Source organism: Ipomoea nil, unplaced genomic scaffold (assembly GCF_001879475.1).
Source record: "Ipomoea nil cultivar Tokyo-kokei standard unplaced genomic scaffold, Asagao_1.1 scaffold0019, whole genome shotgun sequence".
NCBI lineage: Eukaryota > Viridiplantae > Streptophyta > Magnoliopsida > Solanales > Convolvulaceae > Ipomoea > Ipomoea nil.
In genome coordinates this window covers 859,594-1,003,772 of record NW_017616447.1, presented here as the reverse complement: position 1 = coordinate 1,003,772, position 144,179 = coordinate 859,594, and the positions used below count along the sequence as shown (strand labels likewise).

Here is a 144,179-nt window from a genome sequence, read left to right as displayed (position 1 = left end):
AGACCCATTTTCTCTCTGTTTCTCTCTATTCACGAAGACAACAACAACAACAACAATGGCAGCCACAATACCACCCATCTTCAACCTTCTTCTTCCTTGCCAACAACAAACAAGTTTAATCCACCAACAACCCCCATCTCCTCCACTCTTCCCGTCTCTCTCTCTCTCGTCTCTTGTCTCTCCCTCTTCTCAATGGCAAATCGACAGTAGCACAGCTCACCAACAACTGCAACACCCCACTGGCGGTGTCCTCTCGTTTTCCGGCGAAGCGGCGACAGGGTGCGTTAGTGGCGACGAGAGAAGTCCCTCTAGCAGCGACGAACGAAACAACTAAAATGCCGTATATTGCTCTTATAAGTCCAACTGTCCCAAGCCATTTGGCTAAGCCAGCTAGATTAATTTTCCCAACAGCATGAAGGAATTGGACATTGTTGTTTTCAATGCTCGATTCTTTCAAATGTATTTCTAATTGATCAAACCTTCTTAAAATACTTTAAACTAAAAGGCCATGCAATAATATTGGAAAAAGAATGCTCGTAATTAGCTAACAGCTACCAACTTATAACTAAATCAACTATCAGCCCAAATTTGTCAAACACCCTATCAACTAATTGCCAAACATCTCAATTATTTATTTATTTATTGTTGTTTTTTTTTTTTTTTTGAAAACAAGAATTTTTTTTTGAAAACTATTTATTGTTGTTATTAATGTAAAACTAGTAGTTGCACCCGTGCGATGCACGACTATATATATAGTATATGGAATACACAATCTAAAATATACACATTGAAAATGTAATAAATTTGAAATGTTAAACTTTGTAATTTTATTACACATTGTTGAATACTTCTTTATACACAACATTTTTCGTCGTACTTAGACATGTTACATTTTCGCCACAAATCAAAATTTTTAAACCCCTTGGGTTACTAACTCTTAAAACAGCTACGTATATTTGGCCATGGTTAAAGACAGACCTTTTAAAAAACAATCGCACTTTTGAGAGTGTTTGTCCTTGATTTTTGTTTATTGTCACGGCATAAGATAACATCAAAGGAAATTGCTTTCGTTGGAATTTGGAAGGCAATCTTAGATCTGACGGTGTTAGTGACATTATGAGAATTAAGACCTTTATTCCGGCATTTGTACCACACATTATCTGGGCTTCCAACACGTGATCAACCAACCTTGTAACAATCAACCTCGTACCATTACACAGTCCTAGAGTGTGATCAATATTTCTCAACAGAATAATGGGTGAACCAACTTTCAAAGTCAAAGCATGATTCGGTACTCCAGAGCATCGCAGACCATTCAAGAATTATGTTGTGTGCAAATCCACTAACATATCTACATTTGAATCAGATTTACAAACAAAATCACAACTCAAATAAGTCATACCTTCAGCATGATTATGATCATTCATGTATTGATTAATGCTATCAACCACATCCAATGTTAGAGCCAAAATATCACTATTCTTAAGATAGGATAGATCACCTATACTGCGTCGAAACAAAGGGAAGGTGTTATCAACAATTGCAGCAATATGATCATCGTCACACTTGAGCAATAAGTGATCTGGAATTGTAATATCTACTTCACCATCAGTTGAATTACCAACTACCATCACATATATTAGCTATCCATTTTGCAAACTCTCCAATCTCTTTAGCCTCAAGCTCTGATTGTACACTTCTTAGGCATATATTCTTAGTTAGCCTAAATACTTTACATGATCTCCAAAGATAGGAGAAGTTTATGCTTGCCCCCGCAATATCTTGTTGTGTGCCCTTTGGAAATTTGCCTGAAATCGCCACAAAAAACAATTGTTTTGCCAACAAAGGTCATATCATAACTATTTGGATTTTTGGAGCGTAACAAATCCCTCATTGTCCGGTCTAGAGCTTCAAAGCAAAATTTGTGCATCATTGGAGTTTCATCCCATATTATGAACTTGTTTTGTACAATAAGCTCGGCCAATGGACTACTTTAACTTATATCGCAAGTGGAATCTTCATTAACAGAGATATGTACCGCAAATCGAGAATGAGTAGTCCTTCCACCTGGTAATAAAAGAAAAGCTATGCCGCTAGACGCAACATTTAAAACAATTTCACCCTTAGACCTTAAAGCGAAAGATAGTGCTCTCTACAAAAGGTCTTACCAGTACCTCCATACCCATAAACAAAGAATAACCCTCCCAATTTGCTTTCAATATCTCCTAACACCTCATCGTATATGACCTTTTGCTCTTCTGTTAATTGACTAACCAATACTTCATTCTCGCTTGTTTCTAAGCATCACAATCATATGCCAATTCCTCTTAGAAGCTGAAATTAAAGTATTTGCCTAGATAATGAATAATAAAGGAAAATAGGTACCATGTGTCAAAGTAATTGTTGTTGCCATATCCGAGTTTACACGTTGAGCCTCCAAAGGTTGACCCGAATCTCGAGTGACCATAGTTGATTGTCTTTGAGTTGGGCAAAGCTTTTTGCAATTACTTTGAGAGCATTCATTTATACTTAACATATTTAGTATTACAAAAAAACGCTTGCCTATATTAAAATTCCAATTTTCCATACATGAGCCAAATAATGTAACTATATAGGTAATTTAATTGCTAACTGTAGAAAACATTAAAATAAATAAAATGTAAGCTTTTGTAGGGAACTAATTACCGATTGTACAATAATTTGTGGTTTGGATCATTGAGGGTATAAACTTTTCTTCAAAAGGTGAGAGCAAGTCTCTTGACACAACATTTTCTTTTGTAGTAACTGTGTAATTCATTTTGCACATGTTTTTGTGGAACCCATTTTTAACATTAGATATTGTCACGCCCACTTCTAGGACATGACCCGGTCGTATCGTTACGTGAAGACTTATAACAATACGCAGCCTAACCATACATACCTCTCGGAACCTTCATATTTTGAATTGTTTGAGCCTATTGTTTTTGTTTTGTTAAGCCCACTCAAGTGTATATTCCAAGTACCTTTATTACACATACATAATAAATTACATTAAATATATAATAATACAGTGAGATAATAACAAATAAATTTAGAATAATTTACAATAATTCATAATATATCGAATTATCGATACATCTACAAAAAATACATCCATATCGCAATTAGTGAAACATTTACCGTTACTAATGTTACTCATTGGTGTAATATTTTGAGTAGAACACCCTCCAATTGTAAATCTTCTTGAATTACTTGAACTACAATAGTTTGTGCCTTGAGTATCGTAATTAGCTAAGAGCTACCAACTTATAACTAAATCAACTATCCGCCAATATTTGTCAAACACCCTATCAACTAATTGCCGGACATCTCAATTATTTATTTATTTATTGTTGTTGTTGTTTTTTTTTTTTTTTTTTTTGAAAACAAGAAATTTTTTTGAAAACTATTTATTGTTGTTATTATTAACTAGTATTTGTCCCGTGCGATGCACGGAAAATATGTTATAAAAATATACCCTATATGAGGTTTATTCATATATAAAATTTTTGTTATTTAATAATTATTATGTGTGAATTCCTATGATAAAATTATGAACATAAATATATTTACAATTAAAATAATATTTAAGGTGGGTGATTACTACAAATCTTAAACTATATTAAAAATTTAGTACATAGTATTTAATATTACAAATTTTTAAGAACTTAGTAAACTACAATAGTAATTGAATTACAATTTTAGAGTCACCACGGATCAAAATTTTTAGACTTTTGAGATTTCTAACTCTAGATGTAGCAACATACAATTGACCTTTAAAGACCAAAATCACAATCTTAGTTCGAACATTGATTTTTTTCTTCCAAATACTATCGAATTAAGTGTGTAATCAATAAAAGATGAGAACTAATAATTTGAGAATATAATCTTAATGTTACTAAACCACTTCACGTCAATTAAGTTGGAGAGTGTTGTTGGATAGTATCCGATGAATCCACGAATAACGCATCTTTGTCTCCGTAGTTCTCAATATGCACATCAACAATCTTAAATATTAGACCGCCTAGCTATGCCATATATTAATTTCAAACTTATGAACTTTGGGGTTGCATGCAATAAAAAGTATATTTTAAATATACTAAGGGTACATTATATATGTATGTAAGGTACTTTCAATATAAAAATAATGTATTTTTAATATATTAAAAATGTATTTAATATTCATGATCCATACAATTATGTGGACCATTGTTCCTCACAATAATTTGCCAGTAGAAATTGAAATATAAATAAATATAATAAATATAATAAATAAATATATATATATATATATATATATATATATATATATATATATATATATATATATATTAGATAGAAACTGTTCGTGTAAATTATTATCATTATAATTATTATTGCAATTATTATTATTATTATTATTATTGTTATTATAATTAACAATATTATTATGGTTTTGTGAAAATTAAATGTTGATAAATGTTGATTATCAACATTTAATTTTCACAATAACAATATTATTAGGGTCTTGTGAAAATTAAATGTTAATTATCACCATTTAATTTTTACAAGATCATATGGCTTTATTATATATAGGATAGGATGTATAATGATAAAAAGGGATAAAAGGTTGAAGACGCTTATAAACCGACTGAACCAGCTCCAAATTTGTATGGAACCGAACAAAAAGCCGGTGCTTTGCCCCGTTTAAAACGAACGTGAATGACAGACCGCTAGTCCATTAGTGATTTGCATAGCAATTAAAACCCTAGCTAGCATTATTAGGTACCATACTCGAGAATGGAAGATAGCTTCAGAGTTCGGGTGGATAAAGCATTCGGGTCTCTACTGGCGTCGCCACCGTCGTCTTCCGATAGTAGAGGGAAGGAGACTTCGTCGCTGCCGCTAAGCTCCCTATGGTGTCTGACGGACGAGGAGATCCAGAGAAAGGAATGGAACAGGGACCCTGGCGACCACGACTTCTATGATTCCATGCCCTACCCGCCCAATCTCGACGGCTTCGTCTTCGCTAATAATAATAATCATACCGATGATGTTGCGAATACGGCACAAACAGTTGTTCCGTCGTCTTCTCAGCCTGGGCCCTCATCCCCGGATCTCAATCAGCAGTTTGAAACTGACATCGTAGACATTGACTACCTTTCTGAAGATTATGGTGACGATGAAGATGAAGAACCAAATAGTAAAAGCAAGAGGCAGCGTGGAAGCCCCAATGACGATGACGATGATGAATCGAATATTCGATCTTCTATTGGCCAGGATTGTACCCTTGACTACGAGGTACGAGCTACTTCTCTGATTCGTGCACCTTTTTTGTGTAAACATAAAATTAGTTACTCCGTAGTCCGTAGTACAGTGATAGATTTGAGGCAAATGTTACAGAATAGCATTATGCGAGTGATTAGAAATAACTTGCCATACAGAAAAAGGCCCATTGTTTTTATAATTGCAGAATACTCAATCAGTCTCATTATGTAAAATTACCTTGTTTCTTTTGCACTTAAATGGATGCCTCATTTCTGGCATCAAATACCACCTTTTTGTAACTTCTTGATGTCTTATTTTTTTATTTTCTACAACTGAAATAAAGTTGATTTGAAATTTCGACAGCAATGGGTTGGAGGTAGTAATGGTTAATTCTATATCTAATTCTATTTACAATTTTGCATGAGACAGTGAAAATTTGAATTTTAACAAAGAAATGCTACTACTATTTCCAACAGATTTATTTTTAAGGTTGCTGTCTTATATTGTGTCAATGTATCAAGACAAATTCACTTACCCAGCATTGCATTAAACATTGTCTCTTTGCTGGTTTTATTTTTGGACAGGAAGAGGAAAATGAATATGATAAGGTAGCTGTGGGCAGGGAAAAGGTGAGTGATCATTGTTTATACATGAGGGATGCTACTGAATATGGAATTGGTGTCAATACCTACAATGAACTTCCTGATACACTTCAAGATTTTGTAAGGGATCCTCGTGCTGATCATGCCGCTGCCAAACTTAGGCTCAAGGAAGATGCAGAGGCGGCTGGGAATTTTGATTTGCTTAGGCTTTCTGATGCTCCTGAGGTTTCGAGTTTCGTATTGGAAGATGGAAGCAGCAGAAAGTCTATAATCAAGAAGAGAGATGGTCAGAAAGATGTAAAATCACAAAAACGGGTGCGGTTCAACAATAACAGTACAGATGGAAACTTGATAGCCACTAAGGAAAATTGTCCTATCAAAGAGGAAAAGGCTTCTGGTTCTGGAGAGGGTTTAAACATGATCCAGGATACATTTGTTCCAGATTATATAAGGAACCCTTCAAATTATACTCATTACACTTTTGACACAGCCGCTGATATGGATGATAATTCAAACCGAAAGGCTTATTTGGACTTCCTTAGTCTTGTAAGAAAGCCAGGCATCACCACCACAACAGTGCAGCATCAAGGCAATTTGGTGAATAATCCTCCAAAATCGGTTATCTTCAATCTAAAGAAGGCGAGTCTTGATGTCCATACAGACAAAGTAGGAAACAAATACCCTAATGTGCATGTGGAGAAATATTCACGAGTTGGAATAGCCCTCAGTGATGATGCCCCAGAAGACGAAGTCGTCTCTGCCATGGAAGAAGATGACCACGGAATAGCAGTTGATACAATGAACACAACATTGAAATCCAGCCGACAGTATCGAGTACGGACAAAAAGGGATTTTGACGATCAAGAGTAAAGACGCCTGTATGAAATTCAACAAAAGAATTGGAAATAAATGCTGTTCAAGATTTGACAATAGAAAGAGTGGCTTCGGGAATGTTGGTGCTTTGAACTGAAATTGTCAGAATTGATTCTTAAGAGAATAGCACATACAGGTTTGTACAACACAATAATGTCACTCACACTAGAAATGTAGAATTGACAGTTCAACTTTCATTTTGTAATCTCCATTTTTGTTATAGCAGAAGAAGTTGCTCCCAAGTCCCAACTCAAACTCTTTTTACCTGTGCCATTGAACTAGTGCTTTCATATTGCACTTTCATATTTGGTACATTTTGTACCATTGTTGGCAGTACTTTATAGTATTGGTAAGGGACGTTTGGTTATGTAATCCTAGATTACCTAGGTATTGAGTTTGTCAGTATGATAATGATAATGTTATATTATCCCAATTGTTGGCAGTTGTCTTTTCCTATCGAGTTTATAATAGCTTCTAGTGCTCTGAAGGGAGTGGTTGAGCGGACGTAATATAATTATCCTATCTAAAAGTTATAAGTTGAATTCTTGTTAACATTTTATGAGGAGAATAGAACGCAAGGCGGTGACCCTGCTCACAATTTTTGCCAACGAATCAATGACGGTATTAAGTCCTTGTGGAACATGGGAGATTTTAATTTCCCAGTCCCTGCTCATCCAGTTCATTTTATTGCTTCTTTTCATATTTAACTGAGGTAAAAGTATAGGAGTACAATTGTCTTTTTGGTGGCTTTATTGCGTATTCTTATCGAAAGCCAACCATCTTTAATTTCCGCTTCTTTTTCATTCAACCAAAATAGTTTCGTGTTGGCATCCCATTATATTCTTGGTCTCTGAACACCGCGTTGTTTCTCCATCTCCACAACCACCAAACTCTGATGGTGAAGAAAGCTATCCAGTCCTTTTTGGCTGGTCTCCTTGAACTCTCCCTTGATATTGCGTGTAAGCTAGCTGTCAAAATCAGCCCGTCCCCACCAATCGCTTGATATTGCAGAGGCGGGGACAAACGCTTTCCACAGCTTCGAAATATGTGATCACATTCTTCTACTGTACCGATACAGTGACAGCAGGAATCATCATTCATCAATGGTGAAACCTCTCCATTTGCGCTCAATATTGCAGAGGATAAGCTTATGTTTAATGAGGCATGCATAGGAGAGAGCACATTTTGTTAGGAGCTTTAATCCTCCATATCGCTTCCCACTCTGTACTTGTAGTCAAGTTACTTTCTGTACATGGAGGAAGGATCATCCATCCATGCGTGCCATTCTCCTCCGTCGCTGCTCTTCTTCTTCTTCGCACCCATCCTGAAAGTCAACCGGCATAGCAAAGAAAAATATGCATGTGTTAATATAGGTGAAAAGACAGTATTACCCTTACATTTAACGCCCATTTGACACCAAACTTAACTGAGGACCACATATGGTTATTTTTTAAAACATGGAGGATGGAGGACGTCTCGTGGTCGTTTAAAATTCGGAGGACCACAGTTGGTAAATCCCTAATACTCGGCATTGGAGGTATTAACTCCTTTAAAGTATTTCAACCTTTCCCTCGTTAACTAAACATTATATAATGATAATAGTAATAATAAGAGTTAATACTTGATTTTGTCTCTCGACTATTAGGATTTCATCATTTTAGTCCTCGATTTCCAATCTTGTTCAATTTCATCCTCAACTATGCATTTTTTTCTAATATCTAAAATAGTCTTGGGGCCAAATGAGACGTCAAAAATGAGGATAGAAACGTAATTTTCCATTCTTGACCTTCTCGAGTTGTCTATTTTCATCTCTTTACTTGCCTATTTTCCAGAGTAAACAAATGAAGGGAACTAAGATTGATACTACAACGATGAAGAAATGGGGGCAAGAAGAAACATTGGTACTTGCAACTATAATACAAGTACAAATTTTGTTTTTGTCTGTTATTTATGCGTTTATGCGCGCGCGCACACACACAAATATATATATATATATGTGTGTGTGAAGAAAGTTGTATGTGGGTTATTCGAATGTTGCTTTGTATGTGGGAAGCTGTATTATTGTTTGTATGTGGGTTGTGGTAGTACGAGTTGCTGTGTTCAATGGGGATCAAAATGCATTCTATATGGGTTATTGTTCATATGTGGGGTGGTGGACTGGTGGTGCTTCGAATATATTCAATGCTGACCTAGGTACTGTGTTTTTTAATTAGCTTTTGTCTATTGGCCCAAGGTGGCGGGTTTGACCCGCTTCGGGGTTGACCCGTCACCCTTGACTTTGACCCGTAGATCGGGTCCCGAACCGCTCAATCTCGACCTGACTATACACGGACTCGGGGTATATAACCTATCATGAAGTCCCTCAGTCCATGTCCTGACGACGAGTTAGCAAGGAAGGGTTCGGGCTGGAAAAACGGGTTACACGGTCCGTGACATGTGCCGATTGCCTCGTTAAAAACCTCAGGCTAACAAAAAACCCAGTGGGAAAAACTTTAGCCAAAGGAAAAGACTACAACGCTAAACACAGTCTAGGTGGACCAAAAAGGAGTGCCCGACCCAATGGTCGGACTTGCAACACAACTTGCGAAAGGTTAAACTCAATCGTTCCAACGAGTGGACTGCTGAACGTGACCAGGTGGTCGATTCGATTACGATCTGGAGATCTATTTAACCAACTACGGGGTTGGATTTGCTTATGACTGAGAGATTGGATTTACTCGGGTGAAACGTTACTCGGGCGAAATGAACGCGATTCGACCGTTTTGACCGACGAACGTGCTACTCGGGCAAACTAAAACGCAGACGAGCTACTCGGCCGGTGCAGGCCCCAGTCCCATGGATGCGAGAATTGTCAACATAAGGGAATGGATACGACGGGTTGCCGATCGGGAAACGACATCGTGGTCGGGAAATGACTCGACCGGGTCCGCAATGCGAGTCCACCCGGCTACAACTACTACCTCGACGATCGGGAACGACATCGCTAACGAGCGGTACATACACATCGCTGAAAAATTGGTAAAACATCGCACAAAGACAATAAACACATCGCTAAAAGCGGCATCGCCCAAAGGCGGTAAACACATCGCTAAGAAGCGGTATATACATCGCTGAAAAGCGGCATCGCTAAGAAGCGGGATAAATACATCGCTGGAGAGCAGCATCGCTAAGAAGCGGTAAATACATCGCTAAGAAGCGGCATGACTAAGAACTGGAATATACATCGCTAAGGAGCGGCATCGCCTATAGGCGGTAAACACATCGCTGAAAAGCGGCATCGCCAAGAGGCGGTATACACATCGCTGAAAAGCGGTAAACCCATCACTAAACGCGACATCGCTAAGAAGCGGTAACAACCGGTATAACCGGACTCACAGCTCCGGTGGTGGCAATACCGACCTAACCGGTCGCGGAGTGCCAATGGTGGCGAGGCCAACCTAACTGGTCTTTAGAAACGCCGAAGGTGGCAGTGCCAACCTACTCGGTCTAAAAAAGCGCGTAACTTACTTTCACTTCTCGCCGGAGGTGGCAGCTCCGACCTGCTCGGACTGGAAAAGTGTGTAGTAGGCCGACCGGGCACATGGCCTCAGGCGACCCACGTACCAGAATGTTACTTGAGCAGACGAGTTTGAATCGGCCGCTCCAGGCCGACCGGGCGCATGGTCTCAGTCGACCCACATACCAATAAGCCGACCAGGCGCATGGCCTCAGGCAACCCACATATCAGTATGTTACCCGAGCAAACGATTTGAACCGGCCGCTCCTCAACCGACAGCCGCCCTACCCTGTCCATCCCCCCACTGTCGGACGCACTTAAGTATAAGGGCGTGTGGCAGTGGAATTAGCGGCCGGGCGAACTTAGGGCGTGGTCTCGCTATCGGGCTGTTGCCCTCACCGGCTTTAACCGGAAAAAAGTTTAACGACATTGCGGTCGTCGGGCTATTGCCCTCATCGGTTGGTGCCGGAAAAAAATTTAACGACATTGCGGTCGTAAGCCGGAGCCTTTTCCGATTGGTCCGGAGACCCAAAATTGCCTACGTTGTAGGGCTTGACGCCGGGACTTTTCCCGGGCTTAACAATGCCGGTGGTGGCGAGACTGACCTGACCGGGCTCTAAGTGCCGGTGGTGGAATACCAACCTAACCGGGCTTGGGGTGCCGGTGGTGGAAATACCAACCTAACCGGACTTATTATAATTAAATTCTAACTATTACGTTTTAGATACTAGTCTATAGCCTATACAATTTATAATTTGGGCCTATACAATTTATAATTTGGGCCTATACAGATTACAACTTTAAAATGCTACGGCCCACTCTATTTTATGGCTAAGACTAATCTAACTAACTAATACAATTTATAAACGCTCAAAATATTTAATTTTGGATTTTTCATCGAACGCGCGTAGACTGCCAGCCACTCGTGCTTTTGTATACCGGGAAACCGATCTTTCACTCAAAGGAGGTCGGGAAACCGATCCGGAATCTGGTTGCGAAATTGATCGGTCACAATAACTTTGGGGTGCCCGGTCAACTTGACCGATGAAAGTGAGGTCGGGAACGACCATGAGGTGTAGCGGGGCGACAAGATGAACAACAGAAGTGACGACCGGGTTGAGTTTTGATTGGAGCTGACCACATGCGAGCAATTAGCGAGCGACGTTGATCGAGTTCGGAGGAACTCCCGGTAAGATGGAGCTTCCCAACCGAGATCGGAAAGCTAGTCGGTAACTGCGGTCGGCCTTGATTCTCGATTATTTGATAAACAATACGATAGATTCTGATTCCACGAGCGGAGGGTCGGGAGACTGATCAAGCAAATTCTCGCTCGGGAGGCCGGGAAACTGATCGTGTAACTTGGCCGGTTCAACAGAGAACAAGCTGTTCGGGAATACACGCCTCGTGAAATCTACGATGATTGCTCAGAGAAGACCACTCGGGGATGAAGCGGTCGCTCGGGATCATTAAAAACATACGTTTTCCCTTCTCTTTTGACTTTTCTTTTATTTCTCTCTTTCTTTCCACCTTCTTGGACTTCACGCTCCACCGCCACAACCGCCAATAAGAGTGCATGCATGCACTTTTCCATTTTATTTTCCACTTTGCTTTTTGAATAACTCCACCGCCATCATCAACAAATAGTCTTGCGATAAAAAGTCTGACTTTGCTTCTCTTTGCCTTTGTCCTTTATCCCCCCTCTACCCCCTTTTTAAAATGTGTTTCTTCATCAACAGAGGAAGAACTCACAGGAAACGCTGCAGAGGATTGACGATCGAAAATGCATGGTGGTGTAACTTTTCCGGCGGCGGTAAATGGTGAGCCACGTCCTCCTTCTAGCGCCCGGTGGTGGCGAGGATGCTCTATCTCAGATTGCCCGTAACTCTGTGAGCCGCCACTATTGAGAACAGGTGACTGGAGAGTTTAGAGGAGGAAGCTAGGCAGTGGAGAATGGGTGCGATTTGGTCCGACTCCTATCTGTGAAGCCGAAATCCTCGGCGAGCTCCCTCAACAGCGAACGACGACGGCAACAAGGAAAGCCAGCGACCTTTGGATAGAGTGATGGACGGCATTTTCTCCGGCATCTTTCCTTTCTGCGACTCGTAAGTCGCGATGTGTTCTTTGAATGATTTTCTCCGGCATCCCCATGCAGCGAGGATATGGAAACAGAAATGCGAAATATGAGATCTACTGAATCTGTCAAATGACAAAAAACAAAGAAGGTAGATAATAAAGCAGAGCGGTGGAGTGGTCGGGGCGAAAGTCTGGTAATCTGAGCATAGGTTCAAATCCCTCCTCATTTCTAGAATTCTTAGAACTTCTTCCATAGCATTTTTCTAGAATTTTCCGTAGTAGCTTCAACTCTTTCTCTTTGATGGTAGGACCGTAGCTTCTTGTTGCGGTCTCCACAGACGGCACCAAAATGATAGTACTAATTCCACGGTATACAGGACGTATGTACTAGATGTATATATTTGTATATGAATGTATAAATAATAAGGAAGAACACAAGAAATAGATGAAAGTGGTCTTTTATTCATATCAATATGGTGGGTTTCTGTGTATGCCTTTGAGAGGAAAAGGAGAGAATAACTCTTCTCTCGAGTTAATTCCAGCAATGGTCCTCCGACTATTGCGATTTTCCAAAATTAGTCCTTGTTTTTTAATTTGGACAAAATAGACCCTTGATTATCAGATTTGTTCCAGCATTGGTCCTTCCGATAGAGATCAGTTTGTTAGGCGTTAGTTTAGGGGTTAAAATTGCCTTTTCCTTTTCTTCTTCCTCCCTTGTCTGCCTTCCGTGAGCGACGAGATTTTTTGGTCAAAAGCTCTGAGAAATGGAAGGCGTTAAGATTTGAGAACCTCGGTAACAGCTTATATACGTACATCTGGCTTAACAAAACAAATCGGATGACGACTGGTGTGCAACGGCGAAGAGGCACCTCCCCTGTCTCCAACGAATAGAACAGCAGTCCGGCGAGGCGGGATCTTGACCGATGACGGGCAGCGGCAGCATCAGCTTCGACGAGCACATCTTCCGGCTGCATAGACGTGACAGTGGTTTAGCTTGGAAATTGTAAGGTGAGGTGTTCATGTTTGATGGTGTTTGCCGTTTGGTTTAGGCTTTTAACCGATCCACATAAACTCTATTTTACAATACGACATTGAAGTTGACTATAATAAGGGAAATTTCTTATTTCATCATATCATATTTTTGCAATCTGGGTACACAAAGATCAGAAACTAGTAATCATAAGAAAGCAAGCATACAACAAGCGGACAGGCAGGGTTCAGATTCTGTAGTTGCGAAGTTACAACAAAATCTGGTTTTCATGACAATTGTCCGACACACAAAATGTGGGGAAGACAAAGAGGATCATCATCAAACAGGTACAGCCGGCCTGATAGTGAGAAACGCCTTCCAGATTCTTTCGACTGTGGCCTGCAATGTCGAAAGAGATGTTGCATACGAGATTCTGCAATCTATGAGAATCAGTAAATTTAGAAGTCGAACAATATAAACTTCAGTCAGATAGTTGCATAGCATCTTGTTAATGAGTAAACTTTTACCTAATTTTAACAGTTTCGTAAATGTTTATTGGTATTAGCTTGTAGGCACTCTTGCGTTTTACTTTTCTTAGTTCAATATGCATAATAATAACCAACACGCCAATTATACTTGAGCTTTATCCAGCAAATACCGACATAGGGACTCTGAATCAGTAACGACACTAAATTCAGCTACCTCTACTCCATAGTGAGAGTTGAAGTCAATAAACAGATAGAAAACTTCCTGCAAAAATTGAATGGAGTTAGTACAAAGATCATGGAAGATAAATAGAGATATGTTCACAGATTGGTTTCTCAAGAAGGGAGTGGGGTGGGGGGAGCATTTTAATACTTTGGAGTAAGAACATACAAAGATCAAGATCAAGTTGATGCTGCCGCTGCCCATCGTCGGCCAAGATCCCGCCTCGCCGGACTACTGTTCTATTCGTCGGAGACAGCGGAGGCCGCCGTCGCTGCCTTTTCGCCGCTGCACACCAGTCGTCCACCCTCCAATTTGTTTTGTTAAGGCAGATGTATATAAGCCGTTACTTTTGGTTCTGAAATCTTGACGCCTTCCATTCCCCCAAAGCTTTTACCAGAAAATCTCGTTGCTCACAGAAGGCAGACAAAGGGAGGAAGAAGAAAAGGAAAAGACAATTTTAACCCCTAAACTAACGCCTAACAAACTGATCTCTAACGGAAGGACTAATGCTGGAACAAATCGAATAGTCAAGGGTCTATTTTATCCAAATTAAAAGACAAGAACTAATTTTGGAAAATTGCAATAGTCGAAGGACCATTGCTGGAATTAACTCTCTTCCCTCGAGAGAGAAGTGAATGGAAGCCCGCAAAATGGCCTAATCACCCCCCCCCCCCCCCTAAACTAGTGGGCCAAATGCCCTTTTATAGGCCCAAGGTGGCGGGTTTGACCTGCTTCGGGGTTGACCCGTCACCCTTGACTTTGACCCGTAGATCGGGTCCCGACCCGACTATACACGGACCCGGGGTATATAATCTATCAGACATTTTGGACTTTATACTACTTATTCCCTTTCAATTTCCACGTATACCAAACATTGGAATTGAAATTCCCAGTAGTTCTATTCCTGTAAACCAAACACTGGAATTTAAATTCTCACTTTATTCCCAGTAATTCATCTCCCATGGAATTTCAATTCCTTTCCCACGTAATTCCCCCCTTCCAACCAAACGCCCTGTAAGGTATAGAATTTTAACACATTTATTTACTTAATTTACTATCCCCAGCGAACCGGATAAATGCTCGATTGAGGGGCTGTCCGGGAATAACTGGGGGTGGAAGAACCGGATCTTTTCAGTGAAATACGATCCGTGGATCCTCCCTGTCGAGAGAGTCTGGAGCCAGCATTTTCGAAGACAAGTCGTCCCAGTCGAGACTCAGGCCCTTATAGATGTTGTGACCAAGATCTCGAGCGAGATTTACGAGTACCGCATCTTCAAATCGCCCGAGTGCTACGAGGTGGCCCAGCTCCCCGATCCGGTCTACGACCTGACCGAAAAATATAAACCCGAGCCGGCGGGGGTAACAATTGCAAGGATGCCCGCTCGGGGCAAAAGGAAGGGTAAAGGTTCGAGGCTAACTACTTTCCCCGACCCTTTATCTCCCGACTGCTCTTTATCTTCTCGACCTAACTGTTTCTTTTTTTTTTTTTTTTTTATTTTGCAAAAATGGCCGAATTTGGAGATGACGACACTTCCCTTCCCCCACCCGTCAAGATTTCCCTTGGCGGTAAGAAGAAGGCGAAGGGGAAGCCAACCGGGCAGAAGGAGATTCCTGTGGCCCGACCCCTGGGGACCTCGACCATCACGACGGCCGAGGGTTTCGTGGTTGAGCCTAGCGACGTGCTGGTCACCCGGGGCAAAGAAAAGGCGCCGGAGCGGGGCGTAACCGAGGTGGGCGGTATGAAACGCCGCCGGGAGCAGCATAGCCCGAGCCCGTCGACCGGGCGAAACAAGGACGAGTCGTCCATACTGGCCCGGATCGGGAACGCCGGGCCAGTCAAAGAAGATTTGGGGAAGATGACCCCAACTCAAGTGGCCGAACGGATTGGCCACGACCTGGCCGAGGTAAGCACCTTTCTCTCTAAAACATTTTTCAAGTGCTTCTGGTCGAGCTGACTAACATTTTTCCATTGTAGATCTCCCGAGCGGCTCAACTTCTTCAAGGTCGGGTAATGCTAGCTGAAGAAGTCGACCGTCACAAGAAGATGGCTGCTCGACGTCTTCAGGAGGTTAAGGACGTCCAGGCCGAGCTGGAGAAAGTCCAGAAGGCCTTGAAGAAGAGTGAAGAGGACCGGGTCCTGGCGGAGAAGGTCGCCCAACGGGCGATCGGGGAGAACAAGGAGCTGAAAACCCGCCTGGAGAATCCGGACGAGCTGGCCCAATCAGCTTTCAAGGATGACAAGATAGGCTCAGCCTTCCTCACGGCCGCTCGACGGACCAAGGTCGGGGAGGACCTAATTCTATCTTTTGGTCGGTGGGCCTTCAAGGCCGGCCAAAGGAAGATGCTGGAGAAGGCCCAAAAACGATTGTGGCAAGCTCTCGAAGGAGACGACCTCCAACTCGTATTGTCTGCACTCCCTCCCGACCTGGCTGATCCCGGTCCTTCCCCTTTTGCCTCGAAGGAGATCACTGCCAACCCGACCACGTCAACGGGAACCACCCCGAGCGAGGCGGGTACTTCTAAGAAGGACGAGGCGAAGGAGGCGAAGAAGTAGGATAGGTTTACATTCTGCTTTCTTGTGTAAGTGATGCTAATCGGGAGCCCGGTTCCGAGCTGTACCGGGCACGTTTTTTGGTGATTAATAAATCTCTTTTTGATTAATAACTTGTGCCGTTCGTTTTTTACTTTATATCTTTGTTTTCAATGTGCGCACACCGATCGTAGATGCTCGACCTCACAGCCTTTAAGCCCGGTCGTGCACTATTCCTACTCACTCGACATCCGACCTTGTGGCCTTATGGCCCAGTCGTACACCCCAGATTTCGACATCACATTGGCCTACCCGACCGAGTTTACCCGATCCTCAGACCTTGTCAAAATTTTGAGAGTAGGTAGGCCTCCACGTTCAGGATATCCCCGAACGACAGACCTATGTCAACGTCATACTGGCCAACCCGATCAGGTTCTTGACGAAATTTTGAAAATGGGTAAGCCCCCGCGGTCGAGTTTTTCCCGAGCGATGGGCCTACCTATCCCAGCCCCCACACTATTGTGCTCTCGAGGCACGAGTGAGTGCGATAGTGGGAAGAAGTTGATTAGATCGGGGAATTATGCTGAACGCTCTTGGCTTCCCCGATCAGATGGCGTGACCCGAATGTCCGCCGAAGAGGAGCGTATTTGACCGGTTGATAAACTCGCTCGATCGATGTAACATGATCTGCATGAACTAAAGGTATAGAAAATAACCGACCGGGACGCCGTATGCAAACAGTCGAGCAATCACCGATCGTATATACATTAAACCTTCCCGCTCGCAGGCGGTTAACAAATATTTACAATAATAATAAATTTAATTACAAATGACGACCGGGACCAACTCGCAGGTCGAGCCCCCACCTCGTCCAAAGATTACAAAAAATAGGCTAGTGCCTAAACATAACGAGGTGCTCGGAATTCCAAGTCCCCTCGATTATCCGACCGGTTGTCGTCTCCAGTCGGTATGTACCCGGCCGTATGATAGCACTGATGATGTACGGCCCTTCCCAATTTTGAGTTAGCTTTCCGCCTTCCAAAGGTTGACTGACCTCCCTTCGTCGTAGAACGTAATCTCCCACCTGGAAATAACGAGGGTTGACCCGAACATCCTTCGAACTCTTGACCCGTTTCTGATACTCAGCCATACGCCGAGCGGCTAGCTCTCTTTTTTCCTCAACCCCGTCGAGATCCACGACCATCGCGTGTTCGTTCTCCTCCGCATTATAGGTTCTTTCTCGATCGGTCGGGATCCAAGCCTCGATCGGGAGTCGGGCCTCTGCCCCATAAACCAGGGCGAAAGGGGTCTCCAAAGTAGCTTCCCTCGGGGTCGTCCGATAAGTCCACAACACATATGGCAACTCATCGGCCCAACTACGACCAGCCGAGTGTAGCTTCTTTTTTAGACCTTCCAAAATCATCCGGTTAACATTTTCCACTTGTCCGTTTCCCTGCGGGTAAGCCACCGACAACCGGACGTGGGTCGTCCCGATCGTGGCCAAGAAATTTTGAAAGTATTGGCTTACAAATTGGCGGCCGTTGTCGCTGATGAGATGCACGGGCACGCCAAAGTGGGAAATCATATTGCGCCAAAGGAACCGAGCACACTGTTGAGAAGTGATCGTGGCTAAAGGCTCAGCTTCTATCCACTTGGAAAAGTAATCAATGGCGACAATCACAAACTTTCTCCGACCGGAGAGCTGAGGGAAGGGGCCCAAGTTGTCTACCCCCCACCTAGCGAAGGGAATTGCAGTCGTGACCGGCTAATAGAAAGTTGCCGGTCGTCCAGGCATCCGGGCAAACAGTTGGCACGTCTCACATTCCCGGGCTAACTTTTCACAGTTTAGCTGGAGGGACGGCCAATAGTACCCGATCAGCATGATACGACGGGCTAACGATCGGCCTCCTTGGTGTGAAGAACAAATTCCCGAATGCAATTCCTTCATGACCAGATCAACCTCAAATGCGGTCAAGCACCGCATAAGAGGTCCTCCGTACGATCGCCTGTAGAGACGACCGTCCAAGACTTGGAACCTTGGGGCTCTAAGCTTGGCCTTCCGAGCACGCTGTGGGTCGTCCGGACGTAGACCGTGCTCGAGGAAATCCTTTAGATCGGTGATCCAACTGTCTTCTACCGGTTGGATTGGATTGACCGGTAGGCGATGGATGCTATGTCTCGGGATCACCAAAATTCGTGCTATCTTCGATATATGTTCCGAGGCGTCTTGAGCCAACTTAGACAAGATGTCCGCGTCGGCATTATCCAATCGGGGTATATGTCGGACGGTATACCCCCGGAACTGAGCGAGCTTCTCCATGGCTAGGTCTCGGTATAGCTGCAGACGCTCTCCATTGACTTCATAATCTCCGAGAACCTGCCCGACCACGAGCGCAGAATCTGTTTGAGCTCGAATGTATTCAGCCCCCAAATCCCGAGCACACTGTAAGCCATTAACAAAGGCTTCGTACTCGGCTTCATTATTAGTCGGATGGAACTGATACATGAGAGCAAAATAGACTTTGAATCCTTCCGGGCTCATGACCACCACTCCTCCGCCTGCCCCTTTCTTGCTACTCGACCCGTCAGTAGCCAACGACCACCACTCAGCCTCGGGATCCGCAACCTCGGGGGGTCGGGTATCCCGGGCGGTGCACTCGACCAAGAAATCAGCCAAGGCTTGACCTTTGATAGCTGGTCTCGGTCGGTATTCGATCGCGTACTGGGTCAGCATCAACGCCCACTTGACTAGGTGACCGGATGATGAAGTAGTTCGGAGGACTGGCCCGATCGGCTGATCGGTCAACACGCGAATTGCTCGACCCTGGAAATAGGGAGCCAACTTCTTCGCGGCAATGTATAAGGCGTAGACGACCTTCTCTAACCGGGAGTACCGGAGCTCAGGACCATGTAGCGCGTGGCTTACATAGTACACCGGTCGCTGGACCCCTTCCAGATCGGTTCGGCACAATACTGTGCTTACTGCACGATCGGAGACGGCGAGGTACACGTCTAGCTCTTCTCCGACCTCGGGCTTTGAGAGCACGATTGGTGACATGAGATACTCCTTCAGCTCATCAAAAGCCGCTCGGCATTCTTCGTCCCAGACGAATCCATTAACCTTCCGCAATACCTTGAAGAAAGGTAAAGCACGCTCGGCTAACTTGGAGAGGAATCGGCTGAGGGCTGCCAACCGACCGGTCAATTGCTGGACTTCCCGAACGGTAGAAGGTGGTTGCATGTCCAGAATCGCTTTCACTTTGGCCGGGTTGGGCTCAATTCCTCTCTTAGTCATCATATAGCCGAGGAACTTGCCGGTCTGAACCGCAAATGTACACTTGGTCGGGTTCAGCCGCAACTGGTACTTCCTCATGATCAGGAAGCACTCCCGGAGATCCCGAGTGTGGTCGGATTGGTCCCGACTCTTGACCAGCATGTCATCAATGTAAGCTTCCATCGTTCGGCCCAACAGATCGGCAAAAAGCATATTGACCATTCTCTGATAGGTCGCTCCCGCGTTCCGGAGACCGAACGACATCACTCGGTAATAATACAGCCCGTCCGGGGTCACGAAGGCTGTCTTGCTCTCATCTTCATGGTGCATCATGATTTGATGATAACCTTTGAATGCATCCATGAAACTCATTAATTCGGCCCCGGCCGTCTCATCGACCATCTGGTGGATACTCGGTAGAGGATACGGGTCGAGCGGACAGGCCTTATTGAGGTCCGTAAAATCAATGCACATCCTCCAAGCTGGGGGCTTAGGAACAAGGACTATATTGGCCACCCACTCGGGATAGATTACCGGTCGGATGTGCTCGATCGCCGCCATCTTCTTGACTTCTTCTCTAACAAATTCGCGGCGATCGGAAGAAAGATGCCGGGTTTTTTGCACGACCGGCTTTGCTGCGGGATCGACGGCTAACTTGTGGCAGATTACCGATCGGTCAATCCCGGGCATGTCTTCGGGCCCCCAAGCAAAGATATCGGCCTACTCCCGGAGTATGGCCAAAATTTCCGCTCGGAGCTCGGGGGTGAGGGCCCGGCCAATCTTAATCTTCCTATCCGGTCGGTCTTCGGATAGGGGAACTTCTTCTATCTCCTCGGAAGGCTCAGGCTGCTCCCTCCGATCTTTAGCCTCCTCTTTGGCTATGGTGTTCACCCGGGAAGACGAACCGGAGTCGCGTCTGTTGACCGCTCGGGTGTAACACTTCCGGGCGGATTGGACGTCGCCGCGGACTACACCGACCCCATTGGGGGTGGGGAATTTCATGCACAGGTGGGGCATTGAAATTATCCCACCGATCTTCATAATGGCGGGTCGGCCCAAGATAATGTTGTGGACGCAGTGGAGGTTGACCACAACGAATTCTAGCTCCGTCTTGATCGACTTCGGAGCTGTGCCGATCTCGACCGGGAGCGTTATCTTTCTCTCGGGGTAAATAAGAGCCCCGGTAAAGCCAGACAGTGGTACACCGACCGGAGTCAGCTCCTTCCTGTCTAGTCCAAGCTTTTCAAATACGTCCAAATAAAGGACGTTCACACTGCTGCCAGTGTCGACCATAACCCTCTGGACATCCGTCCCTTTCACATCAATTGTGACCACGAGCGCCTCCATGCCGTGGTCGCCGCTGCTGGGTTGATCTTCCAGGGTGAAGGTTATGGGCTCCATCTTTTGCCTCTTCCCGGTCTCCCGGGAATCCACTATGGCGACCGGGCAATTACTACGCGGTCGGGAAGCGTCTTCCAATCCACCGAAAATAACGTGGATGGTCGGCTTTCCTGCCGGTCGGCTGCTAGATGGAGGGTTAGGGTCCCGTCGGTCATCGCGACGATCATCTCTTCGATCGTCTCTTCGGTCCTGACCTGACCGATCGGAGCAGTGATGAGAGCGCCGCTGATCTCTCCGATCGGTATTCCTCTTGGGGTCTTCTCTCCTCCCCACACACTTGTCCAACTTCCCAAGATTGGGCAAATCCTCCAACAGTTGGCGCAAGTGTGTACACTCTTCAGTGTCATGCCCAGCACATTGATGGTAAGCGCAATGCTTACTCTTGTCAGGACCATCTAGATCGGGATGGGGAAGCTTGATGAGATTGCAAGACTGGGCATACTGCATGGCCTCCGCTGCGGATCGGTTCAAGGCCGTAAACTCGCCAGGCCTGGTGCGGGATCGGGGATGGTCATCACCCGATCGGTGTTTCGCCCGGCCGGCCGTTTTACGGGACGAAGACCCGACCTCCTGCGAGCGCTTTACGGCGTTCGCCTCGCCGACGTTGGCATAATCTGTGACCCTCCGAAGGGCCTCCTCATACGTGGCCGGGGGGTGTAAAATGAAATCTTGATATAAATACCCCGCCCGGAGAGAGATATGTAGCATATGGGTGGCGGTCGCATCGTCCATGAGCTCGACCTCCCCGACCGCCGCCTTCCATTTGATGAGGAAGTCGGTCAAGCTCTCCCCTTCAAGTTGCTTGGCCTTCTCTAGATACATATAGGACATCCTCACCACTTTGGAAGTAATGAACTTCCTCACGAACTTGATCGCCAAGGTGTCAAACTTGTAGATCGAACCCGGCTGCAAAGTTCGGAACCATTCCGCCGCCCGACCGGTAAGCGTGGAATAGAAAGCCCTACACATTACGGCGTCTGACACGCCCTTCAGCGTCATATTACTGTAGAAGTCGTTAACGTGAGCCTCAGGGTCTGTCCGGCCATCATAACTTTTCTCTTCGGAGACTTTTAAATCAAGCGGGTAAGGCTGAGCCATCACCACCGCTGTGAAAGGCGTCTGGTGTAGGGTCGGTTGCTCGACCGGGGGTGCTGCAGGGTGCGCGTTTCTGAATTGCGCAAATTCCGCCTGGAGGTTATAGAGTAATCCTCGGGTCTCGTTGAGCTTGGCGGCTTGAGCAGCTTGGGCTGTATCCCGAGCGCGTCGCCGTCGGTGAGATCTTGACTCGCTATACCCGGATGAAGCCTCCTGGCTAGCCTCCTGCATCTGTACGTTTTCTTGCTGGCGGTTCGGGTCTTGGGGTCCCAAACGCTGACGCATCTCCGGTCGAAGACGATCAAAAGCTGCCGCTCGGGCAGTTTCTTCGGGGTCCTCCGCTTGGACGGGAACCTCGGCCGCTTGCTGGGCCTGCCCTGGTGCCTCCATCGCATCAGCACCCCCCGACCCCAACCGCGAACGAGCCGAGCGTCGAGCACGGGAAGCGGACTGACGCTGCGGCTCTACCTGTGCGGTCGGGTAAACTGGAGGGGCGGCGGGTGGAGCTGTGTAAGCAGGCGTATATGGTGGATACCTAACCGGGGGAGTGTAATACATCGGTTGGCCAGGCCAATACCCGTACGGCGGAGGTGGGACCGGGTACGGATATTGGCCGGGATATATCACCGACTGTTGCTGATACGGTTGACAGGGTGTTGGGTATCCCGGTTGAATGTAGTTCACCGGCTGTTGGGCAACCGGGTATGTGTTAGACGGATGCGGTGGTGAGAGATTAAGATTCAGTTCCACCGTCTGACCTTGCTGTTGGGTGGCATGGTGCTCGGATGAACTCGCTGCATCCGCCTGGTCATCGGCGAAGTTGTTGCGAGCCCACGGATACATGATTGCAAAGAGACCGGGTGCTCGTCAAGACGTTGCTTTCTCGCACGGGTCCCCACGGACGGTGCCAAACTGATACTGCTAATTCTACGTAAGCAATATAAAATAAACCCGAGACCAATTAAAGCAAGTAAAAGTCTTTATTGATCACGGTAAAGGCCCTAAGTACAATCTACTTGGTTGCTCTGAGTGCCGACTGACTGCGGTCGGGACTCTCTAGTAACAACCTATCGATCGTCCAAAAGTCCTCTACACTGTAGCTACTGTGGGTATTTATAGCCGCTGTGCCGGGGACAATAATCCGGCCGCTCGGCATGTTCTCCACGTAGCCACCACGCGTCATCCTCCCGGGTGCCCTGTCTGTCGTCGTAAAGAGCTGCCACGTGTCCTTTGTCAGCTCTCTCGCCAAAGGGCTACTGCTCGGTGGTCGACACTACTGCTCGGGCAACTCCCGGTTAGATCCCGACCGGGTTATTCGCATGAAGCCCGACCTGTTACCTGCAAAAACAAAGAGAGAAAAACAAAGACAAATCGGTCGGGGTAAAGCTTATGGCGGTCGGGATATTTCCTACCAGAAACAAAAATGATTTATGCTTTAACAGGAAATCACCAAGTAAGAAAACAACATGAGATAGGAAATAATAGTACCTAAACTATATCAAGAAATTTTAGAACCTATAGCATATAAAGAACACTCTAAAATTACAATTCCAGAAGATATATGTATGGATTTTGAAAGTAGAAGAATAAAACCAGTAGAAAAATTAATACCATTAGTACAAGGAAGTAGACTAGGCTTTCAAAAAACAAATCATACCAAGACCTATAGAATCCGGAATAAGAAAATTTATACCCAAGAAACTAGATTTAGTAAATAATCAATATAATGGACATGATAAATTAAAAATAAAAGTAATAATGTTTAATGGAATGATGGTAACAGAAGGAATAGCAACAATAACTACAGACACAAGTAATAGTTTTGTACATGTAAGTAAAATTAATGAAAAAAGAATATTACCATTGAACCTCAAATATATAATTTACCAAATGATGAAAGGGAAATAATGGTAAATAAATCAATAGTTTTAAAATTTAAAATAAAAGATTTAGAATATAATATTAATATAGGAGTACTAGATTATGATTTATGATAGTCCTTATGAATTACTGTTAGGAAATGATTTTTTGAGTATGATAAGATATAAAATAACAAATGAAGGAGTAGAAATAAATGATCAAGGAAAGATTAGATTTATAGATAGGTTATGAATATATCAAAAGAAATATAAAAGAAGGAAAAAGAATTAAGACAAATAAAAGAGATGATATATAGAAGAAAATCGAATAGTTTCACAATTAAAATATATAGAATATACATCGAAACAAGAAGAAATAGAAAATGAAATTAAAGTATTAAAAGAAAAAAGTAATGAACCAAGAAAAGAATGGATAATACTTGATGGAGGATGGAGAAAAAGAGTATATAAATGAATAGAATGGATTTAAATGAAAAAAATAGATCAAATATGGAATGAAATAGTAATAAAAGAACAACTATAAAACATAATAAAAATATTAACTGAAATTAAAGAAAATCAAATAAAAATACAAGAATTAGCCTGGGCAGCTCAACTAGTCACAGAGGTGAAACTTTGAAAGAATGACCAGGGATCGAGTCTCACCAACGGCAGTGTGGGAGCAACCTCTCAAAGCGAGGGGGGTTCCTTGTGCGCACTCACCAACGACAGTGTGGGAGAAACATCTCAAAGCGAGGGGGGTTCCTTGTGTGCAGTGAGCACCGATCTAGCCTTTGTGGTTGGTTACGTTCATGTTCAGTTGAGTCTTCTTTTGGAAGAATACAAGAATTAAACATACAGGAAAAAATTAACAGAACCTGTAAAACAAACAATAGAAAAATTTTAAAATGATAGAAGAAAATAGTAAGCAACATTTATTCAAAAATATGGAAAAGAAATATTAGATAAAGAAAGATACAAGAATGAACCAATAAAACAAGAATCTAAAAGAGACGAAAAAAACAAGAAATCAAAAAGAAAAAAGCGAAGTAATTATAGAAAAACCAGAATTGTGAAAACTCAAAATTTAATTTTATAAATCCAATTTTAAGAAATTTCAAAATAGCCATTTTCACTCCATTAAATTTTTTTAGATAAGTTGGTGTTTGAATAAATTATTTTGAGTTACATTTTAAATTAATTCAACACCGAAACTTATTTTAATTCCAAAATCCTAAATTTTCGGGTACTTCGTGTATCAAGTTTTAAACTGAGAAACCAATCTGAGTGAGACCGGGAGAAACCTGAACCAAGTGTTTGTTTAGAAATCATCTTTGGAAAAATCTATTTTGACCCCCAAACTATTTAAAGTTATCCTTCTAGTCTTGGTCCATGAAGCATGGTGGACCACTAACTATCCAAAAGCTTCATCCTGATTCATCTTTTAGCAAGCCACTTTACCATTTTGCCCCCCACCAATCATGAGGGATCATCCTAGGGTTTTGTGCCTCTATAAATGAGAACTCTATCAGACCATTTTCCTCTTGATTCCACTCTTTGCTTCCCACATTTTAGCTCTGCAAATCAAGAGGCAACACAGTAAGTTTCATCCTCCTTCTCCATTCAATCCTAGCCTTCCATTTCCCTTCTAGCTTTCATCCATTCTCTGAGGTTCTAGCCTTGAGCTTTGTATGGTTTGTTTGAGTTGTTAAGAAGTGAAGAAGGGGGGTAGCTAGCTTGGGAAGAAGGTGGAATCCCAGCTCAAGAGAAGAAGCTTCAAAGGTATAACCCCATGGACTCCCACTTTAGATTTTGGCTCTGTGGAGCCTTGTTTCTTAGGTAGAAATGAGTAGAAATGCTAGATTTTTGATGTGTTTGAGCTATGAAGTGATCTATTACTTGTCTATGATGTGTTGTTAATGTTTTGGATGAGTTGGAGTTGTCTGAGATTGATTTGCAGATGAAAATAGATCATCTGGTGCACAGACAGTGTGCACCAGATGAAGCAACGGCCCTAGCCAACGGCCCAATAAGGGGACCGTTGGCTAGAGTTGTGGCCGGCCGGGCCTAGGGAATGGCCCTAGGAGAGGGCTGTTTCCTAGGGCCGGCAAGCTAACGGCCTGAGGGGGTGGGCCATGCTGAGCCTCGCCCCATGGTCCCTGAGTTATCTCTGTGCAGTGGTCGGGCCCTTGTGGCTCGGTACCTCGGGACCGTCTTGACGCACGTTTTGGCTTTGGTTTCGTTGGATTTAGATTAGAAATGAGCATGTTATGATGGATTTAGTGATGAAATTGCTTCACAGTAGTATTGTTTGAGTTCTCTACCTTTGGAAATTTGCCTTGTTTTATTCCCTGATGCTATGTGTGTATTGAATAGAGAAGCATGAACACTTGTGAATAAGAATTGTTAGAAAAGCAGGACTAGAATGTGTTGTATGTTCAATGGAATTTGAGGTCTATTTTGATGGTAGAAATATACAGAGTTTGATATGTTGCAAACAAAACATGTTGTTGTGTCCTTGAGAAATCACTGTGATATTTAATTTGAAGCATGTTGTACAGTAAATTGCATACCAAGTAAATCATGTTTTAAAAGTTCATAAGTGGCCAACGTGAGCCTAAGTATTATTTTCCAAAAATCTCATTCCACGTAGAGCATCTTTATCTTATCTTTGAGAATGAGTTGAGAAGTATGTGCATGTCTATTGCATAAGTTAAGTGTTGCATATATGAGATGCATGAGCGATATATCTATATATATCTATGGTGAGGAAAACCTTGTTTTGGAGGACCCGTTTGGACTACGTCCTCTCGGAAGAAAGGTATGGACATTGCGGTCCTAGTATATGTAACGCGGTGTATTCCCACGTTACGAGGTTGGAAACTGCCCGCCAGGCTTGGAATCCTGGTCAGAGGGTGTGCATGCTAAAAGTTCGATACCTGATTCCACAGAGTTTGAGCATACAACCAAGAGAGTGGTTCAGTGGACGAGATGAGTATTAGGCCGGCTAGACGTCGTGCCCGGATAGGTTCCTTCACGATACGGTGAAGTTCCTACCTCGTCCATTTGTAAAGAAAGCGAGTCATTGCGACTCTAAGAAAAGAAAGAAAGAAAGTGAGTCATTGCAACTCTAAGAAAAGAAAGAAAGCAAGCGAGTCCTTGTGGCTCTAAGAAACCTCCACAAAAAAGTATTCTATTTTACGAGCGAGTGTTGAGTATACTTATAGTATTGCACGAGATTGCATTTGAGTATAGTATTGCACGAGATTGAATAATGAGAATGTTTGCACTAGATTTCATAATGAGTATGATTAATCGGGATTGTATATTGAGCTTGATTGCTTTAGTTGAATTTTGATGTCTTATATAACTAGTTTGCAAGATGTGATCTTGAAAGCATGAAGATAATTTCATATTGATTGATAGCATGCAATTGCTTGATAGCATGAGTTCGTTATGATGAGTTTTATTATGAGAAATATGTGTTAAAGTATTTATGTTGATGAGTTATTTATCATTGAAGCTTGCCTGTTAAAATTATAGGTTGCGAGCATATAGAAAGTCTGTGATGTATCTTAAAGTTGTCTAAGTGTTGATTGCTTGAGTAGAGTTTGTGAACAAATGTTTTTCCAAAGTATATATGGTAGTACTTTACAGGGTTGAGTGTGGTTATACTTAGCTTCGTGCTAACGGGTGTTTTCCTACTTGTCTACGTGTTGTTTTGCAAAACTCCTTTCAGGTGGGCCCAGCGTTTGAGAGATGATCGGGTTAGACTAGCTTAGTAGATATAGCAGTCTAAACTCTTATTATTATTATGATGTTTATTTGATGGATTGTAGACTTATGATATTCATGTTTGATGATAGACACCGGGGTGTTTCTCCCCTTTATGACTTTAATTAAGTATTTGCTATGTTATTTTGATTTCATGAGTTAGTTCCATCCTTAGCCTGTGCAATCACCGTGGAGAGTGTGAAGGAATTAACTGCATCTTTATTGATGTAAAACACAACCTATATATAGTACATGGAGGAGTGTAGATAGTAGGAAGTTACAATCAAATATAACTAGTCTACAGGAGCACAAATAGAACAAGTAACAACTAAAGATATTCTAGCCACATATTGGCTTAACACGTCCAGGATGGAGGATCCGTCGGAGACTCCAATCTTGGACCGAAGTTGAAGTAAGAGGCAACAACCCAGTGGCTTAGTAAGAAGATTGGCTAGTTGAGCTGAAGACGAAACGTGCCGCACAACTAGCGTACCATTTGCAACCAAATCCCGGACAAAGTAGTAATCCAAGGCGAGATGCTTCATGCGGGAATGAAACACGGGATTTTTGCAAACGTACATGACGCTCAAGTTGTCACAAAACAGTACTGGAGGCTCAACCAGCCCCAATTTTAACTCTTGCAACAGATTTTTGACCCAGAGGACCTCAGTTGCTGCATTCGCCAGGGCCCGATACTCCGCCTCCGTGGACGATCGCGAGACAGACTTCTGACGCGTAGACTTCCAAGAAATTAGATTATTGCCTAGGTACACCAGATATGCGGTAGTAGAACGACCCTCAGTGGACGACCCACCCCAATCTGAATCAGTGTATACCCGCAACGAAAGGGACTGACTTGCACGTAGCAACAAACCATGATAACCGGTTCCTTTAAGATACCGCAGGAAGCATTTGGCGGCTTGCCAGTGTAACTCCGAGGGTGCATGCATGAACTGCGAGAGTCTGTTGACAGCAAACGCCACATCCGGACGTGTAATCACCAAGTACTGTATAAGACCAAGCGACGAACTGAGTGGCATCAGTCGCAACATCGACGGTCGCAGCAGTACCAACTTCTCTGAAGTAACCAACGTTGTTGAAACATCCTTTGCACCATCCATCTTGAACTGCGTCAATATGCCAGTAATATACTGACTTTGTGACAGAAAAATTCCACCACCAGTAGGAATGACCTCCACGCCCAGGAAATGATGTAAAGTACCAAGATCTTTAAGGGCAAATTGTGCTGACAAGGACCCCACAAAACGATCAAGCCAGGTAGAGTTATTACCTGTTAACAAAATGTCATCGACATATACTAAAAAGTAGACAGTTACACCTTTGGCTGAATAAACAAAAAGTGAAGCATCAGCTTGTGACTTAATAAACCCAGACCGCTGCAGGAACAAAAAGAGTTCCTGGTACCAGGCTCGTGGGGCCTGTTTAAGGCCATACAGAGCTTTCGTTAATTTGCAGATATGGGATGGATACAGCGGATCAACGTAACTGGGCGGTTGGTCCATGTAGACTTCCTCATGTAAAGTCCCGTGCAAAAACGCGTTGTTGATGTCCAATTGGCGCAAACCCCAATTATTACTCAACACAATAGTCAGAACCAACCTGATGGTGACCGGTTTCATAACCGGGCTATAGGTCTCAAAGTAATCCCGGCCAGCAGTCTGTAAGAAGCCTTTGGCCACAAGGCGTGCCTTGTACCGATCAACTGAGCCATCAGGTTTACGCTTGACACGGTAAACCCATTTACAACCAATGGGAACCCCAACACCGCGAGGAACCAGGCACCATGTTTCGTTATGTTGGAGTGCGTCAAACTCCTCGTCCATAGCTTTCCTCCACCGAGCATCCTTCAAGGCCTGAGCGACGGTAGAGGGCTCTAAAGTGGGAGCAAACGGATGCGTTGTGGTGTGGTTGATAACATATTCAGAATACTTGGGGTTAGGACGGCGTGGTCTAGTGGAGCGACGCAGCCCATCCTGTGACTGAGAGGCGTCGGACGACGATTGTTCGGGTTGACTGGGTGGTTGATCGGTCGTAGTAATAGTGGGTGACGAACGACGGCTGGTAGTTCATTTTCTGAGACAGTGGGAGACGGTGTTGGAACTGGCGTTGGAACGGGTGTTGGAACTGGTGTTGGAGCTGGACTCGGAACTCGAGTTGGAACTGGTGTTGGAACTGGAGTTGGAACTTGATTGTACTAATTCCACGTGTTAAGCGGTCCAAGTACTTAAATCAGATCAAGTAATAACAAATAGAGGTATTTTATTGATCAAGAAGGACCTAATACAATCTAAGTGATTATCCCGAGGGCCGACTGACTGCGGTCGGGCAACTCTGTAGATAATCTATCGATCGTCAAAAAGTCCCTTCTACTGTAGCCGACGTGGGTATTTATAGCCGCTGGGCCGGAGACATACCTGTCTACCGGTCGGGTCCGACCGGTTCTCCTTTAAGAATATCCGACCTGTAAAAACCTGCACAAAGAACAAGAGAAGCCGAGTCGTGTCGGTCGGGATATACCCTACCAAGAGCCCCCCAGCCCGGGGCGTTTAGACCGCTCGAGAAAAAACGGGACGGAATGAAAAGGTCTAATCACTCGGTCTTCAATCCCGACCGGCCAGCTGTCGCTTGTTGTGCCACGTGTCGGCCCCTGCGCGTCTTGAAGTCTGCAACGGTCAAATCGCGCAAGTGGGCCGTTTTCATGCCCAAATTTTTCCTATAAATAGGCCCTTCTGAGGTTCATTTGAACTTTTACCACCCTGCGAGAATCAACCGGAGCTTCCCGAGCGAGCAGTACTGTGGATCGATCGAGCAACGGCTTCCAACCTTCTCAACAAACATCACTCAATCGGTAAGTTTCTCGTTTCCCTACTCTTACTTTTCTTCTTTTCTCTTACTGCACAACGGCCGACTTCGGCGCATCACTAACCCCGACCGAATAATAACCGACCCCCTCCGCTGAAAACCGACCATCTCCTTTATGAAGGGGACATGTCAGACACCGACAGCCAAAACGTTTCGGGAGCGGATTATGACGACGCGGTCGAGCAGCTTAGCGAGGAGACGATGATAGAAGCGTCCTCGCCTGAAGTCATCGAGGTCGTTCAACAACCGAGGAAGGTTCCTGAGCGACAAAGCTCTTCTAGCTCGGAGAGCTCATCGGGGTCGAGCGGCTCGAGTAGTGGCAACGGCAGCGATAGCAGCGCCTCAACGAGCGGCCGCAAATCTCCGACCGAAGCGGTTCTAGAAACGCCCACGAGGACTATTAGGTCCAACAACTGGGCTTCCATTCCTGCACATGACCGGGAAGCCACACCCGACCCGATTGAGGAAGAAGCGGCTACAGCAGCTGCCGTGCCAGAGTTTGTCTTCCTCAACAACGAGAGTGTCGAGCAGCAAGAGTTCCTGCTGACAACCGGCGAAGCGACGAAGATTGCCGCAAGGCTAAATGGTCGGGTGCAATTCGATACCCGACGGAGTCTAGGGAATATGAAGGAACGACACCAAGGGAAGTGGATCGGGATGCATTTCGATTCGTTGCAAATCACTTTCCCCTTCTCCCTCCCTTTTGACCGCGTTCTTGGGCTACTATCGAGTGTTACCCGCCCAAATATGCCCGAACACGCATCACATCCTGGCGTGCTTTCCGCAGATTTGCGGTCTGCACGATGTTGCATGCTCGATGGAGCTTTTCAACTTCATCTATCAGGTCAAGCCCTTGGCGGCTAAATATGAAGGCGTCTTCCTAATGGTACAATCCCGGGCTGATCTGTGTTCGATCGAGGATTTGCCCGGGAACAACCGAGGATGGAAGAATCGGATCTTCTTAGTCAAGTATGACCCGTGGATTCTCCCGGTCGACCGGACGTGGGGGACGCACTACAAGAAACAAGTGCAGCCGGTCGAGACCCAAGCCCTCCGCGAAGCAACTTTCTAGATATCTAGCGAAATCTACGAATACAAGATTTTCCGAACGAGGTAGGCTTATGACGCTGCCCGATTGCCGCCACCTCGATACGATCGGGAACAGAAGTACAAACCCCAACCAACGGGCGTATCGGTTGCCGTAGCGGCTCCTCAGGCCGAGCCGGTCAACGAAGGTCTAACGCTAACCTAGCTTTCCCGACCGTAACTCTCCCGATTACAACTCGATCTGTTATTTTAACCATACGGTTTTGTTTGCAGAGATGGGTCCTCCACGCAACTTTCAGACGGGCAGCGCGCCCCAAGCCCCCCGAGCCAAGATAGTGCTCGGGAAGAAGAAGACTGACGCCGGGTCATCCGGTGATAGGGAGGCCGAAGGTGGTCCTATCCCGGACGCTCGTTCATTAGGCGCTTCGACAATAACTACGGTTGAAGGGGCCGTGGTCGTGGAGACGACGACCGATGCACTGGTTCCACGAGCCGTCGGTCGTATGGAGAAGGAGAAAATGACTGTGAAAGACACGGAAGACGGGGGCGCCCTTAAGCGTCGGCGAAAGCAAAACAGCCCCCCGAGCGGGGCTATCACGGGCGATGAGTCTATCCTCACTCGAATCGTCAATCTCCGGCCGATCAAGGAGGACATCACCAAGCTGACGCCCGAGCAGGTGGGCGAGAAAAGCAGTCACGAGCTGGTCGAGGTATAATTTTGCTGCTTCTTTATTTTCATGTGCAAATGTAGTCGCTCGAGCTAATGCGTTTTCTTTTGCAGCTATCCCGAGCGATCCAGCATCTCTATCGCCGAGCGCTGTTGGCCAATGAGGCCGACGCCCTGAGGAAGGTCGCCGAGCGGCGAGGAGAAGAGAATACCGAGCTCCGCGACAAGCTGAAGTCGTCCGAGGATGCTCTATCTATTGCTGAGAAAGCCGCTCGGGAAGCATTGGTGGAGGCGGCCGAGCTCAAGTTCCCACTGGGAAACCTCGAAGGCCTAGCCAGATTCCTTTGTCGAGACGAGGCCTCGGCTGAGAAGTTCTTCAAGGAGCTGATGAAGAATAAGCTCGGGGTAGATATGGTCTGGATGTTCGCGCAGTGGGCCTTTAAATCCGGGCAACGGGCCATGCGAGAAGAAACCCGTTCCATTATGGAGGAAGTTTTTGATGGCGATGACCTTAAGTCCGTGCTATCCACCCTCTCGGACGAAGTTCCTGACCTCGGCCCGGCCCCTTTCTCCGATCCGTCTGCCTTTGAGGCCACGGCCGAGTCAAGCGTCGGTGAGAAGGCTGTAGAGAAAGTCGTGTAGTGTCCGACCGGTTGTGTAATAATAATTTTTTTTTGAATTGTTGTGAACTGCACCCCATCGGGAGTCCGGTCCCGTTTGTACCGGACAACTTTTATCATTTAAATAAATTAACTTTTTGTCAACCTTTGCGTTCATTACTGTTGGTCCCGATAGGGTGATAAAAGTCTAGAGGGGGGGGGGGTGAATAGACTTTTAAACTTTTTCACAATAAATAACTCTTTGGTAATTTCAACTCTAAGTAACAAGTAAATAGAGAAGTAATTAAATTGAAATGCACAACGGAATAAACAAGTGTAAAGAGTTATGCCTAATCAATAATTTGAATCATATGCACGTGTAGAATAAGTTCAGATGAGGTGTAAGGATGACATGAATATCTTGAATATTTAAAGGAGTTGGTGCACTCAATATTTAACAATAGTATTCAAGACTATAAATAAGATTTCGTGTCACGTCAACCGTAAGATAAATGTTACATGCAACACGTCAAACTTGCTTAGAATAATTCAAATGTTAAGCTCGGAAAGTTTGAGTTACATGCATACGTGAAAACAAGCTAAACCCGAAAGATTAAGATTAACAGTGAATAGTAAACGGGTTAGTCGGATGATAAATAAATAGAGTGAATTATGTAAGTGCGGTATGTAAATGAGAGAGACAATTTATAGTGGTTCGGAAGTGGCGTAATCTTCCTAGTCCACTTTACTCCATTCACTATTTTCCACACACAGTTACAATAGTGAGTAAGAGCTACACAAGCACTTCTTCCGGATGTCTTGCACACAGCTACACCCAACTCCGAGTGTGTCGCACACAGCTACACTCAACTACGAGTATTTCGCACACAGCTATACTCAACGCCAACTAAGTGTCTTGCACACAGCTACACTTAGCAACCACGAGTGTTTTGCACACAGCTACACTCACTAGAGTATTTTGCACACAGCTATACTCTTCTAACAATTACAAATACAAAGGTAATTGTATCTCTCTCCAACTATTTTTGAGACTATTTAGACTAAGTCTCTAAAGAATATTTCAATGAATATTTAACACTTGCACTTGTTCACCCGTGTGTTCTCTTGTATTTTTTGTATTCACCTCTATCTCATCGTATATTCGTATGTTTCTTCAAGTCTTCATGGCCTTTTTATAGATAACCAAATATATCCGTTGGAGTGAGATATTTTGATATTTGAAGTTTGAATCTTGTAGCCTGATATTGTTGACAATGGTAGGTCTTCAATTTTGATTTGATTGTCAACTTGCCTGACAAGATAATATTTTATTTCAACTTGATTTTCAAGTTGTTTCTAAAATATTATTTTCCTTGTCTATTTTGAAGTTCCAATGTCTCTTTGCAATAAGTTATTCTGATAGAATTTATTTCTAGGATAAGATCTTTTATCCATGCCTTCATAAATTTTTCACCGTTCTGATCATATCTTTAGGCAATTTGGATTCTTGTGACATGTGAGATGTACCAATATAAATTCTTTTCGAATTTATATAATTTCTGATCTTCTTGCTTCTTTTCGCATCTTGTTTCTTTGACTTTGGCACATTGTGCTTGTTTGACTTGAGGGATTGTGCTTCTTTTGAGACATTGTGCTTCTTCTTGAAACATTGTGCTTCTTTCTGAAATCCGACTTATAAAAAAAGATAAATCCTTGGGGGGATTAATCTCGGGTAAGATCGTTGTATGTAAGGACTTCTACCATTTCTCCATTAGGCTCATTCGATCTTTCTTTGCAACGCTATTGTTTAGTACTTCAGTTCCGACTGAATACTTGTAGGACCAAAATTAATTCTCCCAATTAATTTTGTTCTTCATGTAGTAGATTTTCTTTGACTCGATATTCTGGATTATGATGCTTGTACTAAAGACCTAAAATCTAAGGGGATCTAAAGTACATTTGGCTCATCAAAACTTTATTACAAAAATATTCCTATCAATTTTCCCCCTTTTTGATGACGCCAAAACCTATACTCAGTCATTTGGCTTGTCTTTTAAAAAATTATTTTTCAAAAGATTTTATTAACTTTGACATAGTCATGACGAGTTTAACATTTGATTTTGACTCTAGGAAAGGTATTTTTAGCAACAAAATTCCTATTCGCATTTTTAGATTTTAATGATAATGAATTTTGCAATTTTCCAATTTATGCGATTTGATACAAGCTAAGCTAAAAACTTACCTTTCAAGACAAACTAAGAGAACAAACAACAACAAAAAAATTACCATAAGCATCATAATCAGATTTATAGCAAGTAATTCATGATCATACTTAGGAGTTTGTAGATCAACCAAAAACATTGTAACATCAATTACACATTACTTGATAATTTTGTTCCTCCTTTCTTCTAACACATGATTGATATGCTTCTTGATTTCAACAAAATTATCACTAATTGCATAGTCTTTGCATACCTGCCCAATCACATAGTAGTTGAAGGGTTCAATGATATTGTCTCCGGGCAGTACGTTTTCTTCATACCAAACGATGCATTCTTCTATATTCTTGTCTCCTTGTAGCTCAGCATCATTCACTTTGATGTAGTCTAGAAGCACCATGATCATTAAGGATCTCGCATAACTTTTGATTCTTCTAAAATTCTCCTTTGAAACCCACATATTTTGGTCACTTAGACCACTCTTTTTCATCCCTTTTGGTAGATCATTGAGATTTACCAATTGTGGCATTTCAACTCTGCCATCCCTTGGTGTGGATTCCAAATAGAGAGCTGCTTTGTTGTACTAGTTAATTTGTTCTTGATTTCCACCTGCACACACAATATCACGAAAAGATCTATTAGTGGTATTGGCACTGCTAGATCCACTTGGACTGCTTGCATCACCACCACCAAACCAGTAATCTTGTCCTCCTTTTCGTGAAATATTGCTTCTTCCAATTCTGCCTCCTCCTCTACTGCTAGATGCACCAACATTTTTGGTAGCCATGGCAGTCATGATTGTCTCTAACATTCCTTCCAAATGACTGAATCTCTCTTCTCCCTTTTTGGCGTAATCAACCAACATATGCACTGATTCTCTAAGGGAAGAAACAGATTGTGAGATGATGTCATAGGAACCATGAAGGCATCCAACTTTGGTGTTGATGGAGTCAAGATCTGTGTGAACATCCCTTATTCGATCTTCTTGTTGATGAACTACTTTAAGAATACCTTGGCTTTGATTTACGGAGACCACTTGATTGGCTTGTCTATCATTCTTGAGGGCTTGAGAAAGTTGAAGAAAGAACTCATTGAGAACTCCTTTTACATTGGCATTCAAACCACCAATCTGCCTCTCCAAGGATTGATGTGTATCAATCAAATTTTGTTGACTCTTTTGATTGTCAACAAATGATTCTTCAAGCTTTCCCGTGTGAGTGTGGATAACATGATCAACATGAGTGTAGATTCCTTGGATCAAACCTTCCATCTTGTCCACTAAACCGAGAATGACATTCTCCAGTTTCTTCAGGTTTTCATCCGAGGCAGTAGCTTCATGATTTAGTTCTTGGACAGTGTGTTGAGAGCTTGCTCTTCCTTGAGCTGAGTTGTCAACAAGCAATTGAGATTGTTCTTGTTCCTGCCTTGCTCTTTCTGGGGTAAACTGCTCAAGCACAAATGTGTCATTTTGACCACTCTCAAAATGTTGAGAATGTCCTTCTTCAGTGTGTTGACTGCCTTGCATGGCTTGAGTTTCAATTTGTGCATGGCTCACCTCAGTCTGATTTAAAACACTCACATCATATAGATCAATATCAAGATAATTTGGACTCACAATATCATTTCCTTGACCAGTAAATTGACCAAAGAATTCAGTTTGAGACCCACTTGCCAGTTCCGGATCTGTGATGTGTCGAGACATCTCCATTACTCGATCAATTTCATCATCATCTAAAAAATCATTCCCAGTTGGCAGATTTCCTTGGACTTCATGAGCTTGAACTTGTTCGACCATTTTTGCTTTCAGTTTGGCTAGAAAAGCAGCATTAATAACAGAATTCCTTGTGGCTTGAGAGATAACATGACAATCAATCCAATTTAAAGCAAATATTTCCTCATTCTCCATGCTAGGTCCACGTGACATCAACTCTTGATATGTACCAACTCTCCAATCTCTCCAATTCAGTACTCTTTGGTATTCACTCACCAAGACTGAGTCTAACCCATCAAATTGACATATAATCTCACTTTGAACTTCCTCCATGGTTTCTACCCGAGAGGTTGGGTTATTTGGAACATTATTTTGGTTGGAGTTTTGATTGAGACTTGTGGTGTGAGTTTGGCTTAAGTTTTGGTCATTGTGGCTAGATGTATGAGTGTTGCTTGGATTGGGATTGTGGCTAGAAGTATGAGTGTGACTAGGAGGATCATTGGCTTGGGGTTCGGGTGGAGGATTTTCATTGATGATGTCTTCTACCAATCTTTTTCTGGCGGGTAGTGCTCGAGTGGTTCTTTTTCTCTTGTTAGACTCATTTATCACCTCAAAGTCTTTGTAAAGAACCCTATTGTTTCCAAAATGTTTCCTTGCTCTCATGATCAACCCTTTGTGTTTTAGGATTTCACCAATTAACAAACCAAATCCTAACACATGGCTAAACCTCCCATTCTTGATTTTTGCTCCCTTAACAAAATGGCATATTCTGCTCAACACCAACTTACTCCAATTTGCCTTAACACCAGTCATAATAGCATGCAAAAAACCAATTCTTTTTGGAGATATATCCTGCATACTATTTATTTTGCACAGAATACACTTGTATATCACATTGATCAACATTTCATATTCTGGCTTCAAATCACTTTTATCTCCAGATAGATTAGGTTCAACAGATGATTTCTCATTCCTAATCTCTGTCCAGACCTCAGTTCGGTCATATACATGCATGTCTAAATCTAGCAAAGGTTGTTCCGGTGTAGATATAGGCAGCCCAAAGGTTGAAAATAACTCATTTTCTCCAATGGAGATGGGAGTTCGATTAACAGTGGACTCAATGGTCCAGCCGTTCACCTTGGCATTGACATAGAAGTCAGCTACATCCTCACAATAATATCCAGTGTAGGAATAGGAACATAACCTCATTAGACCACTATTTTGTATTGCATGGATGATCCTTAGGGCAAGCTCCGAATTTTTGGCATTTTTGAGAAATCCAGTAGGGTCGAAGCTTCCTTCGGCTTTTACATTGGTGGCTAGTTTGGTGAGATTCATCTGCACGGGTTGTTCTTCATGGACTTGTGAGCTTGATTGACCAATTGTTTCCATTGTGTAGTTGAGGATTGATGAGGATTGAGAGATGTAAGAGTTTTGATAGTGTTCGGCTATGGAAGATGAAGAGTTTCGAAAGAGTTTGAAAGGGTTGTAAAGTGGAGAAGATGATGACTTTTGACCTTTTGACCGGTTTGAGTGGAAGGGGTGTTTTTACGAAGAGATCCTTTACTTATGGTGTAGGGCTTCTAAGTGTTGAGGGGTATTTTGGAATTCCACTCGTTGACATACTAATTGTCAGTCTAGGTTTTATATTCTCCATTCGATTTGTCTGCTTTGTGGCGCCAAATTTAGAAGTATAGAATCATTTTTTGACCTACTACATAAACAAATAGTACTAAGTCTATTCCAATAATACTAAAAAAAATAAAAAAATAAAAAGATAAAAATAATAAAGGTGATAGTGGCCGAGAAAATAAATAGATGGACAACTAAATAAATGTGATGAAGTAAATGCTATCAACTACCATAACTAGATGCTCTTATTTAAACTAATAGGCAATCATCACAACTATCTTGTCACACATAAATAAGGTAGATATTGCATGTAAGAAAATCTTGTAAATAATTATATACACACGGTTAAAGAGAAAGGTATTTATGCAAAGAAAATAAAAATAAAACATAGTATTTAATACAAATTATCCTAGATACTAGGAAGTGACATTTTGGTGCATGTTGTACACATAGGCAAAAAAAAAAAATGTGACCGAAAAAAAAATGATACATAAAAAAATGAGCTTATAGTTAAATGAGATTTAGTGACTTAGCTCAGTTCGATCATGCCCATCTCGTGTCTCAATTTTGCAAACCTTGATTCGCACAAGGGCTTTGTGAGAATATCAGCTGTTTGATTTTCTGTTAGAATATATTCTATTCTCATATTCTTCTTTTCGATGTGATCACGGATAAAATGATGTCTCACGTCAACGTGCTTAGTTCTTGAATGTAGCACGGGATTTGGAATGATTGCGATAGCACTTGTATTATCACAAAATATGCTAACATCTTCGCAATTTACACCATAATCTTTTAATTGCTGCTTCATCCAAAGAATTTGTGCACAACAACTCCCAGCTGCTATATATTCAGCTTCAGCGGTGCTTGTAGCAATGGAGTTTTGCTTTTTGCTAAACCAAGATACCAATCTTCCCCCTAAGAACTGGCATGTCCCTGATGTACTTTTTCGATCGATTTTACATCCTGCAAAATCTGCATCTGAGAAACCAGTTAATGTAAAATTACCTTCTTTGGGATACCATAATCCCACATTGACTGTTCCTTTTAGGTATCGAATGATTTTCTTGGTGGCAAGAAAATGACTTTCTTTTGGCTTTGATTGGAACCTAGCACATACTCCCACTGAATAAGATATATCTGGTCGGCCTGTCCCTGCCGATTGCTGATGCTGAGTTTAAGCGACATTGTGGTCGTGGGGCTATTTGCCCCTGTCGATTGCTGATGTTGAGTCTCGGTCAGGCGAAGCTCGATCAAAACCAACTTCCGAAGTAGATTTAACCAAACTACTTAATATTTACATAAGTTGCGAGCCGATCGAGCCACCGTGTACAAACGGTCGAGCAATCATCGATCGGTGATACATCTTCATTCCCGTACGCAGACGGATACATATGTACATATTCTATAAACACAATCAAAGATGGACGTGCTCACTCACAGGTTGAGCCCCTACTCCATTCGAATTTACACGGTTACATCAATGCCTAAATAAGACTATGTTTTCTGAATTCCATGTACCCTCGATTACTCTTCCGGTCATTGTCTCCAACCGGTAAGTGCCCGGGCGAACTACGGCCGTGATAATATAAGAGCCTTCCTAATTCTGGGCCCATTTGCCTCCTTCCAATGGTTGGCTCGCCTCTCGACGTCGTAGTACATAGTCTCCAACTTGAAAATACCGTGGGTGAACCCGGACGTCTTTTGTGCTCTTGACCCTCTTATGGTACTCGGCAATGCGCCGAGCCGCAATTTTCTCTTCAACGTCGTCTAGATCCACGGCCATAGAGTGTTCATTCTCTTCCGCATTATAAGATCGCTCTCTGGCGGTCAAGATCCATGCTTCGATCGGTAACCGTGCTTCAGCGCCATAAACTAAAGCGAACGGCGTTTCCAACGTTGCCTCTCTAGGGGTCGTGCGATATGTCCAGATCACGTATCGGAGCTCGTCAGCCTAGCTACGACCGGCTGAGTGCAACTTTTTCTTCAAACCCTCCAAGATCGTTCGGTTAGTGTTCTCTACTTGACCATTGCCTTGCGGGTAAGCCCCCGACGATCGGATTGAGGTTATCCCGATCGTTGCCAAGAAATTTTGAAAATACTGGCTTACAAATTGCCGACCGTTGTCACTGATCAAATGAACTGGCACGCCGAATCAAGAAATAACATTCAGCCATAAAAACCTGGCGCACTGTTGAGAAGTGATCGTGGCTAAAGGCTCGGCCTCGATCCACTTAGAGAAATAGTCAATGGCCACAATGACAAAGCGCCTTCGACCGGATAACTACGGAAAAGGCCCCAAGATATCCACCCCCCAACGAGCGAACGGGATGGCGATCGTAACCGGTTGATAAAATGTTGCCGGTCGACCCGGCATCCGTGCGTATAACTGGCATGTTTCGCAACTCTTAGCGAGCTTTTCACAATCAAGCTGAATGGACGATCAGTAGTACCGATCACCATGATACGCCAGGCAAGTGATCAGCCTCCTTGATGAGATGAACATATGCCTGAGTGCAACTCGTTCATGACTAAATCAGCTTCAAAAGAATTCAAACATCTCTGCAAAGGACCCCCATACGACCGTCTATACCAGCGATCGTCTTGGACTTGGAATCTCGGAGCCCTTAACTTCGCCTTTCGAGCGCGTTGTGGATCATCCGGTAAACGACCATGTTGAAGATACTCCATTAAATCAGAGATCCATGTTTCCTCGGCCGGATGAATCGGCGCGACCGGCAAGCGGTGAATACTGTGTCTCGGAATCATTAGAATCCGAGTGATCTTCGACATATGCTTAGGGGCATCCTGCGCTAACTTGGATAAGATGTCTGCATCGGCATTATCCAATCGGGGAACATGACGGACAGTATACGCCCGGAACAAACTAAGCTTTTCCATGGCCAGATCTCGATAAGCTTGTAATCATTCTCCGTTGATTTCATAATCGCCCAAGACTTGCCAGACCACCAATGCAGAGTCGGTTTGCGCCCGGATGTATTCAGCCCCCAATTCTCGAACGCATTGCAAGCCATTGACAAACGCTTCATATTCGGCTTCATTATTGGTCGGGTTGAATTGATACGTCAGGGCATAGTAAACTTTGAAGCCCTCCGGGCTCGTTATCACAACTCCCCCGCCTGCTCCTTTCTTACTACTCGACCCATCAGTAGCCAAAGATCACCATGCCGCCTCGGGATCTTCCACTTCCGGAGGTCGTGTGTCCCGAGCGGTGCACTCGACCAAAAAATCGGCTAAAGCTTGGCCCTTGATAGCTGGTCTCGGTCGGTATTTAATAGCATACTGCGTTAACATCAACGCCCATTTGACCAGGCATCCGGAAGAAGAAGCGGTACGGAGAACTGCCCCGATTGGCTGATCGGTTAACACGTGAATGGCTTGACCTTGAAAATAAGGAGCCAACTTCTTTGCTGCTGTATACAAGGCATAGACTATCTTTTCCAGCCGGGAGTAACGGAGCTCGGGACCATGGAGCGCATGGCTCACATAGTAAACCGGTCACTACACCCCCTCCGAATCTGTTCGGCATAACACCGCACTGACAGCTCGATCGGAAACGGCTAAATAAACGTCTAGCTCTTCCCCGAGCTCGGGCTTTGACAAAACGATCGGTGACATCAGATACTCTTTCAGCTCATCAAATGCCGCTCGACACTCATCATCCCATACGAACCCATTGACCTTTCGCAATACCTTAAAGAACGGTAAAGCACGCTCCGCTAATTTTGAAAGAAATCGGCTCAGGGCTGCCAATCTCCTGGTCAGTTGTTGCACCTCCCGAACGGTCATGGGCGGCTGCATATCAAGAATTGCTTTGACCTTGGCGGGGTTGGGCTCGATTCCTCTTTTCGTCATCATGTAGCCAAGGAATTTTCCCGTTTGCACAGCAAACGTGCACTTGTTGGGATTCAATCGTAGCTGGTATTTCCGCATGATTTGAAAGCACTATCGGAGATCCCGAGTATGATCTGCTCGGTCCCGACTCCTCACCAGCATATCGTCGATATAAGATTCCAACGTTCGGCCTAGCAGGTCCTCAAAGAGCATATTGATCATCCGCTGATAATTCGCTCCTGCATTTCGGAGGCCAAACGGCATAACCCGGTAACAATACAACCCGTCAGGTGTGACAAAGGCCGTCTTACTCTAATCTTCATAGTTCATCATGATTTGATGATAACCCTTGAAAGCGTCCATAAAGCTCATCAGCTCAGCCCCGGCCGTTTCGTCATCCATCTGATGGATGCTCGGCAACGGGTAAGGATCTAGCGGGCATACTTTGTTCAAGTCGGTGAAGTCAATGCACATCCTCCAGGACGGAGGCTTTGGAACGAGTACAATGTTGGCCACCCACTCGGGATAAGTGACCGGGCGGATGTGCCCAATTGCAGCCATTTTCTTCACCTCCTCTCGAACGAACTCTCGGCGATCGGAGGATAAATGCCGGGTCTTCTGAATGACCTGTTTAGCCGCGGGATCTACAGCTAACTTGTGGCAGATTACAGTTCGATTAATCCCGGGCATATCTTCAGGCCCCCATGCAAATATATCAGCGAATTCCCAGAGGGTCGCCAACACTTCCAGTCGTAATTCAGGGGTGAGGGCCCGACCGATCTTTATCTTCCTCTCCGGTCGTTCCTCAGACAAAGGAACCTCCTCTATTTCCTCAGAGGGCTCGGGTTTTTCCTTCCGATCTTTGACGGCTTCCTTGACAATAGTGTTCACTCGGAAAGAACCGGCATCACGCCGATTGACGGCCCGGGAATAACATTTTCTCGCCGATTGCACGTCACCTCGCAAAACTCCGACACCGGCCGGGGTTGGGAACTTCATGCATAAGTGAGGCATTGATATGATTCCGCCGATCCTCATAATGGCCGGTCGGCCCAAGATAACATTGTGAACACAATGAAGGTTGACCACAACAAATTCTAACTCTGTCTGTACTGACTTTGGTGGGGTTCCAAGCTCAACCGGGAGCACGATCTTTCCCTCAGGGCGTATGGTAGCCCCGGTAAATCCTGACAAGGGTACACCGACCGGAATCAGCTCCTATTTGTCCAACTTTAACTTCTCAAACACGTCCAAATAAAGGACGTTCACACTGCTCCCGGTGTCCACCATTACTCTTTGGACATCGGTTCCCATAATATCAATCGTGACAACAAGGGCTTCCATCCCATTGTCTCCGCTTTTCGGCTGGTCTTCAAGAGAGAAGGTTATTGGTTCCATCTTTTGCCTCTTACCGGTTTCCTGGGAGTCAATGATCGCGACCGGGCAACTTTTCCGAGCCTGGGAAGCATCTTCCAAACCCCCAAATATAACATGGATGGTCGGTTTAGATGCTGATCGTCCACTTGACGGGGGATCGGGATCTCTTCGGTCTTGATCCGATCGGTCAGAACGATGATGAGACCGTCTATGATCTTTTCTTTCGCTCGGTTTTTTGTTCTCTTCTCTCTTGCCAACGCACTTATCCAACTTCCCCAACTGGAGTAAGTCTTCTAGCAGCTGTTTTAAATGTGTGCATTCCTCCGTGTCATGCCCGGCACATCGATGATAAGCGCAATGTTTCGACTTATCCTTCCCATCCGGCCCGGGATGAGGTAGACGAATAAGATTAGAGGACTGGGCGTATTGCATGGCCTCCGCCACAGATCGGTTTAAGGCCGTAAACTCTCCCGGCCGAGTTCGGGGTCGAGGATGATCTTCACCCGACCGATGATCCGCCCGACCAGAAGGCTTTCGGTACGACGTGCTAACCTCTTGCGACCTCTTGACGGCATTTGCCTCACCAGCGTTGGCATAATCCGTCACTCTACGGAGGGCTTCTTCATAAGTAGCCGGCGGATGGAGTATAAAATCCTGGTACAGATAACCAGCTCGAAGAGAAATGTGCAGCATGTGAATGGCTGTCAGGTCGTCCATTGGCTCGACCTCCCCGACCGCCGCCTTCCACTTGACTAGGAATTCGGTCAAGCTCTCTCCTTCCAGCTGCTTAGCTTTCTCAAGATACATGTAAGGCTTCCGGATAACTTTGGAAGTGACAAACTTCCGCATGAACTTGGTCGCCAAACTGACGGAATCAGCAATGGATCCCGGTTGCAAGGTCCTGAACCACTCGGCCGCTCGACCAGAAAGCGTCGAGTAGAAGGCTCGGCACATCACGGCGTCAGTCACGCGCATCATCATCATATTGCCATAGTAAGTGTTTACGTGCACCTCCGGGTCTGTCCGACTGTCATATTCTTTGTTTCCAGGGATTCGCAAATCAAGTGGGTAAGGTTGAGCCATGATCTCCGCCGTGAAGGGTGTCCGCAATAATGAAGCGGTATGATTGGGAGGAGGCCTTGAGGCATGCTCATTCTGCCAGCGAGTAAATTCCGTGCGGAGATTGTTTAACATTCCTCAGGTCTCGTCTTGATCGACCGTACGGGCTGGTTCCCGAGCCCGGCGTCGTCGATGTGCTTGAGGCCCGCTGTGTCCTGACGATCCCGATTGACTGGCCGCTCGCATGGGAGAATCAACCGAGCGCCTGTTTGGATCCTGTGGTCCCATTCTTTGCCTCATTGCTGGTCGGAGTCGCTCAAACGCAGTAGCTCGGTTAGTTTCTAACTCGGCCTCTTCAGCCGTCTGAACATGCGTTTCCTGCCGTGGTTCCTCCATGGCCTCAGCCTCCTGCGATCCTAACCTCGAGCGAGCCGAGCGCCTAGTCCGGGAACCGGGCTGATGCTCGGGCTCGGTCGGCATGGTCGGGTGGTTCGGGGGGACGGAAGCTGGAGCCGTGTACGCAGGCATGTAAGGTGGGTAACCGGCCGGTGGATAATACATTGGTGTTCCTGGCCAACACCCATATTGAGGAGGTGGAATGAGATATGGATAATTCGCCGGGAAAGGATATTGTTGCCCGGGCGTTGGATACACTGGTTGAATATAATTGACCGGGTTAGGAGCTGCCGATCGTGGAGGTGATAGGTTAAGGTTCAGGTCAATTGTCTGACCCTGGTGCTGCGTATAATTGTGGTCGGACGAGCTAGCTTCTCCATCCTCCGGTCCCTGATACTCCGTTGCTTGATACATGAACAGAAACATAGTGATGATCGGGAATCAGATACGGGTCTACGACGGCTTTTCGTATCGGGTTCCCCACGGACGACACCAAAATGATAGTACTAATTCCACGTGTTAAGCGGTCCAAGTACTTAAATGAGATCAAGTAATAACAAATAGAGGTATTTTATTGATCAAGAAGGACCTAATACAATCTAAGTGATTATCCCGAGGGCCGACTAACTGCGGTCGGGCAGCTCTGTAGATAATCTATCGATCGTCAAAAAGTCCCTTCTACTGTACACGACATGGGTATTTATAGCCGCTGGCCCGGAGACATACCTCCGGCCGGCCGGCATGTAACCCACGTAGCATCCACGCATTTTCACCCAGCTAGCCCTCTCTGTCAACGTGTAGCATTGTCACGCGTCTCTCCTCGAGATCCTTGACTCCTCGCCAGATAAGGCCCACCGAACGGGTGATAAAGACCGGTCGGGAAGTCTACCGATCGGGTCCGACCGGTTCTCCTTTAAGAATATCCGACCTGTAAAAACCTGCACAAAGAACAAGAGAAGCTGAGTGGTGTCGGTCAGGATATACCCTACCAACTGGTGTTGGAATTGGACTAGGAACTGGTGTTGGAACTGGACTCAGAACTGGAGGTGGAACTGGTGTTGGAACAGGTGTTGGAACTGGAGTTGGAACACCCACGGTCTGTAGCTGTGTAGACAAAGTAGACGACTTGCACAAAATACGGCGTGATTCAGAATTATGAGAATCAGAAGGTAAGCTGTTAGACGACTTTTGCAAATCATTATAAGGAAATACATGAGGCACAAATCTAACATGTCTAGATACATAAATACGATTTGAACTGTAGTCTAGACATTTATAACCTTGATTGGGTGTTTGAATAGCCAAGGAAAATACATGGACGTGACCTCGGTTGTAGTTTCTTGGTGTTATAGGGACGCAACCAGGGAAAGCACAGGCAACCAAAAGGTTGTAACTTATCATAGTTGGGTTTTTGTTTGAACAAAACTTGATAAGGATATTGATTACCTAATACCGGAGTTAGAAGTCGATTGATGAGATAGACGACAGCCTGAAACGCGTGAGACCAGTGCGAAGAAGGCAAAGAAGCAGCGTGAAGGAGTGACATTCCATTCTCGACGACATGCCTGTGTCGCCGTTCACCCATGCCATTGTGCTCAGGTGTATGTGGAGGAGTCAAAAAATGCGAAATGCCATGAGCATTGAGCATCGAAATTAATTTAATAAACTCCCCCCCCCCCCCCCCCCCCCCCCCCATTGTCAGAATAAACTGACACAATTGACAAACCAAAGAATTTCTCCACTAACCTTTTAAATTGAGGAAAAATCAAAGAAACATCAGACTTTCGTTTTATAGGATATAACCAGACATACCTAGAGGAGTGATCTACAAATATAACATAATAAGCAAAGTCATCAATAGATTTTTCCGTCGGACCCCATACATCAGTGTAGAGCAGTTGTAGAGGCCTAGTGCTAACAAGTGTGCTTTGGAAAAAAGGTAATTTATGACTTTTGTATACATTGCATGATTGCCAGGAAAACTTATTTAATGCTGACATAGATATGGGAACGTTGCAGTGTTGCAACACACTATGCAACACCTTATTAGACGGATGGCCTAGACAATGGTGCCACTGGGAAACGCGAGACAGCTGCATGGAATTGGATGTGCATTGACACATGAGAGGTGCATAATATACACCATTAATGTTCGCCCCCCGTAGTAATGACATCCCCGTTCGAAGATCCTTCAACAGAAAGTGGGAATCAAAGAATTCCACCGACACTTGATTAGTTTTGCACAATTGCGATATGGATATTAAATTATTATGCAACTGTGGAACACGTAGGACATTTTGGAGAGTGAGCAGGGAAGAAGGAGTGAGAATAGATGACTGACCAATGTGAGAGATGTTTAAAGAATTATCGTCGCCCAGTCGTATCCCATCAGGCCCATTATACTCGGTGAAAGTGTGCAGAGGAGTCATATCCGGTGTGGCATGGTGAGACGCCCCACTGTCAAACATCCCCGGCGTAGTCGATCCCACAATAGAATTAGTTGCAGGTGACTGAGACTGAGGAAATGTAGGAGCCTGCACGGGAAACATATTATGGGCCTTTAAAAACCGGGCTAACTTACGGCAAACACGAGTCTCATGGCCAGCAAGGTGACAGAATTGACACACAACACCAAGTCGAGTGTTGCTGTTGTGCGACCAATTCGGTCTATTATTGCCATACGTGTTGTTGGTGTTGTTGCGGGACCTCCGATCGGCAGTGGAGTGCTGATTATTTTGAGAAGCCGAAGGACCACGCTGGGAGGCATTAGTAGTAGCCAAAAGAGATTGGCGAGCATCATCGACTTCAGCCAACTGACGTTCATGATCCGTGAGCGCATCGGCTAATTCTCCCAAAGAAATGGGTTTGTCACGATTACGAACGCCAGATACGATGGAGTTGTACTCATCCCCTAGTTGTGTTAAAATATTACACAACCATGTCTTCATCAGAAATAGGGCATTGAGCCAGGGCGAGATCGTCAGCTATTGATCGCATGTCATTCAAAAATGCGGTGACTGACCGATTACCCTTCGGATTTCTGGTAAGCTTGGCCTTGAGGGAAAGGATCCGTCCTTGGGAGGCGCTAGCATAGTTAGCAACGAGCCGTTGCCAGGCATCACAAGCAGTGGATGCGAAAGCTATAAGAGGTTGTATGGTGTTTGAACAGCTCCCAAGTAAAGCACTGGTAATTATCTGATCTTGGCGATACTAAGTCAAATGTGCTGGATTCGGAGTTGTTTGTGCAGTATCATTGAATTTTGCTGGTTCTTTGACAGAACCATCGATGTATCCGAGGAGATTAAAGCCAATCAAGGTGGACTGAACTTAGCGTCTCCAGACAGGAAAGTTGAGGGGGGTGAGTTTGATAGGAAAATTAGACGGAGCATTGAGGTGAACAATGTCAGTGGTGGTGGTAGCCATGGATATAAGAATGGCGAAACAGAAGAGAAAAAAAACTCCTTTTGTGAAGGAATTAACTGCATCTTTATTGATGTAAAACACAACCTATATATAGTACATGGAGGAGTGTAGATAGTAGGAAGTTACAACCAAATATAACTAGTCTACAGGAGTACAAATAGAACAAGTAACAACTAAAGATATTCTAGCCACATATTGGCTTAACAGAGAGGTGGTTGTGGCGGTGACATCCCCACTAGTTTATTAGTTAAGATTGTTTATCCGCTTCTTAGTTTATTTTAATGTTGGTTTTAGAATTGTAATTAAGTTTAAGAAAAGTGGGGTGTTACAAGAATATACAGAATTTTTGTCATTAAAAATAGAAAAACAATCACAACAAATAGAAGAATTAAAAAGGGAAAATATTAAGTTAATAAATAATTCTAATAAAGAATGGATAGAGAAATATAAAAAATACAAACATAGTTATTATGATACCAAAAAAGAATTAAAAGAGACTAAACTAGAATTAAAACAAATGAAACAAGAAATTGATAATTTAAAAATAGAAATAGAAGAGTTACAAAATTCTATGAGAAAATTAAAAGGAAAAAAATAAGATAAGTGACACTAGTAGTATAGACATTTGTAGTGATGATAGTAGAAAAGAAATAGAAAGTAATAAAAAAGATTTAAAATTAGTAGGATATATAGAAGGTTTAGTAAATGTAGAAGAATAAGATTCCGAAATAGTTAAAGAAAATGATCAAATTATAGAAGTATTAAGAAAAAAGAAATCAGTAAATGCAATAATAGAGGAAGAACCAACAAGCGATATAGAAGAAGAATTAATTTGAAAGAAATAATAATATAGAAACATAAGCTGAAACAGAAGACATAATAAATGAAGATACTAATGACTATCATGAAGAAGAAATAGTAGACCCAAACTTAGAAATAATTAGTAGAAGAAAAACAAGACTACCAGACCACAAACCAATAGGACAACAATCTGAATTCAAAGACTTCGTAGGATCTATGAGTCAAGGAGTAAACTTAAATGGATACTTTTTGGATTTAGATAATGTATACGATGAACAATAAATTAATAGAAGAATACACCATTGGAACTTAGGAATGTTTATAGCACTAATGAACTCAAATTATACTTCAAATCTTGACTATGTTTATGATTTAATATCAAAAACTTTAATAGGAAAAGTAAGATTTTGGTTTGAAACTATAACAGTTCAATTTAGAGCATAAGCACCTAATTATGCTACAGATTGGAAATCCATGTTATCAATATTTGACATAGTATTAAAAAGAGAATTTTTAGGAGAAAGATGGTTTGTATCACAAGAAAAAGTAATAGCAAAAAGAAAAACAGAAATAATAATGAATTTAAATAATATGAAATGTTGTAAAATCAGTAAATTACCAGAATATACTATAAGTTTTAGTAAATTCTTTTATGAAGCAAGATTTTCTCAAGATGAAGGAATAACATATCAACAACTTTACTACGATCATCTACCAGCACCATATAATACTGAAATAACTAAGGAATATAGTCAATATGAACCAAAAGAAAATACTTTAGGAGAAAGAATTAGAGTATTAAGATCATATTTAATGAAAAAATGTGAAGAATATAGAATACAACAAAAGATTAAAAAAGATAAGAAAAAATGATTAAGAGAAATATGTGGATTTACAGAGAAAAGACTAATATTTAGATGTGATAGAGACTATAAAGATAGAAGAAGGAAAAGAAAATATTCTAAAAAATATAAGAAATATAGGAAAGACAGAAACAATGAATCTTATTACAAGTCATATTATAAACCATAATATAAGCGCTATAAAAGGAAAAAATTTAGAAAGTATAGAAATACCCCTGAAAATAGAAGAAGATTTAGCAAAAGAAGAAAGAATATGAGACCATTAGAAGGAGAAAATAAAAAATCTTACGAATGTAGATGTTGGAATTGTAATGAAAAAGGACACTATGCAAATAAATTCCCTAAACTAAAACAAAAAGGAGTAAAATATCGTAATACTACTAAATGTATCATGAATTTAGAACAAATACAAGAAGAAAATGATCAATGGTATGAGTATGAAATATTTTATATTAGTGAAACAGAACCAGAAGAAGAAAATATTAATGAACTTAGTAATAATGAAAGTAGTGAAGAAGAAAGTTCAGAATAATGGAAAAAGGATGGTTAGTATTAATGCAGATAAAATTCATTAAAAAAAAATATTGAAAGAAACTTCATAGGACAAATGATAACTTTAAAAAGAGTAGAAAATTTGTTAGAAGAAATATTAGGAGAAGATTTAAAAGATAAAAGTATGAAAATTTATTATTATCATTTATTATATAAGGATGAAATATGGTAGCAGTTTATATAGAAACTTATGTAGAATATAAACCTAATAAGATGGTAATACAAAAAATATTTATAGATAGCGGAGCAGATATATGTTTAGCTAACAAAGATGTAATAGTACCATACCGATGGAAAAAATCAAATAGACATAGAATAAAAGTCTTAGGATTAATGAACATAATAAAGAGTTAGAAGTAATAGCTGAAGATGTAAAAATTATATTAGATTTAATATTTAAAATACCAATAGTATACCAAGAAAATAATATGAAACATCCTTTATTATTTTAGGAAATAATTTTTTAGACTTTTTCAAAACACAAGTAACAAATATTGAGACATTAAGCCTATTAACACCATGTAACAAATGGGTAATATTAAAAATAATTTTACCAATAAATTTCCTAAAAATATATAGCATTAAAATAGACAGAAATAACAACTTAGAACAATTAAAACAAAAATATTTGGAATTATTAAAAATAAATTTTGGAGAAAATCCTATCACTTTATGGGATAAAGAAAAGATATATGCTGATATAAAATTAATAAATCCAAATGATATTATAAGAAGTAAACCTATAAGATATAGTCAAACTGATCAAAAAGAATTTGAAATACAAATAAAAGAATTATTACAATTAGGGATAATAAAAGAAAGTATTAGTCCACATAGTAGCCCTACTTTCCTAGTAAGAAAACATAGTGAGCAAAAAAGAGGAAAAGCTAGAATGGTAATTGATTATAGGGAGCTAAACAAGAAAATAATATTTGATGGATATTTTTTACCATATAAAAGAAATTTAATAAACAGAAAGCTAGTAAGAACTGGTTTAGTAAATTTGACTGTAAAAGTGGACTTTGGCAAATAAAACTCACTAAAGAAGTACAACCTTTAACAGCCTTACAGCCTTTAGTGCCCCTCAAAGACAATATGAATGGAAAGTATTACCTTTTGGATTAAAAAGAATGCACCACAAATATGTCAAAGGAGAATGGATCAAGTCTTTAGAAATTTAAATGAATTTTGTATAGTATATGTAGATGATATTTTAATATATAGCAACACTCTAAAAGATCATGTAGAACATTTGAATGAATTTATTAAAACTGTTAGAAAACATAGAATCTTATTATCTGAAAAGAAATCTGAGATATTTAAAAATAAAATTGAATATTTAGGATATATAATTTCAGAAGAAGGATTACAACTACAAGAACACATAGTAACAAAAATAAAAGATTTAAAGAAAAATTAGACAATAAAAAAGAAGTACAACAATTTTTAAGAATAGTAAATTATGCATCAGATTATATTAAAGATTTACCAACACTTAGAAAATCCTTACAAAGTTTAATTAAAAAATCTAATATATTCGACTGGAAAGAAGAACACACTAATACTATTAAAACAATAAAACAAAAAGTAGAATCTTTACCAAAATTAAGGTTACCAGAAAAAGATGATCAATTAGAATTGTATACAGATGCTAGTGACATATGATGGGGAGCAGTATTAGTATCTTATACTAAAGAAGATATAGATAAGGAAAAATCTTTAATATGTGGATATAGATCAGGAACATGGAAGCCTAATGAACAAAATTATCATATAAATGAGAAAGAAGTATTAGCAGTAAAATTAGGAATAAAAAGATTTCATTATCATTTATTACCAGTAAAATTTGTAGTAAGAACAGATAATGCTCAAGTAAGAGCCTTTATTATGAATAAAATAGATCCTTTTCCAGAATTAAACAGAAGCAGATATTGGCAATCTTTCTTTTGTTATTATGATTTTACTATTAAACCCATATCTGGAACTAAAAATGTTTTAGCTGATTTTTTGAGCAGGTACAAAAATGTCAAGTAGTAAAAGTTTCAATGAAAAAATGAATAAAGCTATAGCAGAAATTACTGAAAAACATGAACAAATCTTAAAATCTTTAGCAGAATGTGGAGAGCTTTTGGCGGAAGCCAATGTCCCGGGATCCCGGGAACTATTAAAATATTAAGAGAGTATAAAGAAGAACCTATTATTAACTCACCTGTAAAAACTGTATTAAAACCTTTAAAACTTTTTCATCAAAATTAATTAACCAACCAGAATCATCCACCACTACAAAAACCCCTTTTACCATAGCAAACAAAATTAAGTACCCCTCACAAGTAATAGATGTCTATGATGTAATAAACAAATTTTATGAATATAAATCTAATGATACTATATTAAGAGTAGGAAAATTAAAAAAATATCCTAGGTTTTTACGCACTAAAGAAGCAAACCCTACAGCAGTATATAAACTATTTACTTATGGAATTATAGATAAAATAATAGTAAATGAAAAAATGTACAATATTAGCAAATTACCAACTATAATAGGAGACTCACTTTTGAAAATGATGGAAACATATGGAAGTGGAACATTTGGAATACAATTTTTTGATGCATCTACAGACTTATTAGGAAACCCCATAGTAATATGTCAATTATTTAAAATAAGAAGAAATACTACAATAGAAGGAGATAATACTAGTCTAAATATGAAAATCTCTTGCACCTTAGAAAAATTTCAAGAATGGATGAGTCAAAAAAGGGCATGGGGAATATTAACTCTAAAATCAAGAATTGAAGATATGTTAAGACATAAAAGAACTAGTGTAATAGGACATATTAAAGGAGGAGAAGTGGAAGAAATAATAACCTTATATATTATAATAATTTTGAAGTAATAACCAATGATCCAACTGATTTATTAGAAATGCATAATAAATTAATAAACTTAAAACATCAGCATGATCCAGCTACTATCGAGTTCAATACAACTGTGATCGAGCAGAGGAAAAAACAAAATACTCCCAAGGCAAGTCCGAGCTCTGGAGATCCCTTTTGAAGGAGCTGAGGATGTATTATCTTACCTGATGTAATATTGAGTGTATTATCAAGTATTATTATTAACTGGCCCAATGTAGCCTAAAAACTACAGTAAGCCAACGGTTCTCAGCCCAGCGGGCGTATTAACAAATTATTATCAAAATATTATCATGGTTCTGTGGCCCAAGTGGCGTATTCAAAGTATTATGGTTTTCTGACCCAAGCGGCGTATTATCACAAGTTTTCTGGTCCAATGGACGTATCAACAAAATAATATCAGAAGTATTAAATCTGTATTATCCAAGTTACTACTGATGGAAACTCAAAATTAGCAAGTATTAAAGGAAGGAATCCCAAGAGAAGAAATATGATCAACCAAAAACAAGTTGCAAAATATTATCAAATAAAGATCAAGAAGAAATGCCTTATCATCAAAGGAGGAAGAAGACAAAAATGCTAGAAGACAAAATGTAAGGAGAAAGAGATAAAGACCCTTTAGTAGTTATCTTATTATTGTACTAGTGTGTAGCTAGTTTGAAAGCTTTTCATGTAGTAGTTATCTTATTATTGTACTAGTGTGTACCTAGTTTGAAAACTTTTGATGTAGTAGTTATCTTATTGTACCTAGCTTAAAGACTTTTCTTGTAGTAGCTATCTCTTAGGAGTTGTAAAAATCTTGTAATTTTCCTACGAGGTTTTCTATATAAGGAGCCTCTTTGTTTAATAAAAGTATCAGATAAGTCATCAGTTGAGTTCTTTTCTTCAAAAAATCCTTGTTTCTTTTTTCATGGCCTTCTAAACTTTCCTTCTTCTATAACCAACTATCAAGAGTATAAACATATTACCCAAAGAAGAGAAAAGCTCTAGAATAATTATTAAACATCTGTTAGCCACACTCCATATATTGTGTAGAAATATTAGGAAGATCTGTTGAGGACTCCCAGCTTCTAGCCTATCTCCCGTGGTGTTGAGTGAACAGTAAAGGGAACGGAAGGGCAGGAAGGGTTGAGTATTCGGTGACCTGATAAGTCTGCACAAGGTATTAGTTAAGCTAACTTTGTTTGATAATTCTTTAGGAGTAATATCTGAAGGGGTATGTTGTTTAGAAATTGATGGGAGGTTATAGAATTTTTAATTCAATGAAAAATGATCTCTACGTTGAAGATTACTTCTGCCTGCAACATCTTGAAAGTATTAAATAAAAATAATCACTTATCCACCTTTTTTAAGGTATAAAAGATCTTGGAAAATATTAAAATGGAATATAACAAAGAAGCTTCAACTAGTAATAATTCTGAAAGCTTTAAACAGTGGGATAAATTTATTAATAATAAGAATAAGCTAAAACAAGAACAAAGAGATTGGTATCAATTAGGGAACTATCATATAGCCAAATATATACCATGTGAAAATCTATCATTATGATAAATGCAAACAAACAATAAACAATATAAATAGAATAGATAAAAAAGATATTAGAATATTTGATGATTCAAGAAGTTACTTTATCATTATTCGGAATTTATATTTTTTTTTTATCAACTTGAAAAACGAGCAGTAGAAAAAAGAAGAGAAATATTCACAAGTCTTATAGAAAAATTCAAAAATTTAGAAAAATTTAAACATTTAGAATACCCATATTAAAATTAAGAGTAGTAAGGATGAATTCAGAGCTGGAAAAATTATTAAAGTACTTGATAAAGGAATAAAAGTAAACAAAGAAGTTTTAGTAGAAATAAAAAGGACTTATGAGAGGATGTAAGAACTCAATCGTGAAAATGCTCCGCAAAGTTCGCAATCCTTGATCGCACTTTCCGATCACCTTCTCCGATCGTGGCCATCTCTCGATCGTGGTGTGAGAGATTATTCTCCCTAGGGCTCTAGGGTATCGTATATATCTCCATCCCCTGATGGCGTTTATATGGATCATTTATATTTTCTGTGTCTATCTTGTTATTCCGAATCAAGACGGCAATTTCCTGCATCTTGTGCCGAGCCGATCTGCAACGATCATCATGGATGCCCGTTCCCTGGAGCAACAATGTTCGGAGCTCTCTCTGGTTAAAGAGGAGACGGGGGGATTGGAGGCGCCGGAGCTACAATCCGTACCTGATGCGGCGATCCACCACAACCTCGTAGGGCGGTTTCTCACCGACCGCCCGATCAAGATCGATCATATGCAACAAGTGCTGGCGTCTGTCTGGCGTCCGGTCATGGGCATGTATGCGGTAACTCTTGCCGATGACCTGTTCCTGTTTCAATTTCCCCACCCGAAAGATTTGCAACGTGTGATCGCCGACGGGCCTTGGGCATTCGACAACCAATTGTTGGTATGTGACCAGGTCCCGCCGGGAGTCAGACCGGAGGATGTAGCGTTGGATTCTATTCCATTTTGGGTCCAGGTCCATGGCCTGCCGGGGATGTATGCATCCCCCAATTTCGTAACTAAGATCGGCGACTACGTCGGGAAGTTTATCGCGGCGGACCCCCTCAACTTTGGAGGGGCTTGGAGAAGCTACTACAGGATTAGAGTTCGGATGGACATATCGGCACCACTGAAGCGTCGCATGAAATTGGTGCGCCGAGATGGGACATCCCAGTGGATCACATTCCGGTATGAGCGCTTAGGCACATTCTGTTATTGCTGTGGGATTCTTGGACACTCAGACAAATTCTGCAAGGTGGTCTATGAGCAGGGTATATTGTCGGAGGCATTCCCCTTCGGGGCATGGCTACGGGCAAGTCCAAGGAGGCAGGTGAAGCCGGTAGGGGCGCGGTGGCTGCTGTCCATTTCATCACAACCTACGGTGGCAGAGAACAGCCCCACTGCCGGACTTCTCCCAGCAGACATGGTGGCGACGACAGAAAGCGATGGGCTGCAGGATGAGCTTAAAAGGCGCCGGGAGGAAATGATACGAACTGATGCTATGCCGGCATAGGACGTGCAAATGACGGAATCGTCAAAAAACCTGGAAAAGGCGGGTCTGGTGGACCAGGCTCGCCCAGCACAATGAGTCTGATCAGTTGGAACTGCCGGGGTTTGGGTGGCACCCGGACATTTCGAGAAATCTTGGGCATTGTGTCCAAGCAGCGACCCATGTTCGTCTTCCTGATGGAGACGAAAGCGAGTAGTACTTTGGTGGAACAAGTGCGTGTGAAGCTGGGATTTGAAGGAGCATTTTGTGTGGATCGTGTTGGAATGGGAGGGGGACTCGCATTATTCTGGCGGGACTCAGATGTTGCTAATATTCTGAGCTATTCTATCAACTACATTGACGTGGAGGTCACTATTCCGGGGAAGCCGAATTGGAGGCTCACATGCTTCTACGGATAACCGGACAGAACTCGCCGTCAAATTACATGGGATCTTCTGCGCCAATTGAAGGAGCGATCTCCTCTACCTTAGATGGTAGTGGGCGATTTTAACGACATCACCTGCCTATCAGAAAAGAGGGGGATTCACTCACACCCGGCATCACTATTAGAAGGTTTCAATGATGTGCTCGAAGACTGCCAATTGAATGATATGGGCATGACAGGGGGCCGGTTCACTTGGGGAAAGGGCCGAGGGACTGATGCGTGGGTGGAAGAGAGGTTGGACCGAGCTGTAGCAACGACGAACTGGCTGGAGGTATATGATGACGCCAAGGTCAGCAACATTTATATGCGCGAATCAGACCACTGTGCGATCCTGGTTGATGTCGAGGCGCGGCCCGTGCGTGCAGCGTTGCGGGTCTTCCGTTTCGAATCTGCATGGCTTTTAGAAGAGGGGTGTGCTAGGGTGGTTGATGAAGCCTGGCGAATGTCCATGGGACAAAATTTTCAGGATCGGCTCGCGATCTGTGGTTAACGTTTATGGCAATGGGGTGGGGAGCACTATCGGCGGTTTGGCAACAGAATAAGACAACTTCGTCAGACTTTGGCCCGATTGAAGGAGGACCGTACTAGTGCGGCGGTGGAAGAGTTTATAGCAACTGAGGGGGAACTGGATACACTCTGCCGTGCCGAAGAAATATTCTGGAAACAGAGGTCAAAGCAGCTCTGGTTGAGGCACGGGGACGCCAACACAAAATATTTCCATAAAGCCGCAACGGAACGACGTAGGCGTAACACGCTTGCCCGAATCAAAGATCAAACAGGTGGATGGCTAATCGGAACCGCAATGCACGCGGAAATTCTCAGGCACTATGATTCTATCTTCTGTTCCGGGTCTAATAGCCCGGACCTCTTTGCCCGTGTCCGTCAACGAGTCACAGAGGAAATGAATGCCTCTTTATTGCAGCCGTTTACGATAACGGATGTAAAGGCCGCTCTTTTTTACATGGCCCCTGAGAAAGCTCCGGGACCAGATGGACTGTGCCCGGCATTTTTTCAACATTTTTGGCCGGTGATAGGCCATGACCTTTCAGTGTTTATTATAAATTGTGTGGAGACCAAATGCCTTCCGCTGGGGCTAAATGAGTCAAACATTGTTCTCATCCCGAAAAAAAAAGGTCCCTGAGAAAGTTGCTGATTTGAGACCGATAGCACTTTGTAACGTTGTCTACAAAGTGCTGGCTAAAATGTTAGCCAATCGTTTGAAGGGGTGGCTGGAACGGGTAGTGTCACAATCGCAGAGTGCGTTTGTGCCCGAGAGATTTTTAACTGACAATGTTATAGTGGCCAGCGAGATTGGGCATTTCTTACGAAGGAAAACTGGCGGCCTTATGGGTTGGGTAGCGCTAAAGCTAGACATGACTAAAGCGTACGACAGGATGGAGTGGTCTTTTTTGGAAGGTATGATGGGGGCTTTGGGTTTTGACAGGGGGTGGACAGATCTTATAATGTTGTGTGTTACTACGGTGAAGTATGCCATTCTTGTTAATAGGGAGGTTGTGGGCCAGGTGTGTCCTACCCGGGTAATACGCCAAGGAGACCCTCTATCGCCTTACCTATTCATAATTTGTGCTGAAGGACTATCAATCATATTGCAACAGGCAGAGGACCGGGGTGATATTCATGGGGTGAGGGTAGCCCGGGGGGCCCCGGCTATCACTCACCTGTTTTTTGCTGACGATAGTTTACTATTTTTCAGGGCCACCCAACATGAAGCAATAAAAGTCAAGGAATGTTTAGACTTATACAGTCAGCCTTCGGGACAACTTATTAATTATGAAAAATCCAGTGCGGTTTACAGCCTTAACACGACATCACATATGCGAACGTTGGTTTCTGAATGTATGGGAGTTCGTGCCGCTAATGATCTCGGGCGCTATTTGGGCCTCCCTTCTTTTTTTTGACGTAACAAAATAGCCACTTTCAAGTATATTGAGGAGAGCGTACGATCCCGCATTGGCCTATGGATGCACAAATTTCTATCCCGTGCAGGTAAAGAAGTCTTACTCAAGAGTATAGCGCAGGCTCTTCCGATTTTTACCATGTCGTCATTCTTACTCCCATTACGTGTTTGTGACACGCTAGAAAAATTGTTCAATCGCTTTTGGTGGGGAGGTGGTGGTACGGGGAGTCGAGGTATACACTAGCTGAGATGGACTCGGATGTGCAAACCAAAAGCGGAGGGTGGAATGGGTTTCAAGAAGTTGCACGAGTTTAATCTAGCTTTATTAGCTAAGCAAGGTTGGCGTTTATTAATTTATCCGGATTCGCTGATTAGCCGCCTACTTAAAGCCAAGTATTATCCCACCACTGATTTTATGGGAGCACAATTAGGCAGAAATCCGAGTTACATATGGCGGAGTATCATGGCTGGTCAACACGTGCTACGACTGGGCATTGCGAGGCGAATCGGGGATGGTTTAGACACGAAGATTTGGGGTTGGAATTGGTTGGCCGGGACTACTAATGAACCGTTACATACCCCATGCGCTGAACACCTACAGGAGGCTAGAGTCAGGGGCTTGTTCGACGCCCATGGCCGTTGGGATGAAGACATTATACGTGACATTTTTCTGGACGTGGACGTAAGGAGAATTCTCGCAACACCGATTAACACCCAACTGCATGACTTCTGGCGCTGGATGGGGGACATTCGAGGAAGGTACACGGTGAGACATGGTTACAATCTGCTTGTGCATGAGGACTTCCGAACCGGGGAACCGAATGGCTTTCGTGCATGGAAGAAACTATGGGGGTTACCAATCCCGCCTTAAGTCAAAAATTTCCTATGGCGTTGTGCGAAGGGAATTCTGCCAGTCCGGGAGAATCTACGTACGAAGAATGTATGGATAGGTGGTGGATGCCCGCTATGTGGTCATGTAACAAAGACTACGGAGCACCTTCTATGTGAGTGTGTAATCGCATGCCGGGCCTGGGAGTCCAATGCCGTGTTACAAGGGCGAGGGTTCCTGGATTTCATGGAAGCCGTGATTGGCAGCTCAAATATAGCTGAGGCTGTGAAGCTCGCGGCAGTCTTTTGGACTGCCTGGTGTGTACGCAATGAGGTCGTTTGGCATGACAAAGTTCTTTCCGTAGAGGAGGCCTACAACCGTATAAAGCATTTCCAGGACACTTGGATGGCAGCCTACGCTCCGGTACATCAACCTTCTCGCCGCACTGATCAACCTGGGATGTGGACACCGCCGCCGCAAGATGTTATGAAATGTAACATTGACGCAGCTACATTTGCGACCGGAGCCAGCTTTAGAGCGGTTGTGCGTGACCACGACGGCGCATTTGTTGCTGTGAAGAGTGGATGGTTTGATGGGGTTGACGACCCTTTCTTGGCTGAGGTCCTTGCTGCTAAGGAGGCACTTTCATGGATGAAGACACAAGGCCTAGCAAACTGTTTATTAGAATCGGATTGTTTAAATTTTTGCAACGCTTTTAATTCTCACAATGTTGATTTTTCTTACGTAGGTATTATTGTGAAGCAATGTTTGTCGATTGCTACTGATATGGGCTCTGTGAAAGTGGTTCATACTAAGAGAACAATGAATCATGTGGCTCATGAGCTTGCTCGGGCAACCGTTTCGGAGTCTGTCTCTGGGGAGTGGAATATGATCCCACCGACTTGTATTGTTGATTTTCTAAGTCATTAATGAATGCCGTTTGTTTGTTTCAAAAAAAAAAAAAAAAGACTTATGAAATTCTTAGAGAAATCCACAATAATTTTCAAGAAAAATATCATAAAATAAAACATGATATTACGGACATAGGAATTATAAAAATAGAGACAGAGCTTAAAGAAGTAACCGAACAAATAAATCAAATAGCTCACGAAATAAAAAATACTGAAATAGGAATTGCTAAATTAGAAACCTTAAGGTATAGAATTTTAACACATTTATTTACTTAATTTACTATCCCCAACGAACCTAGCCCACCCCCACACATACTTAGGTGAGAACGTGAGAACACATCATGTGCATCTATCTAATATTTTTTAATGGTCTAGATTAGATTAAGTGTGTGCAAACATACTAAATCGCGTTTGCACACATTTAATACGCGTTCGCACACACTTAATCTAATCTAGACATTAAAAATATTAGATGGATGCACATGATGTGTTCTCACGTTCTCACCTAAGCACATGTTCTTACTGGAACTCTAACATAGGTGTGGTGATATGGTCAATTACAGGCCATTAGATTAGATAGATTTAACGAATCACATTAATCAAGATTCTTCCAGTATTTTTGCGCACGTTCTCCTACCCAGCGAACTGCAAAGGTAAACTCGTCACAGGCCACCGGAATAGGAAAAATCACATTGTTGTGTGTTTTATTTGCGTAATTGGTGCATTATTAGCCTTACTCTGGTGTATTTGTAGATTCTCATTGGTGCCAAGTTCAAGTGCGGCAACGCCTTCCCGTGTGGTCAGTGCGGCCGCACCAATTGTTATAAAAATATACATCATCCATGTTATGAAATGCAGAGTAAAAAACATACACAAATTAGGTATGCATCACCAAAAACGCGTCATTAGATATGAATAAATACACCATACAGTGTTCCGAATACACTATTGGTGTGTTTCACTGTGGTGTGTTTTATTACACTATTAGTGCATGTTGTCAACACTGTTGGTATATTTCTGGAACTCGGCCGCTATAAATGGCCACTGTAATTACTATAACACACTCACTTACCAAAACGCGCTAAAATCCTCAAATCCTCATAATTATTCACTGCCATTAGATTAAACTGATTCAACGACACAGATACGACCACACCGTCACACCTAATGACATGATCATATATATATATATATATATATATATATATATATATATATATATATATATATATATATATATATATATATATATATATGTATGTATATATACATATATGTATATATATGTGTATATATATATATATATATATATATATATGTGTGTGTGTGTGTGTGTGTGTGTGTGTGTGTGTGTGTGTGTGTGTGTGTGTGTGTGTGTGTGTATATATATATATATATATATATATATATATATATATATATATATATATATATATATATATATATAACCGTTCGGTTAATCGACGGTTTCGAACTGAATTAACCGTTATTCAAAATTTTAAAAAATCTTTAATCATTAAAAAATGGTTAACCAAACTTTGTCAGTTTGGTCGGTTAACCGAAAATTTACCGAAGTTTGCACACTCCTACTTACAATGATCAAAATTATCAACCAAAATTTAGTACATTTACAGCTTGACTTTGTTTCAACACAACTACGTGATCTTAACTTCAAATTCAAGCTCTCAATTTCTTGTTCGTATCGGTCTATCTTTCTTATCTGTCCAGGGATTATCACATTTGACCTTACACACATTGAGGGGGTCAAACCAATGAACAAATCCACAACCACTGACAACTCATCGTACCCAAACAAAATATGAACACAGCTGCCAAATCCACATCCACCAACTGTGTTAAATTATCTAATTTGTTTAAGAAATATAAATACTCACATTTTCATATGCGCACAGCCAAAACCTACGATCTGGATTGTCATTTGTCCACAAAGTGCTTATCTTCAGTCGTTGCCCACAATGACACCTTAGTCATGATGAAGCTTCTCCAATTTGGAACACCATTTCATTCTTATGTGTTGATGAATCATAGCTTTCTTCGGGTTATCTTGATTGTAATGTACCTTAACTTAGGTTTAAACGAGATAATTAAAGTTTCAATTTTATCCTTCAACATTAACGGTAAAACTGATTAAGAATCATTTTGGTTAATGTTTGCATAATTAAAGATTAAATTAAACAAAATTAGAAGTTGATAACCAAAATAGTGAAATCTTAGTAATCGAAGGACCAAATCAAATATTAGCTCGTATGACTATTGCTTAATTTTGCATCCTTTGTAAAAACATGTGCATTCCCAACCATTAGTAGAGAAAAAAAGTATATAGTCATTATTGTAAAACTGTATTTGAGTATTGAATCACCAAAGATCAAAGCAAAAAAACTAAAAATACACAACGTTAATAAATTTTATTTTCAAAACTGAATACAACGTTACAAAACAATGGTTAGTGTTGAGAAAGAAGATGTAGAAGAAGTTTTTATTACTTGCTTGTCTCAATGAGGAGACAATAGATAAATATATACAGACTAAGAGACACAATCCTAATAGACACAACCCTACACAACTTCAACAGCTATATTTCTACAAACACAACTTTTGTGTTTCAACACTCCCCCTCAAGCTGGAGCATGTATATCATATGCACCAAGCTTGTTACAAATGTATTCAATCCTATGACTTCTTAAAGCTTTAGTAAATATATCAGCTAATTGATTATTTGAGCCTATAAAAGATGTAGTAATATCTCCAGAAGTAACTTTGTCTCGAACAAAATGGCAATCAATTTCAATGTGTTTCGTCCTTTCATGAAAAACTGGATTTGATGCAATATGCAAAGCTGCTTGGTTATCACAAATGAGCTTCATGGACTCCTTTGTACAAATCTGCAGTTCGGTAAAGAGGTTTTTCAACCACACAAGTTCACATGTTCCAACGGCCATAGATCGATATTCGGCTTCTGCACTTGATCGAGCAACAACATTTTGCTTTTTACTTTTCCAAGAGATTAAGTTGCCACCAAGAAAGATACAATATCCAGATGTTGATTTTCTATCCCATGCACCTGCCCAATCTGCATCTGTGTACCCAATAATTTCAAGGTTTCCATGGTCTTTGTGTAACAAACCAGTGCCTGGAGATTTTTTAATATATCGTAAAATCCGAATGGCAGCTTCCCAATGACTTTCTCGTGGAGATGCCAAGAACTGACTAACAACACTTACCGCAAAAGAGATATCAGGTCGAGTTACAGTTAAATAAAGTAATCTTCCAACCAATCGTCTATATTTTCCCGGATCTTGGATAAGCTCCCCCTGGTCTGGTAGGAGTTTGATATTTGGATCCATAGGAGTGTCAAGAGGTTTGCAATTCATCATACTTGTGTCTTCTAGTATATCCAATGCATACTTTCTTTGTGATATGCAAATTCCTTGCTTGGATTGTGCTACTTCAATTCCCAAAAAGTATTTTAACTTCCCCAGATCTTTTGTTTCAAAATGTTGGAATAGATGTTGTTTCAACAATTGTATTCCTTCAACATCATCTCCTGTAATGACAATATCATCAACATATACAACAAGATAAATGCTCTTACCATGTTGATGTCTATAAAAGACGGAATAGTCAACTTTGCTTCGATTTAAACCAAAATTTTGCACTACTATGCTGAACCGTCCAAACCAGGCACGAGGAGATTGTTTTAGACCATAGAGAGAACGTTTGAGCTTACAAACCAAGTTACTCTCCCCCTGAGCAACAAACCCAGGAGGTTGCTCCATGTAGACTTCTTCCTCTAAATCTCCATGCAGAAAGGCATTTTTAATATCTAACTGATGCAAGGGCCAATGATGAACGGCAGCCATAGAAAGAAAGATTCTGACCGAAGCAATTTTAGCTACTGGTGAAAAGGTGTCAGTGTAATCAATCCCAAAAACCTGTGTATATCCTTTAGCTACCAGTCGAGCTTTAAGTCTATCAACTTGTCCATTGGGCCCAACTTTCACAGTATAGATCCATCGGCAACCAACAGTTGTTTTACCTTCGGGTAATGAAACTAACTCCCAAGTTCCCGATGAATGAAGAGCAGCCATTTCATCAATCATAGCCTGACGCCAACCAGGGTGGTAAAGGGCTTCTTTAACAGATTTAGGGGCAAAAACAGAAGATAAACATGTGATAAAAGCATTATATGAAGGTGAGCGACGATCATATGAAATAAAGTTGTATATGGGAAAGGGATTTCGTGATGACCTGTTACCTACACGACTTGCAATAGGAGAGCTTGTTGCCGGAACCGGGTTCGAGGGCATAGATAGCTCGAGAGATGAATCAGTTGGGATTTCATCGATTTGAACTGTCGCGGGTGGTCGAGAGCGGCGATGATAAGTGTAAGGAAAGGGGGTAACACCGTTGTTTTGTAAAGGAGGTTCAGTAGGTGAGGGACTAGGATTTCTAGGTGATGACGGATCTTGAGGTAAATGTACCTCGGTCCCTCCTTGAAAAGTAGGAACAGGAAGAACATCAGGAAAATGAGAAATGGAGGTCGGTAAACTAGACGAAAAGAAAGGTGTTGATTCAAAGAAAGTAACATCAGAAGATACATAAAATCGATGTTTATCAGGAGAATAACATCTGAAACCCTTTTGAAACCTAGAGTACCCAACAAACATGCATTTTAAGGATTTTGGAGAAAATTTATCACGCCCTGGGGTAGTGTCCCGGACAAAACAGGTGCACCCAAAAATTTTTAAAGGAAGAGTATGAAGAGGCTTATCGGGAAATAAAATATTATAAGGTATCTTACCATGTAAAACAGATGAAGGCATACGATTTATTAAATAACAGGAATGAAGGATAGCATCTGCCCAGAATTCTGGAGGGACTTTATAGTGGAGAATCATGGTGCGGGCTGTTTCAACGAGATGCCGGTTTTTACGTTCAGATACCCCATTTTGTTGTGGAGTATCGGGACAAGATGACTCATAGAGGATGCCCGCTGAATCAAGAAAGTTAGATAAAGGAGTTGTAAAGTATTCTCCAGCATTATCACTTCGTAAAGTTTTAATAGACACCTCAAACTGATTTTTTATCTCATTAACAAATTTTTGAAGAACATTAAGTACTTCAGAACGGTTTTGCATTAAAAAGACCCATGTACAACGAGAAAAATCATCAGTGAAGGTAACAAAATATTTAAAACCAAGAATTGAATTATAACGAAAAGGTCCCCAAACATCAGTATGAACTAAGGAAAAAGGGAAAGCAGCTCTTTTATTAACACGATTAGGAAACGATGTTCTAGAATGTTTGCCAAGCTGACAGGCTTCACACTCTAGGGTAGATAAGTGAGACAAACTAGGGACAAGTCGCTGTAATTTTTTAAGGCTAGGATGTCCTAGTCGGTCATGGGCAAGGGAAGGAGGAATGGTAGCAGTGCAAACTGTAGAAGGGTTTGGGGTAGATAATCGATAAAGTCCTTCTGATTCATACCCCGAGCCAATCATCTTCCCCGAACGACAGTCCTGCATAATGACAGAATCAGAAGAAAAAGTGACCGTACAGTCCAAAGATTTTGTAAGTTGATGAACAGAAATTAAATTGAAAGGACAGTTAGGTATATAAAGAATTGAAGAGAGAGGCAAAGTAGGAAGGGGGGAAGCCTTTCCAATTGCAGTAGCCGTACTCTTGGACCCATTACCGAAAACAATAGATGGAAGGGACTTAGACTTGGTGAAATGAGAAAATAAAGATGAGTTACCAGAGATATGCTCAGAGGCACCTGAATCGATAACCCATGGTCCGCTCAGGCCAGATTGTGATACAAGGGCAGTATGAGTTCCATCAGTGTAGGCTGCAGGAGTTAAACCAGAAACTTTGGGAGTGGCTTTAAATCGAACAAACTCTTCATACTCAGCAGCGGAAATGGTTCGAGAATTTGGTTCCCCAGGTTGAGATTGAGCAACACTTGCTTGCGTACGTACCGGTCTCCCATGAAGTTTCCAACACTGATCTCGTGTGTGCCCAGTTCTATTACAATAATCACACACTCTAGTGTTTTTCTGTCCACCACGATTGTTAGTTCGTCCACGACCTCCTTGTGTGACTAGAGCAGATTGTTCGGTAGTGGATGTGTGAGTACCCGGAATGGAGGTGACCTGCAAGAGCCGTTTGAACAACTCGGTGGTCCCCGGGACAATGTTGCTTCCAAGAACTTGATTCCGGATGCTTTCAAATTCTGGACCTAATTTGGTTAAGAGAAGTATGACAAAGAATTTCTCTCGTTGGGTAAGTTGCTCTGCGGGTGTACCACCAATAGGGGCATGAGTGTACCAAACTCAGCAATCAAACTTTGGGCTTTGCCAAGAAAAGTTTCCATATCAATACCATCTTTCTTTAAGTTAACCAAATTGTCAACAACATTATAGAATTGAGAGACATCATTAGTGTACAGAGATTGAGCTTGACTCCACACCCCGACACATGTCTTAAAGGGCCGGAATAAAGGCAACAATTGTGGAGAAAGAGACTGCCAAAGGAGACTACAAAGTTGAGCATCTAACCTTTGCCAAACTGTCTTTTCTTTTTCCGGTATCATATCCACTTCTTTTTGCAAGTGGTCAACAACACCTTGGCCCATAAACCATAATTCTACGGCATTCGACCAAGAGTGGTAATTTTGAGAACCACATAATCTTTCAGAAGTGATTACCGGGTTTCCAGACAGATTAGGCACATAAACAGAGCTCGAAGAAGTAGATAAATTATTGGCAGGAGAAATAGTACCCGAATTATCAGAATTTTCGTCGAAAGACATCGTGACCAAAAATAAATCTGATTGCACGGAAGGAAAGGAGGAGAGCCGACGATACGATCTGGAAAATATCGCCGGAAAAAGCCGCCGGAGATGGCCTCACGCGCCGGCGTGTGGTGTCGGAGCGCCGGCGACGCGGTGGCGCGTGGAGGAGATTCCGGCGACCGGAATTAATGGGTAATGGTCGCCAGAGGATGGGTAAGGCGGCTGTAGTACTAATTTGATAAAATATCTCACCAATAGCAAGTAATTTGAAAAATTAATTTCGAATGAACAGTAACATACTGTTCACCGGAAAAAAATTTTCAAATTTTGACTTTTGGCTCTTGATACCATGTTGAGAAAGAAGATGTAGAAGAAATTTTTATTAATTGCTTGTCTCAATGAGGAGACAATAGATAAATATATACAGACTAAGAGACACAATCCTAATAGACACAACCCTACACAACTTCAACAGCTATATTTCTACAGACACAACTTTTGTGTTTCAACAGTTAGAACACTATCAAACACAACATAAATCATGCAGGCAACCATCCCCAAGATTGATAATTGTTTGAAAGATGGAGTGTTTTGCTTTGTTTAGATTAATGCCTTGAATTTGGCAATTTTTACCTTGTCTTCTAAAATTGAAAATTCAAAACTAAAATTTTAAAGATAAAACCGATTAGTAAAATATAATAATATATCATCTCATACTTTCTTAAAATAAAAAGATACTGTTGATGTATGCAAGTCAATGGCAATGGGATTTGACATTTTCAAAAAGTGAAGACAATAATATTCCTTCACAATAAACTTAAAAGAAAAAAGAACAAAAAAAAAAAAAAGGACGCCAATGCAGCCCTTGGGTGCAGATACAGTTGAACTTGTATTATACAGTATATGCTAAAGATAGATATGAAATTCGTCGAGAATTAGTACAAGCGTTTCCGACATTCTGGAGCTCCACAGTAGCATGCCATTTGTTTAATCTTTCCATCAGGACCCAAAACACTATCAATACCATACCCGTAATCATATGTCAACTCCTGCACCAAATTATATCATCTCAAATACTCATTTTACAAAAAATCATATCTTTTCATTTGCAACTCCAACTATATAAACATAATCAATAATCAATTTCATTAAATAGCAGATCCTAAAATTAACCACAGCAGCCAATCAATTTACCTCTTCTGTGTGCTTTGTAAAATATCACATTCGAATAAGTAATACACACTCTCAAGTAGTGGGCAAATTATATCGTGGACTAGTGTGAACTCTGATCCAATACACAAAATTTGACTTCATAATGCACAGAAATCATGTTCATAATACACATACACATAAACACGATATAATGAACATGAATTTTGTGTATTATGAACATGAATTCTGTGCATTATGAACATGAATTCTATAATGTTAGGTGTTTATGTATCCTCAGCTATATAATGCACAGAATTAATATTCATTATATCATGTTTATGTGTATGTGTATTATGAACATGAATTATATGTATTATGAACATGAATTATATATATTGGAGCAGGTTCCACAGTATACTGTGGATCTTGGTCCACAATATAACAAGCCCTCATCACAAAATAATAATAATAATTTGATGTATGAAAGGCTGCAGAAGAGAGTAAAGAATTGAAAACCTGCAGTGGAGGAATGTTATCAGCAGCCATTAGCACGACTCGAGCCAGTTTAATGTCATGGTGATTGCTTAAAACACATTGTACAAAAAGATTTGGCTGACAACTGTGATTGATGAACCTTGAGATATTTCCAGTGGAGAACCCATCAATGCAGAACTCTGGTGCACCATCCACAGCCTTCTCATCACCATTATCAACATACTCAGGCAAGGAAACATCCCTCAAACGCCTCTGCACAAATCAATTAACTCATAAAACACTGAAACTGCCAAGCTGGTATGTATATAAAGGACCACAACTATAAGAACCACAATTCCAGAAACACATCTGTTCAATGAGGGAAATCTGCCTCAAAACCATTCCCCATATATTTAATAAATAGCTTTATGTCCAGCACCAGGTAGAGTCTTATTTATGTTGTTTTATATAGAATACACACAAACCCTACCTCTCTTCCATCCAAACCCTTCATTGTTTGCAAGCAGTCAATGTCAAAAACATAATTTGTATCAGAAGAGGGATCTATCTGATCAGTCTTAATCAGTTTCCCAATGTATTCACAAATGGGAGCACCAGAAGGTATATAATCCCATGATCTAACACCCCACCCCTTATTTGGAGTACGAAAGACCTGTCATCATCAAAAAGTGAATGTGAGTATTTAAAGTGGAACATATGCTTAAATCCATCAAAAGTATATATTCATATCATACAACCTCAAGCCGATACTTTAGTCCTCTTTGAGAGGTCCGATTAACGCAAGAAGCTCCACACTTACAATTTGGACCACATTCAAAAACCACGGCCCTGGGTTCTATTAGCCTAGAAAGATATGACCATAGTAGCACTTTCAAATCAAGTAGTAAGACTAGAAGGGTAAACATCATATTGAACATTGAAACATACAATGATGAATATTGAAAAAAGGAAAACAATAAAGATGTGTAAACACCATATGTAACTTGAACCACACCTGCCACCATCTCGCTCTGCGTACGGGAAATCTGAGCCATTCAGCTTTGCACAAGCACAAGTTTTTGAGTCAAAACACTTGCCCCGACAATCGCATCCAGAGCCAGTAGGAGGGATAGCTATATCTTTGGGCCATATCAAATTTTTGGTATAAGTGAACCCTGTGTGATAAAGTAAAAGCAACACCCCATCAACTTCAGATTGAAACACTCCACATAAAAGAATTCACAAAATTAACTCTTCAGAGCTAAACATAATTACTAACATCTCATAATTAATAATTTAAAATGCTAAGTTAACTCAAAATTCTAAGAAAGCAATTAGTCAGGACACAATTCACAATCAATTATTGACAAACTCAACGTGAAGTAAAGGATAATTATAATAAAATGAGAAACATTAAATGTAAAACAGTGTCTGATGCACTTCAAACATTTTGTGAAGTAAACCTGAGTGTTTCTTGCACTGTGTTGGCTAACACAGAGTAGTCCAGCAGACAGCCAAGGCCACCACCCACAAAAAAGGTAGAATCAATATGACATGGGTAGTAAAAGAGACTACTAGACTCTAGAGAAAGTTGGGATGCACCACAACGGAAACACCTCATATTCCCCCTTCACTTGAAACATGGGATGCTACACACCATTGTCTACTACTCAAGCATTCACTCATCACCAAAGCATAGTCTCATACTTTGTTCACTTTTGTAAATTACCGCGTGTATTTAAGGTCTTCTAAGGAATCAAGCTTTGTTCACCAAGAGTTCTACATAACATCCATATACTTGGCATCTTTGGACTCTGTTATGGTATATATATATATATATATATATATATATATATATATATATATATATATATATATATATATATATATATATATATATATAATATGGAATCTCTATAGATTAGGCCCTTAGTGATTTAGGTAGATAGGCATATGGAAACTTATTTCCTATTCGAAGTCTTCTAGATCCTTTTAATATTTGCATAACATTTATACAGAGCCTCTTTTAATTGTGGTAAAAATATAAAACTGCATTAGGAAAGAAGTACCTGGAGGTGGAATGGGTTCATCATCAACCAGATTAGTTGCTGGAATGGGGATGTCCTCTAGGCCACCAGAAATATCATCACATACCAACCTAGCAATTTGTAATAGCAAAAATCACCATCTGAGAAGTAATACCACTTAAAAAACATCTTCTTACAAGCCATACCCTCGTATTTCAGAGACTGAATTTGGAATACGACCTCGAACAAAATGAACCTGGATGGTGGGAGAAAGTAAACCAGAATAACATTATTATTTAAAAAAAAAAAAAAAAAAAAAAAAAAAAAAAAAAAAAAAACACACACACACACATTTAAAATGGAGTCTATCATCATCATTTTCATGGCTTTAAGTCAACCACTGAAGAAAGTATGGCAACAATAGTCAAGCATATTTATCTTGAGTCTTGAGATAAGAGTCAAATAAAGCCTCAAGTTTGTCAAGGAAATACAACCAATCCCCTCAACTCATAAAACATGAAATTACATCCTTGAACCCTAAAACTAAAACCATCCTGCCAAGTCACCAAGCACTAGTACTGACACATTACTCTCAACTTCCAAGCCAAGATCCTAGAACAGGTTGTCATCTTCCTAATACAACCAAAGGTTGTATGGGAATGCTCTTCTTCGAGTCAAGAGCTAAACTCCAGAAAGTGGAGGGAGAAGAGACATCGTTGTGCTTGAGTGGCCCAACTCCAAAAAAATGGGATAAGAGATGAGATTGTCACCAGACAAGCCCATTATATTGTTCAGTCCTTATACATTTATATAGGTAGCTATATATATGCATGATCATATAAACCACCCACTACCACATTAACCATCCATTGTCTCATTACTTGTTATAACTACCCACTATAATAATAATAATAAGGGAAAATTGCACTTTTCGTCCCGAAGTTATAAGGTAATTGTAGAATTTATCCTCAAGTGTTGATCATGCTCACTTTTTGTCCCTAAGTTATCATTAGCATTACACTTTTCAGCCATTTATTAATTAAACATTAGGGACGATATTTGCAATCTTAGTACAACTCAGGGACAAAAAGTGAGCACGAAAGGACGAAAAATGTAACGTCAATGATAACTTAGGAACAAAACGTGAGTATAACCAACACTTAAGGACGAATTCTACAATTAGCTTATAACTTACGGACGAAAAGTGCAATTCTCCCTAATAATTGCAATGACATTAAACCATGGGTGTATCACATCCCCTACAAGCATGTGCTGCACCATAAGATTGTTGGATCCTCATCCCATTAAATGAAACGTGTGGCTTGCTGACAGATGACTAGCAAAAAGATTAGATATGGGCTTCTTAGTTGGAGAAATTGCAATGGCAAGCTTTTCAGCTAGTCCATGAGCCTGGGCTTGACATCCAAGTCAGAGTAAGAATTAACCTCCAAGGTTGAATTCCTCAAAAGATGAAATATTTTTGGGTTGATAAGGGTTTGGACTTGACGCTAAGGAACACATGCTGAAATACAAAGATGACTTGGCTTGGAAAAGAAAGGAAGTGTGATCTTCAGCTTCTTCTTTTTTTTTTTTAAATAATAATAATATTTTCTGATGTCAAGAGAGTGAAGAGTTGAGGTGAAACTATGGCAACTGATTTATTTGACCGGCAAGCACAGTAGTGATGATTAACATGGAGTGATGTTTTTCAGAAGCATTATGTTTACACTGCCCACAGTTGTAGGTTTACAGTGGCAGATTTGATGGGATAGAGGTGATGCAAAAGAGGGAAATGAACAAAAGTGATTGTCATATTGCCTCTAGTGGAAAAAATAACCCACATCATATACCAACTTAGACAGACACCTTCCAAATAATTGCTGAAGACAACCAGCTAAATCACTCACCAAAACAAGAGCTAATTTCTTTTACCTTACAAATTCATCAGCCTGTTTGGCACATAATACATGCAGTTTTTCAGAGCCCATAAAGAACATAAAGAAAATGTGTTGTTCAAAAAAGAAACAGGCAAGCTTCAGCACTACAAAATAAAAACTGATTTATCTGAAAATAAAAATAAAAAGAAAAAGCAAATAGCAACCATCATATCATGTATACAACTCTCAAGTCATAACCAATAGTTATTAATGAATATAAGTAATAAGTGTATGTATGTATATTATAAAACCAATATGACAATTACTAACAGAGTAATTAATCCACTAGCAAAAGCAAAACATATAGAAAACCTGGTTTGAAGTCAAGGGAGGCTGTCCTTCAATACGTTTAAGGCCAAATTTAAAGATTGTGAATCCAGATATGCCTTTCTCAGCCCAAAATTTTATTACCTACAAATTCAAAAATCAACAAATAAAGACAATTCCCATGAACTTGGCAAAATTGCATGTACTAACAGCTAACTATTGATGAAAACTTGAAAGAGCATCACCTGGTACAAGCCATCATATGTGTAAACCTTGCCCACATAACTATTTGGGCATCGGTGTCCACGGACTACTCGAACAGGTACAGATTGCTCCATGCAGTTCTGTTAATGTGAACCAAAAAAAAAAAAAAAAAAAATCAACCAAAACTCAATCCTTGTTAAGCCAATATTCTTAGGAGAGTGGGCCAAGGTCTAGGTTATAATGCATATGAACCAAACCACACTAAAAGATTGAATCAAAGCAATCAACTAATCTAACCTATAACATTATAAACCCATATGTTCTCTCTTATATTTTCAATGTGGAACTCTTAAGAAATCCTATTCGATTCATTCTTCTTTTAATTAAGCTCATCTACTACCTTGGTAAAGGAACTTTTCATTTGTCAGATATGCACATTGATGATGATTTTTTTAGTCAAACTTCAATCTGTTTTCTGAAAGCCTAGTAAAGGCCAGTGTTAGTATTGAATTTATTATCTCAATGAAAGAACGGATTGCTAACTCAACTAGTTTGTTATACAAAAGTGAAGTTGGCCACCAGCCAAAGATGCCTTTTAACCCAGTTTATAGAAAAATGAAATAAGAAATATTATCTCCATTGAACCCATTATGACAGAAAGAAGATATAAATGAAGAAAGGAATAGAGAAAAGAAAATTAAAAACCTTGAGGGCTAAGTTACCCCTTAGCATGACTTGATCTTTTATCTGGCGTTTATTTCCTAACAGGTCATTGCCACCTTGACCTGTGTAGACAACTTCCTCATAGTTGTCCTGGTCATCCTCATATTGGCCAGATAATACAATGGCTGTTGCAAGAGGCATTCTATAACCACTAAACTCCTACAAAAGCAAGAAGTTTAGAACAAAGTGAGGGACAAATATTTAACCTCACCAGTTACAGGTTAAAAACAAAAGCTTAAAATGACCATCACATTTGAAAAATGATTAATAGCTAAGGAGAATGTGGTAGCCACTTAAAGGTTAATGAAACTACCTGCAACTAAACCTTGAAATTTAGAGTAACTTGTAAACCCTTTGGCATACCATGAGAGCCCAATACAGTGCAAGAAGAATTAAACAAGAACCTTAACCAAATGAGTCAATATATATATATATATATATATATATATATATATATATATATATTAGTGATCAAATGAGACCACCTCCCCACGTGAGACCATGCGGACTTGTACATGAATGCACACAATCTAAAATTCCAAGCACAAAATACACCCTGGAGTAGCTTGTGTGCAACCATGTTGGTTTGCACGGTCTCACGAGAGGTGGTCTCATTGAAATATTACCCTCTATATATATATATATATATATATATATATATATATAGGTTCAAATGAGAACAGGGCTTCCTGTGCGGTTTACACCATTAGGTATGCATATATGCACTACACAGTATTCGAAAATGCACTAAAATAAAATACATGCACCACATAATGGTGTATTTTCGAACACTGTGTGATGCATTTATGCATACCTAATGGTGTAAACCGCACCGACCGTACGAGAAGCTCTGTTCTTACAAGAACCTACCCCTATATATATATATATATATATATATATATATATATATATATATATATATATATATATATATAAACAAAGAGAACAGAGATGAGTAGCCAATAAAATGATGCTCATAGATTCTAACATCACTATCTACTTCAAAAAGTCACCCTTTATCTCCATGTAACAAGGAAGACAATTTTACTTTGGGAAAAGCAGTGAACACAAAAAATATATTGCTCAAAATCAAAAGCAAAATTTTGTGAAACAAAGTTGAAGCATCATGCCCAAAGACATAGTACCCGTTGTTTGGTCCGTCCAATGTAATCAATGCCATTGAGCCAATGGCTATGGAATCCTATTACAACCATCTCACATCGTGAAAAAAATTGATGCCCAACTTCAATCCCTGCACCAGGAAAACAAATTAATCCTTTATTATTAAAACTGAAAATAGTATGTTTCAACATTGTGCTAAATCAAGAAATTATCTTTGAAGCCTTGTATCTCTATATTCCAACACTGTTCTTTACTTTATAAGAAGAAACAAGCCTTCACTCTATATATTTCTTCTCCAACGCTGAACAGTTCCTTTCAGATTTTATTCTCCTATAATCTTGAAGAACAATCCTGGAATAGTTCTCTTATTAGAACAAGACAATGAGACATAGGGGTGTAGGCTGGAGTTGAAACTCACTCATCCTCTTTTCAATCATGTTTCTATTCTTCCTCAACATTGTACCAAAGACCTGATTCTAGGGTTTTTTGAACTTCCATTTCCCTTTTTCACTCACCACAATCAAAACATCACCCACCCAACAAATAAAAAAACAAAATCAGTATTTTGATTTGTATATACCTTGGTATTCAACTTGAGACCTAGAAGTAACAATTAATCTAAGCTATTCCAGGTACCATAAAGATTCACTGTGGCAGACTGTAGCACAATACTATAGCATTGCCTTAAAATGAACCATAGCAGCACATGTAGCAATCAAGGTTATCAAGGCAGACTTTCTAGTCGAGATGCCACCGAACGCCTAGTCGACGATGAGTATTAAATAAATAAAAAGTATATATATTGAAAATATCTTGTCTTGGGCAGCCTTTTTGCTGGCCTATTTACTTGAAGTAGATGAATAGTTTTTCCTAGGATAGTGAGAAGTCAAGTATTTATTGAATATTGAAAATATCTTGTCTTGGGAAGCCTATTTACTTCAAGTTGTCTTGAGAAGATGAATAGTTTTTCCTAAGGTGGTGAGAAGTCTAGTATTTATTGATAACATGCCAGAATGAGGTAGTGGGCTTCACTCGGAACAGGAGGACAACGCCGGAGCTTTAACCGCGCCGCCATCAGAGCCACCACGCGTCGCTGCTCCGACGCCACGCGCTGGCACATGAGGCAGATTCCGGCGACTTCTCCGGCTGAAAATTACACCGGTCAACTCGCCTTAGTGTGTAGGTTCAGCCCATGTATGTTTTGTGGGGGTCTGCACTTAGGCAAGGCGAGCACATTAGGCGTTCGGTCTCAACCCACCGGACGCCTAGGCGACGCCTTGATAACACTGGTTCAAAAAATGTTTCCAACACTCAAAAAAAAAAAAAAAAAAAAAAAAAAAACATTATATTCTAAGATTGGGCTAGGGTCCTGCATTATTACATGCACTTTACCTTTTTTTATAACAAAGTGTTATACATAGTTACCAAATAATGCACTTGGATTGCAGCCCCTTACATGGCATTTGGTTCAAAGAATAAAAATAAAGGAAATAGATAGAGTATATTATAATGAAAAATTACAATAGATTGAGTTTCTATGTATGCTCTATACTTCTATAAACCTCTATATATACTAAACAATATACTAAATCAATCCTAATAGGAATAGGAAATTAAGTCCACTCCTACTAGGAGTTTCCTAATATTCAATAAAGATTTCCTAATATTCAACATATTCAAAATAAAACACATATAAATATATGCATACTCACCCACTATAAAATAACAAAATAAAAATATAATTCAAAACAATATATATACAAATAACAAACAAAAATGAAAATATATATATATATATATATATATATATATATATATATATATTGTACAATATATGTGTATACATACACACAAAAGATTTGTAGGGGTATTTTTTTATTTAATAAAAAAAATACATAATCCTAACAGGTTAAGAATAGCTAATACCAAGGGGGCTTGGAAATGCCTATTCCCATGGTAAAGAGAATAAACCATACCGTGGAATTCTATTCCTTGCAGTAAAAACCAAACCAAACAACAAAATAGACCTATTCCACAGAATAACATTTCATTCCCGATATATTCCATAACCCAAACATCACATTGGTGATTTTTTTTTATTAAGTTAATTTGCTTATATAAAAAGTAAACAAGCAATGACTCCCACACATCTAGTCAAATAGTTTTCAATAGAATCTCCATAAATATAATACCATAAAGAGCAAAAAATTAAAATTAAAATTAAAATTACTCACTATAAAGACAATTCACTCATATGCTTTGGGAATATTGAAATAAGCTCATTTTGTTTATAAAAGTCATCATGGACAACACATTAACAAAAGAAAAGGTTAAAACCACAAACCTGGGATGGCACCAAATCTTTTAGTAGTATTAATTATCTCTTTATTCTGCTTCATCTGCAAGCATTTAATTTAAGCATCATGTCATAGAACACTGAAATCCAAACTATATATTGTGCAAATCCATTCATATAACACAAAGCAAACATCAAAGGAAAAGTTCCCAAAACAAAAAGCCACTGTTGCAAAAATCGGTCTAGGCTACTACCTAGGCACTAGGCGCCCCTAGGCCGTGGTGATTTCCCCTCTAGGTAGCCACCTAGCTGCCTATCTCGGCCAAGTTGGCGGCGAACTCAACGAAGTTAACTCGTCCAATTCGATCAAGTTAACTCATCCAACTCGGCTTTGCTAATTTTACTTCATTATATATATATATATATATATATATATATATGGGTTCTCATGCAGGTGACTACCTAAGATGCGGTTGTGGAGTGAGATGAGAGTGATTGATCTTATCAAGATCAACGTCCAGAATTAATAAGAATTAAAGAAAATGCGATAGCAATTTGGCCTTTTTGCATGTAAGTCAAATTTAAGGCTGTACGGTTTTCGTTCTTTAAGGTGCATGGTTTTGTGCTTAAAGTGCGTGGTTTTTGTAATGTGTGTCAGTTGTTGAAACTTAAATGGGTTGATCTAAACCTTTAGGTACGTGGTTTTTCTATCTTAAGGTGCATGGTTTGTGTGCTTAAGGTGCGTCAACTTAAGGCTTTAGGTGTGTGGTTTTCCTTCTTAGAGTGCGTTGTTTTCCTTCTTAAGGTGCGTTGGTCTAAAGATTTAGGTACGTGGTTTTCCTTCTTAAAGTGCGTTATTTTCCTTCTTAAGGTACTTTGTTCTTCTTAAAGTGCGCTATTTTTACTGTTTACATATGTCCCTAATTAATTATTCATTCAGGACCCAAACAATCAAAAACTTCACAAATTTTTCGAGTAAAAAAAACAAATAATAAATAAAACCATATCACTGTCAACTTTCACCATTAGAATCTCAACCCAAACGCAATCTAGTAATAGCAATGCTTTGATAGTTTAATTTATATTTCCAAATAACTTTGATGCTTATTTTGGTCAAAAATTTATGATAGCAATATAACAACAAATAGTGGAGTTGTTATCTTTGGAGTAAACTTGAAGAAGATGGATGCATTAATAGAAGACGCACTTTTTTTTTAGTTAGCCTCCTAGGGGCTAGGCATTACTCTACCGACCAACTAGTGCTTAGCGACTATTGCAACCATGCTTAAAGCACAAAGTCAAGCTGTAAAGCACAACTGCAATGGTCTGTCTAAAAAGGCAGTCACATTTGGATGTGCAATAAATAGGGAATTGTAGTAGGACTCTGAACACATGAGAACTGACTCCATCCATTATAATCTTACTATAAAGAGTATTGAACAACTAAGAAACACAATAGATGAGCAGATGAGACAAAGCATACACACAGTCACAAACTACGAAAAGGAGAGAGTACCTTAGAGACTGCTTTTAGATCAGGTCTCTTAGAAGGTCGTTTTGCATCATCTTCTCCAACAGCCTTATTTTTCTGCGCATACAATCAACCGCAAAGCATTTTACAACTTCAAGCATGACAAATAAGATTTCGATGTTGACAAAATTATACTGAACACATGAGAACTGCCTCCATCCATTATAATCTTACTATGAAGAGTATTGAACAACTAAGAAACAAAATAGATGAGCAGATGAGACAAAACATACACACAGGCACAAACTACGAAAATGAGAGAGTACCTTAGAGACTGTTTTTAGATCAGGTCTCTTAGAAGGTCGTTTTGCATCATCTTCTCCAACAGCCTTATTTTTCTGCCCATACAATCAACCGCAAAGGATTTTACAACTTCAAGCATGACAAATAAGATTTCGATGTTGACAAAATTATACTGACCTTTGAATTTTTAGTCTTCTTCTTCTCTGCTTCCAATTTCTTACACCTTATATCTTCCTCCTATGTACATCCCAGCCAACAAAGAAAATGGTGTGGTGTAGTAACAGAGGCCGTTAGAGTGTTGTGCAGCAATTATTTGGGTTTTGAAAAGCGGATCGAGTGTTGATATACCTGGATAAAGTGCAAATAATGCTTGTTGAAAAGCCGAATGGTCTCCGTCACCTTGAGAGAAGGGAGTTTCTCATTTCCGTCAATACTGGAAGCTAGATTGTAGCCGGCGCCACCGGAGGCAGCAGCTTGGGAGATGGAATCCGACGCGGTAGATCCGTCATTGGGCAGCTTTGGCTTTGGCTTTGGCTTTGATTTTGGCTTGGAACTGGGAGCTATATCCGTTTTTCTTCGCTTGTAAACCTTCCTGCTACTCTCATCATCCTCTAGCTCTGGGTCGGAACTCTGAGGAGGAGCTTTTTTCTCCAACATCTGGATTCTTGCACTCCTCCGCCTGCCCTCCATGCTAGTACACACTGAATTCAAATTTTGAATTAGGGTTTCTAGACAGTAAAATGAGGAGGAGAGGTATGCACTATGCACTATGAAGTAGAGGACTAGAGCGGACAGAAAGAGACAGCGCTACCAAAATTTTATACTCAAATGAAATTCATTTGGATTTTGGCAATATAATGCTCTTCATCTTCCCGCCTTTATTTTCCTCGTTATACGGAGCACCTTTTTTTTTGAATTATTTCACAACGTTAAAAACCAGCTATTATGACGATATTTTTCCTTTTTTATTCATTATTAAATTATTTTTATGTTTTTCATCAATAAGATTTTTTAAACAGTAAAAAATTAGAGAGTTGATTTTTATAAAATAGTGATTTTTTATTAGATTTTTTTCTGTAATTAATGATTTTTTTGTAAGACCCATCAAGAGAAAAAATGAAAAACAAAGGCATATGGTTGTGCGTGGAGCGTAAGAATGACCTAGTGTACACCTATTTTTAAACTTTTTCTACTTTTTTTAATTTAATGTCAGTCCTTTTTTCCCTTTTTTTATTGTCATCTACTCTCTTTCTTAATTGGCAGCTCAAAAACTTCCCAAAAAAATGGAGTTGGTTTTTATCAAATCTGGAGAGTGATTTTTGATTGAATTTTTCTTCTGCAATGAATGATTTTTTTTGTGGGGCCCGCAAAGAGATAAACAAGGAAAAACAAAGGGGTTGGGGGTGGAGTGCAAGAATTGCCTATTAGATGCGTATTTTTAAACTTTTTCTACTTTTTTAATTTAATGTCAATCTCTTTTTTCTCTTTTTTTCTTTCTTTTTTTCTTGCCATCATCTCTCTTTCCTAATTGACACTTCAAAAACCTCCTAAAAAATTAGAGCTAATGAGGTTGCTCTAAAAACTTAACAATTAAACTCTGTTTGGCACGCTTAGTTGAAAATTTAGTAACTAATAAGTTAATTAATTTAAATTAAAAACGTTTGGTCAAAATTAATTGTTCAATTAACTAATAAGTGTAAAAATAAATAAAAATAAAAATAAAAAGCATAAAAAGATAAATTAAGATGTTAGGATTATGATTAATGGGGGATAATAGTGTCATTTTTGTAAATAAATAAAGATTTAAACAAAAAAAGTTAAAAAACATGAGCTCATTTTGAAACGCTACTTTTATAGCATTTAAAAATAAGTTATTATTTTAACAGTGCTTAGTGCATCCCTAACCAATGAGAAAAATAAGTGAAAAAGGTGAGAAATGACAAGAAAACAAAGGGAGGGGAGCAAAGTTTTCTTTTTTTCGGAGAAAACCCATATCACCCGCCATGCATGGAGGGAATAGCATGTCTCCCAATAGTTATTGTATGGATCACGGTCTAAAAACGATGTCATTTTGCTTAGTTTTATTTTTCACACGCTCAGCTACAACATACATTTTTATAATTCATAATATACACTAGTATTTGTCTCCGTGCGATGCATGGGAAATATGTTGTAAAAATGGGTGTTTATTTCAAGATAAGTCAGAAGAATCAAGTGGGAACAATATATTTGCCATCGTACGATGCACGTCATAAAATTTAAATAACTTTATTGTTGATAATATTTTTAAAAAGAGTTAATACCTAATATAGTCCTTGAAGATTTGCATTTATCCGTGGATCTTAATAAGGGGAAGAAGCATGAACCATCCTAAATGGGATGAAGGATGAGAAATTACCATTAAGACTCTATTTCTAACAGTTAACTAACAGAATTTTTAACAAAAGACTAAAATTGTGTAAAATCATCAAAGTCGATGACTAAATTGAGCGCAAAAAGTCATTTAGGACTAAATTGAGTAAAACCAATATAGTCGATGACTATATTGGGTATTAATTCTTTAAAAAAATGATAAAATCAAACATTAATGATGAAATTTTATTTTGAAATGTATTTTTCTTTAGCAATACTAAATTGATTTTTATATTGAACATTATCACTTACTATTAACATATATATATATATATATATATATATATATATATATATATATATATATATATATATATATTATAAAGTATTGTGTTATTAGATACCACATGAGATAGTTATGAACAAATCGATACTATATTGTAACATAGTGAGTAGTACTAAAAAAAAAGATATCACATGAGATTTGAAAAAATTGACATTTATTCAATTCAAACTATATACAATAAATTATAAAATCAAATTATATACAATAAATAAAGGATTTTTTATTTTCTCATGAGAAAATATAAATGATATTTCAAAATTTCAACGTGAAATTTCAAAATTAGAAAAGTATGAATATTCATGCTCCTCTGCAACCATTTAATGAAATTGGATGTTGTTTAAGAAATTAAAGTTTATTATATATGAAAACATCAATGATTATTATGTGGTATTTAAATGATCTACAAAATAACATTTTTAAGAATAAAGCTTATTTTATAAATATTTGGATATTACATAAGATATAAATAATTAAATATATACAAAAAATTAAAAATTTGTTCAAATATTATAATTATTAGTAAGACACTTATGTGACGTACATATTAAAAATTTAAAATATTAAATTATACAATGTTATTAAAAACTATTAATGTTATTAAATTTTATATATATAAATGTGATATGAGTTTTATTCATTCATATATATAATTTTGTAATTTAATAATTATGTTGATTTGATAAGAATAATTATTAATATACTCCATAGATATTAAAGGTATATTTATCCTAAATAAACAATTACTAATCTAAATTAAATGTAAAATAATAACATTTATCCTTTTTTTAAGACAAATTTTTATACACACAGACAAAACCTAACCCTATAATATATATGTATATAGATTATTATTATTATTATTATTATTATTATTATTATATATAGTAATAGTAATTATAGTAATAATAATTGGCTAATAAGATAATTTCGCGTTTCTGTGTTGTTATTAAGGCTAGTTTTACGTTTTGTATTAAGGATTGATTTAATTAAGATTAATTTAATTTAAATAATTTAATTACGGATGATTGAATTTAATTTAGGATGATTTAATTTAATTAAGGATAATTATTTGTAATACTAAATATATAGGCTGATTTAATTTAAATGATTTAATTAAGGATGATCTAATTTAATTAAGAATAATTATTTGTAATACTAAATATATAGGTTGATTTAATTAAGAATGATCATTTATAATACTATAAATAAATAAATAAATAAATAAATAAATATATATATATATATATATATATATATATATATATATATATATATATATGGTGATTTAATTTAAATAATTTAATTTAATTAAAATACTATACTATAATAACGAATTATTATTAATATAATAAGTACTATAATAATAATAATATTATTATTATTTATAAATTTGGCTAATTCGTTATATAGTATATTATTATTATTATTATTATTATTATTATTATTATTATTATTATTATTATTATTATTATAGCAAATTATAATAAATAGAGATTATAGTAATAATAATTCGTTAAGGCTAATAGGATACATGATTCCGCGTTTTTGTATGTGAAAAATTCGTTCTGTATGTGAATTATTATTATTATAATAATTACTAATCTATATATATATATATATATATATATATATATATATATATATATATATATATATATATAATAGTAATTGATATTATATTTTTCTTTTACTCAACATGTTAAATTACATGAATTATATAAATCTATTTATAAATTAATATGAATACAATAAATGTTTTCACATTTGAAGAATTTTTTTGGGGAATTATATGAATTTATTTATAAATTAATATGAATACAATAAATGTTTTCACATTTGTGAAGCATATATTATACTATTGTATTCACATGCATGATTCCGCATTTTTGTATATGAAAAATTCGTTCTATATGTAAATTATTATTACTATAATAATTACTATAATATATATATATATATATATATATATATATATATATATATATTATAATAATAGTAAATGGTATTATATATTTTTTGTACTCAACATGTTAAATTACATGAATTACATGAATCAATTATAAATTAATATGAATAGAATAAATATTTTCACATTTGGAGGGAAAATTTAATGGAATTACATGAATCTATTTATAAATTAATATGAATACAGTAAATGTTTTCACATTTGGAGGGAAAATTTATGGGAATTACATGAATCTATTTATAAATTAATATGAATACAATAAATGTTTTCACATTTGGAGGAAAATTTTGTGGGACAATTATTTTGCATTAATATATATACAGATAGAGATAGATATATAGAGATAGAGTTATTATTATTATTATTATTATTATTATTATTATTATTATTATTATTATTATTATTATTATTATTATCACTATTATAGTAAGAGTAATTATAGTAATAATAATTGGCTAATAGGATGGTATCCGGGTTGGATTTCCATTTGGAAGGTTGTGAGTTCAAGTCTCAGTGAATGCGTTATTGGTTCTTTGCTACAATGTAATGTAATAGGGCCTTATAAAGGTCGATTTAATTTAAATAATTTAATTTAATTAAGAAGGGTTATTTGTAATACTAAATATATAGGCTGATTTAATTTAAATAATTTAATTAAAGATGATTTAATTTAATTAAGACTGATCTAATTTAATTAAGAATGATTATTTATAATATTAAATATATAGATTGATTTAATTTAATTAAAATACTACACTATAATAACGAATTATTATTACTATAATAATAATAATAATAATAATAATAATAATAATAATAATATTACTATTATTATAGTAAATTATATTAAATTTTGATTATAGTAATAATAATTCGTTAAGACTAATAGGATGCATGATTCCGTGTTTTTGTATGTGACAAATTCGTTCTGTATGTGAATTATTATTATTATTATTATAATAATCACTATAATCTATATATATATATATATATATATATATATATATATATGTATATATATATAAAATAGTAATTGATATTATTTTTTTCTTTTACTCAACATATTAAATTACATGAATTATATGAATCTATTTATAAATTAATATGAATACAATAAATGTTTTCACATTTGAAGGAATTTTTTTTGGGAATTAGATGAATCTATTCGTAAATTAATATGAATAAATTAAATGTTTTCACATTTGTGAAACATTTATTATACTATTGTATTCACATGCATGATTCCGCATTTTTGTATATGAAAAATTCATTCTATATGTGAATTATTATTACTATAATAATTACTATAATATATATATATATATATATATATATATATATATATATATATATATATTATAATAATAGTAAATGGTATTATATATTTTTTGTACTCAACATGTTAAATTACATGAATTACATGAATCAATTATAAATTAATATGAATAGAATAAATATTTTCACATTTGGAGGGAAAATTTAATGGAATTACATGAATCTATTTATAAATTAATATGAATACAGTAAATGTTTTCACATTTGGAGGGAAAATTTATGGGAATTACATGAATCTATTTATAAATTAATATGAATACAATAAATGTTTTCACATTTGGAGGAAAATTTTGTGGGACAATTATTTTGCATTAATATATATACAGATAGAGATAGATATATAGAGATAGAGTTATTATTATTATTATTATTATTATTATTATTATTATTATTATTATTATTATTATTATTATTATTATTATTATTATCACTATTATAGTAAGAGTAATTATAGTAATAATAATTGGCTAATAGGATGGTATCCGGGTTGGATTTCCATTTGGAAGGTTGTGAGTTCAAGTCTCAGTGAATGCGTTATTGGTTCTTTGCTACAATGTAATGTAATAGGGCCTTATAAAGGTCGATTTAATTTAAATAATTTAATTTAATTAAGAAGGGTTATTTGTAATACTAAATATATAGGCTGATTTAATTTAAATAATTTAATTAAAGATGATTTAATTTAATTAAGACTGATCTAATTTAATTAAGAATGATTATTTATAATATTAAATATATAGATTGATTTAATTTAATTAAAATACTACACTATAATAACGAATTATTATTACTATAATAATAATAATAATAATAATATTACTATTATTATAGTAAATTATATTAAATTTTGATTATAGTAATAATAATTCGTTAAGACTAATAGGATGCATGATTCCGTGTTTTTGTATGTGACAAATTCGTTCTGTATGTGAATTATTATTATTATTATTATAATAATCACTATAATCTATATATATATATATATATATATATATATATATATATATATATATATATATGTATATATATATAAAATAGTAATTGATATTATTTTTTTCTTTTACTCAACATATTAAATTACATGAATTATATGAATCTATTTATAAATTAATATGAATACAATAAATGTTTTCACATTTGAAGGAATTTTTTTTGGGAATTAGATGAATCTATTCGTAAATTAATATGAATAAATTAAATGTTTTCACATTTGTGAAACATTTATTATACTATTGTATTCACATGCATGATTCCGCATTTTTGTATATGAAAAATTCATTCTATATGTGAATTATTATTACTATAATAATTACTATAATATATATATATATATATATATATATATATATATATATATATATATATATATAATAGTAACTGATATTATATTTTTTTTAATCAACATGTTAAATTACATGAATCTATTTATAAATTAATATGAATGCAATAAATGTTTCACATTTGGAGGGAAAATTTATGGGAATTACATAAATTTATTTAAAAATTAATACGAATACAATAAATATTTTCACATTTGGAGGAAAATTTTTTGGGACAATTATTTTGTTTAATATATATAGAGATAGAGGTAGAATTGATAATAATAATAATAATAATAATAATAATAATAATAATAATAATAATAATAATAATAATAATAATAATAATAATAATAATAATAATAATAATAATATTATTATTATTATTATTATTATTATTATTATTATTATTATTATTATTATTATTATTATTATTATTATTATTATTATTATTATTATTATTATTATTATTATTATTATAGTAAGAGTAATTATAGTAATAATAATTGGCTAATAGGATGATTCTGAATTTCTGTGTTGTTATTAAGGTTGATTTTACGTTTTGTATTAAGGTCGATTTAATTTAAGTAATTTAATTAAGAATGATTGAATTTAATTTAGGATGATTTAATTTAATTAAGGATGATTATTTGTAATACTAAATATATAGGCTGATTTTTTTTTTTTTTTGAATGCTACTAGCTCTATTACATTGTAGTATCTGTTCATATATAGGCTGATTTAATTTAATGATTTAATTAAAGATGATTTAATTTAATTAAGGCTGGTCTAATTTAATTAAGAATGGTTATTTATAATACTAAATATATAGGCTGATTTAATTTTAATGATTTAATTAAGGATGATTTAATTTAATTAAAGATGATCATTTGTAATACTAAATATATATAGGGTGATTTAATTTAAATAATTTAATTTAATTAAAATACTATACTATAATAACGAATTATTATTACTATAATAATTACTATAATAATAATAATAATAGTAACCTATATTATATTCTTCTTTTACTCAACATGTTAAATTACATGAATTATATGAATTTATTTATAAATTGGCTAATTCGTTATTATTATTATTATTATTATTATTATTATTATTATTATTATTATTATTATTATTATTATTATTATTATTATTATAGTAAATTATAGTAAATAGTAATTATAGTAATAATAATTCGTTAAGGCTAATAGGATCTATAATTCCGCTTTTCTGTATGTGAATTATTATTACTATAATAATTACTATAATCTATCTCTCTCTCTCTCTCTCTATATATATATATATATATATATATATATATATATATATATATATATATATATATATATATAATAGTAACTGATATTATATTTTTCTTTTACTCAACATGTTAAATTACATGAATTATATGAATCTATTTATAAATTAATATGAATACAATAAATGTTTTCACATTCGTGAAGCATTTATTATACTATTGTATTCACATGCATGATTCCGCATTTTTGTATATGAAAAATCCGTTCTGTATGTGAATTATTATTACTATAATAATTACTATTATATATATATATATATATATATATATATATATATATATATATATATATATATATATATATATATATATATATATATATATATAATAGTAACTGGTATTATATATCTTTTGTGTAAGTATTTTCCCTAAATACAATATATTATAATATATTGTATTATTGGGTGGCTGTGGTGCAAGTAGGAGATTGAGTCAATTAGTGACTTAATCTGTTATGCAACTCAGGATATTCAGTTAAGCTTTAACTGAATATCTGCCTATGTTGATGGCATGTAGGCTTCTAAGCAAAACAGTCCTCCCACAGCTCCCGAGTTCAGGACACGCACCATCACGTATTCGGGAGAGAAGTGGTAGACAAAACGACACTAACCTTTCTGCAGGTTTACCATCTCGAACGACTATGGCTGGGGATATCCGGGCGATCCTAAAGCTTCCGCTGTAACGAGGCAGGTTACTCGTTTACTACAATTCATGTTAGACTAAATTTATTATCTAACATTTGGTATCAGAGCCTTACAAATCTCTGCCTGGTTGTTTGTTTGTATTATTGATACAAATTTTTTTTTTTTATCGAAATTTTGTGCTGATGGAATTGAGATTTATTTTGATTATTGAATCAAAATTACATACTGCTTTATGGTTATTGCTGGATTTATTTTTTTCTTGCATTAATCGTTTTTTTTCTTTTGCATGAATAATTTGTCTTTCGCCCGACTGGTTGTCGGCGACTGCATATCGGCGAAGGGAGGTTCTCCAGTTTTTTCGTCGAGAAAGTTTCTGGACATGGAGATGTCGGCGGCGAGCGGCAATTCCGAGCAACATGGCGTTCAGTGCTGCTGTCGGTGGGGCTTCGGCTATGGTTCTCCGCTGTAAGGACACCGCCATGGCCGCAACGGCGGATGCTGTTCGACGGCAGAGGGACGACGGATTCCCTTCGGTTGGTTTGCATCATTTTCCCTCCGGCCGCCGGTTGCCATGAGAACGACGACGAGGAGGATGGTGGAGGCGGGCTGGTGTCCGGCGACGCGCAGAGAGATGTTGCGACGAAGACAGACCGCAGAGCGGCGCTGGTTTCCCGGCTTGTCACTGCTGTCTCTCTCATTAAGGTCGCACTAGCTCCGGCCACCTCTGTCTCTCTCCGATCGTTACTCCTCAAGATCAAACGGCGCTGGTTCCGACGGAACAGAGAGGAGATGTCGGCTTCTTCGCTGGTTTTCCGGCTGGATGGTGCGCTGTTGGAAGAAGATGGACGGCTCGTTGCTGCTCCTCAAATTTCGGCGGCATCTTCATCCGGTTCCTGGTACGTATCCTTTTAATGCAATTATCTATTTTTTACCATATATTTATATTTGCCATACTTAATAATTATATATTTATATATATTAATTTTGGTAATTGGTAATCATCCTAAATTTAATATTGTCATATATTAATATTACTTTAATTAATATTATAAATAATTTTGGCAAATGGTAAATATTAGTAATTGCTTAATTTTGAAATAATAATGCCCTTTAGTTATTCTTTAATTTTGGCATTAAAATTTTTAAATTTGAGTTCAGATTAATTGTGACATTATTTGTGATTGAATTATTGTTATTATAATAATTCTTGTTACAATTAAATAATTATTATTCATTTTTGAGCAAATATGAAGTTTTGATTTGCTATTTGAATTTTAATTGTATTTTGAGAGTTGTACTAATGTCTTTTTCAGTTTTCTCTCAATTTTAGCATTATATTCACAATTAAATTATAATTCCATTTTGAGCAAATATTAGGTATTAAATTTGCTACTTGAATTTTAATTTAATATTGATGTGCATATTAAATTGCTTGAATTATTGCAATTTATTTAGTACTTATGAGTTAATAATATATGAATTTGCAAAAATCCAATCATGCTTTGTATATTCATAAATTATTTCATTATAATTGTACATTTAGAAAAACATATATTAAGATTGGATATAACATATTATTAATTCGTAGTCTTTATATTAAATGTCGTTCAATTTTTGGATCCTTAGGTTAATTTTGGACAATATAGCCTATTAAGACAGCTTGTTGGTTTCTCATTTAATTTGAGCATATTTTAGTCCTATTTTTCACTTGGGACTTTTAAAACCTATTTTGAACAAGCTATTTAGGACCTATATGGGTCGTTAAAGTATGGATTCTACCTCTTTGATTGATATGTTAATAACAATTGTAGCACCTTTTTTTTATTTTTCTTATAACATGTTTATTAAGTTTTAATTATTACTAACTACCGTATTTTGTTAACGGTATTTGTTGTTGGTAATAACATCAAGTTTGGATCTATTTCAACACTAGACCATTTATTATTCATGTTATAATTAACTTGGGACATTAAGGTTTATAGGCCTGACTTAAGTAATTTTGTGCTATAATTATTATCATTGTCTGATTTTGAGTCATTAAGTATCTAAGGATTACAATTACCATTTGAAGTCATTAAGACTTATAATTATTGTTTTGGCCATTAAGAATTATAACTATTATTTAAGTTAATTATGTTTTTAATCTATTAATAGTTTTCGGGGCCTTAACAGTAATATTCTGTTTTCTTAATGGTAAGCAATGTACATAGTTATGTTGCCTTTACATTATAGGTAATTTGGTTATACCTTATTTTTAGTCTCTGACTCATTACAGTCTTGATTAATTATTATGTGGTAAATTGAGATTAGTATTTAGCATCTCTTAATTACAATTTTACATTTATTGTAATTATTATTAATTTACATTATTAATTAGTGTTATTAAGTTGAGGGGCTAATCTCATTTATTACCCTGCATAATAATTATTCATTCATGGTAATCTACTATATTTGGTACATTGGTAAGATTACCCATGTCATTTCATTTTTCCATTATTATTAATAATGGTAATTAAGTGTTACCATTAAATTGTTACGTACCATTGGGCGATTCAACTAAACTCTCCGTGAAGATGGGAGATTTTGGAGGCTTTCTTTGCTATCGCTTAGTGCTATCGATAGATGCAGTTTGCATCATTAAGGTACGCAAATCATTAATTACATTTTATTATTATTGGTAACTACTGTTATAGTTGTTAACCATTTTGAACTAGTCACATTTTATCCTTAAGAATATGGAAACATTAAGATATGTATTACCATGTTTGTCATTATTAAAATGTTCATAGTGATTATAATGCTCCTTATTACTATTAATATTTTAATTCATGATAACATTATTTTTTATGGTATTAAGACATGAATTGTTTCCAAATTGATTTATGTGGCGTTTATTTTCGGACTTAAGTTTTATTAAATTTTGAAGTGATATTCGAAATGTTTTAAAGGTTAACAATTTTAACTATTGTTTTTTCACATTTAGTCTCCAAATTAACATAATAATATTGTTAATGGCTATTTATTGCTCTTTTGGTTTATTTGCAATTTTATGCCATGAATAATATTATTAATTGAGTTTTGGAAATTGATTTTTTTAATCAATTCAGAATTTTGGAAAAAACATATTTTCTAGGCAAATGACTATTGTCATTATTGTACATCTATCACATAATTTATTTAGCATTTGAATTATGATTTTAGATGTCATTGCCCACATTTAGTTAAGTATGAATAATTGAATACACATTTGGTGTTTTTCATACTCTTTAAATTGTTTTATGCATTCAATCACATTAAGTGCATAATATTAAGTTTAATTATGCCATTAGAATTTGTGAGATTTTTATTTACGAATAAACATATACTATGACTTGATATTTGTGAATTCAGCATGTTTCTCACAAATTTGATTTTATGCAATTAAAACTTTTCCACGTGGGCTTATAGTTTTTAACCTTTCAAAGTATATATCTATTATATTATTATTCAAATTTTGGATTTCTTTTGGTTTGAAGTCATACTTGTTTTGAATATTAATTGTATACTTGAGGTTATTGCTCATATTAAAATTGTTTTCAGTTATGCAATTTATTTGGAATATATGAGTTTATTATTTAATTTTATGCATATCTGTTCTAAGCATAATATTTTATTTTAGATTATGTGATTTATTATGCCTTTAGATTTATTATGCATTTAGAAAGCATAGTTTGAGAATGGATTTAGTTCCTTATTAAGTTGAACTTTATGCATAAAATTAACTGCGGTAGTGCCTGAATTTAAGCACATTTAGTCTGTTAATTTAGTTCATCAATTTAAAGCCTTATCCATAAGTGAATCTACAATTGTATAGATCTCCCAAACGATTTTAATTCAAACATGAAAACACATGCCTTAGGGAAGTTTCTTGGGGAGGAATACTAGTTCTATGGCCCTGGCTTAAAAGCCTTGTTGCTACTAGTCCCCTTGCGACACTACTCTGTCTAAGGAGTTGGTATTTAACCGAGCTTTGTCTCGACCAACTTTCCTGGGAGTATACCTAATAATTGTTTATCGTGTGTTGGTTTAATTCGTTTGTTAGGCTTTAAATTCCCTTTTTGCCAAGTGATAACAATTTTTAGATTAATTAAAGAGTAGCCACAACATCTTTAATTTACTAAAAATTGTCTAAAGTTCAAATCACATAAAGATGGCAATGATAAATGCCTAGTGATCCTATAATTTTAATTAGTTGGGGAGTAGCCATAGCATCCTTAATCAGTTAAAATTATATATTGAGTTGTTGGGTCACATAAAATTTGATAAATGTCTAGTGATCTTATAATTCTAATTAGTTGGGGAGTAGCCACAGCATCCTTAATCAGTTAAAATTATATATTGAGTTGTTAGGGTCACATAAAGTTTTAGACATATCAATTGTGATTAATTGTATGTAATATGATGGAATTTAGCCCACAGGCAATTTCGTTATATTTGTATGATTAATTAGGATGAAATACTGAACTATGATCATAATTTAGCCCACAGGCAATTATGTATCGGAATGTAGTTTAGTAGTTTTATCAGTGATGATATGAATAAAGAATTTTATTTACTTTATGAATAATTCTCATCTCTATCATGAAGCTTAATTTTATGATGTAAACTATAGGTCATATATCTTAATTTGCCCACAGGGATTAAGATAAGGAACATGATCTCTTAAGTTTTTTTTGTCATAATGGTTGTAATGAATCTAATTGAATTAAAACTTTAGCCCACAGGCAAGTTTTATGTCACTAGATTCTTCTGACTATTTAGTAATTGAGATAAAATACTATCATAAGTGTTTAATTGAATTTAATAGAATTAAAACTTTAGCCCACAGGCAAGTTTTATGTCAATAAATTCATCAACCCATTCGATAATAACTTTATCTCAATTTCTTAGAATTTATAAATTTAGTTCAATTATAATTCTAAGTTTCGTGGTTTGCATTGGCAAAACATGTATTTAGTCACTTCCCAAAATTTAGATACACATTTTATTAATTATTTTTCATGAAGCTTACTTGGTTATTTGGATTAACTATAGTAAGTTGCGTGGTATGATATACTTCTTTTGGATTCCAATAATAAAATATATCTTCTGAGCCGAATTCTAACTTGGTTTTGGAAGGCGTATTTTATTATTTTAGTATGTCCAACTATGGTGGAGAATCATGTCCTCATTAATTATTCATTTAGTTGGACTATAATTGGAACCAAATATTGATTATTTAGTGTGCCCAACTAATGGTGGGGAATTATATCTTCATTATTTAGTTGGTCAAATCAATTATGAGTGTTATATCATTAATTTGGCTAAAGAATATCTTAATCAGTGGGAGTGATCATTTAGAAAAAGATCATTAAATACTCCACTAAAGCTGATGGATTTAATTGTTTTCATACATTCCAAATTGGATTGTGCGTCTAGCAATAAGTCCAAAAGTTTCCACAAGTATTAATTTAGTCTTTTGTTCTTATAATTCATAAGTTCATTTCATTGAACGTTTGGTTGTACAACATATTTATGAAAATGTTGTAACAATATTAATGAATTTATTAGAACGAAAACATTTAACTTGTGGTGCATTGCCAATTAATAAATTCTTTAGCAATTAACAAAGTCTTTAGTTTCTTCAAAATTGATCCTGGGCCATTTTTGGTTTGTAAGGCTCAAAACAATTTTGTAAGACATAATAAGACTCGTAATGTTCAATTAATTTCGAGGTGGACCTTGAGATTATTTGGGAAGTTGGTGTACGTTTAAGATTCCAAATTATTGACTTAGACCTTATGGTTTATGTCATTGGAATGTTTCTGTGACTTGACTATCTTTTGGGCTATCTTAATGAGTGGGAGTGACAGACGTGTCAACTCCAAGCTCTTAGCCGTTAGAGGTAGTGTTTATGTTAACTTATAAACAAGTCATAGAATATAGTTAGCATTATGCTAACATTAAAAGATCTCTACTTAAGGCATGCTTCTAAGATTTTGGAGATCATACAGTGAATTTGGATGGTTTCTTCATTCAGTTGTGCACATAATATATTTTGAGAAACATCCATTAAGGGACTAAGAATAAACGTAGGGTTTGTTTATAAAGAACCTAAGTTAGAGAATTTAAATGCATGTGATCATAGTAGATACTACTCACTTGATTAGTAGATGACGTATTACTATGGTTCTTGTATTTTGTTCTTTAATGAAGGTTGTGCCAGTACTTGCACCAAGTGGGAGAATGTAAGTATTTTCCCTAAATACAATATATTATAATATATTGTATTATTGGGTGGCTGTGGTGCAAGTAGGAGATTGAGTCAATTAGTGACTTAATCTGTTATGCAACTCAGGATATTCAGTTAAGCTTTAACTGAATATCTGCCTATGTTGATGGCATGTAGGCTTCTAAGCAAAACAGTCCTCCCACAGCTCCCGAGTTCAGGACACGCACCATCACGTATTCGGGAGAGAAGTGGTAGACAAAACGACACTAACCTTTCTGCAGGTTTACCATCTCGAACGACTATGGCTGGGGATATCCGGGCGATCCTAAAGCTTCCGCTGTAACGAGGCAGGTTACTCGTTTACTACAATTCATGTTAGACTAAATTTATTATCTAACATTTTGTACTCAACATGTTAAATTACATGAATTACATGAATCTATTATAAATTAATATGAATAGAATAAATATTTTCACATTTGGAGGGAAAATTTAACGGAATTACATGAATCTATTTATAAATTAATATGAATACAGTAAATGTTTTCACATTTGGAGGGAAAATTTATGAGAATTACATGAATCTATTTATAAATTAATATGAATATAATAAATATTTTCACATTTGGAGGAAAATTGTGTGGGACAATTATTTTGCATTAATATATATACAGATAGAGATATAGAGATAGAGATATTATTATTATTACTATTATTATTATTATTATTATTATTATTATTATTATTATTATTATAGTAAGAGTAAGAGTAATTATAGTAATAATAACTGGCTAATAGGATGATTCCGCATTTCTATGTTGTTATTAAGGCTGATTTTACGTTTTGTATTAAGGTCGATTTAATTTAAATAATTTAATTAAGGATGATAGAATTTAATTTAGGATAATTTAATTTAATTAACGATGATTATTTGTAATACTAAATATATTGGCTGATTTAATTTAAATAATTTAATTAAAGATGATTTAATTTTATTAAGACTGATCTAATTTAATTAAGAATGATTATTTATAATATTAAATATATAGGTTGATTTAATTTAAATGATTTAATTAAGGAAGATTTAATTTAATTAAAATACTATACTATAATAATAATAATAATAATATTATTATTATTATTATTATAGTAAATTATATTAAATTGTGATTATAGTAATAATAATTCGTTAAGGCTAATAGGATGCATGATTTCGTATTTTTTATGTGAAAAATTCGTTCTGTATGTGAATTATTATTATTAGAATAATTACTATATATATATATATATATATATATATATATATATATATATATATATATAATAGTAATTGATATTATATTTTTCCATTTACTCAACATATTAAATTACATGAATTATATGAATCTATTTATAAATTAATATGAATACAGTAAATGTTTTCACATTTGTGAAACATTTATTATACTATTGTATTCACATGCATGATTCCGCATTTTTGTATATGAAAAATTCATTCTATTTATGAATTATTATTACTAACACACACACACACACACACACACACACACACACACACACACACACACACACACACACACACACACACACACACACATATATATATATATATATATATATATATATATATATATATATATAAAATAATAGTAACTGATATTATATTTTTTTTAATTAACATGGGAAATTACATAAATTTATTTATAAATTAATATGAATACAATAAATGTTTTCACATTTGGAGGAAAAATTTTTGGGACAATTATTTAGTTTTAATATTTATAGAGATAGAGATAGAGATAATAATAATAATAATAATAATAATAATAATAATAATAATAATAATAATAATAATAATAATAATAATAATAATATTATTATTATTATTATTATTATTATTATTATTATTATTATTATTATTATAGTAAGAGTAATTACAGTAATAATAATTGGCTAATAGGATGATTCTGCATTTCTGTGTTGTTATTAAGGCTGATTTTACATTTTGTATTAAGGTCCATTTAATTTAAATAATTTTATTAAGGATGATAGAATTTAATTTAGGATGATTTAATTTAATTAACGATGATTATTTATAATACTAAATATATAGGCTGATTTAATTTAAATAATTTAATTAAAGATGATTTAATTTAATTAAGACTGATCTAATTTAATTAAGGATGATTATTTATAATATTAAATATATAGGTTGATTTAATTTAAATGATTTAATTAAGGATGATTTAATTTAATAAAATACTATACTATAATAACGAATTTTTATTACTATAATAAGTACTATTATAATAATAATAATAATAATAATAATAATAATAATAATAATAATAATAATAATAATAATAATAATAAGACGATCGGTGACATCAGATACTCTTTCAGCTCATCAAAAGTCGCTCGGCATTCATCATCCCATACGAACGCATTGACCTTTCGCAATACCTTAAAGAACGGTAAAGCGCGCTCGGCCAATTTTGAAAGAAATCGGCTCAGGGTTGCCAATATCCCGGTTAGTTGTTGCACTTCCCGAACAGTCGTGGGCGGCTGCATGTCAAGAATTGCTTTGACCTTGGCGGGGTTGGGCTCGATTCCTCTCTTCGTCATCATGTAGCCAATGAATTTTCCCGTTTGCACAGCGTTTGTTGGGATTTAAACGTAGCTGGTATTTCCGCATGATTTGAAAGCACTGTCGGAGATCTCGAGTATGATCTGCTCGGTCCTAACTCTTCACTAGCATATCGTCGATATAAGCTTCCATCGTTCGGCCTAACAGGTCCTCAAAGAGCATATTGATCATCCGCTGATAAGTCGTTCCTGCATTTCGGATGCCAAACGACATAACCCGGTAACAATACAACCCGTCAGGTGTGACAAAGGCCGTCTTACTCTCATCTTCATGGTTCATCATGATTTGATGATAACCTTTGAAAGCGTCCATGAAGCTCATCAGCTCAGCCCCGGCCATTTCGTCAACCATTTGATGGATGCTCGGCAACGGGTAAGGATCTAGCGGGCATGCTTTGTTCAAGTCGGTGAAGTCAATGCACATCCTCCAGGACGGAGGCTTTGGAACGAGTACAATGTTGGCCATCCACTCGGGATAAGTGACCGGGCGGATGTGCCCAATTGCAGCCATTTTCTTCACCTCCTCTCGAACGAACTCTCGGCGATCGGAGGATAAATGCCGAGTCTTCTGAACGACCGGTTTAGCCGCGGGATCTACAGCTAACTTGTGGCAGGTTACAGTTTGATCAATCCCGGGCATATCTTTAGGCCCCCATGCAAATATATCAGCGAATTCCCGGTGGATCGCCAACACTTCCATTCGTAATTCAGGGGTGAGGGCCCGAACGATCTTTATTTTCCTCTCCGGTCGCTCCTTAGACAAAGGAACCTCCTCTATTTCCTCAGAGGGCTCGGGTTGTTCCTTCCGATCTTTTACGGCTTCCCTGACGATAGTGTTCACTCGGGAAGAACCGGCATCACGCCGATTGACGGCCCAGGAATAACATTTTCTCACCGATTGCACGTCACCTCGTAAAACTCCGACACCGGCCGGGGTTGGGAACTTCATGCATAAGTGAGGCATTGATAGGATTCCGCCGATCGTCATAATGGCTGGTCGGCCCAAGATGACATTGTGAACACAATGAAGGTTGACCACCACAAATTTCAACTCTGTCTTTACTGATCTTGGTGGGGTTCCAAGCTCAACCGGGAGCACGATTTTTCCCTCAGGGCGAATGGTAGCCCCGGTAAATCCCGACAAGGGCACGCCGACCGGAATCAGCTCTCGCTTGTCCAACTTTAACTTCTCAAACACGTCCAAATAAAGGACGTTCACACTACTCCAGTGTCCACCATTACTCTTTGGACATCGGTTCCCATGATATCAATCGTGACAACAAGGGCTTCCATCCCATTGTCTACGATTTCCGGCTGGTCTTCAAGAGAGAAGGTAATTGGTTCCATCTTTTGCCTCTTACCGGTTTCCCGGGAGTCGACGATCGCGACTGGGCAACTTTCCCGAGCCTGGGAAGCATCTTCCAAGTCTCCAAATATAACATGGATGGTCAGTTTGGATGTTGGTCGGCCACTCGATGGGGGATCGGGATCTCTCCGGTCTTGATCCGATCGGTCAGAGCGATGATGAGACCGCCTATGATCTTTTCTCTCGCCCACTCTTTTGTTCTCTTCTCTCTTGCCGACACATTTATCCAATTTTCCCAACTGAAGCATGTCTTCTAACAGCTGTTTTAAGTGTGTGCGCTCCTCCGTGTCATGCCCAGCACACCGATGATAAGCGCAATGTTTGGACTTATCCTTCCCATCCGGTCCGGGATGAGGTAGACGAATGAGGTTGCAAGACTGGGCATATTGAATGGCCTCCGCCGCAGATCGGTTTAACGCCGTGAACTCTCCCGGTCGGGTTCTGGGTCGGGGATGATCTTCAACCGACCGATGATCCGCCTGCCCGAAGGCTTTCGGGACGATGTGCCGACCTCTTGTGACCTCTTGACGGCATTTGCCTCACCGGCATTGGCATAATCCGTCACTCTACGGAGGGCTTCTTCATAAGTGGCAAGCGGATGGAGTATAAAATCCTGGTACGGATAACCGGCCCGGAGGGAGATGTGCAACATGTGAATGGCCGTCAGGTCGTCCATAGGCTCAACCTCCCCGACCGCCGCCTTCCACTTGACTAAGAATTCGGTCAAGCTTTCCCCCTCCAACTGTTTAGCCTTCTCGAGGTAGATGTAAGGCTTCCGGATAACCTTGGAGGTTACAAACTTCCGGTTGAACTTCATCGCCAAACTGGCGAAATCAGAGATAGAGCCCGGTTGCAGTGTCTTTAACCATTCCGCCGCCCGACCAGTGAGCGTGGAATAGAAAGCCCTGCACATCACGGCGTCAGATACGCCCATCATTAGCATGTTGCCATAATATGTATTGACATGAACTTCTGGGTCTGTCCGCCCATCATATTCCTTATTCCCGGGGATGCGCAAATCGAGCGGTTAAGGCTGAGCCATGATCTCCGTCGTGAAGGGTGTCCTCAATAATGAGGCTGTATGATCGGTAGGAGGCCTTACAGCGTGCTCGTTCTGCCAGTGAGTGGATTCTGCCCGGAGTTCGTTCAGCATTCCTCGGGTTTCGTCTTGTGCGACCGTTCGGGCTGGTTCCCGAGCTCGGCGTCGTCGATGTGATTTAGACCCACTATGCCCGGACGACCCGTCCTGGCTTGCCGCTCGCATGGGCAAATCAACCGAGCGTCTGTCTGGATCCTGCGGTCCCAATCTTTGCCACATTGCTGGTCGGAGCCGCTCGAATGCCATCGCCCGGTTGGCTTCTATCTCAGGGTCTTCAACCACCTGAGCGTGTGTTTCCGGCTGAACATGTGGAGCCTGCCGTGGTTCTTCCATGACCTCAGCCCCCTGCGACCCCAACCTCGAACGAGCCGAGCGCCTAGCCCGGGGAGCGGGCTGAAGCTCTGGCTTGGTCGGCATGGTCGGGTAGATCGGGGGAGCGGAAGCTCGAGCCGTGTACGCAGGCATAAATTGCGGATAACCGGTTGGTGGTGGATAATACATCGGTGTCTCAGGCCAACACCCATATTGAGGAGGTGGAACTGGATATGGATATTGTCCGGGAAATTGATATTGTGGTCCAGGCGGTGGATATGTCGGCTGAATATAATTGACCGGGTTCGGGCCCGCCGATCGTGGTGGTGATAGGTTGAGGTTCAGGTCAACTGTCTGACCTTGATACTGTGTACGTTGGTGGTCGGATGAACTTGCTGCGTCCGCTTGCTCATCCTCGGGTGCTTGGCACATGAACGGAAACATGGTGATAAGAAGGATCTGGTACTCGTCTACAATAGCTTTTGTACCCAGTCCCCACAGACGGCGCCAAAATGATAGTACTAATTCCATGTATTAAGCGGTCTAAGTACTTAAATGAGATCAAGTAATAACAAATAAAGGTATTTTATTGATCAAGAAGGACCTAATACAATCTGAATGATTATCCCGAGGGCCGACTGACTGCGGTCGGACAGCTCTGTAGATAACTTATCGATCATCCAAAAGTCCCTCTCATTGTAGCCGCCGTTGGTATTTATAGTCGCTAGGCCGGCCGGCATGCAACCCACGTAGCCTCCACGCGTCTTCAACCGGCGAGCCCTCTCTATCAACGTGTAACACTGCCACGTGTCCCTTCTCGAGATCCTTGACTCTTCGTAAGATAAGGCCCACCGAACGGGTGATAAAACCCCGGTCGGGTCCGACCGTCACAAAGAACGAGAGAAGCCGAGTTGTGTCGGTCGGGATATGTCCTACCACTCCCAATGTACATTATTTTTATTCATAATATTCAGGACGATGTTTTTGGACAATATTTTGCCGCATGTCCCCCACCATCTATCTATTATATATTATTAAAAAAATGACATTTTTTTCCCCTGAGTTATATGCTTATAGCACTTTCCCCCCTGAATTATTCAAGTGGCTGTTTTTCTCCCTGAAATGTTAAATGGACATATTTACCCTTTAAATAAATATTTCATTTATTTTTCTTCTCTAACAAATTATGACCACAATTTGGTTCAAATCAAACAGACACTATAGCAACCAAACCGAAATATTCTAATTACAATTTAGAATCAAAACTCGATATTTATAGTTAAAATCGTGAGCCGGGACGGCTGGTTCATGTTCAGAACTGAAAAAAATAAAATACATTTATTGTTGAATTTAGACTATTTTAAAATTAAAAAAAAAATTAAAATAATGACGGTTCAAAATCGCGAACCGGATCCAGAACCGCCGGTTTACGGTTCAGGATCCAGTTTTTTCGATTCATAATTTTAATAAATTGAAATCCAAATATTGGGTTTTGTATCTGAATCATAACCGGAAACTTTTAATTCGCTTGCTATAGTGTCCGGTTCAATTCGAATCGAACCGTGGTCATCCCTACCGACCTATGTATAGGCAATATTTTGTTGGAGAAGAAAAATAAATAAAATGTTTATTTTAAGGGTAGAAATGTCAATTTAATATATCAGGGGGGAAAACCGCCACTTTCAAAATAATTGAGGGGGCTAATGTGCTTACATAAATAATTCAGGGGGAAAAAGTGCTATAAGTATATAAATCAGTGGGGAAAAGTGTCATTTTTTCTAAAAAAATTTATTGTTTTGTTTTGTTAACCAATAGTCCCTCATTTTTGTTTTCTTAATGCAAAATCAACCCGCCACTGGCTTTATTTTTTTTATTTTTACTAGTATTTTCACCCGTGTGATGCACGTAATGGATTTGTTGTAATATATTAAGAATATTTGGATCGATATATAATTATTGAATTAGAATATCAAATATTATGTAATGCAATTGAAGATATGATTTGAATTATTTATGTGTTTTGATGTTATCCCCTTGCTTGAATTTGAGCAAACAATTGCTCAAATTAATAGCTAATGTGTAGATGTACGCATGTGGTGCTGTAAATTTGGAGATGTTATTTATCATTGTTTAGTATTTTTTTTTATATAAATTAGGCAAATTTGCTCGTTCTCTAACAACTTAGTTATAGGAATGAATTGCTATCTTAATTCATTTGTATGGGAGATATATTTTTTTGTCTAGATATATAGTAATTTTGTCATTTAAAAAAAAACATAATATCAACGATTGTATTTACGCACTATTGAAATCTCTTTGTAGACGACATTGGTAGTAGCAACACAATCTTGTCCATCATCGTCTAGAGCTAACATATTCAATCCATCAGGATGGGTGACTCAGGTGAAAATATATAATGGTAGAGTATTAGGCAATTAGCGATCCTTTTATATTTTAAGTTAATTAGCAATATCAGATTCATTTTCAGTCAATTATTCTTTTTTATTTTTAGTCAATTAGTCAATTAAAATATATGTAGTGATATTTTTACCTAATTTCCGTTTCATTTTCAATTGATGATGTAGAATATTATTATTGAAATATTTCTGTTCCATTTTTTATTTACCTTTATTAGTTTTTAAAAATATGCATTTACTATTGACGATGTAGAATATTATTATTGAAATATTTCCATCCTTTTTTAGCGTTCTATTTTTTTAAATTCAAATGCAATGATCTGGCCATTTTTTTTTTCATTTTAGTCAACTACGGATCACTTTTTATTTGCAGTCAATTATTAATATTCATTTTCTTTTATATTTTAAGTCAATTAGTAATATCAAATTCATTTTCAACCAATTATTCTTTTTTTTTTAAAAAATATTTTATTTTCAGTCAATTAGTCAATTAGAATATCAGATGCAATGATATTTTTACCTAATTTCGGTTCCACTTTTAATTGATGATGTATAATATTATTATTGAAATATTTTACATTTCATTTTTAATTTTCATTCTATTTTTAATTTATCTTTACTATTGTTTAAAATATGCATTTACTATTGATGATAGTAGAATAATATTATTGAAATATTTCCTTTTCATTATTAATTTACCTATACTTGATGATGTAGAATATTATTATTGAAATATTTCCGTTCTATTTTAAATTTCCGTTCCATTGTTTAAAATTGTAAAAGATTTATGATACAATTGTGATTTGATTTATTCTATTGTGTAATATTATTGTAAAAAAATAAAATGCAATAATTTGACCATTTTCTTTTCCATTTTATTAGCCAATTATGGATCTTTTTTTTTTCCAGTCAATTATTAATATTCATTTCCTTTTCCAAATTAATCTAATTTTCGTTCTTTTTTTTTCCATTTTTAATTTTTAGTCAATTACTAATATTCATTTCATTTTTCTAATTTACCTAATTTCTGTTCCATTTTTAATTGATGATATAGAATATTATTGTGAAATATTTATGTTCTTTTTTTTTCGTTCCTTTTTTAATTTACCTTTACTATTTAATATTGTTTGGGTGGGAAATCGAGTAAATCGAATTTTGTTTGTAATTATAGAATAGATTTTTTAAATTTTATAAGGGAAAATGACACTTTTTCCCCCTGAGTTATATACTTATAGCACTTTTTCCCCCTCAATTATTTAGGTAAGCACATTAGCCCCCTCAATTATTCTAAAAGTGGTGCTTTTTCCCCCCTGATATATTAAATTGACATTTCTATCCTTAAAGTAAACATTTTATTTATTTTACTTCTCCAACAAATTATTGCGTATACGTAGGGATGGCCACGGTTCGGTTTGAACTGAACCCGACACTAAAGCAATCGAATTAAAAGTTTCCGGTTATGATTCAGATCTAAAATCCAATATTTAGATGTCAATTTATTAAAATTATGTATAAAAAATTTGAATCTTGAACCGTATACCGGCGGTTCCGGATCCGGTTTGCGATTTTGAAGTGTCTTTATTTTAAAATTTTAGTTTTTATTTTAAAATAGTCTAAATTCAACAATAAATGTATTTTTTTTCAGTTCGGAACATGAACCGTCCGTTCCGGTTCACGATTTTAATAAACTCTAAATATCGAGTTTCGATTCTAAATTGTAATTGGAATATTTTGGTTTGGTTGCTTTAGTGTTTGTTTGGTTTGAACCAAATTATGATCATAATTTGTTGGAGAAAAAAAATAAATGAAATATTTATTTTAAGGATAAATATGTCCATTTAACATTTCAGGGAGAAAAATAGCCACTTCAATAATTCAGGGAGAAAAAATGCTATAGGTATATAACTCAGGGGGAAAAAGTGTCATTTTCCCATTTTATAATTTCATTTCCTTAATTATATTTTATATTTTATGAATTACTCTGTATAATTTAATGAAATTACCACAAATATTACAACGGAAGAAATATTATATTTCTCAATTTCATTAAGTATATCAATTATAATTACTAAATATTGTAGAAATTATTATAATAATTTCATTAATTATATTAATTATAATATTTGTTCTCTTCCAATATTGAAATATATTAACATAAAATTATCATAATAATTAATGAAATTTCCAAAATTTTTAAATATATTACCATATTGTCATAATAATTACACGAAAGAAAGAAAATGAAAATTATCATAATAATTACCATTAATAAAAATTAAGAAATTATGTTAACAATTAATTATATATTAAGATAAGTATAATTTATTTTGTGCTAATAATATTATACCTTAAATATATATATATAAATATATATATATATATATATATATATATATATATATATATATATATATATATATATATATATATATATATATGTATATAGATTGCCATAAAATAACCATAATAATTACACTGAAAAGGGTGAAGAGAATTACAATAAATAATTATTAGAACAATAATATTAATAATTTATTATTAAGACATGTATAATTTATTTTGTATTAGGGCATCCTCAATAGTGGAGATTTTGGTGTAGTTTTTGTAAGTGTGATTATGAAAGATAAGATGAGAGAGGCGGAAAAAAATCAAAAATAAAAAAAATACATTTACGTGCCCAGTGCACGCGCCCGCCTGGGCGTGAGAGTTGCGCCTCACATGCGGGAGGCGCAGCTCTCTCTCCCCACAGTGGGACACACAATCTCTGCAAAATCTTCATATTATCAGAGGGCACTTGAACCTTCTCTCACTTCACTCTCTTTCTACCAACTTGGCATATATTTCTTAAAAATCGTGAACAATCCCCTTTAATGGGGATGCTCTAATAATATTTTTTTTTTTCGGTGGAGTGGGATGCTCTAATAATATTATACATTAAATATAAATATAAATATAAATATAAATAAATACACACACAAACACTTTTAATTTTATATTGATAAGCATAATCTGTGTATATATTTTAGAAAAATATTCATTATTAAAAAGGAAATATAATTTAAAAAGTAAATTATTAATTAGGTTGCCTAATATAATTGTCATACTAATTGATTCCATGCTACTATAATTCATACATTTGAAAACTTTTTAAAGCTAAATACCTATTAATTGTTGGAAAAATAGCTTAAAATGACATAAAATGGCATATTAAGTGGCTATTTTGTGGTACAATTATCAGTGGGGTCCACTTCCGATTTGGGTCGGGTCAAAGTGGATTCGGGTACTTCGTAGTGAACGAAGAGATTGATATATTGTACGCTCAAAACGGATAATGGGTGAATGAGATATTGATTCTCAAAGTAGACCCATTTGAGTTGGGAAATGAAGGAAAATAGTGGACGTTGTCCCACATTGGTTTGGAAACAAGATTTGCCCCCCTTATATACATGAGCTCTTTTGAAGCTTGTAGAATTGTATAGCATAGAAGCTCTCTCGCGGGGGGGGGGGGGGGGGGGGGGGGGTGCAAATCAAAATCCAACTAGAAGAGATCGAAAAGGCTTGATTCTTGATTCAAGCCCGAGCTCGGAGCTCACCTGCGGGCACGAATGTCGTACAGATTAAACTCATCTGTTACGGAATTAATACTGTTTTAATTCCAATTTTAAATCTAAGTTTAATCCTACTTAGTGGGTGGCTGTTACAGGTGTTACACAATTGGTTTTAATACCAATTTAATGGCCATGTTGAATGCTATCACTCCAACATCCCTATATAAAGAGAGGTAGAGCAGTAGCCTTTTACACAGTAGAGAAACAAAGGATTCCAGTACAGTTTTTGCTTCAAAACTTCTGCTTCTACTCTCTTCTTTACCCAGCAGTGTTCTTGCTCTTGCTTTGTTTGTCAGGTTCTTTGTTTAGGTGCTTAAACAAAGAATCGTAGCACGTTTTATCCTGGGAAACCTAGGCTACAACGCTCCTAGCACTTGTGAGAGGTAACAAATAAGGTTTTAAGGAAAACAACTTTGTGTTCGAACTCGTGCTAAACCTATATCCAAACACTCCAGCTTTTCCTTCCCAGTTTTCTATTTTTTTTCCATATAATAATAATTTTTTTGTAGAATTATTATTTTTGAGATTTCCACCTTATTACCCAACATTAATTGCCTTAATAATTAAGATAACCAGTAGTCACATCAATAGTACTAAAAGTATTACTTTGAATTAAGTTTCAATAAGTTTACTTATTCCCTAAGAGTTTCCTAATGGTATCCCCCTCCCTTAAAAAAAAAATAGTTTTCTATCCTACTATATAATAAAGCCATAACAGTTCAGCCAATCACAGTGCTTCATTGTTCCGCCCGTATAAAACTACGTCGTTTTGAAGATTAGGTTGTTAAACTTCAGTTTTTTTTTTTTTTTTTTTTTTTTTTTTTTACATTTATTATGTGGTTTTTTTTTTCTATTTGTATCCCGAATAAATAATCGTATATACGCATGCAAATTAAAGAAAATATTAATTACACATTCATAATTACATTGAGAAGCACACCTGCCAGGTTGCAATACTACTAAAACATACATCCTAATAAATAAGATCTAATTTAAATTTAATTGAAAATTGAAGATAACACTAATGAATCTGCTCTTGGATTCTGAAATGTTTTGGTGGATATTCATACTTCCAAGACACGTTTTTTCGTTAGCATAGAACATAGCACAATATCTTCATCCTCTATATAAATCACTTGTCATGAAGAAACTACACAACCAATTTGTGCATCTATCCACTTTTGAAACACCTGCTAATACAAAAATCTCTTTGCCAAGAAAAGGCACAAAAATCTCTTTGCCAAGAAAAGATGTATTCTCAGTAAGTATTTGCTAAAGAAATAGTGGATTATGCAACAAGAAAATAATCTAATTTCTAGGATGATTGAAGAGGATGGAGATATCCTACTATATAATAAAGCCATAACAATTCAACCAATCACATTGCTTCATTTTTCCGCCCATATAAAACCACGTCGTTTTGAAGATTAGGTTATTAAACTTCAGTATTTTTTATTTTTTTTTACATTTATTACGTGTTTTTTTTTTCTATTTGTATCCCCAATAAATAAATTCGTATATTCGCGTGGGAATTTAAAAAAATATTAATTACACATTCATAATTACATCGAGAAGCACACCAGGCTGCAATACAACTAAAACATACATCCTAATAAATCAGATCTAATTTAAATTTAATTAAAAATTGAAAATAACACTAATGAATCTACTCTTGGATTCTGAAACGTTTTGGTGGATATTCATACTTCCAAGACACGTTTTTTCGTTAGCATAGAACATAGCACAATATCTTCATCCTCTATATAAATCCTTTGTCATGAAGAAACTGCACAATCAATTTGTGCATCTATCTACTTCTGAAACACCTGCTAATACAAAAATCTCTTTACCAAGAAAGGATGCATTCTCAGTAAGTATCCGCTAAAGAAATAGTGCATTATGCAACAAGAAAAGGATCTAATTTCTAGGATGATTGAAGATGACGTAGATATATGGGCTGAAGGCCATACCCAGATACTCACTATAGATGTTATTTGTTTGTTTTAGTATTTCTCTTGAATTTTATCATGTTTATAGGTAAAATAGAGGGAAAACTGTCCAGATAGCTTACTGCAATGCAGGAACTCTGAACAGATGGAAAGCAAGTAGCATGATTTAACAAATGCAAGAACTCTGAACTATCTGGAATTGAACCCTAAACATGCAACATTGATTTAACAAGCAAGCAAACACCATTGATTTAGCAAGCAATGCAGGAACTCTGAACTCTGTACATTGACTATCAGTACAATTATTGATATTTATCAAATGAGGGAGGTAAGCTTTTTTTCTTTTATTTCTTTAAAATAAAAGAACAATGAACAAAGTTGGTTTTAATGTGCTATGGTTACTAGACAATTACTAATGTTAGATACTCATATGTATATTTTTCTGTTGAATATTTGTTGGTTCCGTTTGCAAATAGAATGACACTATGTATGACACATGAAACAATTCAAACCTATTTGAAAACTGTAAATTTAAGAATAATTCATTCCCACATGAAATTTTTAACTATTAAAGAATGAGTTTAGACTTACTTGGGTTTCAACCAGATATTGTCAAATTTGTAGACACTTGGCCTACAAAATTTTTAAATGTGAAAGGTGTGAATAATTAGAGATACTCACTTTACATGCTCATCTACCATTACAGGTTTTCAGACAATAAATTAGAATTGTTAGAAAACAATCATGCATTTTCTTGGGGGGGGGGGGGGAGAAGACATTTTCTTGAAGATTAAGGGGGAAGAAGACATTTTCTTGAAGATTAAGCATCCAATAGAGAACATCTGCACATTTGTTAATCAGTTTATTGCTTATTAAAATTAAAAAAATTAGATTATCTGTTTTATACAAATGAGATTAATCTATTTATTTATACTTACAATTTTTATGATTGACGACAATTTAATTATTAATTCTAATACAGTTTTGAGTCAATTTTTTTTATAAAAAAAAATACTAAATCAGTTACTAAATCAAAGCAAAAAGAAATTAAAAATTTAAATTAGTTACTTTTTTTTTTTTGAAAGATGGTAGCTGAGATCGTTAAAAAGTAGGACTGAGTTCACGAGTTATTGATGTTTTAAAATATCAAAAAATCCTAATTGTGACAGAACTTCATCTGTCAAAAAAAAAAAAGAAGAGAAAACGCAAAGATTCTGTAATTTATTGATCTAAATTACTGATTCAATACAAAAAAAATAAGAATAAAGAAATAAACTTATCTTTTTGTAGATCCGTATTTATTTTGAGCTGTTTAGTTTTGTACGGTCATACATACTAAGCAAACACTGGAGAACCCAAACGAATGGGAGATGAAGGGAGAATATCAAAACTTAACGGAAGATGAAGTGAGAGATCAGAAATAATTGCATCAGAGAAGATAGGCGTCTCGGTTTGCTACGGGAAAATGCGGATTAGAGAATGGGACCGTCTGGTACGGGAGAATGCGATAGATTGGACATGCAGAAGATGAAGAGTCGATCTAATAGATTTAGAGTGCGTTTGGTTCAGGTTATATTACATAACCAAGGGAATGTGACATTCCAGAGCTTACATTCCTATGTTTGGTTTATATTATCTGAGGGAATATAATATTCCCAAGGAATGAAACATTCCCTCCCCATAGGATTTTGAAGGGAATGTGATTCCCTTCACTTTCTTAGGTTATGTAAGATAACCTTGGATATTTATAAATTTTTCCATTTTAATCCTAATTATTTAAAAATATATATTTTATGTTAGCTTATTTATAATAAGTTATTAATAATCTATATTTATACTATTATTAAAAACAAAACGAGTTAATACCTCCAATGGTCCTCCGAGTATTAGCGTTTTACCAGGTATGGTCATCCTACTTTAAAACGACCACGAGACGTCCACCAAGTTTTTAAAAATAACCACCCGCGGTCCTCCGTTAAGTTTGGTGTCAAATGGAAGTTAAATGTGAGGGCAAACATGTCATTTCACCTAGCATCCCCACTCTCCTAAGCACTACATTGCCAAGCCGTCTAGATTCTTCATATTAGTATTAGGACTATATTATTCATATTAGTATTAGGACTATATTATTCATATTAGACTAGGGCTATATTATTCGTGTTAGACTAGGATTCTATCTAGCATCTCTATATATTCGCTCCATGTACTCCCAGACATTATTATTGAATACAACACAATTATATTCTCATCTGGTATGAGTTAGCTAGGGTTTTTCGATGGCATCGAACCAAACTAATTTCTTGTAAAGACACAGCGTCACCTCGCTTTGTAGCAGTAGCCGATGGCATCGAACCAAGATACATTGTATGATAAGCGATCTAGTCAACGACGTGGCATTGATGATCCGTGTCAAATTTGTAAACGTTTTGGTCACACGGGAGCGAATTGTTTTTGGCGCTATGATGATCCTTGTCAAATTTGTAAACGTTTTGGTCACACGGGAGCCAATTGTTTTTGGCGCTATGATGATCCTTGTCAAATTTGTAAATGTTTTGGTCACACGGGAGCCAACTGTTTTTGACGTTATTCAGGGGCTCCGGGTTTTCAGGCTAATGTGGCCGTCTATGGTGATAATGGTGATTCCAATGGTCCTCATCAGTGGTTCCCTGACACTGGTGCTACGGATCATGCTACGCTTGATTCTTCTTTGATGACTTCTGCGACACGTTATGATGGCCCGGAGACTCTGCGAGTCGGCAGTGGTACAAGTTTCCCTATTGTTAATGTTTGTTCTGCTTCGTTAGCTACTGATTCTAGGTCTTTTAAGTTACATGATGTTTTACATGTCTCTGGTCTCTCTTATTCTCTATTATCTGTCCAGCGTTTTGCAAAAGACAATAATGTTTTCTTTGAGTTTCACCCCCTTTGTTTCTATGTGAAGGACATTTTGACCATGAAGGTTCTTTTTAAGGGACATTCGTCTGGGGGTCTCTACACATGGCATGCGTCCTCCTCAGCTCATGCTGCGTTTGTTGCTGCGCGATCCTCTTACGTTTGGCACATGCAGTTGGGGCATCCTCATTCTTGAGTCTTACGTAAAATTTTAATATCTTCGTCTATTGGTACATTTAATTCTAATGATCTTCCCAATGTCTGTTCCGCTTGTCAATTGGGAAAATCCTCTCGTTTTCCTTTGACTCGTGTCGAAACTACTAGTACGCATCCTTTGAAATTAATTTATTCAGATATTTGGGGCCCGGCGCCATTACTTTTTGCGTCTGGCTATAAATATTTTGTGTTGTTTGTGGATGATTACACTCGTTATATATGGTATTATCCCATGCGTGTTAAATCTGATTTGTATGCTATATTTGATAAGTTTCGGTCACTCATTGAACGTTCTTTTTCTCGCAAGATTATTTCCTTTCAATCTGATTTAGGGGGAGAATATAAAAAGCTTGGTTCCACTCTTGCTTCGCTGGGTATTCGCCACAGGCAATCTTGTGCGTATACTCACGAGCAAAATGGTCGAGTGGAACGCAGACATCGTCATGTTGTTGAGATAGGGCTGTCTTTAATGGCTCAAGCATCTGTCCCGTCTCGTTTTTGAGACTATGCTTTTGAAACTACTGTGTATCTAATTAATAAAATGCCTACTCGTGTTCTGTCTGATGAGTCTCCTCACTTCCGTTTACATCGATCTCCCCCGTCCTACTCTTACTTGTGAGTGTTTGGCTGTTTGTGCTTTCCTGTCCTACGTCCTTATAATCGCAATAAACTCCAATTTCGTTCATCTCCCTGTGTCTTTCTAGGCTATCCTCCGTCTTATCGTGGCTATCGTTGTTTGGACACTAATACTAACAAGGTTTTTATCTGTCGCCACGTGTGATTCGATGAGACTGTGTTTCCCTTTGTTTCTCCTATTGCCTCGAAGGTTGCTACACCGCGTTCTGAACCGTGGGCTACTGCACCAATTGTGACGGGCCAAGGAAGTGATGTCTCGACCACGGTTACTGATGGCGCTCGGCAGATTCACGAGCCCGTGGCGGCTTCTGGCGGTGATGCCGGTCACGGTCACGAGCAGTCCGCATCGAGTGAGCGAACTATCTCAGACCAGCAGATTGAGCAGCGCGGTCGTCCTCGACGTGCTACTCCGCCTCCTCGGTCGCATAGCATGAACACTCGCAGCTCCGGCCCGCATCAACATGTTGCCTTAACCATTATTTCCACTATATTGCCTGAGCCTACCTGTTACTCTCAGGCAGTCAAATTTCCTGAGTGGCGTGATGCAATGGACGTGGAGTTCAATGCCTTGGTCCATAATCATACGTGGTGTCTCGTTCCATCTCAACTAGGTATTAATGTTTTTGGTTGCAAGTGAGTTTTCAGAACCAAACGGAAGGCCGATAGTTCAATAGACCGTCATAAAGGAAGGTTAGTAGCCAAGGGTTTTAATCAGGTTGCTGGAGAGGACTTTTTTGAGACCTTTAGTCCTGTGGTTAAACCCACTACAGTTCGTCTTCTCTTATCTTTAGCCGTATCTCGTGGGTGGTCTATTCGCCAGTTGGATATTCACAACGCCTTTTTAAATGGCGAGCTATCTGAAACTGTTTACATGCGACAGCCACCTAGTTATGAGGATAAGTCGTTACCAAATCATGTATGTTTGCTTAAAAAATCTCTATACGGTCTCAAATAGGCTCCACGTGCATGGTTCATAAGGCTACATGATTTTCTTGTCTCTGTGGGCTTCTCGCCTTCTAAGACGAATGTGTCTCTTTTTATCTATTTTCGTGACAATATTCGTCTTTATTTCTTGGTGTATGTTGATGACATTTTAATTATGGGTTCTTTATAAGCACTATTTTTATATTTAATTTAGATTGATTCTTATAATAAATTAGTTTTATTTATTTAATATTATATTTATTTTAAACTTTATTTTATATTTTGTACTAATATAATAATTATGTGAATAATTAGCTTTAATTACTATTTTGGCTATTAGGACTGTATTAACATTATTAATAAAAGTTGGGCTTATTTGAAGGTGGAATTGTAGTGGGCTAATACCTTCCCATTTATTGTTTTATATAATTGGCCCACTAAAATATGTTTTAAAATGAAGCCCAAATTCTATAAACTAATCATCTTTTCTTTTAGGTGAATTATGTGCGCAAGAAATAAGACGAGAGAGCAGCTTCAACGGCGCGACTTATTCTACGATTTCTCTGTGAACTTCTGTTACGTACGTAGACAACAAACGATGACTCCGTAGGCTGCTGCGATGAAGACGAACTGCGCGTTCCGTCTGTAAACTGCCGTCGACTCTTTCTGTGGCTTCTTCAAATTGTGGTCTGCTGCTGTACGGACAAATTAATTGAATTAGAGGTTGGAGCTTGTTCTACTGATTTTCTGTGGTTTTTTAGAAATTAGGAAAATAAAGATTATTTATTTTCTAGGTTCTATGTGGTTGAAAGAAATTGATTTTATTTGTGGATGTTAGGGAAATTAGGGCTATTTTGAGCTGATTAGGGAGCCTGAACTAATATAAATAGGGATGAATTTTGCAGTATAGCATAGTCAGTTTTTCAGAATCACATTATTTTACTGTAAACACTCTCTCCAATGTACTGCTGAGTATTGATTTTCCAACTCAAGGATTATTAAAGTTTGATTCTACAAGACTAGTGAGATTTATTTAGCTTAATTTTATTCTTTACACTTTATTATTTATATATCTCCTGTTATATGAGTTTAGTTATTGCTTGATTAATTGTTGCAAAGGGCTCATTGTTCAATTGTCAAGTCGTTAAGTTGCTAATTAGAACCTTGAATCCGTAATTGTTTAAATGTTCTAAAATTGGTAGCAAATAACATAGTTGATTATAAATTAGATTCTCAATCTTATGTTATGAAGATATATATTCTAGTTTAAATGAACCATGCTTTTGAGTTTGTTGGCTAGAATTGGTAATCTTTCTAATTCTTTAATGCTGTTAGTAAATTAAATCCTAAGAGCCTATTTAGGATTGTTTATTAGCTAGGGGGATTGTTTATTAGCTAGGGAAGTAATCAAAGGGCTTGTTTTGGTTATCGACAAAGTAAGGAAAGATAGGTTATTAGAGCTTGTTAATAAGCTTAACCGATTTGGTAAAGAGTAAAGTAATTATTTCTTGGAAACCAATGATCTGTCTTGTTAGAATTGAATTGATATTATTCCTTGAGCTGGATACTAGTTGCTATTATTATTTATTACTAGTATTTGCACCCGTGCGATGCACAGAATGAATTTGTTAATAATATATAAATTTATATATAATTATTTAAATTAGAACATCAAATATTATATAGTGCAATTAAATATATGGTTTAGATCGTTTATATATTTTGATGATATCATTTCTTGAATTTGTGCAAATAATTGCTCAAATTAATAGCTAATGTCTAGATGTACTCATGCGGTGCTATAACTTTAAAGATTTTATTTATCATTGTTTAGTGTTTTCATAAATTAGGCAAATGTGCTCGTACTCTAACAGCTCGAAATAAATGGATATCCTTATTCATTTGTATGGAAGATATTTTTTTTTTGTCTAGATATATAACAATTTTTCATTTAAAAAAAAAACTTAATATCACCAATTATATTTACACATTATTGAAACCTCTTTCTAGACGACATTGGTAGTGGAAACACAATCTTGTTCATCTTCATCTAGAGCTAACACCTTCAATCCAACAGGACAGGTTACTTGGGTGAAAATATATAATGGTAGAATCTCAATTAGTTATCCTTTTATATTTTCAGTCAATTAGTCAATTAGAATATCAAATGCATTGATATTTTTACATAATTTTCGTTTCATTTTTAATTGATGATGTAGATATTATTATTGAAATATTTCCGTTCTATTTTTAATTTACTTTTACTATTTTTTAAAATATGCATTTACTATTGATAATGTATAATATTATTATTGAAATATTTCCCTCCAATTTTTAATTTCCATTCCATTTTTAATTAAAATGCAATGATCTGACCATTTATTTATTTTTAGTCAATTATGGATCATTTTTTATTTGCAGTCAATTATTAATATTTATTTCCTCTTATAATTTCAGTCAATTAGTAATATTAGATTCATTTTCAGTCAATATTTCTTTTTTATTTTTAGTCAATTAGTCAATTAGAATATAGATGCAATGATATTTTTACCTAATACTTTCGTTTCATTTTTAATTTTCATTGACTATTTATAAATAGTTATGCTGTGAAACCGTGTCCACATTGCAAGGTGGACACAATTCTATTTTCATAATTACTGAACTATATGTTCATAATTATAAAACTATATATTCATAATCTCTGAACTTCGTAATCATAATTATTGAACTCTATATTCACAATTACAAAACTCTATGTTCATAATTGTTGAACTATATGTTCATAATTATAAAATTATATATTCATAATTTTTGAACTTCATATTCACAATTATTGAATCTCTATATTCATAATTACATAACTATAAGTTCATAATTATGTTCACAACACTATATTCATAATTATAGAACCATATGTTCATAATTTTTGAACTATATAATCATAATTATGAACAATTTTAGAACCGTGTCTACCTTGCAAGGTGAACACGGTTCCACAGCATAATTTTTCAGGTCAATAGTACTCAAAAAATAATAATAATAATAATAATAATAATAATAATAATAATAATAATAATAAAAAGAGCCTTTGGACTTCTCAATACTTACCCACATGGATGACCAAACAATTGTGTTTGTAAGAGAAGTAATATATAGAGGCGTTCAAGAGCTCCTCTTTTCAAACATTTTCAATATGAGATCAAAATGATCCAACATCATTTACAAATGGAGTCCGTGACTCCCTTTTGTCTTCTTCTTATTATTTTTAATTTTAATTTTATTTTGTATATTGTTTTGTTTGTATTATTATTATTATTATTATTTGATTATTATTATTATTATTATTATTATTTGATTATTGATAAATTTGTCAAAATTTTAACAAATTCGTCATTTTAACATTTTAACTTTCATCAAAACACAAAAAAAAAAAAAAATTATATAATAACTTGGTAATTTTCTCCAACTTGCTAAAAACTAATACAACACATACATTTTGGGTTAATCTTTCATAACCCACCACTAATAATAAATAATAAATAAATAATAATAAATAAATAAATAAATAAAAACTAAAATAAGAAGACAAAGTTACAACTTCTTAAATAAGAACATTTTGACCTCTCAATATTTGTCCACATTGATGGGCAAACAATTATGTTTGTAAGAGAATCATTGCTCTCTCTTTTCAAACATTTTTAATGTGCGATCAAAATGATCCTAGATCATTTACAAAGGGAGCCCGTTACTCTTTTTTTTTTTTTTTTTTTTTAATTTTAATTTTATTTTGTATATAGTTTTGTTTTGGATTATTATTATTATTATTGTTGTTGTTGTTGTTATTATTATTGTTGTTGTTGTTGATATTATTATTATTGTTGTTGTTGTTGTTGATATTATTATTATTGTTGTTGTTGTTGTTGTTCTAATTTGATTATTTGACAAATTCGTCAAAATTTTAAGAAATCCGTCTTTTTAACATTTTATATTTAATCAAAATACCAAAAATATTATTTAATAACTTAGCAATTTGATCCAAACTGCTAAAAACTAAAACAACTCATATACGTTTTGGGTTAATCTTTCTTAAACCCCCTAATAAATTAAAAAATTATATATAAAAAAACTAAAATAAGAAGCCATTAAGATAAGGTTTCTTAAATAAAAGCATTTTGACACGTAGATTTTCAAAAGGTTGAGAAAGTATACATGTAACAGGGTCAATCGAATAGTTATGCTATGGAATTGTGTCCACCTTGCAAGGTGGACACAGTCTATGGTTATAATTACTGAACTATATGTTCATTATTATAAAGTTATATATTCATAATCTTTGAACTTCATATTCATAATTATTGAACTCTCCATATTTACAATTACAGAACTCTATGTTCATAATTACTAAACTATATGTTCAAAATTATGTTCACAACACTATGATTATAATAGTATAACTATATATATTCATAATTATGAACAATTTTGGAACCGTGTTTATCTTGCAAGATAGATACGGTTCCACAACACAATTTGCTGGGTCAATAGTACTTAACAATACTTGGCCAGATGGATGGGAAAGCAATTGTATGGTTATATAGAGGAGATCAAGAGCTCCTCTTTCCAAACATTTTCAATGTGGGATCAAAATGATCCCACATCATTTACTACGGGGAGCCACCTTTGTCTTTTTCTTATTTTTTTTTTAATTTTAAATTTATTTTGTATATAGTTTTGTTTGGATTATTATTATTATTATTATTGTTATTGTTATTATTATTATTATTGTTGTTGTTGTTGTTGTTGTTATTATTTTAATTTTATTTTATATTCGAACAATAATATTTTTATTATACTTGAACAATAATATTATCAATTATATTATATTATAAAATATAATATCATATATAATATTACCAATTAATAGATTTTATTTAATTTTCATTTGACATTTACTTAACAAATAAGTTTTGAATCTCTATATACATAATTACGTAACTATATGTTCATAATTATGCTCACAACACTATGTTCATAATTATAGAACTATATGTTCATAATTGTAGAACTATATATTCATAATTATGAATAATTTTGGAATCGTGTCTATCTTGCAAGGTGGACACAATTCCACAGCATAATTTATCGGGTCAATAGACTAAAAAAAAAAAAAAAAAAACTTCGGACTTCTCAATACTTGCCCACATTGATGGGCAAGCAATTATGTTTGTAAAAGGAGCATTGCTCTTCTTATATTAGGAGCTCAAGAGCTCCTTCTCTAAACATTACCAATGTGGGATCAAATGGTCCAACATCATTTATAAAGGGGAGTCCATGACACCCTTTTGTTTTCTTCTTATTTATTTTAGTTTTAGTTTTATTTTGTATATCGTTTTATTTGGATTACTATTATTATATTTTCATTTTTATTTTTTTTAATTTGATTATTAATAAATTCGTCAAAATTTTAACAAATTCGTCATTTTAATATTTTAACTTTAATCAAAACCCCCAAAAAATTATATAGTAACTCAGTAATTTGCTCCAAATGGCTAAAAACTAATACAACACATAAATTTTTTGTTAATCTTTCACAACCCCCATTAATAATAAATAAATAAGTAATAAATAAATAAATAAAAACTAAAATAAGAAGACAAAGTTGAGACTTCTTAAATAAGAAGCTTTTGACATCTCAACACTTGCCCACATTGATGGGTAAGAAATTATGTTTGTAAGGGGATCATTGCTCCTCTTATATAGATGAGCTCTCTCCTTTCAAACATTTTCAATGTGTAATACTCAAAATCATTTACAAAGGGAGCCCGTGACTCCCCTTTGTTTTTTTGTTTTTTTTTTTTTTTGTTTTTGTTTTTAATTTTAATTTTATTTTGTATATAATTTTGTTTGGATTATTATTATTATTATTATTATTATTATTATTATTATTATTATTATTATTATTATTATTATTGTTGTTGTTGTTGTTGTAATTTGATTATTTAGAAAATTCGTCAAAATTTTAAGAAATTCGTCTGTTTAACATTTTATATTTTATCAAAACACCAAAAATATTATTTAATAACTTAACAATTTGCTCGAAACTGCTAAAAACTAAAACAACTCATATACATTTTTGGTTAATCTTTCCCAACCCCCCTAATAAAAAAAATTAAGAATCAATTAAGATCAGTTTTTTTAAATAAGAGACATTTGACATGTTGGGTTTTAATAGGTTGTGGAACCATGTCCACCTTGCAGTTCTATGTTCATAAATACTGAACTATAAGTTCATTATCATAAAGCTATATATTCATAATCTTTGAACTTCATATTCATAATTATTGAACTTTATATTTATAATTACAGAACTCTATGTTCATAGTTATTGAATTATATGTTCATAATTATAAAGATATATATTCATAATTTTTGAACTTCATATTCCTAATTATTGAATCTCTATGTTCATAATTAGATAACTATGTGTTTATAATTATGTTGACAACACTATGTTCATAATTATAGAACTATATGTTCATAATTTTTGAACTATATATTGATTATTGATTATTATATTCATAATTATGAACTATTTTTGAACCATGTCTACCTTGCAAGGTGGACACAGTTCCATAGCATAATTTGTCGGGTCAATAGTACTATAAAAAGCCTTTGGATTTCTCAATACTTGCCCACATTGATGACCAAGCAAGTGTATGGTTATATAGAGGAGATCAAGAGCTCCACTTTCCAAACATTTTTAATGTGGGATCAAAATGATCCACATCATTTACAAAGGTGAGCCACCTTTGTCTTCTCCTTCTTCTTTTTTTTTTTTTTTTTTTTTTTTTTTTCTTTAATTTTAATTATATTTTGTATATAGTTTTGTTTGAATTATTACTATTACTACTATTATTGTTATTGTTATTGTTATTATTATTATTATTATTATTGTTGTTGTTGTTGTTATTATTGTTATTATTTTAATTTTATTTTATACTTGAACAATAATATTTTTATTATACTTGAACAATAATATTATCAATTATATTATATTATAGAATATAATACCATATATAATATTACCAATTAATAGATTTTATTTAATTTCCATTTGACATTTACTTACCAAATAAGTTTTGAATCTCTATATTCATTCTTCCAAAAGGCTGAACCCCAACCCTAAGGGCCCCCCACACCCCGGCCCGACAGAGTGAATCTCTATATTCATAATTACATAACTATATGTTCATAATTATGCTCACAACACTATGTTCATAATTATAGAACTATATGTTCATAATTGTTGAACTATATATATTCATAATTATGAACAATTTTGGAATCATGTCTACCTTGCAAGGTGGACACAATTCCACAACATAATTTATCGGGTCAATAGTACTAAAAAAAAAAATCTTTAGACTTCTCAATAGTTGACCACATTGATGAGCAAGCACTTATGTTTGTAAAAGGAGCATTGCTCCTCTTATATAGAGGAGCTCAAGAGCTCATTTTCTAAACATTTTCAATGTGGGATCAAATGATCCAACATCATTTACAAAGGTGAGTCCTTGGCACCCTTTTATCTTCTTCTTATTTATTTTAGTTTTAATTTTATTTTGTATATCGTTTTGTTTGGATTACTATTATTATATTATTATTATTATTGTTATTTATTTATTTGATTATTGATAAATTCGCCAAAATTTTAACAAATTCATCATTTTAACATTTTAACTTTAATCAAAGCCCCCAAAAAATTATATAGTAATTCAGTAATTTTTTTGTGTTAATCTTTCACAGCCCCCATTAATTAAAAATAAATAAAAACTAAAATAAGAAGACATAGTTGAGGCTTCTTAAATAAGAAGCTTTTGACATCTCAATACTTGCCCACACTGATGGGCAAGAAATTATGTTTGTAAGGGGATCATTGCTCCTCTTATATAGATGAGCTCTCTCCTTTCAAACATTTTCAATGTGAGATAAAAATATTCTCAAAATCATTTACAAATGCAGCTCGTGACTCCCCTTGTCTTTTTTTCTTTTTGTTTTTTTTTTTTTTTTTGTTTTTAATTTTAATTGTATTTTGTATATAGTTTTGTTTGGATTATTATTATTATTGTTGTTGTTGTTGTTGTTGCTATTGTAATTTGATTATTTGACAAATTCGTCAAAATTTTAAGAAATTTGTCTGTTTAACATTTTATATTTTATCAAAATAACAAAAATATTATTTAATAACTTAATAAATTTGCTCGAAACTGCTAAAAACTAAAACAACTCATATACATTTTTGGTTAATCTTTCTCAAATCCCCTAATAAATAAATAAAAAAATTAAAATAAAAATTAAGAATCCATTAAGATAAGTTTTTTTAAATAAGAGCCATTTGACACGTTGGTTTTAATAGGTTGTGGAACCGTGCCCACCTTGCAGTTCTATGTTCATAAATATTGAACTATAAGTTCATTATTATAAAGCTATGTATTCATAATCTTTGAACTTCATATTCGTAATTATTGAACTCTATATTTATAATTACAGAACTCTATGGTCATAGTTATTGAATTATATGTTCATAATTATACAGATATATATTCATAATTTTTGAACTTCATATTCACAATTATTGAATCTCTATATTCATAATTAGATAACTATCTGTTTATAATTATGTTCACAATACTATGTTCATAATTTTTGAACTATATATTGATTATTATATTCATAATTATGAACTATTTTTGAACCATGTCTACCTTGCAAGGTGGACACATTTCCACAGCATAATTGTCGGGTCAATATAGTACTATAAAAAGCCTTTGGACTTTTCAATACTTGCCAACATTGATGGGCAAGCAATTGTATGGCTATATAGAGGAGATCAAGAGCTCCTCTTTTCAAACATTTTCAATGTGGGATCAAAATGATCCCACATCATTTACTAAGGGGAGCCACCTTTGTCTTCTTCTTATTTTATTTTTAATTTTAATTTTATTTTGTATATAGTTTTGTTTGGATTATTATTATTATTATTATTATTATTATTATTATTATTATTATTATTGTTGTTGTTGTTGTTGTTATTATTATAATTTTATTTTATTTTATACTTGAACAATAATATTTTTATTATACTTGAACAATAATATTATCAATTATCAATTATATTATATTATAGAAATATAATACCATATATAATATTACCAATTAATAGATTTTATTTAATTTCCATTTGACATTTACTTACCAAATAAGTTTTGAATCTCTATATTCATAATTACATAACTATATGTTCATAATTATGCTCACAACACTATGTTCATAATTATAGAACTATATGTTCATAATTGTTGAACAATATATTCATAATTATGAACAATTTTAGAATCGTGTCTACCTTGCAAGGTGGACACAATTCTACAGCATAATTTATCGGGTCAATAATACTAAAAAAAAAATCTTTGGACTTCTCAATACTTGCCCACATTGATGGGCAAGCAATTATGTTTGTAAAAGGAGCATTGCTCTTCTTATATAGAGGAGCTCAAGAGCTCCTTCTCTAAACATTACCAATGTGGGATCAAATGATCCAACATCATTTACAAAGGGGAGTCCATGGCACCCTTTTGTTTTCTTCATATTTATTTTAGTTTTAGTTTTATTTTGTATATCGTTTTGTTTGGATTACTATTATTATATTATTATTTTTATTTTTTTTTAATTTGATTATTGATAAATTCGCCAAAATTTTAACAAATTCGTCATTTTAACATTTTAACTTTAATCAAAACCCCCAAACAATTATATAGTAACTCAGTAATTTGCTCCAAATGGCTAAAAACTAATACAACACATACATTTTGTGTTAATCTTTCACAACCCCCATTAATAACAAATAAATACAAACTAAAATAAGAAGACAAAGTTGAGGCTTCTTAAATAAGAAGCTTTTGACATCTCAATACTTGCCCACATTGATGGGCAAGAAATTATGTTTGTAAGGGGATCATTGCTCCTGTTATATAGAGGAGCTCTCTCTTTTCAATCAATTAATGTGGGATAAAAATGATCTCAAAATCATTTACAAAGGGAGCCTGTGACTCCCCTTTGTCTATTTTTTTTTTCTTTTTTATTTTTAATTTTAATTTTATTTTGTATATGTTTTTGTTTAGATTATTATTATTGTTGTTGTTGTTATTGTTATTTGATTTTTTGACAAATTCGTTAGAATTTTAAGAAATTCATCTATTTAACATTTTATATTTATCAAAACACCAAAAATATTATTTAATAACTTAACAATTTGCTCGAAATTGCTAAAAACTAAAACAACTCATATACATTTTTGGTTAATCTTTCCCAAACACCCTAATAAATTAAAAAAAAATTAAAAAAATAAGAATCCATTAAGATAAGTTTTTTTTTTTTTTTTTTTTTTTTTTTTTTTTTTTTTTTTTTTTTTTTATATAAGAGCCATTTGACACGTTGAGTTTTAATAGATTGTGGAACCGTGTCCACCTTGCAGTTCTATGTTCATAAATACTAAACTATAAGTTCATTATTATAAAGTTATATATTCATAATCTTTGAACTTCATATTCAAGATTATTGAACTCTATATTCATAATTACAGAACTCTATGTTCATAATTATTGAATTATATGTTCATAATTATAAAAATATATATTCATAATTTTTGAATTTCATATTCACAATTATTGAATCTCTATATTCATAATTAGATAACTATGTGTTCATAATTATGTTCACAACACTATTTTCATAATTATAGAACTATATGTTCATAATTTTTGAACTATATATTGATTATTATATTCATAATTATGAACTATTTTTGAACTATGTCTACCTTGCAAGGTGGACACATTTCCACAACATAATTTGTCGGGTCAATAATAGTACTATAAAAAGCCTTTGGACTTCTCAATACTTGCCCACATTGATGGGCAAGCAATTGTGTGGTTGTAAGAAGAGCAGCCCACATTGATGGGCAAGCAATTGTGTGGTTGTAAAAAGAGCATTGCTCCTCTTATATAGAGGAGATCTAGAGCTCCTCTTTCCAAACATTTTCAATGTGGGATCAAAATGATCCCACATCATTTACTAATGGGAGCCACCTTTGTCGTCTTTTTTTTTTTATATTTTTTATTTTTTAATTTTTAATTTTAATTTTAATTTTATTTTGTATATAGTTTTGTTTGGATTATTATTATTATTATTATTATTATTGTTGTTGTTGTTATTTTAATTTTATTTTATACTTGAACAATAATATTATCAATTATATTATAGAATATAATTCCATATATAATATTACCAATTAAGAGATTTTATTTAATTTCCATTTGACATTTACTTACCAAATAGTTTTACTATATATATAGATTATTTTTTGAATGCTACTGGCTCTATTACATTGTAGTATCTGGTCATATACTTTCTCAACCTACTGAAACACAAAGAACCAATAACGCCTCCACCGAGGCTCAAACTCATAACCTTCCGAATGAAAGTCCAACCCGGGTACCATTAGACCACATAGTCCTGGTGATTATTATTATTATTTGATATTTCATATTGTTTGTCTTTTTGTGGTTGCTATTTAATTTTCAATTCTCATATCTTTCTTTATTAAATCTTTGATTAAAAATAAGTCTGACCAATCTCCGTGGGTACGACCTTACTCATCACTATTGCAAATTATAGAGTAAGTAATTTATTATTTGTTGGTTTCGACACCCATCAGTTCTGACTCAGATCGTGTTACTGCTCTTATTGATAAATTAGCACTTGAATTTAAAGTTCGTAATATGGGTGTGCCTTCTTTCTTCTTGGGAATAGAAACTGTCCCGTTATCTGGCGGTATGCTTTTATCCCAACAACGGTACATGAAGGATATTCTCAAACGTGCTGGCATGGTGGACTGCAAGCCAGTAATCATGCCTGTCTCTTCTGCGAAAATCACAGACAACGTAGCCGTTCCCAATACCGATCCAACACAATACAGGAGTCTTGCTGGTGCTCTCCAGTATCTTACGGTAACTCGTCCGGATCTATCTTATGCTGTTAATCTATTGTGTCAACATATGCATGTTCCCACTACTACAGACTGGGCCTCTCTAAAGAGAGTCCTGCGGTATGTCAAAGGCACCCTGAATCTTGGACTGCGTATTTCTCAGTCTACATCTATGGATATTCACGCCTATTCTGACTCAGATTGGGCTGGCGATCCGAATGACCGCAAATCTACTAGTGGCTTTGCTGTGTTCTTGGGCAGTAATCTTATATCTTGGGTTTGTCGGAAGCAACAGACTGTGGCACGTTCTTCGACTGAAGCAGAATACAAGGGACTCGCTGATGTATTTGCAGAAGTTACATGACTCGTTTCTCTGTTACATGAAATCGGCATCCCGCCTACGTCTCCTCCTCGACTATGGTGTGATAATTTAGGAGCTACTTATTATGTGCCAATCCAGTGTTTCATGCCCGCACGAAGCACATTGAGATTGACTATCATTTTATTCGCGATAAAGTAGCCCAAAAGGAGTTAGAAGTGCACTTTATTTCAACCAAGGATCAACTAGCGGATATTTTCACAAAGTCTCTGTCGTCTCTTCGTTTTAACTCTCTCCGTGACAAGCTCAATGTTTTGGCTAGCCAACCTTGTGCTTGAGGGGAAGTATTAAGACTATATTATTCATATTAGTATTAGGACTATATTATTCATATTAGACTAGGACTATATTATTCTTGTTAGACTAGGATTCTATCTAGCATCTCTATATATTCGCCCCCTGTACTCCCAGACATTATTATTGAATACAACACAATTATATTCTCATCCCGTCGTCTCGCGTCGCTGGCTTCGTTCAAGAACACCAGGGTTCCGATTATCTTAAGCATTGGATGACCTACTTGTGACAACCCAAAATTTAATTTTATAAATCCAATTTTAAGAAATTCCAAAATAGCCTTTTTCACTCCATTAAATTTTTTTTGAGATAAATTGGTGTTTGAATAAATTATTTTGATTTACATTTTAAACTAATTCAACACCGGAACTTATTTTATGTCCAAAATTCTAAATTTTCGGGTATTTCGCGTACCAAGTTTTAAACTGAGAAACCTATCCGAGTGAGATCGGGAGGCATCTGAACCAAGTGTTCTTGTTTAGAAATCATCTTTGGAAAAATCTATTTTGACCCCAAACTATTTAAAATCATCTTTCTAGACTATGGTCTATGTTGCAAGGTGGACCATAAGCCTTTCAACCCATTGTTTGACTTTTTCTTTAGAATCAACCAAAAGACTACTTTGCCCTCCACTAATAATTGAGCATCAACATAGGGTTTAACACCCTATATAAACCTCTCTATTTCATTGTTGTCTCCTGATCCCATTCTTTGCCTCTCCAATCTCTCTGTGGACAAGAAGAAACAAAACACAGTAACGCTCTTAGCTTCATTCTCATCCATCCATTGATTTCCTTAAGGTTTCCATCTCTTTTGCCTCCAATCTCTCAGGTTTATATCCTTAAGCTTTGTATCTATTGTTTGTTTGGGGTGTCGAGGTGGTGAAGGAAGTAGTGGTTGAGTAGAGAGGAAGAAGGGATCCATACAAGAAGGAGAAGAAGATGAGGTATAACCCCATGGACTCCCATCTTATGTTTGGCTCTGTGAAGCCATTGTTTTATGGATAGAAATGAGTAGAAATGCTAAATTCTTGAAGTGTTTGAGCTATTAAGTGATCTATTACTTGCCTATGATGTGTTATTGATGTTTTGGATGTGTTAGATTTGCCTAAAAATGCTTAACAGATGAAAAGAAATCATCTGGTGCACAAGCAGTGTGCACCCGTAGAGCACCAGCCCTAGCCAACGGCCCAACAAGGGGACCGTTGGCTAGAGCCGTGGCCAGCCGGGCCTAGGGAACGGCACTCGGAGAGGGTCGTTGCTTAGGGCCGGCAAGTCAGCGGCTTGAGGGGGCGGGCCTTGATGAGCCCCGCCCCTTGGACTGTGAGATGCTCCTGTGCAGTGGGCGGGCCCATGTGGCTCAGCTACGTGTCGTTTCGGACCAGGTGTCACGGGCCCTTGTGGATCGGTACCTCGGGGCCGTCTTGACGCACGTTTTGTCTTTGATTTCGTTGAATTTGGATTAGAAATGAGCATGTTTTGGTAGAATTTGTGATGAAATGCTTCACAGTAATGATATTTGAGTTCACTATTTTGGGAATTGCTTTGTTTTATCCTCCTGATGCCAATTGTGTATTGATTAGAGAAGCATGAACACTTTGCGAATAAGAATTGTTAGAAAAGCATGAGTAGAATGTGTTATATGTTCAATGGAATTCGAAGTCTATTTTGATGGTAGAAATATACGGAGTTTGATATGTTACAAACCAAGCATCATATTGAGTTCTTGAGAGATCACTGTGATAGATAAATTTGAAGCATGTTGTACAGTAAATTGCATTCCAAGTAAATCATGTTTTAAAAGTGCATAAGTGGCCAACGTGAGCCTAAGTATTATTTTCCAAAAATCTCATTCCACGTAGAGCATCTTTATCTTGTCTTTGAAAATGAATTGAGAAGTATGTGCATGTCTTTTGCATAAGTTAAGTGTTGCATATATGAGATGCATGAGCGATATATCTATATATATCTATGGTGAGGAAAATCTTGTTTTGGAGGACCTGTTTGGACTACGTCCTCTCGGAAGAAAGATATGGACATTGCGGTCCCAATATATGTAACGCGGCGTATTCCCACGTTACGAGGTTGGAAACTGCCCGCCATGCTTGGAATCCTGGTCAGGGGGTGTACACACTGATAGTTCGATACCTGATTCCACAGAGTTTGAGCATAGAACCAAGAGAGTGGTTCGGTGGACGAGATGAGTATTAGGCTGGCTAGACCACAGAGTTTGAGCATAGTTCCTACCTCGTCCATTTGTAAAGAAAGCGAGTCATTGCGACTCTAAGAAAAGAAAGAAAGAAAGCGAGTCATTGCGACTCTAAGAAAAGAAAGCAAGCGAGTCCTTGTGGCTCTAAGAAACCTCCACAGAAAAGTATTCTATTTTACAAACGAGTGTTTGAGTATACTTATAGTATTGCACGAGATTGCATTTGAGTATAATATTGCACTAGATTGCATAATGAGAATGATTAACCGAGATTGTATATTGAGCATGATTGCTTAGTTGCATTTTGATGTCTTTTATATCTAGTTTGCAAGATGAGAACTTGAAAGCATGAAGATAATTTCGTATTGATTGATAGTATGCAATTGCTTGTTACCATGAGTTCGTTATGATGAGTTTTGTTATGAGAAATATGTGTTGGAGTATTTATGTTGATGAGTTATTTATATTTGAAGCATGCCTGTTGATATTATAGGTTGCGAGCATATAGAAAGTCTGTGATGTATCTAAAGTTGTCTAAGTGTTGAGATTGTTTGATTGAGTTTGTGATCAAATGTTTTTCTAAAGTATATACTGTAGTACTTTACAGGGTTGAGTGTGGTTATACTTAGCTTCGTGCTAACGGGTGTTTTCCTACTTGTCTACTTGTTGCTTTGCAAAACCCCTTTTAGGTGGGTCCAGCGTTTGAGAGATGATCGCGTTAGACTAGTTTAGTAGATCTAGTAGTCTAAACTCTCTTTATTATTATGATGTTTGATGATGGATTGTAGACTTATGGTGCTTATGTTCGATGATAGACATCGGGGTGTTTTTCCCCAAGTGACTTTAAGTTATGTAATTTGAATGTTAGTTTGGTTTAATGATTTAGTTCCATCCTTAGCCTGTGCAATTACCGTGGAGAGGTGGTTGTGGGATGACATTCCCACTAGTTTATTATTTAAGTTGTTTATCTGATGCTTAGTTTATCTTGATTTTGGTTTTAGAACTGTAATTAAGTTTAAGAAAAGTGGGGTGTTACACTACTGACCGGAAGCTGTAGGCGGAGGAGGATTATGGCCGGAGATGTTACTCCGACAAGGATCGTTGTCAGAATCTGCAGGAACTAGTTCATCATCAGTATCCTGCCATAGTGCTATATATGGGTGCCCTAGAGATCACCAAGAGTAATCTAGGCACCGCTATGGTTAGCTTGGGGTTGCCGGACCACATAGCAGCCGCCGTGGCGGCACAGCTAGTGTGGACCCCAGTAGACGTGGTGAGCCAGCGACTGATGGTACAAGGCGGGTCATAGAAATATGTGAATGGAATCCATGGCTTCAGGAAAATTCTCAGCACGGATGGACCTAGAGGATTGTATAGAGGATTTGGGATTTCAATCCTCATATATGCTCCATCAAACGCAGTTTGATAGGCATCCTACTCTGTTGCACAGAGGCTTGTTTGGAGCAGCTATGGTTGTTACCTCCGTAAGAGAGACAATAATGGCAATGGCAATGGGTGTGATACCAAGACGGTTATGGCAGTTCAGGGGTTGAGTGCCGCCATGGCTGGGGGCATATCAGCATTCATTACAATGCCGATGGATACAATTAAGACGAGGTTGCAGGTTCTTGATGGCAACGACAATGGAGTAGGATAAACACTGAGGAATTTAGTTATGGAAGGTGGGTGGAGAGCTTGTTATAGAGGCTTGGGTCCAATGTGGGCATCAATGTCCGTGTTTGCCACCACCATGATCACCACCTACGAATTCTTGAAAAGGCTTTCCACAAAGAATCACGACTATTGATTGTTGAACAACAACATCAATCCCCCTACATGGTTTTTGTCATGTAAATTGTATGACTTGTTATACATAGAGATTATGTATATATTCTGCTTCATTGTCTCTGTCCTATGCTCTGAAGAAATATAAGTAAACTTTCTTTCTGCTTTTGGTTTCCTTTTTAAAAACAAAAAGCTGACAAATTTCTCTACATGATTAAGATAATTTTGGAATACAACACCAAAGATAATATATAACATAATTCAAAGATACAAAGAGTCAAATTTGTTGGAAAATAGTCGCAACGTCAACGCGCGATCTTGAAGCCTTTTAAGAAGCACGGACACTACGGGTGTATAGTTGAAAAGAAACCTGTGTCGTGTTATAATAACATTACATTAAAAACGTTATTTGCCCGGTAACGGTGCAGTTAGAACCTTGGCACGCTTTCGACAGGCTACACAGACCTACTACGGATAGCTTGCACTAGCAATCACGAAGGCGAACCTCATTATTGCTCAGACGAAGGGAGAGAGAAGGAGAATAGAATTAATAACTCGAATTCAGGTGTGTTCTAAAACGATGTTGGGAGCTGCTATTTATAGTAAGAAGCCCCCTCCATCCCAGCCACAAAAAAAGGAAATGACGAATATAGTCCATAACTTAGCACAAAAGGTGTTGTCCATATGAAGAGAGCAAGATGCGCTAGCCACACAAATATTCTCCATACTTCATTTTTTAATTTTTCCAACAATCCCCCACAAATTTAAAGAGGAAAGGAAAAAGATAATGTCTGAGCAATACAAATGAGTTGGTCTTAATGTCAGTGTTTGAGAACTTGAATTGACACGTAGTGACACTGAGTAATTTTCTTCCCGAGAGTGATATGAATCTTGAACTCACCAATTAGATACATTTTGAACTCTAATGCACACACCAACTCAAAAGGCAGGTTCTATGAAAGTCAAACTCTTTGACTCTTATGGACACCCTTAGTATTAAAGAATGTTATGTATATCTCAATATAAACTTCTATCCTGTCAAAGTCTATCTCAACATAGACTTTTAACTCTAACAAGTCTTACCGCATTACAGATTTTTATGTCTTGTCAAGTCCATCTCAATATAGACTTTTAACTCTATCAAGTCTATCTTAGTATAGACCACCATTAAAGGCTTATAGAGTAGTTAAAGACATAAATCAGTTGTAAGTCTTTTCTTTCTATCATAGACATTGTTATTTGCAATGCAAACGACAGTTTATGAATCACAATGTAATGAAGGTGTTGGACACCCCTACAACTGCACGGTTATCAACACGTTTCTCAGCCACTTAGCTTTTTGGGATACCCCCAATTATCTTTCGTAAGATGCGGTTAACCCTTTTCCACTCAAGTCATGGATCTCTTTAGGTCTACCTCAAAATAGACCACCCCAATTGAGTATAAGTCACCAATAACACTTTTGTACTCAAGTCATTATGCAGTGAATTCACTAGGTTTATCTCAACAAAACCACCATTCTCAAAGAGTTATGAATTCATTAAGAGATGTAGCTCAACCTCACAAGTACACATTGTAGGAATGACCACCTAGTGTACTATTTTGTAACTCTTTTCATGGCTTCGTTTGACCACAGAAGTGGGACCCACAACAAATTTATTACCACTTGGACTTTAAGTCCTTCCAATGAATCAATGACTAATCCTCATAATTAGCCCTCAAGTAAGTTGATTCTCTTGATCGAACTTACATACACTTTGACGAGTACTTCGTTTACTCGTAAATAATCCCTTGAGATTTTCATGCTTAACATGAAACATTCTCTTTCATAATTATTCTCAATACCACAGAGAAACTTTGGGTGAAAATATAAGGATTTAATCACCCCCACAATGCAACACTTAAAAATATTTTTGTCAAATGTATTTGATCTTTTACCCAGATTGATCTTTTGGTGCCCAACATTAGCTCCTTTGTAGACTGAGTTTTTCCGATTTGCTTTGTGGAACATTATAGTAGCTCCGCACTTTACCTCATACATACTCAATAGTTGAATATATTTCAACAAACTTGGTTATCTCAACCCATCATAATTACCCTTTAAACAAGAATTATAGGTCTTTCAAGATGACTCAACCCAGAATTTAAATAATGTATATATATTATATACAAATGCTCATTGTTAGTAAGCCATAGAGATAATGTTTTCCACATGCTACTTCAAGTTGAACAACATAATCACAAATTTCACATCATATTCTTACAAGAAATTAATCTCATACACAAAGAATATGTTCAAACTAACATTTATTAGAAAATATCTCTCAACAAGGTGAATTCAAAGTTGCCACTTGTACAACTTTTCCTTCACTTGAGGAGATTAAAACTCATATAGAGTATTCATATGATGCAGATCAATATTACTATTGCAGTACTTCAACAATTTCTATTGCAAGGTTTTGATTGTTTAACAACACATGAAAGTCAACCTCATTTCAGGTTGAGATCAAGTGGCGCTCTAACTAGCCTGCATGATCAACACCCTACTTCTTAAGCACTCCCAGGTCGAGTGGTGAAACCGAAGTTTACTAAAAAACCATCTTCCTAGACAGAGTGTTCAAGAATGGTGACGTTTCCATGTTCTCATTAAATTGCAATTGAAGTCTTTGATACATGCTCTTATTTTATTTTAATAAAAATAATTGAGCAATATCTATGCACAAATCATTTCAATCAATGTCATTAGTGTTCAACATACTAAAGAAAAAAGTACTACTAAGTAATCAAAACCTAGGCAACCCAACTAGTATTTAGTACTAAGAAAATCATACTTCATGCGAGCCCTTAGACCTAGAGCAATTATAGTTACTCAAAATAACTACTTATTTAAAGAGACTCAATACTCATCTTGTTCTGTCGGATTGACTTTTGCTAGTTTTGCCCTTGTGATGGTAGCACTGGTATGCTCGGTGTCCTTGCTTTCCGCACACAAAACATCTTCATTTGAACTTCTTGATTTTTCCACTCCTTTTGTTGTAGACGGTTCAGACACTTTGATTTTCAGTTTCATTGGCACCGTACTTTTCTGACAGTGATTCCCAAATGACTTTTGCCGGGTCTTGTTTGACATAGATGTCGAACAAATTGCCATTCATTTGTGATAGAAGGTATCCTCTAGCTGCCGCATTGTCATTTCTAAAATGCATCAGAGTTATACCTGGTTCTCGACCCAGAATGTAATCTATTTCAGGGCTACTTTCTCTCGATTCTTCACCCGGAGTGTAATCAGGTTCATGACTTCATGGTTAGCTTTTGTAGCACCAAGAAGAGAGAACACTGTTGGAGTAGGTTCAGGTGCAACTGAATACAACACGTAAACCAACTTTAATTGTTCAAAGAGGATACACATTTTTAAAGCCCATCTTTTGTAATTTTTTTCATCAAGCGCAGTGATCTTTGAAAGATCGTGTATGACAAAAGGTGCCATAACACTAAAGGTTGACTGTTGCCGAAATAACGCTTTTAATTGTTGGAAAATATTCACAATGCCAACACGCGATCTGGAAGCCTATTAAGAAGCACGGACACTACAGGTGTATAGTTGAAAGGAAACCTGTGCCGTGTTATAATAACACTACCTTAAAAATGTTATTTGTCGGGTAAGGGTGCAGTTAGAACCCTGGCACGCTTTCGACAGGCTACACAAACCTACTACGGATAGCTTGCACTAGCAATCACGTAGGCGAACCTCACTATTGCACAAACGAAGGGAGAGAGAAGGGGAATAGAATTAATAACTCGAATTCAGGTGTGTTCTAAAACGATGTTGGGAGCTGCTATTTATAGTAATTAGTAAGCAGCCCCCTCCATCCCAGCCAAAAAAAAAAAAAAAGAAAATGACGAATATAGTCCATAACTTAGCACAAAAGGTGATGTCCATATGAAGAGAGCAAGATGCGCTAGCCACACAAATATTCTCCATACTTCATCTTTTAATTTTTCCAACAGAATTCAAGATAAATAAAATGTTCAAAGTTAATAAGCACACTCTGTCGCTGATGTCGGAGGTCAGGCTCCAGCCACCTCTCCCACCACCACCACGACACCCATCCACTCTGACTATGCCCGCGCAGGTTCCTTCTCCACATTATCGTCCATTATCTTAGCAGAAGAAGATTGATTTTTTAGTTAATATAGGTCAAAAGACATGTTTGCCCTCAAATTTAACACCCCTTTAACAACAAAGATAACGGAGGACCACGGGTGGTTATTTTTAAAAACTTGGAGGGCTTCTCGTGGTTGTTTAAAAGTCGGATGACCATAGCTGGTATATGGCTAATACTTGGAGGACCATTGGAGGTATTAACTCAAAACAAAACCATCCTTTTTTAACTTCCTGCTTGAACACTTAATATTTATAAGGTTAGCAGTAAAAAATAAAAATGAAAAAGAATCCGTAATCCGAGAAGTCATAATGTTCTAAAATTATTTCTGCGCATTATTTTACTAATAATCTAATGAATATGAATATAAGGAAGATTTTGCAAAAAAAAAAAAAAAAAAAAAAAAAAAAAAAAACAAACAAACAATCAGTTATTAATAATTTATATTAAAATTAGAGGGTGTTATTTTACTATTAATCTAATCAATCAATACTACTATTAAAAACAAAATCATCCTTTTTAACTTCCCGCCCAAACACTTAATAATAATAAGGTTAGTAGTAAAAAAGGAAAAAAAAAATCATAATTCGAGAAGACATAATGCTCTAAAATTATTTCTATACGTTATTTTACTATTAATCTAATGAATATGAATATGAATATGAATATGAATATAAGGAAGATTTTGCAAAAAAAAAAAAAAAAAAAAAAAGAAGAAGAAAAAAAAAAGAATCGGTTATTAATAATTTAGATTAAAATTACATGGTGTTATTTTACTATTAATCTAATGGATATAAGGAAGATTTTGCCCAACAAATCGGAAAAGAACCGGTTATTAATAATCTATACTCTATACTATTATTGATAACAAAATCCTCCATTTTAATTTCTCGCTCAAACACTTAATGATAATAAGGTTAGCAGTAAAAAATGAAAAATAAAAAAGAATCAGTAATTCGAAAAGTCATAATGTTCTAAAATTATTTCTACGCATTATTTTACTATTAATCTAGTGAATATGAATATAAGGAAGATTTTGAGAAAAAATGAAAAAGAATCGATTATTAATAATTTAGATTAAATTTACGGGGCGTTATTTTACTATTAATCTAATCAATCAATACTATTATTAAAAACGAAATCATCCATTTTAACTTCCCGCCCAAACGCTTAATAATAATAAGGTTAGCAGTAAAAAAGGAAAAAATAAAAAATAATCCATAATTCGAGAAGTCATAACGTTCTAAAATTATTTCTACACGTTATTCTACTATTAATCTAATGAATATGAATATAATGAAGATTTTGGAAAACAAAAAATAGAAAAAAAATAGAGGAAAATAATCGATAATTTATATTAAAATTACAGGGCGTTATTTTACTAATCTAATAAATAAAAGGAAGATTTTGCTAAAAAAATAAAAAATTGATTATTAATAATCTATACTTCTATACTATTTTTTTAAACAAAAACCTCATTTTTAACTTCCCGCCCAAACACTTAATAATAATAAGGTTAGCGGTAAAAAAAGGAAAATGGAAAAGAATTTGTAATTCAAGAAGTCATAATGTTCTAAAATTATTTCTATTTACTATTAATCTAATGAATATGAATATAAGGAAGATTTTGCAGGAAAAAAAAAGGAAAATAATGGGTTAATAATAATTTAGATCAAAATTATAGGTCGTTATTTTACTATTAATCTAATGAGCCAATTCTTTTTTTAGTCCTAGACTTATTATGCATTGGACAGTATTGGTCCTCCATAAAATAAATTGTCAATTTGTAGCCACGCTTATTGGTTGTTGGACACTTTTAGTCCTCCATCAACTTCTCTGTTTGTACACCGTCAAATTCCAACTAGAAACGAGATCGAAGAGGCTTGATTCAAGCCCGAGCTCGTGTGCGCCGGCACCTACGGGCTAAGTTATGCCAACTTTTGGTATCATTTTTCCAGCATGAGTAGTCACTTGGGTTTCGGCCCAGACCGAACTGAACTATAGTTTCGGCCCTTGGGAGGCCGAAACTTGGCTAGTTTCGGCCTGGCCAACGGACGAAATGTGGGATTAAATTTCTCTGTTACAGAATTAATTTTCATTTAATTCAGATGTAATTTTGAATTTAAATCCTGGGTTATGGCTGGCTGTTTCAGATGTTACAAAGCCAAGGTTTAATGACGTTGTTTAATGATATTTAGTACACCACTCCCTATATAAGAAGGGGTAGAGGGAGCAGATTTTCCAAGCACATAGTGACAAGAACACACAACACAGAAAGTGGTTTCTCGCCTCAAAAACTCTGCTTCTACTCCTTTCTTTGCCTAAACTGTGTTCATAGCTTTGCTCTAGTTCGCGGGGTTCGCTCGTTTGGGTGCTCAAACGTCGAACCGTAGCGCGTTTTGTCCTAGGAAACCTAGGCCACGACGCTCCTAACACTTTTGGGAGGTGGCAAATAAGGTTTTAAGGAGAGTGGTCTCTTGACTCACGCTAAAAACCCTATACCCATACACGAGCCATCTTTTCCTTCTTTCGGTTTTGGATTATGCTTCTAAGCAAAATCCGTTCTCCATTTTTGTTTTGCCGTTGGATTGGACTCATAATCTGAGGATTATTTGTTCCAATTTTTGGTTGATATATATTGGTATATCTTTTTCGTAGATATACATACATATATATATATATATATATATATATATATATATATATATATATATATATATATATATATATATATATATATATATATATATATATATAACCATTGGATCCGTTTTATATATATTTGTGTGTATATATATATTTCGGATAAATATCAAATAATATTTTATATACTTGTGTGTATATATAAATATTATTTTACGATATTAAATCAATTTTGGTTCATTATCACCAACAATCTTAAAACCTTATTTTTTGATAATGAACAAATCGATGGATTCCAAAAGTGTTGGATCCATGAGTGTTGCTCGTGGTGCACATTCTAATGGTAGGAGCGGCAACGATGTTGCACATTCCGTGATGCCAGTTGATGGCAGCAACGTTGGAAATGTTGTTTCCATGGGAGTTGCAAAAACACACGATGGTGCTCCGGAGAACGTTGGTTCACGAACCGGTAGACCTGTGGCTCGTGGCACACAATTGGTACCTATTGTGTTGCCTAGTGGATCGGCTAAAAGCCACGAAGGATCCTATGATGGTGTAATGACTACATGGTCTGAGGACTATGGTAGTGTTACCAATGACTTCAACCGTAATCAAAGAAAACTTAAGCGGAAGCTTAGCTTTCAAGAAGATTATGAGAAGAAGGAGAAATGCCACTATGAAGCGAACCGTCATCCTGGTGAAAAGGTTGAGGATAATTTCGCTATGTTTAAAACATGTGGATGGTTGGACGAGTGAGGTCACAACCGAGGTACTCCCGATGTGCGCTATGAACCACCCTTCGTGGAGTGGACGGTCGGAAAATGGAACAAGGCACACGGGTTGAAGGATTTCTACGAGATAGGAATAAGGAATTTGTTTCCAATGTATTTTCCTATTTATTTATTTGTGGAATAAATATTGTAGTATCCTTGTAATATTTTTATTTGAATAAAAATATAATTGTTTCATTGAGTTGAATCTTGGTACATACGAATTATTTGCTAGAATAATGTCAAATGTATGAACTGATTCAATATGGGTGCGTAGTGCATCACGTAGCATTATGTGGAAAATGCTAAAATGGCTTAACGGCCGGAACGAAATATAACTAGTGTGTTACATGTTTGAAATCCCGTAAAAGGACTTCGGTTCTGGTTCATGTAGAACGATAAGGATTTCAAGGATCAATTTGTCAAAAATTGGGATAACTATATAATCGTGAGCGTCACAGTTCAAGTGTTGAATATTTTAATTAATATTCTGAGAACGATTATATAAGCTTGATTCAACTAGTCGGAAATTTGGTTGATTTGTTCTCGTTAATTGTGTTATAATTAACTTGATCAAAAATTCCAAATTATACTAGTATATTTAATTTGAGACAAATTGTATTTTGGTGAATAGTGCTTTTGTAACACTAATGGAAAGTGCAATTTAATTTGGCACTTTGAAGTGCAAATTAAAACACTATAACAGTGCTATTAAGCACTAGGTAGAATGCCTAATTAGGCACTTTCGGCCACTTGGTGGCTGCACCTTTAGGTGTTGAAAACTTAAGCATTTGGTGCTTTGGTAATAGCAATAAAGGTGCTAGATTATGATTGGTCTTAATGCTAATTTACTTATCTTAAACCTTTCATATGTGGCTAATTAAATTTAGCATAGTAAAAAGTGCTATGTGATTAGCACGAAAGAAGGTTTGGTTAATTGTGTAATTAACTAATAATCCTAGTGCTAAGTAGTACTGGAATTATAAATTAAGCAACCGAATGTTGCTGTGAGTTTATAATTTAAAGCAATAGAGATTGCTTTGGAATCGGTGCGTTAGTTTAGAAGCAATTATTCGTGCTTGGTATAGCATGTTTCGTGCTTCATTACTAAGCACTGACTCGTGTTTCAATTTTGGAAGCACTGGTTCGGGTTTGTGGCCTTTCGGTCAAAAACCGATTGGATTTATAAAGGCTAATCTGTTAGCTTCTACGAGATGTGCTAACGTGTAACACATGTTTATTCTTTATAAGAATAAAAGAGAAAAATCATATTAATCATGGATTAATACGGTTACGAACGATCGATGTAGTGAATATGAAACACCTATTGGTGATTTTGGCGCAAGCGTTAGTGTCGTACTCGAGCGTACGGTACGGTATTCGCCTCAATCGAACGTTGTTGCCGAACATAAATATTAAGACGTTGATAAGTTCGGGTCTACCTCAAGGTATAAGGGGGAGACAATACTTTGGACAAGTAAGTACATTTTAAATAAGGTTATCCGCATGAAATTCTTACGAATCGTGGGTATGTAGGAAGTTTTCCTACTAATGCCTGAAATGTGGGGGTGTCTTGCCAAAGGTGTGTTTTGGTTCTTAGTACACGAGTCCTATAGTTTGGATGTACATAAGAACGCAACAAATTGAATCAAGAAATTCATCGTTCTTTGAAGATGTATTTCTGTGAAGGTTCAATATAGGACCTAGCACGTTGAAATGAACTTTCGACGTAGCTATGATTGGAGGGTGTGAAAGAGAACCCGAGCTCAAAGCTAGACGTAGCAAGAGAGCTAGGATTGAAAAATCCTTTGGTCCAGATTTTTCTGATATACATGTTAGAGTGTGATGCGCACAATCTAACTTGTTTACTAGAAAATAAATTGGATTTTCTGACATGGTTGTTAGAAAACGAGCCTCGAACGTATGTAGAAGCGTTGACTTCTACAAGTGGACCAACCCGAAAGAGGCTACCAAGAGTGAAGTAGATTCTATCTTAGAGAATCATACTTGGAACTGGTTGTTCTTCCTCCAGGTCGTAAGACCTCGGGATCCTAAGTGGATCACTAGTCGGAAGATAAAACCAGTTGGTTATATTGAAGTAAAATGGCCGGGCTTGTAATTGTAGATTACATGCAACACGAGTGCCACGATTACTTCAATATACATTCTCGTGTGATGAGAATGGAATCCATTAGAATGATACTTGCCAAAGCTGTTTAGCGAGACTTGGAAGTTTATCGAAATAGATGTATCGCTTTCTTAATAGACATGGAACAACCCGAGGGTTTTGTGGTTCTGCGCTATGGAAAGAAAATGTGTAATTGGTGAGATCATTGTATGGGTCGAAACAATTGCCTTAGTATTTGGCATGTGGGTTTTGATCATACAATGATGGATCACGAGTTTATTATAAACAAATGTGATAAATATCTGCGTAATGCGTACGATAGACGAGGTTATCACTATCTGTCTATACACGATAAACTCAACATGGGTAGTAACGATCACAGGATCAATTCTACCAAGAACATGTTAAACTTGAGATTTGATATAAGATGAGAGGTCTGGGTTTGACAGATTTAATCCTCGGGATTAAACATTGTGAGAAGACCATATGGTCTCGTGTTAAGCCAATCTCATTGTGTTGATTAAATCCTTGCAAAGGATTTAATCAAGTGGCTTGGACACCATTAGATACTAACGTACAACTAACCAATAATCACGAAGTTTGTACATCTCACGGAGAATACATTCAGATTATTGGTAATTTAATTGTATCTAATGGGTTGTACTAGGCTGGATATTGCCTTAGCGGCTAACGAACTCGGTAGACATACGAGTAACCCTAGTGTTGCGCACTAGAAGGCAATAGCGTGATTTATGAGATACTTAAGGTATGCTCGTACTCTAGACTGCACTACGTGAGATATCTAACTGTACTTGGAAAGTATAGCACGGATATCAAAGGACGCTAAGTCCATTAAAGGCTACGTCTTTACGTAGGCCAGTGCAGTCGGTTGGACGGAAATTCTCGAAATGAATTTGTGATAGCTAAGATCCGACGGGATCAAAGCTGAGAGCCTTACACTCGTGTCGCGAGCAAGTAGGCCGAATGGCTATGCCATTTTTCGGGAATGTTCCTAGTGGTAAACTCGTACCTCCAATTTGTGTGCATTGCGATGGTCAAGCCAAAATTGGTTACGTACAGAGTTAGATGTAGAATGGTAAGTCTAGACTTATAAGTCGTTGACATAATACCATTAAACAATTTCTCACAACAGGGGTTATCTCTATTGACTACGTGATGTCAAAAGATAACGTAGCTGCCGCTAACTCGCTAACCCGAGGGTAAGCAAATGGTTGTGGAGAAATTGGAACGAGGAATGGGTCTAAAGCCCTTGGACTAAAAGTTCTATAGTGGATACCCAACCTAGCTGGCACCTAAGTTCAATGGGACAACTAAATTATGGAACGGAGCGTGTCACTGTGGGGGTCTCGGACTCCCTACCACTCCTCGTTAGAAACAGTGACTCCCGCACGAGGCTAGCATGTTGATACTTTAATGATTCTTGAGTATGCGGGATACTCGAGAAAGAATCACCTATGTAAGAGAGAAGTGAGGGTCGCTTCAAAGGAGAATTGTTGGGCACAATTCTTTAGAAACTCTCGCAGAACCAGGAACGGTGACCCACGACCAAAATGGACACAATCATGAGAACAGAGCATGGTTGGGAGGTTCCTGTGTGAGATATGTCATCGTCTACACAAACGGCAGTCGGTTCAAAGACATCGCGTTCTACCGAACAGCCAGTAGAGTAAACATTTCTTCACAAGGGAAGGTTCAAAGGGTATAGTGACTCCTAGGGATGGCAATGGGTCGGGTGTGGGTTGGGGAGGGCTACATCCATCACCCGACCCACCTTATATTTTCTCCACCCACCCCCACCTCCAACCCGCATCGGGTGGACTTTTTCAGAACCCACCCCCACCCCCACCGGGTGCGGGTACCCACCACTTATCATCTTATTATGTTTTTAAAAAAATAATATTTAAATTATTTACACATAATAAAAAAATAAAATCCATTAGTGATACTAAAACATAAATAATTGAAATATTTAAATATAATAACTAAATTGTTAATTTTTTAAAATAAAATTAGTAATTTTGATATAAAAAATAGTAAAAAGATACACGAAGTTATATAAAATTTTATAAATAACTATATACTAGTACTTATTTTACTATTATATATATATACACACACATATGGTGGGTCGGGTGGGGTTCTAGGCGGGTCTTGTACATAGAACCCGCCAACCCGACCCACCGCGGGTTTGATTTTTTAAGACCCACCCCGACCCACCACCCACCATCACCCAAAAAAACCCGATCCATGCGGGGTGGATTCGGGTGGATATCCACGGGTCGGATTGAAATTGCCATCCCTAGTGACTCCCTACCTATCCTATGCAGGGATCGACCGTTTGAACACAGTTGTTTCCGATTTCAAAATACCCCGAAAATCAATTTTTCATTCATGTGGGGGATTGTTGGAAAAATAGCATTAAAATGGCATTTTAAGTGGCTATTTTGTGGTACAATTATCAGTGGGGTCCACTTCCGATTTGGGTCGGGTCAAAGTGGATTCGGGTTCTTCGTAGTGAGACGAAGAGAATGATATATTGTACTCTCAAAACGAATAATGGGTGAATGAGATATTGATTCTCAAAGTAGACCCATTGAGTTGGAAACATGGCCTTATTTAATGCTATTTAGTACACCACTCCCTATATAAGAAGGGGTAGATGGAGCAGATTTTCCAAGCACATAGTGACAAGAACACACAACACAGAAAGTGGTTTCTCGCCTCAAAAACTCTGCTTCTACTCCTTTCTTTGCCTAAACTGTGATCATAGCTTTGCTCTAGTTCGCGAGGTTCGCTCGTTTGGGTGCTCAAACGTCGAACCGTAGCGCGTTTTATCCTGGGAAACCTAGGCCACGACGCTCTTAGCACTTTTGGTATATCTTTTTCGTATATATATATATATATATATATATATATATATATATATATATATATATATATATATATATATATATATATATATAACCGTTGGATCCGTTTGATATATATTTGTGTGTATATATATATTTCGGATAAATATCAAATAATATTTTATATACTTGTGTGTATATATAAATATTATTTTGCGATATTAAATTGATTTTGGTTCATTATCACCAACATTTTTTGTCATTTCCAGTGGTCTTCTTCATCATTCAGCTTTGACGTCTGAAGATTGCAACTTCATCATCCTCATTCGCCTCTCTGTTGTCACACATTTCCTCTTACTCGTCGCAGCCGGAGAACAGCCAACGACGGGTGTGCAGTTGGACTACTAACCCTCTTCGGCTCCAACCCCTCTCTCTCCTATGTTCTCTTCAATTCTAATCTCGATTCCGTCCCCACCGAGCCCGCCCGGCCACCCTTCAAATCTAGCGACCTTTGATGCTAATTTTTCAAGAATGGTTGGTTGGAACGACATTGGCGGTAATGGAGGAAAGAACACAGTTAGGTTCTTCTTAAACCACCCACACTAGTCAATTCCGCAGGTGGGGGCGGCGGTGTTCTCGCAAGGCGGAGCATTTTCTTAGAGGGAACCCCTTCACTAATTCAATTTGGTGGGAGTATAAATTTTGGGGTTAAAATTGCGAAACAGAAGAAAAATGAAGAGCTCAAATCTCCAGACTACATCAATTAGCCATCGACATCCATAACTAAAACAACTACTGTGCCATTCATTTCCCACTCTGTTCTGACGGTGTCGACAACTACTGAGCCCCTCCCCCCCCCCCCCCCCCCCCAAAAAAAGATCTTCTCTCTCATTTTCGCTGTCAAACCAAATCCTTATCCTCACCGTGAATATATAAGTTATTGTGAGTACAAATCCAGACGCGGAGGTGAAAATTGGTACCGGATGAGGACGGTCAGCAGGTGGAGGCTTCGAATCTGGAGCGAAGGTCAAAATCGGTAAGGTAGAAGAGAGAGGTAGTGAAACGCCGACGATGGATTATAATTATTTTTTTTTTTTTGCTCTTTTTTTATTTAAAAAAAAAACTGTAATAATTATAAGACATTGTAAATTGACATTGTATTTAAATTTAACCTAAAGGCAGATTTAAATGCAAACTTAAGGTCCATAAATCATAGTCTGAATAAAGGTTTGTTAATCAAAGCAAATGATATGTGAGATAAATGTTTGGAGTAAACACTATTGGATCACGCTATAACGGTGACAGCTCTGATGTTAGTGATAATGACAGTAAGTCTGAAAGTAAAAGAAGGCCAAACATCCTATGAAGGTGCAAGGTGCTGTTCAGAAAGTGCATAAATGTTATTTTTGTAACAAACCTGGGCACAAGAAGGCTGTAT

The 144,179-nt window shown here is 36.9% G+C and overlaps 5 protein-coding genes and 1 pseudogene across 5 annotated transcripts; 4 read left to right on the top strand and 2 right to left on the bottom strand.

Moving 5' to 3' along the window:
* Positions 1-4,625: 4,625 nt before the first annotated feature.
* On the top strand, positions 4,626-7,286 carry LOC109186013. The gene is made up of 2 exons (XM_019336216.1): positions 4,626-5,298; positions 5,850-7,286. The coding sequence occupies exons 1-2, from the start codon at positions 4,798-4,800 to the stop codon at positions 6,735-6,737; spliced, it is 1,389 nt and encodes a 462-aa protein (XP_019191761.1). The 5' UTR covers positions 4,626-4,797; the 3' UTR covers positions 6,738-7,286.
* A 36,465-nt stretch (positions 7,287-43,751) lies between these two features.
* LOC109171656 lies at positions 43,752-45,104 on the bottom strand. Its single transcript, XM_019320749.1, has one exon. The coding sequence runs from the start codon at positions 45,102-45,104 to the stop codon at positions 43,752-43,754; it is 1,353 nt and encodes a 450-aa protein (XP_019176294.1).
* Positions 45,105-55,950: 10,846 nt separating this feature from the next.
* LOC109171586 lies at positions 55,951-56,979 on the top strand. The gene has a single exon (XM_019320660.1). It carries the CDS (start codon positions 55,951-55,953, stop codon positions 56,977-56,979), a length of 1,029 nt encoding a protein of 342 aa, XP_019176205.1.
* Positions 56,980-60,393: 3,414 nt separating this feature from the next.
* LOC109171509 lies at positions 60,394-61,077 on the top strand. The gene has a single exon (XM_019320570.1). The coding sequence runs from the start codon at positions 60,394-60,396 to the stop codon at positions 61,075-61,077; it is 684 nt and encodes a 227-aa protein (XP_019176115.1).
* A 7,544-nt stretch (positions 61,078-68,621) lies between these two features.
* On the bottom strand, positions 68,622-80,652 carry LOC109185125 (histone-lysine N-methyltransferase, H3 lysine-9 specific SUVH4). The gene is made up of 16 exons (XM_019335390.1): positions 80,197-80,652; positions 80,026-80,085; positions 79,872-79,943; positions 79,591-79,662; positions 78,123-78,177; positions 75,802-75,908; positions 74,639-74,815; positions 73,975-74,073; positions 73,775-73,873; positions 71,732-71,781; positions 71,568-71,656; positions 70,514-70,673; positions 70,257-70,362; positions 69,989-70,171; positions 69,541-69,771; positions 68,622-68,921 (listed from the first exon to the last, which is right to left on the bottom strand). Exons 1-16 carry the CDS (start codon positions 80,536-80,538, stop codon positions 68,808-68,810), a joined length of 2,016 nt encoding a protein of 671 aa, XP_019190935.1. The 5' UTR covers positions 80,539-80,652; the 3' UTR covers positions 68,622-68,807.
* Positions 80,653-125,292: 44,640 nt separating this feature from the next.
* Positions 125,293-130,330, top strand: LOC109170957 (annotated as a pseudogene).
* The last annotated feature ends 13,849 nt before the right edge of the window (positions 130,331-144,179 follow it).

Coding starts and splice junctions, on each gene's coding strand:
- LOC109171656 (XM_019320749.1), bottom strand. CDS start 45,104: ATGTTAAACAATCTCCGCACGGAATTTACTCGCTGGCAGAATGAGCAT.
- LOC109171586 (XM_019320660.1), top strand. CDS start 55,951: ATGGCGTTTATATGGATCATTTATATTTTCTGTGTCTATCTTGTTATT.
- LOC109185125 (XM_019335390.1), bottom strand. CDS start 80,538: ATGGAGGGCAGGCGGAGGAGTGCAAGAATCCAGATGTTGGAGAAAAAA. Junction 80,086..80,196: donor ATTATTTGCACTTTATCCAG/GTATATCAACAC, acceptor GGATGTACATAG/GAGGAAGATATAAGGTGTAA. Junction 79,663..79,871: donor ATCTAAAAACAGTCTCTAAG/GTACTCTCTCAT, acceptor TTGTATGCGCAG/AAAAATAAGGCTGTTGGAGA.
- LOC109171509 (XM_019320570.1), top strand. CDS start 60,394: ATGGAAGCCGTGATTGGCAGCTCAAATATAGCTGAGGCTGTGAAGCTC.
- LOC109186013 (XM_019336216.1), top strand. CDS start 4,798: ATGGAAGATAGCTTCAGAGTTCGGGTGGATAAAGCATTCGGGTCTCTA. Junction 5,299..5,849: donor ATTGTACCCTTGACTACGAG/GTACGAGCTACT, acceptor ATTTTTGGACAG/GAAGAGGAAAATGAATATGA.